This window comes from Sapajus apella, unplaced genomic scaffold (genome assembly GCF_009761245.1).
Source record: "Sapajus apella isolate SASKATOON/1434 unplaced genomic scaffold, GSC_monkey_1.0 scaffold2, whole genome shotgun sequence".
In the NCBI taxonomy this organism is placed as follows: Eukaryota; Metazoa; Chordata; class Mammalia; order Primates; family Cebidae; genus Sapajus; species Sapajus apella.
Window position 1 is genome coordinate 54,387,042 of NW_022436942.1, and position 116,639 is coordinate 54,503,680.

Sequence of the window (116,639 nt, forward strand, 5' to 3'; positions counted from 1 at the left end):
GAGGGCCCAGAGGGTGATTTGAAAGACCAGCATGCAGTTTCAACTTTTCATTTGGGGTTTGATACCTTGGCAGGCTTCCGAGGTCTTGTGTTACTTCTCTCTACTCATCCAGCGCTGAGATCTCATCTGGGAGCTGCTGATCACCAGTTTCAAGTGTTCTCTATCTGTTAAGAGACTGCCCATCCCTGGTGCCAGGTGTGACCAATTGTTACTTTAGAGAAACCGTTAACAACCGCCTGACCATCACTGGATGGTTGCTGGACACATCTGGTGTGTGTGAAGTGGGGGAGCCCTCTCTTGCCCTGCTCATACCCAAGTACCTAGCTACTGTAATAGTCCAAGATATTGTTTAGACTGTTATTATTCTAATGTTAACAATGTTAACCTTAAAAATGAATATATTTCCACCACCTCTTAAAGGAAATATTCACTGGCTAATCTCCTCAGATGAATAGATTCTTTTTTTTTTTTTTTTTTTTGAGATGGAGTCTTACTCTGTCACCCAGGCTGGAGTGTAGTGGCACAATCTCGGCTCACTGCAACCTCTGCCTCCTGGATTGAAGCCATTCTCCTTCCTCAGCCTCCCCAGTAGCTGGGATTATAGGCACGCATCACCATGCCCAGCTAATATTTGTATTTTTAGTAGAGATGGAGTTTCACCATGTCGGCCAGGCTGGTCTTAAACTCCTGACCTCGTGATCTGCCTGCTTTGGCCTCCCAAAGTGCTGGGATTACAGGTGTGAGCCACCATGCCCAGCCAGATGAATACATTTTAGAGTGAATATTTACATTTTTAAATTAGTGTGTATGCAAGTGACTTCAGGGTTATGGTGATCATATTCTGTAAATCCATTCTATGGAACATAATTGTGAACAAATAGTTATGGGCATAAGCATTTATAAATGTTAAAAATCTAAAGCTAACTGAGTTTAAAAATAATCTTCTCCCATTATCAATGCTACAGTTTCTAATGACAAAATTTTTAAAAATGGAAAACCCAAGAAATTATAAAGAAAATTTAACCATCCCAAATCCCATAACCAAAAAATAACAACTAACAATGTTCAGGTGTTTCTTTTTAGTCTGTTTTTCTAGACACATATATACAAGTGTCTATATTTCATTTAATATTAATATTTATTTACATATTTTGATGTCTTATATTTTTCATGTCATTAGAATCATTGTAAATCTTATTTTAAATTATTCTATTACTTTTTTTTTTTGAGGTGGAGTTTCACTCTTGTTGCCCAGGCTGGAGTGCAATGGCATGATCTCAGCTCACTGCAACCTCTGCCTCTCAAGTTCAAGTGATTCTCCTGCCTCAGCCTCCTGAGTAGCTGGGATTACAGGTGCCTGTCACCTCAGCCAGATTTTTTTTTTTTTTTTTTTTAGTAGAGACAGGGTTTCACCATGTTGTCCAGGCTGATATCGAACGCCTGACCTCAAATGATCTGCCTGGCTCAGCCTCCCAAAGTGTTGGGATTACAGGCATGAGTCATGCACCAGGCCAGTTTAACCCATTTTATGATAAGGAAATAGACAACATCCAGTAGACCCTCTGGCGATAGAGATCAATGGTTGCCTACCCCAAACAGCCTACTGGTGTTAGAATCCCTGATTCTCAGCAGGGCATAGGGCCACCAGGACTACAAGAATCCTTTTCCAGCCTCTCTTGCAGCCAGTGTGGCCAAGTGACCAGGTTCTGGTCGACAGGCTATAAGGAAAAGAATTGTGCAGCAGCTTCCAGGAAATTTCCTTTAAAGATAGCTGGTGCTTTTCCTTTTTTCCCTTCTTCCTCCATTTAACCCTTTGACTATGAATGTGGTAGTTAGAGCTCCATCTTGGATGAGGAAGATGAAGGGCATAGCCTAAGAGAGCAGATCAAAAGCTAGGGGCAGTCAGGGTCTCTAAAGATTTCAAGGAGCAGAGCACCACCCCAGTATTGAACTATTTACCTTTATTCACCTTTACAGAAGAGGTCATAAACTTTCTTTTTGTTAGGCAGTTCTTGTGTTGCAAAGAAATACCTGAGGCTGGGTAATTTATAAGAAAAGATGTTTAATTGGCTCATGGTTCTACAGGCTGTACAGAAAGTATAGCACTGGCATCAGCTTCTGGGGACGCCTCAGGAAGCTTCCAACCATGGCAGAAAGCAAAGGGGGAATGCCGTCTCACATGGCAGGAGGAGGAACAAGAGAGAGAGGACTGGGAGGCGCCACATACTTTTAAACAACCAGATCTCACAGGAACTCACTCAGTATCATGAGGACAGTACCAAGCCATAAAGAATCTGCCCTCATGACCCAAACACCTCTCACCAGGCCCCTCCTCCAACACTGGGGATTACATTTCAACAACATAAGATTTAGGGGGACAAATATCCAAACTGTATGATTCAACGGGTTTAAACCATCATTAATTTGGATCTTTGTGAGTCATAGCTGAGGATAATTCCAACCTAATTACCCTCTATAAGTTATAGTTCCTTTCCTCAGTCCTAACTAAATCTCCTTCCATAAATAACAGCTCCCTCTCTCAATCTTAATCTTTTTGCTTTAATTTGCATTAAAATCTACCAGCCTATCCTTTTCACTTTACTTCAGTAAGACTTTAATATGCTGATAAATAACAGGTTCTTTCCTAAAAGTTAATCACCATACTTATGAACGTCTAACTTTTAAGATATTGAATTTTTTTGATAAGAGATTTTTTTACCTTAAGTCACACACTTCTCAATTAATTTTTCTAGTAATGCATATTTTACTAAATAAATTTGTGATATCATTCCTTTGCTCTTATTTCAGCCACCCATGAAATAGAAAAGATAGAAGTGGAAGGCCGGGCTCGGTGGCTCATGCTTATAATCCTAGCAGTTTGGGAAGCTGAGGGGGGCAGATCGCCTGAGGTCAGAAGTTCAAGACCAGCCTAGCCAACATAGTGAAACCCTGACTCTACTAAAAATACAAAAATTAGCTGGGCATGTCGGTGCATGCCTGTAATCCCAGCTACTCAGACGGCTGAGGCAGGAGAATCACTTGAACCCAAAAGGTGGTGGTTGCAGTGAGCTGAGATCACGCCACTGTACTCCAGCCTGGGCAACAGAGCAGACTCCCTCTAAAAAAAAGAAAAAAGAATAGAAGTGGAAAGAGAAAAGGAAACTGGAAAAGAATAAGAACAGCCCTTCCTCACAATTTTCACATTAAAATTGTATCACATAATAAAGCTTGACTAAAATTTTTTTATTTACGTGGAATACTGATGTACTAAAAAAATTGGAAGGTGTCCAGGAAAAATTAAAATTCTTTTCCTGTGTATTTTTTCTTTTGTATTAGTTTTTATTATAAACATCAACTTAAAGGGGATTTATAGTTTGCTTCCATCTCTCCTTCCTTTCTGAATAATTCTGTGTAAAAGTACAAGGTGGGGCTGAGCAAAGTGAGAATGGGGAGGTCAGAGGACTCTGGAGTGGTGGCCCAATTCAGGCTGTTAGAGTCAAGCAAGGCTGTCTTGTGGGGTTCAGTGGGATGGGGGATGGCAGTGGTGATGGAAGTTTGGTTACATGGAGGGGATTGATCAGGTAAGTAAACAAACTGAGGATGAAGGGAGACAGTTTTCTAACTGTTGGGGAAGGGACTATGAATACAGAAGCTGAAAAAACTAAAATAAGCCATGTGGCGTTGAACTGGAATTTTCAATAGAGATATTGAAACAAGTATAGATATGGTTGTGTATGCATGTATGTATGTGTATATACACATGCATATGTTCTCCAGTTTTATCCATTGAGGGGGCCTGGAAGCACCAACACCCCCTTACCAAGAAGCGTGCCTATTATCTAGACGAATCTTTCATTTTCTAAATGCCATTCTCCACTAAAATGAAGCAGGTCTTTTTGGAGAATTGACTGATTCCAGTGTTGGGACAGGGAATATCTTACTGGGACAGAAAATAAGGAAATGCTCAAAGAATGATGATGACATGTCAAAAGAACACAGAACATAGCTTAACGGGGTCTCCCCCATTCAGATAAGTGACAAGGCACAGAAATAGCAATAGTAACAGATTACACATTCATACAACTGTAAGATTGTAAAGAAATTGTTGGCAAAAACAGCAAAGGAGAAAGGACATACAGAGTGCCTACATAAATTGGTTTTAAGTAACATATAAACAAGGAACAACAAACTATGGAAGGCCACAGGAGGCCTCTGAGGAAGAAGGCCTCTCCATGCCTCATGTTCCAGTGCAGGGTGACCTAGGCTCTGTTACCATAAACATTGTGCTCAAGGACTATAACCCCTTCATAGCACTATGACATAGCCAGACTTGTAGGCTACATGTAAGGTCCATGTTACACCAGCTGTAGATAGATAATAAGCTAAAGATAACCACATGTTCTTGTTTTGTGAAATTCCCAAACCACCACTGTTACCAATCCTTAGAATGATATGCCAGTTCTGGCTCACTGATTCACTTCCAGCTCACTGATTCACTCTATCATCACTCCACCCCTACCCTATAGATCAAAGTGATTGTAATCAATAAATAGAGTGGATGATCAGAGCTCAGGGCCTTCACTGCCTCCAGTAATAAGTGATGGCCCCCTGGTCCCACTGTCTCTCTTAATCTGTCTTTTTTGCATTCCTCTGTTGTCACCAAACGCAGGGTACCCATGAGTGATATAGGGCTGGCTCCCTACATTCTGGTGCCCAATGTGGGACTCATTTATTCCCTATGTTCTGGCACCCAATGTGTGTGTCTCATGGATCCCTATGGTAATAAAATAGAAATTCATGAGTCCTTAAAATAAATGGCATAAAAATAAATAATCATGGCATGATTAACCCATTAAATAAAATAGGATCTATGAGTTCATACTGACATAAACAAGTGGGAAAAGGAGAAAGTTTTTCTTACAGTGGAATGCCAACTGATGAATGGAGAAGAAATGACGGAGTCAGAAAATCACCATTTGACAGCCAGCACAAGTAACTGATTTAGCCCAGAAATACAGTGGATGCTAATATGCAGTGGGTGAAAGTTTGAAGACGAATGAGATGACTACCTAGCCTCAAAGTACCTTCACAAAATACTTCTTAATGATACAATTTTAACAGATAACTTTGTAATGAAGAAACCTAGCAGATAGTTCCCTAATCAAGAAGTCAAGGTTAATACCACAAGTAATGGAGCCAGGAGAAATATGGGCTATCTAATAAGATGTAACAGTATGAACACAGCACTACTTCAATGACATCCCTGCCAAAAAATGCATAAACTGAATGTAATCATAAGGAATATCAAATAAACCCAAATTGGGAGCTATCTGACAAATAGCCTGTAATCTTCAAAAGTGTCAAAGTAATGAAAGTCAAGGAAAGTCAAGAACAGATCTAGTTGAATGGAACTAAAGAGATAAGATAACTAAATGTAATCACTGATCCTGAATTGGATACTTTTGCTATAAAGGACATTAATGGAATAACACAGAACTTGAATGAGATCCATGATTAAATGGTAGTTTTGTGTTATTGTTAATATTCCCAATTTTGATTTTGGGTAGTGCTTATAAAGGAAAATGTCCTTGTGTTTTACTCCATTTGTGCTGCTATAACAAAATACCAGAGACTGGGTAATTTATAAACAACAGAAGTTTATTTCTCATGGTTCTGGAGACTGGAAAGTCCAAGATCAAGATGCCAGCAGGACTGGTGCCTGCTAAGGGCTGTTCTCTGTTTCCAAGATGGCACCCTATTGCTGCATTCTCTGGAGGGGAGGAATGTTGTATCCTCACATGGAAAAGGGATGGAAAAGCAAGATAGTGCTCCCTTCAGCCTTAAGCCCCTTTCCAAGGGTGCTAATCCCATTCATGGAGGTGGAACTTAATCACAATCTGAAGGCCACATCTCATAGAACTGTTGCATTGGGGATTAGTTTCAACATGAATTTTTGTGGGACCCTCATCATTCAAACCATAGCACCTTGTTTGTAGGAAATACACATTAAAGTATTTGGATGTGATGAAGCATCATGCTGGCAACTTACTCTCAAATAATTCAGGAAAAATAACATTTTTTGTACTATGTCTGCAGCATTTCTTTAAGTTTGAAATAGTTTTAAAATAAAAACAAAAAAAATTACCTTTCCTTCCATGAAAGTAATTAATTTATTCATTTTCTAATGGCCAGGAAAGCATATGCAATTAATTTATTATAGGTAGAGGCCAAAAAAAGTCAACATATCTGGTTATCATTAGTGAGGTTTTCATTCTCTGAAAGTATCATGGACATCTAAATTGAGAGTAGAAACAGCAGTGATATGCTTAACAAAAGGCAGCATCTTCAGTTGACCTCCCTATTTGGAAGAAGAGAAACAAGCATTAAGACTGCAGTTTCAAGGTGATATGGTTTGGCTGTGTCCTCACCCAAATCTCATCTTGAATTGTAGCTTCCATAATCCCCATGTGTCATGAGAGATACCTGATGGGAGGTAATTGAATCATAGGGTGGTTTATTCCTATGCTGTTCTGGTGATAGTAAATAAGTCTCACAAGGTCTGATGGTTTTATAAAGGTGAGTTTCCTTGCACACACTCTCTTGCCTGCCACCATGTAAGACATGACTTTGTTCCTCATTCACCTTCTGCCATGATTGTGAGGCCTCTCCAGCCATGTGGAACTGTGAGTCCATTAAACCTCTCTCCTTTGTAAATTACCCAGTGTGGGGTATGTCATTATTAGCAGCGTGAGAACAGACTAATACACAAGGTTTTATTGCTTTTCACCTGTAACTCCATTCTATAGCATGCCTATAGGATAATCTAGATCACAGCTGAGTTGTATCATCATTTTGTTCAATTTTGTTTATACATTCACTCAATGTTGGCAGAGTGAAATACTACCATGGATGTCACCCAATTGTGTGAAGGGTTCAGGCCACACAGTGCAGTCAGGAATCTACAAGCAGAAGGGTCAGCAGCAGGATTGGCATCTCATGGGCACACATGTGTGGGCTCAGAATGGCTACACATTCCAACGGTTGTGTTCCAGAACAGAAATCTTGCCTGCTCCCTCTTCCTGAGAAGAGCCTTGCATGAGGAGGGAAAGCTATCCGAGCTCAGAATTGCACACCAGTGCTAGGAATGCCAATTGTCCAGGACTGTTAGCATTTGGAAGCCCTGTAGAGGGAAGAGGGAGCCACCAAGCCTAGCCAGCTCATTGCCAAGCCACCCAGAGATAGCCTCAGGGGTCATCCAACAGACACACCTGTTTGTCTCACCACACTCAATTCACGTGTATCCATAAACAATTAGTGAACTTTTACATACCTTGCACCTAAAGACCTCATATTAAGATATCAAGTACATGTCCCAAGTACTCTAATAAAGGACGGTCTGTAATAAGTACTAGATGAGTTGTCCAAGTATTAATTATAGAAGAGTTTTTTAGGCCTTCTCTCACATTTGAGTCCCAGGTTAAATATCATCTACTCAAAACATTTCTCTGACTTCCAGAAGAAGGCCAAATCACTAAAGACATTTGCTGAATTACTGATTTCTTTTGAAATTTTCATTACACAGCAGTGTGACTGCAGTTATTTTGCTGCTGCTGTTTTCCCCCAGGGGGTTATCAGGTTAGCTCAGTTGAATATCAACTTCAAGTGTATTTCATACCTTAGGATACTTCCTACTGTTTGTGGGTGGACTTTCCATTAAAAATAATTCGCGGTCTTCTCTGTTTTTTACAAACTGGATCTTTGCTTCTATCCTTGCCACTGATGGTGAAACCACTGCTGTGAACAGCCTAAAAGCATGTTTTAGGTATTTGGTAGTTTTTTGAACATTTGTCATTTGGCAAATTGGTCTGTAGGCAAATTTAGGCAAATGAGGCCTTCCTGACTTAAGTCAGTTTGGATTTCCACTTGACTATTTCTCTATTTCCTGGCGAAGTTCATCTCCCTATGGCGCATAGCAATGGAATTATTTCTTTGCTTTCTGGTATGTTTTCTCCACTAGATAGTCCCTTCCTTTCATAATTTTTGTATCAAAGCCCCTAGAATAGTGACTAGCACAGGATGACAATGAATAAATATTTGTGGAATTAATAAATGAACATCTTGGGCAACATGGCGAAACCCAGCCTCTGCAATGTATGTGTGTATATATATTAGCTGGGTGAGGTGGCACATGAGTGTAGTCCCAGCTACTCGGGAGGCTGAGGTGGGAGGATCGCTTGAGCCCAGGAGATTGAGCTGCAGAGAGGCAAATCACACCACTGCACTCCAACCTGGGTGACAGAGCGAGACCGTCTCAATAATAATAAAATGAATGAATGAAAGTCTCCAGAAGAAAACTCTTTTACTGCTTTAAACATATTAACTAATTTAATCCCCCCAAACCATGGGAGGTAGATAGCATAGTCAGCCCCACTTTACAAATAAGGAACCCAGAACCAGAAAGCCCACAGTCATTTAGCTAGGAAATGAGTCAGAATTTGAACTCAGGCAACAATAGTAACAAATGAAGAAACGGCTTAATGCCCCAATAAGAAGGGTATAATATCTAAGCAGATCATAGACACTATACAGCCATAAAAAATGTTGCTACTGGGGTCACACGTGGTGGCTCACACGTGTAATTCCAGAACTTTGAAAGGCCAAGGCAGGCGGATCACTTGAGCTCAGGAGTTCCAGACCATCCTGGACAACATGGCAAAACCTGTTTCTACCAAAAATACAAAAAAATTAGCTGGGGGTGGTGGCACATACCTGTGGTCCCAGGTACTGGGGAGGCTGAGGTGAGAGGGTTGTTTGAGCCCAGGAGGCAGAAGTTGCAGTAAGCCGAGATCTTGCCACTGCACTCCAGCCTGGGCAACAGAGGGAGACCCTACCTAAAAAATAAAAATAAAAAACAAAAAGTTGCTCCCGAAACATTCCTAAGAAGGAGAAAATGTTTATGCTATAATGTTATGTAAAAATAAGATACAAAGTGTATATTACTACAATTATATTAAAATACATACAAATTTATGTGCAGAGAAAATATTTTTAAAATGTTAACAGTGGCTATTTTAGCATTGGAATTAAGTTGATAAATACCCCAGGCGAGAGAAAGGTGATAAACTATTAAAGCTTGATAACAGTATCAGTATGTAGTGGAAACAGATGAGTGTTAATAAAATGAAATTATGAGTGAAAATAGATGGCATATTTGGCAAGTAAAATTATAAAAAGTAACCTAATTATTAGTATTTTTTTCCAAGTGTGGCAGAGACCACTCTGTTCACGTTGCCTTTTCTTCCTTGACAGACTACATCTGCCAGCTTCTCCTGGAGCAAGGTGAAGTCGTATGACTGTGTTCTAGCCGATAGTATGTGAAGACTAATTTGTGTTGCATTAGGCCTGGCCCACAAAAATCTCCTGTGAATGATCCTCTCTCTGTGTACTTGCCCCTTCTGTCTTGATGCAGATGAGTAAGGTGACCTTAGAAGCCATGTGGTGAAAGGGGACTTGGTCCCACATCACCACTTGGAGAAGAGCCATGTGCTGAGCAGGAATACCTTTTTTGGACTTTGCATGAGTGAAAAATAAGTGTCTATTTGTAACACTATAGAAACTTCAACTAAGATATCGGGCAATGTCCTCCACTAGTGTAAAGGAGAGAAAAGTAAGTAAACAATACATGCATAAGGCAATAAGCTGGATTATCACCGAAATACAAAAACTTCTAAATATGCTCACCACTCTCAAACATCTTACAGTGAATTAGGGGTGTGGGGGGTATATACACAAATGAAGATGAGCGTTCTCAAAGTTGTAGCCAATAAGTGCCAAATTAATGATGCAGACAACACACGTTTTGAAAGCAATCAGGATTCCCTTGCCACAGGAAGAAATCAGACATAAAAGGGCCAGTTCCATAAGACAGTTAGCTAGATTACAGAGTAAAAGGAAGCTGCCAGTTTCATTTCAAATTACAAATTACAAAGTAGGAATTGTTAGACCTAATAAAAGTTTCAAAAGACACATTCATAGATCACAAAGCACTTGGTAAATTTGGCAATAGATAAAATTACAGACTCCAGCACTCTGCTTGCCTCCATAAAAGCAAATAATTCCTTTTTTTTTTTTTCTTTTAACATGAAATCTTGCTCTTGTCACCCAAGCCAGAGTGCAGTGACGCGATCTCAGCTCACTGCAGCCTCCACCTCCTGGGTTCAAGCAATTCTCCTGACTCAGCCTCTCAAGTATCTGGGATTACAGTATGATTTTTTGGTAGAGATGGGGTTTCACCATGTTGGCCAGGCTGGTCTTGAACTCCTGACCTCAGGTGATCCACCTGCCTCAGCCTCCAAAAGTGCTGGGGTTACAGGTGTGAGCCATGACATCCAGCCACTAATTCCATTTGCAATACTCTACTGTTAGTTTATTCCATTCTTTTGAGTAAGAAGGGTGGACACCCTGATGCCCCTTGTTTTTTTGGCACATATATATTATATATATCATTTAAATTGGTGCAAATTTTTAAAGCCTAAGTCTCTTAATTCAGTTATTCATTGATTTATTCATTCCAGAAATTTGCCATTATGTACCAGGGAACCTATTATGTGCTAGTGAATGACTAGTAGTGACAACAAAGGAGTTAATGAATAAAATACCTTTTCTCTAAAAGAGAGTATAGTTGGTGCTAAAACAGGTGGTGTCGAGCCCATGTGACAGGACAATTAGTGACCTGGGGCAGTCAGAGAAAGCTTCAGATATGAAGTGCCCATTTGAGCCGGGCCATGGAGATTAGATGAGGAGGCATTTTTCAGGCTAAGCAAACAGGATGGGATTTCTAGATGGTGAGAATACTCTGTATAGGTACATGCAGTTGGGAGAAAAAGCATGGGCGGCGGCCCAAGGGCCAGCTTTGGGGTTCATGGGACAGAATGGAAAGAGATGAAGGAGTTTGTTTTAGGCTGCTAGTCATGAGTAACCAGCGAAGGTTGGTGAGCATCCAACTAATATGTCTAGGCCTTCGGCTTGTTTTGAAGAAGAGGAAGTCAGATACCTCTGGCAACAGGGTAATAGATGAGGAAGTAGAATAAGCTTTATTTTTAAAAATTGGATTCAATGGAGACACTTAAGCGGTGAAGGAGGTTGGGGGAGACTGTACAGGATACTATGGGGAAAATTCCATGAGGTTTTGTTTTGTTTCCTTTAGTGTTTTGGAAACAGCAAAGTCCTATTTGTACTGATTATCTTTGAAGTGCGTCTGCGGCAAACAAAAATCTTACTCCAAACTCACTACTGCCACCCTGTGGAACCATGGCAAAAAAACAGAACAATGTTGAAAGTCAATCTACTTAAATGCGGATCACCTACTTAAGTGGTTTTCGGCTATTTCATCCACGGACTTCTTTTATTACCTACTCTCCCCTACAGATTGAATCTGATTTACAAAACTCAAAAACATCATTTATTTAACTTTGTTTCCCATTTTAATAATCAGATACATAAATAAATGCCAGTCAGAGCTTCTGACCCAGGGTGATCCACCAGTATTTGTATTTTAAGTTGACTCCATTCTAAGCAAAAGCAAAGATGCATGAGGTCTTAGTCTATAGAGGCTTTATCAAAATAAATGTACAATATGTTAATTATTTTTCTTTGTTTGTTTTTGAAAATCGTTTGCAAAGTCACAACACTACCTGTAAACTGATCCAGGTTCAGGAGCCTGTGGGGCCATTGATCTCCAGTGGTTTTCAGGGTAACTGTGCTCCCCAGGAGACATTTGGCAACGTCTGGAGACACCTTTGCTTGTCAAACCTGGGTAGGGTTGGGGCTACTGGCGTTTAATAGGTAGGGGCCAGGGATGCTACTATGCAACCTACTACGCACAGGACAAGTCACATAATAATTATTTGTGGCTGGGCACGGTCGTTCATGCCTGTAATCCCAGCACTTTGAGAAGCTAAGCCAGGGAGGTAGATTGCTTGAGCTCAGGGGTTGACCAGCCTGAGCAACATGGCGAAAACCTGTCTCTACCCAAAATAGAAACAATTAGCTGGGCATGGTGGTATACACCTGTGGTTCCAGCCACTTGCGGGGCAGAGATGGGAGGATCACTTGAGCCCAGGAGGTGAAGGTTGCAGTCAGCTGAGATCGAGCCACTGCATTCTAGCCTAGGTGAGAGAGTGAGACCCCCCATCTCAAAAAAAAAAAAAAAAAAACCAGAAAAGACAAAAAGAAAAAGAAAGAAAAAAGGATTATTTGGCCCAACATGTCAATAATTTCAAGGTTGACAGCTGCGATCTAGCCCAATCCCTACAGTGTCTAAAGGAAGAAAGTAAGATCCAAAACAGTTAAATGGCTTTTTCTTTTATTTTAAAAACTGTTTAATTAGGCAATACATTCAAAGTTTCCAAAACTAGATCATTAAAAGCGTATATAGGATTTGAACAGACATTTCTCCAAAGAAGACATACAAATGGCCAATGAGCAAATAAAAAGATTCTCAATATCATTAGTTATTAGAAAAATGCAAATCAAAACCATGAGATACTGCTTTATAACCACTACCACGGCTATAATTAAAACAACAACAAAAATAGAAAATAACAATTGTTGGTGAGAACATGGAAAAACTGGAACCTCCATACATTGCTGATGGGAATATAAAATGGCGCAGCTGCTATGGAAAGGTTTTGCAGTTCCTCAAAAAAAAGTGTAATGTGAAATTATGATATGACCCAGCAATGCCACACTCCGAGGTATATACCAAAGAAATTGAAAACAGGAACTTAAATACTTGTACACAAATGTATCTAGCAGCAAAATTCACAGTAGCCAAAAGGTGGAAACAACCCAAATCCCAAATGTCCATCAACAGGTGCAGGGATAAACAAAATGTGGTATATACATACAATGGAATAATACTTGTACATTTAAATGAATGAAGTACTATTGCAAGCTACAACGTGGGTGAACCTCAGAGATATTACGCTTAGTGAAAGAAGCAAGATATTAAAGGTCACGTGTTGTATCTATTTATATGAAATATCCAAAACAGGTAAATTTATGGAGATAGAAAGCAGATTGGGAGTTGCCAGGGGTTAGGAGAGAGGAAAGATAGGGAGGAACTGCTTAATGATTACAGAGTTTTCTTTTAAACTTGTGAAAATAGGCTGAGCACAGTGGCTCATGCCTGAAATCCCAGCACTCTGGGAGGCTGAGGCAGGGAGATCACTTGAGGTCGGGAGTTCAAGACCAGCCTGGCCAACATGACACAACTCCTCTGTACTAAAAATACAAAAATTAGCTGGATGTGGTGGCACACGCCTGTAATCCCAGCTACTCCGGCGGCTGAGGCAGGAGAATCGCTTGAACCCAGGAGGCAGAGGTTGCCGTGAGCCAAGATCGTGTCATTGCACTCCACCCTGGGTGACAGAGCAAGACCCTATCTCGAAACAAACAAATGAAGAAATAAATAAGTTGTGAAAATGTTTTAGAATTATATAGAGGTGGCGGTTGCAATAACATTGTGAATGTACTAAATGTGAATGTACCCAATTGTATACTTTGAAATGGTTAATCTAATATGTGAATTTCATAATTAAAAGTTTTTTAAAAATGCATACAGTGAAAAGTCTCATCATTGTCTGCCTTCAGTGTAGTTCTCACTACACCCATAGGTAACCCATGTTCTTAGTATTTTAGGAACCCTCCAGTATACTTATGCACATACATAGAAATGGACAGCTTGTTATCCCCTTCCCTCTCTTTTTACGCAGAGGCAGCATATTTTGTAAATTATTCTGTGCCTTGTCTTTTTCAGCAATATATCTTGGAGATCATTCTGTGGCCTTGACACTCTTGAACATCGCAGCCCACTTTGTTCCTCAGTGTGGTTTGCCTGATTCTTCCTGACTTCCAGATTCAAATTACATGGCTTTGGTAAGAATACCACAGAACGCATCTTCTCTTTGCATCTTATCACGTGGCACCTGATTTTGATTCGTCCAATAGCTAATGACAGTTATTTGATCACTGGATTGTAATAAGGTGGTGTCTTCCAGTCACTATAGTGAAGGAGACTGGAATTAGCCAATGTTCGAAGGGACCCTGGTTCCTTTAGTGGGGAGTGGTTTCTAGAAACTAAAACCTGAGCATGAAATATGCTCATTGTTACAGGTTGATTCCTTTGATTAGTGGTGTTGCAACAAATTTCCCTTTGGGCCACTGTCCCCTCCCCTGCATTTCTTCTTCATTCCATTCAGGTCCTGACACGGTGCACCAGGTCATCCTGCATGGACATCCTCCTCACTTCCTTTAGGTTCTGACACTCCACAGCAGGCCACCCTTTTCCCTCTAGTGTGGACACCCTCTGTAGCCCACTCAGGCTCCAATACTCCATGTCAGGCCAGCCTCTGGGGATGCTTCGTCCTACTTGAGCTCCAATGGCTGGTGCTGGGCTGCCCCTCATCACGCGTGATCACCATCCTCACCTCCTTAGGCACCAACTTCCCATGTTTGCTCACCCTCCTATGTAGATATCTTTCTCCTCCTGCTCAGGCTCTGACACCCTATGCTGGCTGGGGTCTTAATGTGGTTGCTCTTCTCACTCCATTCGGACCACTGTGACTACCCACATGCCCCAGCACAAGTGCCTACTTTGCTCACTCCATCTCATGGTTTTAAAACCATATCTTCAGGAAGGGTAGAGGAACAGCCCTGTATTAACTCCTAACATCCACTACCACTCTGAGTGAAAGGAACGATTATCCCTATGTTACGGGAAAATAAGCCTAGTGAGGGAGAGTAGCTTACTCACATCTCTACTAGTGTTGGGGTGGGGAGAGAATTTAAACTCAGATTTGAATCTGGCCTCCAGAACCAGCATTATCAACTATCAGGTTGCCAATCATATAAAACAATCACATAATGTTATATTAAATATACTATGTTTTCATTATCTTCTGCTGCTGAATATACTGCTCTCTTTCTTTGAGACAGAGTGCCATTCTGTTGCCCAGGCTGGAGTGCAGTGGTGCCTTCTTGGCTCACTGCAGCCTCCGTCTCCTGGGTTCAAGTGATTCTTGTGCCTCAGCCTCCTGAGTAGCTGGGCTTACAGGTGTCTGCTACCATACTTGGTTAATTTTTGCATTTTTAGTAGAGACAAGGTTTAGTAGAGATTGAGTTTCACCATGTTGGCCAGGCTGGTCTTGAGCTCCTGGCCTCAAGTGATCCACCCACCTTGGCCTCCCAAAGTGCTGGCATTACAAGCATGAACCACTGTGCTTATACTGCCTTTTTAATATGACTTAATATATATAAACAAATTGTATGTGTCCATTCAGATTTTCTGTCTCACCTGTCTCCCAGGCCCTTGATTGCTAGCTCCCTCCAGGTCCCTCCACACTAATTAATGTGGTCTCAGGTCTAGACTAATCTCTTATATCTTGATTTATTAGGTGAAGTAATTTTCTGGTCCATAAAGGGATTGATCTCCCCATAAATAAATAAGGTGCAACTTTTACACTGGTTTTACATTCCTTAAACCAAAGCTTTTGGGGATAGTTAGATTTTGATTGATTATAAATGTAGGAGAAGAAACATTTATTGAGCATCGACTATTGAGCAGATAGTGTACTGCTTTGCATATATCGTCTCATCTAATGTTCTTCATTTAATGTGAACCCTGTGAGAGTCAGGAGAGAACCCCAATTTTAGGCAGCAAGGAGTAAACCTGCTATCTCTCCACAGGTGCCAAAAGGAGACAATGAGACTCAATGGATCAGAACAAGACAGTTTATTACACACAGCAAACAGCAGAAGCATCCTCATAGCTGCGTCAGCCTCCCTGCCCCCCAGGTCCCATGAGGTGAAGTGACAGGCTCAGTTAGATAGAAGTCAGGAGCACAGTAGATTTCAGCACAGCTGAAGAATCAGAGCCAATGGCCCAGAACTTTTTAAGCAAGCAGCAGTTTAAGCAAGCAGCAAACAAGTAATCCCATATTTGTTATTATTAGTAGGTCACATTGACCTACTCACTTGCCTGTGTGCCTACCTACAGAAACTATTCAGTATCAGCAGACAGATAAACACCACAAATGCTGTATCCTAATAGCAGCCTTATAAGATGGGTATTGAGCCGGTATCGTGGTGTACACCTGTAATCCCAGCCACTTGGGAGACTGAGACAGAAGGATTGCTTGACCCCAGGAGTTTGAGACCAGCGTGGGCAACATAGCTAGACACCACCTCATTAATTTTTTTTTTTTAAAAAATGATCATCCTCTTTACTGATGAGGAGACTAAAGCAGAGATAATCTGCACACGACAGAGACAGTCTTGGCGCCTAATCACAATACCAGGTTTCCTTTGTTGGGGCTCAGAAAATGGTACCCTAAAGCATGGTGCTTTGACATACTGATACTTTGTGCTACAGCAGCAGCCTCAGAAGCAAGGCCTCTCTCCCACCTTCTCCCACCCCCCATCTCTTTCCCCTCTTCCTCTCTGGAAGCACAGGAAGAGACTCTTCTCTGAAGTTCCCTTATCTAGCTAAAGATCCAGTCCACTGAAGAGGAACACAATTGTCCTCAATTTTGCTACTGAAATTTCATTAACCAAGGAAAATTAAACTCATATCACAGAGGAAGAGATTGAAAATCAAACACCACACCTACAGCCCAAATGAGCTTTGTTCCAGACTATTGTCTGTTGTATGGACCCATTCATCTCTCGTAAAGATCACTTACTACTCTTCTAAAATGGCCTACATCCCACTTTCTTCTCTCCCCTCTGAATAAGGGTACATAAACTTCTAGACCCTACTGGGTCTAGAGCTACTAGAATTGGGCATTCGCCTTCCTGTGATGCTCCCATGCACATAAATCAATTATGCTGTGCCTTTTCTCCTTGTAATTGGTCTATTGTCTATTAATTTCTCAGACTCAAATATCAAACTTCAAGAGGTGAGAGAGGGAGTTCTTATGTCCCTACGCCTTTGAGTTATGACTGTCTCTCTGCTATGGTACAATGGGCTTTGAACCACCAAATAGACTTGAATGCTAATCTAGGTTCAGTGTTGGTATGATCCAAGGAAGCTCATATATTTTTGAATCTTAACTTCTTCACTAGACAGAATGCCACATCTCTCCGGTTTGACAAAAAATACATAAAAAGCTTCTACCAGATAGAAAGCGCTCCAATCTTGGATTTTTCCTCCTTTAAACCTATTCCCGGCCGAGCGTGGTGGCTCACGCCTGTAATCCCAGCACTTTGGGAGGCGGAGGCAGAGGCAGCTGGATCACCTGAGGTCGAGAGTTCAAGACTAGCCTGACCAACCTGGAGAAACCTCGTCTCTACTAAAAATACAAAAGTAGCCAGGCGTGGTGACTCCCAGCTACTCTGGAGTCTGAGGCAGAAGAATCGCTTGAACATGGGAGGTGGAGGTTGTGGTGAGCCAAGATCATGCCATTGGACTCCAGCCTGGGCAACAAGAGCGAAACTCCGTCTTGAAAAAAAAAAACAAAAAACAAAACAAACAAACAAAAAAAACAACCTATTCTGACCATACCTATATATGATTCTGGCCACAATCAGAAAAAAATAAGATGTTGGAATTATGAGAATAAACAAAATAAAAAGAAGAGCTGATCAACTTCAAAAGTAACTTCTCAAATGCTGTCCTCTTCATCCTGCATTAATATTTGTATTTCTGTATATTTGTTTATTTGTACTCTACTTAAACACATTTTTGGGATTGGCAGCATTGTATAAAGGAAAAGCCTTAGGCTTTGGAGCCATGTTACCTTCCACATGGCTTTCAACAAAAATATACAATCTCTCTGAAGCTGTCTCCTCATCTCTAAAATGGGGATGATAATAATACCTACCTTGAAGTACTTTGAAGATTTAGACAAATTGCATAATAAAATATCCTAGCATAACATGAAAGGCATTCAAGACATATTGGTCCCCTTATTCTCCAAGAGGTTTTAAAGTTCCACAAGGGCAGACATCACACATTCATTTTACTCACCTCTGTAAATATTTTTAAATCATTTGACAAATTCCTTTTTAGATGGTTGTATACCACTGGAATTTTTGAGCTATAGGAGAAGTAATGGTAGAACTAATTTTGTTATGTCCTCAAAATGTATTCTATCTCATCTTCGAAAAATATAAATCCTGTTATTTCTCCCATATTTGAACCAATTATTCTGATAGATATTCCGTGGAGCCATATGCCAACGTGGCAATATATATATATATTTGCTTTCTAAATAGTAATAGTAAATTCTAATAGTAATGCTTTTTAACCTAAGAATTGTATTTCTAAGAATTTATGGTAAAGAATAAAAAACACACTCGAAGATTCATGTACAAGTATGTTCAGTGCACACTGTTTATAACAGGAGGGAAAATGGAAATAATAAAAGAATACATTATCACAGATGCAAAATACAAAGTATAATGACGACATGAAGCCACATTTTAGTAATATATTTAATTATGTGAGAATTCGCTCAATATAAAGTGAAGAAAGCAAGTTACAAAGCTGTATGTAGGTTGGGTGCAGTGGCTCATGCCTGTAATCGTAGCACTTTGGTAGGCTGAGGTGGGCAGATTACCTGAGCTCAGGAGTTCAAGGTCAGCCTGGGCAAAGTGGCAAGACCCATGCCTACTTAAAAATATATAGCAAAAAATTAGCTGGACGTGATGATGCATGCCTACAGTCCTAGCTACTAGGGAGGGTGAGACACGAGAATTGCTTGAATCTGGGAGGCGGAGGTTGCAGTGAGCTGAGATCGCACCACTTAACTTCAGCCTGGGTGACAGAGAGAGACTCTGTCTTCAAAAAAAGCAAACAAACAAACAAAAACTATATATAGGTCTCTTGTAAAAAAACAAAAGTGCATACGTAACAATAAAAGTAAACAGTTGTTTTCTTTGATTGGTGTGATTACTAGTGATTTTAGGTTTATTGTTTAGAACTTTCTATATTTTCTAAAATTTCGTATATTTATAATTAGAAAAATATCAATGACTATGCCCACTTAATTTTAATAAGGTATTTAAGATTAAAATTTAATATAGGCCAAGTATGGTGGTTCACACCTGTAATCCCAGCACTTTGGGAGACCAAGGTGGGTGCACAGCTGGAGCCCAGGAGTTTGAGACCAGCCTGGACAACATAGCGAGACCCACCTCTACAAAAAAAAATTTTTTTAATTAGCTGCTCGTGGTGGCACATGCTTGTGGTCCCAGCTATTTGGGAGGCTGAGGTGGGAGGATCTCTTGAGCCCAAGAGGTCAAGGCTGCAATGAGCTAAGATCACACCTCTGCACTCCAGCCTGGGTGACAAGTGGGACCCTGTCTCAAAAAAAAAAAAATTAACATGAAGAGAAAAACCAACCTTAAATACACTATCTTTACATAGTGTGTTTATTGTAGTATTTTGCTTCACTTCACCAAGAAAACAGCTCAAGATAAAAGTTAGGCTTCTAAATACATATTGAGTCTTTGAAAGGTAGCTTTATAAAGTAGAAAAAGCAGTTTCAAAACCCAGGTATGTGGGCCTGAGCAAGTTAGGAGGCAGAAGAATAGGGGCTGGCGGCAGGGAACCTAAGGCCCATTCATGCTGACTGGGTAACAGACACTACTCCCATTTCATCCCCCATTCTTTCTGCGTGGCAGTTGAAAAAACGAAAGTACCTCTTATTGGTCTCCTCCCACAACCAGCCAGACTGGTCGTGGGCCTACTCTTCATTCTGATTGGTCCCCTCCTGCAACCAATCAGACTGGTTGTGGGCCAATGGGAAATCTCTAGAGGGTATTTAAACCCCAGAAAATCCTGTAACCAATGCTCCTGAGCAGCTTGCACTAGGCAGTGCTCACCTCCCGGAGTGTACTTTTGTTTAAAATAAATCTCTGCTTTCGCTGCCTTGCTTTGTTTGTGCGTTTTGTCCAATTCTTTGTTCAAAACGCCAGGAACCCAGACAGCTACCCTCAACCAGTAACAGTTACCTGCTGGGCCTGATTCCTCATCTCTAAAACAGGGCTGTCACCCCGAATCAGACGATGTGGTAAGATTTCCACAATTGTTGAAAGAGCCTGACACATAATAGGAACCCAAAGTCTATACAAAGACTTAACATTCATGAAAGAATAGGCAAACTAAAGGAGAAATCCACTGAAGTTTAGGGTGAATACATTCTAATAACTTGTTTGGTAAAAACTACACTGAAAATCACTGTCTTGTCAGTGTTCAACATTCATGTGAACAATAATATTTAACGTCTACTGAGCCTTTACAAGGCCAAGCCCTGTTTTACAACCAAGCTGAGATGGTTCCGTTTTTGAAGCTGCATTCCTGCCCAGGAAACAATGGCCCTCAGGGGTTCAGACACTGCTCAACACCAGCCTGATAGAGGCAAGTTCGAATGCAGTCCCTCTCCAAAGTCTTACCCACTGCTCCACAATGCCTCAATACCAAACATTTCATCCTCAATTCCAAATCCATCTCTTCAGGGCTGCAAAAAAGCCGTACTTCCCAAAGGGCGAGTTCTCCAAAAACTGCATTTAGCATTTCAGATCCGAGTGAGTTGAACTCACTAGGATTACGGGAAAAACTAGTGAAATTCAGATAGCACCATTAACATCAAAAGTTTTAATCTGCGGTAGCGGAAATACTGCTTAAGCCCTTAGGTAATTTCAAATGCACCTAAGAAGGCCGTGCGGGTCTCGGCTGGAGATGCAAAAGAAAGGTGAGCAAACTTAATCAATTATGGTTTTCAAATTTTAGCTAATGAAGGAAATAGCAAGTTTCCACTTGTCATAATTACAGGCATCAGTATCAATGTATCATTATTCTAGCACTAATGAAAGACCTCAAGAACATAGAAAGCAGCAGTAAACGTGCTAAGAAATGACAATGTGGTCACGTCAAGTTGCCCAAGGTTACATCCGGGGAGTCAGGGTTCAAACTAGGTCTGTCTGGCTCTAGAACAATTGTTCTCTGCTACCTCCAAATCCTGTGTATGTGGTTTCGCTAAACTATTTCGTTGTTTATAGATCTGAATTGGAAGCTGTTCGGTACCCTAAACTTAGCAACTAACTGATATAAAGGTATCCCTTACAGAAATCTCAAACTAATTCTTTATTCCTTTCAGGAAGAAGAGTCTTAAGAATATGCATTATAAAACATGTTTCAAAAAAGTTATAAAAAAAAAAAAAAAAAAAAGAAAAGGAAGGAAGGAAGGTGGGAGATGGGGGAGGACAAGACACCGTATCCTAGACGCAACTTGGCATCGTTCGAAAGAAATTCTGTCCCCTACTCCCTTCGGTGCGATTCGCGGTCCCTAATCTAGTCTGGCTACCCCCACCCCCGATTCCTTTAAAAGGGGTTGAAATGGATATTGCATTAAAGAAAACCCTCTGGTAGAAAGGGCCTGCGGCAGAGGCGCCCCCAAATCATGGAACCTGTTGGAAGAGTGAGAAAGGAACTCTGGGACTCCGAACTTATTCTCACTGGTGTAAAAGGACAAAGTAAATCCCCATTAGCCAAGCTGGGGAGAAGTCACATCCGTCCGCTCTAAAGGGCACACAGCCTCTCCCCGACCATCCCTAGGGGAGGGGCAGCACATTTAGAAACACCGGCGGGCCTCTAGTCCTTGGCTGCCTTGCGGCGACCCTCAGAGCGGGTTTCCCAAGGCCGAAGCGCCTCCGGCAAGGCACAAACTTACACCACTGCTGGTTGCCAGGAGATACTGTCCAGCCACCTCCTCCAATCAGCACGCATCTCTTTGCGTCCAATCACAGAGGCCAGAAGGGCCGTGGTGGGAGGTGAAAGGTCATACTCTTGTTTGGCGGCCATTTCTCTTGCAGCTCAGCGGTTCGGGACTGGCGGTATCTGCTGTGGTCACGAGGGACGAGCGGCGGCCTGGTTGGCAGCGAGTAGCTTGCAGCATTCGCCCGTGGTTACGATGGTAAGGAGAAAGAGAACGGCGGGAGAAGCGGGGAGAAAGAGGCGGGAGACCAGTTTCGCGGGGCCTGATGGTTGCTTCGCGCGTTTCCCATTCAACCGCGTGAGGCGCCGCGCACCCGGTCGCCAGCTCCTTTCATTCTGCTCTTGGGGTTTCTGAGGCGCGTGCTCCTCCCGTTGCCTTTCTTTTCCTAGGAGTGCCCCTGCTGCCTCCTCTTTGTTTGAATCCCAGTCTGGGTTATTTTTGGTTGGGGCTTCAGGGTCGGCGTAAAACTGAGTTTGCACTTCTCACTAACCACTCTCCAAAATTCGCTTTAATTCCGTGAAAGTAGCTATACAGCCATGCTCTAGATTAACTCAGTCGGGTGGGGAAGACAGACGTTAGTCAAAAAACAACAAATATGCAGTTGCAAATAACAAGTGCTAAGAAGCTTGTAGACCGGAGGCTGTGAGGGTGCACGTTAGACATTAGAGGCTTAGTCAGAGATGGCCTCCCTAGGAGGTGGAATTTAACCAGAGACCTAAATGTCCTGAAATACCACCCTTTAAAGAGCAGGAGGAGTGTACCGAGCACAGGGAATAGGAGCGTAAGACCTGCAGCCGGAAAGAAAGCTTGGTCAATTGGAGAAATTGACGGAAAGGTACAGCCACTTGCAATAATAGTGGCTTCTAATTCAATTAGAAGCTATTGAATCATTTTAAACAGACATATGACATAATTTGATGTGCACTTTGAAAACTAATAGTTGCCGTGGTGGATAATAAATTGGAGAATGTAAACTGGAGACCCATTAGGTTATTGGAGTAACACTATGCCAAGATCACTCTCAATATGCTTATCTTAGTTTAGTAGCCAAGTTTCTGAGTTCTGTTCTTTCTTTGGTGAGTGAGCAGATGAGGGCCTAAAAATGTCTGAATTCACTGGAGATGCTAATGGTTTGTTGAATAAACAAACATTAGGCGATTGCTGTAAAGTCAGATAGGACCTAGCCCTACCTTCCACAGTTAAAGACTGTCAAGCGTGATCTGCCCTCTGCTTCCTTCTGCAGTCTTGTATTAGGGGCTTTGACTGACAATGCTGAATTCTTTGTATGTCCCCAAATCATCTTGTTCTCTTTGTAAGTTGCTACCCTTGCCTGGAACAGCATTCCCCCCCTCCCCCCAGCTCTGGGAATAAACTCTTATCCTTTAAAACTGAGATATTACTTAAGGCAACCTTTCCTTTTTTGCATGGATTGCTTTGGTACCCTTGTGCCTAGCATATCTCCTCTTACTGCATTGCAGTATGCAATGTAATTATTTGTACATGAGGCGCTCCCCTCCCCATCTCCAGCTTCTTGACAGGGACTGTTATTTGTTTATTTATTTTTAAGAGACAGTGTTGCTCTTGCCCAAGCTGGAGTGCAGTGGCTTGATCATAGCTCACTGCAGCCTTGAACTCCTGGGTTCAAGCAGTCCCCCACCTTATCCTCCCTAGTAGCTGGGACTACGAGTGTGTATATCGCACCTGACTATTTTCGGTAGGGATGGTGAGGGGGGGCTCTCCCTATGTTGCCTGGGCAGGTCTTGAACTCCTGGCTCAGGTGATTTCCCTGCCTTGGCCTTCCAGAGTGCTGGAATGATAGACACGTGCCTGGCCTGAATTTTTTTTTTTTTTTTTTTTTTTTTAGTGCCTTTATCTTTGTTTCTTTCAAGCTTAGAACAGTGAGTGATGTAGGTAGTCAGTGTATCTTAAGTGAATAGTATTTTGTTTTGATGGGTTAAAGGTGAAACTGGCTAACGGGATATTTAAATTTCCCTGGTACTCATCTTCAACAAATAAAAGTGAAAATTATGTTTTCTTCATTTGCACACCAGAAAATATTGGTGATTTGGCAGAAGGGATTTGGTGGTGGGAGGAAAAAGAATTAATTGGATCCTTTTTTGTTCTTTGTGCAGAGTTTACCCCTCAATCCCAAACCTTTCCTCAATGGACTAACAGGAAAGCCAGTTATGGTGAAACTTAAGTGGGGAATGGAGTACAAGGGCTACCTGGTATCTGTAGATGGCTACATGAACATGCAGGTAAGCTGTAAAGGTCATAACATTGCATTGATTTTGCTTCACCTTATTCCTCAAAGGTTTAGTCTGACTAATGAGAATACATACAATTAAATTGACAAATATATGGCAGAATTCAAAAATAAAGTCAAGGCCAGAGAGGATACCGTGATATACTAGGTACAAGACATGGGCTTAAACCGGAATTCAGCCACAGATTTTATTCCTAGGAGTTAAAGTAAGAAGAGCTCAGACATTTGATTCATAATAATACCATAAAGGAAACACACTACTTTGCTGGAGAAAACAAAACTTTTCCCATCATTTAGCCCTGAAAGAAAGTTTTCAAGTGAAATTTTTTAGTCTTTTAATGAATGCTAAAGGTACAACACCAAAGCTATTGAGGAAATTCATTCCTTCAGGGGAAAGACAGATGTGCCAAAGGAATTGAACTGACTGTATGTCTGTTAAACGAGTTTCTGTAAATGATTCAGCCATGTGTTTTGGTGGGGTTTTTTGTAATTAATTTTCTCTTTATTGTGGTAAAACATAACATTAAAATTTTGCCATTCTAACCATTTTTAAATGTGTAATTCAGTGGCACTAAGTACCTTCACATTGTTCTGTAACCATCGCCACTATCCATTTCCAGAACTTTTTCTATCATCCCAAAGTGAAATTTTTTGCCCACTGAACAGTAATTTTCCATTCCTTTCTCTACCTAACTAACCCCTGGTAACCACTATTCTACATGTCTATGAATTGAACTGTGCATAATACCTCATCTAAGTGGAATCGTATATTTATCCTTTTGTGTCTGGCTTGTTTCACTTAGCGTAGTGTTTTATTCAGGGTTCATCCATGTTGCAGCATGTGTCAGAATTTCATTCCTTTTTTAATTGAATAATATTTCATTGTATGGATATACCACCTTCTGTTCCGTGTGCCTCTTGGTGGACGCTGGGTTGCTTCCCTCTTTGGACTGTAGTAAATAATGCTGCTGTGAAGATGATTGTACAAATATCTGTTCGAGTCCCTACTTTCAGCTCTTTGGGGTATATACCCAGAAGTGGAATTACTGGATTACTGGTAATTCTATGTTTAATTTTTTAAGGAGGCCAAGCATGGTGGCTCATGCCTATAATTCCAGCACTTTGGGAGGCTAAGGCGGTGGATTGCTTGAGCCCAGGAGTTTGAAATCAACCTGGGCAACATAGCGAAACTGCATCTCTCCAAAAAAATACAAAAATTAGCTAGGCATGGTGGTGTGGTCACCTGTATTCCTAGCTACTCAGGAGGCTGAGGTGGGAGGATCACCTGAGCCTAGGGAGGCTGAAGCTGTAGTGAGCCGTGATCACACCACTGCACTCTAGCCTGGATGACAGAATAAGACCCTGTCTCAAAAAAATTTTTTTTTCTGTCACGCTATTTTCCACAGCAGCTACGTGGTTTTACATACCCACTAGCGATACACAAGGGTTCCAGTTTCTCCACATCCTCACCAACCCTTGTAATTTTCTATGGGTGTTTATAAAATAGTTAACCTAATGTGTGTGAAGTGGTATCTTACCGTGGTTTGGATTTGCATTTTCCTAATGACTAATGATGAGCACCTTTTCATGTGTTTTTTGGCCGTTTGTTTATCTTTGGAGAAACGCCTGTTTATGTCTTTTGCACATTTAAAAAATTAGTTGTTAGGGTTTTTTGTTGTTTTTTAATAGTAGTAGTTTCCAGCCATTTTGTTTGTTTGTTTGTTTTTTGCTTTTTTTTTTTTTTTTATTGCATTTTAGGTTTTGGGTACATGTGAAGAACATGCAAGATTGTTGCATAGGTACACACATGGCAGCATGTTTTGCTGCCTTCCTCCCCTTCACCTATATCTGGCATTTCTCCCCATGCTATCTCTCCCCGACTCCCCACCCCCCTGCTGTCCCTCCCCTAGTTCCCCCCAACAGACCCCAGTGTGTAGTGCTCCCCTCCCTGTGTCCATGTGTTCTCATTGTTCAACACCCGCCTATGAGTGAGAACATGCGGTGTTTGATTTTCTGCTCTTGTGTCAGTTTGCTGAGAATGATGGTTTCCAGGTTCATCCATGTCCCTACAAAGGACATGAACTCATCGTTTTTTATGGCTGCATAGTATTCCATGGTGTATATGTGCCACATTTTCCCTGTCCAGTCTATCATTGATGGGCATTTGGGTTGGTTCCAGGTCTTTGCTATTGTAAACAGTTCCAGCCAGGTTTTTAAAGGCTATCAAGACAGTTGGTCAATCCAATCAGGAATCCTAGGATTCCATACTTGAGAGAAGAGTGCTGAAAGGAGTACATTAAGTAGGCAGAGAGCGATGATTTTCCTTAACTTAAGCATTTACCACCTAAGCACAGGACACTAAGGTCCCCAAAGCATAGTTTGGGTTTGGAAAATTTCCTAAAACAGGAATCATTTACCAAGACCATAGAAAAATCTGGGACGTAAATGAATTGTGATGAAAGTATTCTGGAATTAGTGGTGATAGTTGCACAGCTTTTTGAATATACTAAAAGCCACTGAATTGTACACTTTAAAAGAGTGGATTTTATGCTATGGAAATTAACATCTCAATAATAGAAGAATTACCACTTAATATTTGTTTTAGAATCAGTATAGCTTGCTAGTGAGCCTGCTAGAGTTAGAAAATACCGGGTAACCAACCACTTTGAGTAGTCAACCATATTGATACCAGCATTTGAATTTGTTCACTTGGCAAATATTTATTGACTCCCATTATGTGACTGGCACTATGAATATAGCATTGAACAAAGCAACGTCCCTGCCCTCCAGAGTTTATGTTTTAGTAGTGGGAGATGGTAATATAATGTGGTAACAGGTGTGATAGATGCTATCCATGAAGAAAAAGGGGATAGACAGTATGTGCAATATTATATAGGACAACCTCTCTGAGGAAACAAATTCTGGAAGATACCAGAATTAGTGTACAACTCAGGTGAGTGTTTGGGGAAAAGCATCCCAGTTTGAGGGAACAGCAAGTACAAAGGCCCTGTGGCAGAAGTGTGCTGGGTATGTTCAAGACATAGCAAGAAGGCCAGAGCAGATTGAGTTAAGGGAAGAACGATAGAAAGGCTGGAATGGTGGACATAGAGAGCCTGTTGAGTGATGGTGAAGACTGAATTTAATACATGATAGAAAGTATTTGGAGCATTATTGTTTAGAAACCAGTTAAATGTTGTAGTTACCTTTTACAGAAAATTAATTGCTCTTAATATTATTTCTTATAGCCGTTACATACAAACTAATTGTCTCAACAACCTCATATATTTCAGACAAAGCTGTATCATCTGGATAATGTAGATTACTTTTTGTTTTCTGTAAGAGAGGGAGTAACATCAGTAGTGTTCATTAACATGTTTTTCATGCTTTATGTTACATCCTAATTTAATCCTTACTGTTAAGCCCTATTTTTCGTTTCCTTTTCCACATGCTTGTTTGTGAAGGAAACCTCCCTCTCCCTTCACTGCTCTTAGTTCGGTCTCTGAGTCCCAGGTGGCATTGATTGTGATTTTTTTTTAATTACAAGTAAAGCTTATTACCTATATGTGTAGAAGGAAAGCTAAACATTTTGATATAAAATTAGAAGTAATAGAGTTCAACAAAATAACTGTAAAGGTCAAACTTAACTATTTAACTTTCTCTTAAGAACCTCTTTTCCCCTATTTATTAGTATAAAATTAAAAAAAGGGTTCTTATTCATTGGCCAGATGTGGTGGCTCATACTTATAATCCCAGTACTTTGGGAGGCCAAGGCAGGAGGATCACTTGAGGGCAGAAGTTCCAGACCAGCTTCGGCAATATAGCAAAATTGTTTTTGAAGTAGCCAGGCTCGGTGGCACATGCTGTTGGTCCTAGCTACTCAGGAGGTTGACGTGGGAGGAGCCTAGGAGTTGGAGGTTTTGGTCAGCTATGATTGTGCTACTGCACTCCAGCCTGGGCAACACAGTGAGACCCTGTTTCTTAAAAGGCAAGAAAAGAAGAAAATTCTTACTCAATTACCTGCTTTAGATGTTGACTAATATAAAGGTATTTGGCATGTTAGCAATAGCTTTTGTACACCCATTTGGACACCTCAGTATGCTTTATAATGTTTGACTCTGAGAAAACTTAACATTTGGTGCTTTAGAATGAATTTTCAGAAAACTTTTTAATCACAATTTATTCATAAAGTAGAGACTGCCTGCTTCCACACAGTTTTGATATCTGAAACTTACATAACCTGGGAGATTCAGAAACTTATGTTGAAACAAGCTTTATTATCTATTTGTTCTACATCCATGAATGTTAATTTTACTGAAGGTTTATATGAAACCAAAAGTCCTACAGTAGTAATAGAAAGCTCATCTTCTGTTTATTAATTATAGATACACTTGAGTTGTTCGTATAGAAAGGTCTCAGTTAATAAGTTCTCTCACCAGTATTAGCTGTATTGTAATATTTTCCTCCTGTGTGATTATACTAACATTTTTTTTTTATTGAAAGCTTGCAAATACAGAAGAATACATAGATGGAGCATTGTCTGGACATCTGGGTGAAGTTTTAATAAGGTAAAAAAACAGCAGTGGTATATGTAAGGAGTTACTGGTGAGCATTAGGAATACCTGTTTTAAATATATTAATGCCTCAATTTTGGAGTTACTTATTTTTAAAAAAAATCACTATTAACTTATAATACTTTACAGTTAGACTTCAGAAGTCTTTGAAATTGTTAAACTTGTCAAAGGTAAGTTTTCAAATGTTTTAGAACTGGCCAAAAGATTTTTCTAGTGTTGATGTTAAATTTTCTGGCTCTATAACCTTTTTCAGTGGCCTTTGTTGGAGGCACTTAGTTTTGAATTTTAGTTGAGTCTGGCTGTTTGTAAGAATTTTTGTTATATTCATTTTCTGTACTAGCTTCAAAGCTCCAAATTCTGATAATGATTTCCCTTGGAAAATTATAAAGATGTCATTTTATAACAACCATATGGTGGAAAATCAGTGCCATGTGCTTTTCAACATATCTATGTAAAACGTTTTTTCAAAACAAATATATATATATTTTTAAAGACAAGAATATTATAAATATAGCATTCAGTGTTTTCATAATAAAAAATATAGTAATTCAGATCATACATGATTTCTGGTTGGAACAACAAAATGGACTTTTTCTGTTTACAGGTGTAATAATGTCCTTTATATCAGAGGTGTGGAAGAAGAGGAAGAAGATGGGGAAATGAGAGAATAGCATATTTTGTGGGAGTTTTTTTTTTTTTTTCCTGACCCCAGCCCCCGGGATTTTTTTTTTTTTTTATATATATATATTTCTAGACAATAAAGATTTGTTTGTTCTTCAACTTGACTTGTGAACTATTTGTATTCAGATATTTACAAGCAAAGCTCAAATGCTGAACCAATTGAGAAAGATTACTCACAAAACTAATGCTTTAAAAGTCACCGAATTTTATTTAAGTTGCTTTTCTTTTGTAAGCTTGATAGTCTGTTTTTTTCCTGTAAAGGATAGTTATTTATATGCTTTAGATGTTTTTATGAAGGTGAATTTCAGACCTTTTCTTGTAAAATTATATATTAGCTGAGACCTTTTAAATGCAACTTTTTCTTTTAAAGTTATTTTTGAGCCACTTTTAACATGTATAAAATTAAACATGTTTTTGGTATTAATAATATACTATCTTATTTTACTTAGTAAAATTACATGTTACTTCTCTGTCAGTATAAGCTAAATGCACATATTGTAGCTAAAATGGAAACATCTAAAAATGATTGTGCAGACAAGGCACAACAGAAATTGGGAACTGACATTTAGGCTGAAGGCATATGGTTTGTTTACTAAGGAGAAGAAAGTTCTCTGAACAAAATGTAATGTGAAGTAACAACCAGGCTCACAGATGTTCTGATACCATAACCTCGAGGTTAAGTTTTAAGCCCCCCCAAAACCCTTCAGATATTTTAGGGTTGTACATTGTTAAAATATTTGTATATTCCATAGTAATAACAGCATGCTGTGAACTTCCCTACAGATGGGTTGAGAAAATATATCATTTAAATAATCATGTTGTAAGAGAATGGCCATTATTATACTTCAGTGGTCATTTACCATACAGTTTTATCATTAAACTATCTTTTATGTGTATCCCCAAGTGGGACAATTGAAAGTATAGATAAAAATGTTTAGCTATATGGAATAATACTTATGATATGAATACTTAAAGGCTTCAACAAAAGAAAATAACTCATTTCTAATCCTATAGCCCTTAGAATAAGGGCCTATCTTTCTCAAATTGATTAGGCCTGGTACATGGGGCAGAATATTGCCATTAGTGAAAGCCAAAATTTACAAAATATACCTAAGACATTCTGGTAATAAAATATGTTACTGCTTTTATTCAAGTAAAAAAATATTCCTCCTCTTGTGATTTTGTTTTCGTCTCATTGACTAAAGGTAGCTGCTGTTTGTTACCAGATGGAGGTTTTGAACGATACACAAGTCGTCTTCCCAACTGAAACAAAAGAAAAACAAAATAATATTTTTGAGCATAGCCATTTTCTTTTGAAGTTTGTGAAATACCAATATTAACTTGATTTTTACAAGGAATAATATCATTTGAAATATTAACTAATCACAGTTAAAAGGGACTCATAACCTAACAGATGTCTAACATGCTAGGCAAAGTTGAATAGCAAATTGGACACCAATAAGTATGCCAAAGGAACAGCAGTTAGATTTTATTGGGAAGTGGGAAAACTTAGGTAAAGTCATCAAATAGTATATGGTTCAAATGTGGTCAACTTAGAAAAGCACCATGTTGAAGGCCACCATTTTATTTCTCAGTAAGTGCCATAGTCAGTTTTTCCTCCGTGGTTGGAAGAGATAGCTTTCTCCTGTTGAGCACCTGACTAGCATTTAGAAATCTTGTTAAAAAGTTCAGAAAACCATGTACCATCTTGAACACTGGTTGGCTTCTGGAGGTGTTAACCAACAGAAGAGGCTTTGGGAAATCCCTAGTTCATACCTATTCATTCTCTCTGGGGCATATACTCAAGTATATTACTACTTACTTTTCTTTTACTTTTGGGATTCTCTCCCCTGCTTTTTGTTTCTGTTTTGCTTTTATAGCTGAATTTGTATAAATTAAATGTGTAAATGGGGAAACTACCATAATTCTATGAGATTTGATGGGACGTTGCCACTATGTTCAAAAGGCACTATTGACATTTTAGGACAATTCTCATGTGAGATTGTCCCCTGCATTGCAGGCCCAAGGGAAGCTAAATAACAATGGCACTCTTCTCCATCACTGTAACAACAAAAATGTCCTTGGGGGACTAGAATCTCTGAATTGCTTTTGCATATCAGAATTTTTAACTCAGAGATCTTTGGTAACATTTGTTATTAATATTGTTTGAGAAAATTACCAGTGATGAAGTATCCTAACTGGGTCAGCTATCAGAGGCCTTTTGTGTGTTGTTGATTTGTCAGATAACCATGTTTTCCCCAGTTTTTTCCATTTTTTAGTTTTTACGCATATTTTTAGTATGTTAATTCACTATACATCAAGTATCCATGATGTGCCAGGTATTAGGGATACAAATGTCATAAAACTCATGGTCTAAAATAATTTCAATTTGGTGGGTTTACTAAATAGTGCATGTGGAAGCGTGATGAATGGTTAATTCTTGGGAGGAGAGGACAGGTGAGGAAAGTCTTCATGGAAAGAACTGAACTAGATAAATGCACTTTTTAAGATGAAGTATTTATTTCAATAAAATATTTTGAAGTAATCACTTTTTTGGCATGGCACCTATTAACCATTTCCATACTTCAGAAGTTTTTTTAAGTTCTTACCTCAAGAAGTTGGTTGTAAGGCACACAGTAAGCATTCATTATGTGTTAGCTATTACTATGGTAAGAGTCAGTGTCCACAATAGCTTTGCAGATAACTTTGTCTTTCTGGAATATATTTCAGACCCTATCCCAGAGGAGGGAAAGAGTGGCATATAGAAACAAAAGGCGCTTCTTACCCCTGTGTAGAAGTGATGGACCACATTTATGTGACTACCTAATTCTAAACTTCTGATTGGGCAGGTAGTCTTGCAAAATAAAGAACCTTGGCTTCTGGTCCTGATTCTGCTGTTAAATCGGAAGTTACTCTGGGTAAATCATTTTAACTCCCAACTGTCAATCTCATCATCTTTACAATGTGGGGATTATTTACAGTCCCACAGTTACATGTGATTCTCTGGGTTCACTGTCTCCAAAACATTGCTGAGTGAAAGAAGCCAAGTTCCTAGCTATCATTCGTAAGAAAAAGAATACGTACATAAATACATACTTGTGTATGTATATTTCCGGAGGGATGTAAATGAACCTGTTAACAGTGGTTGCCTCCAGAAAGGGGAACTGAGGAAGAGTGGCTTTTCACCGAATACTCTTGTATCTTTTGAGCTTTGAACCATATGCTGTTATAATCTATTCCCAAAAAAACACTAAAAAAAAAATCTGATTTTAATGAACCTAAGGCTATGAAAAAAAGGAAAGAGGCTTTTACTAAAAAGTGGGTCTAACTGAGAACTGTAGGGCCACTAATTTGAATTATTCTAAAAAGTAACAAGGAACCAGAGAGAGACTAATTGAAGCTGTGAGCAAGAAAGATTATCTTTCTGAAGTTCAACCTGAATAAGTTAGATGAATAAGGTATTTTTGTACCAAAGAGGCGCTCACATATTGATGTGGATGGATCTATTAATAGCAAAACAAACCTTTTTCTTTGGTTGTGCTACTGCTTTTTCCAGAGCAGCTTTTAGCCTTTCTTCTTGGTGTCTTTGTTTTTCTCTCATTTTCTCATCACGAAACCTGTCACAAGAAGGGTGAAACATTCTCGTAACTCTAAATTACATTAAGTAAGAAAAGGACATTACTATTTGATAATCTATGTAAATAGAAGACCTCCTTTAAAGTTAAATGGAAAGGACACTTCATCTTTACTCATAACAATGGCTTTTGAATATTCAGATAAATCTCGATAACAAATACTATTTGGAAATGGGAAGAAATTTCATCATTTTGGAAGACATAAAATATACCCAGATCTTGGTCTAACTTTTTTTTCTTTCCGAGACAGTCTCATTCTGTGCTGGAGTGCAGTGGCACAATCTCAGCTCGCTGTAACCTCTACCTCCCGAGTTCAAGCAGTTATCCTGCCTCAGCCTCCTAAGTAGCTGGGATTACAGGTGCACGCCATCACACCTAATTTTTGTATTTTTAGTAGAGACGGGGTGTCACCATGTTGGCCAGGCTGGTCTCGAACTCTTGACCTTGTAATCTGCCTTCCTTGGCCTCCCAAACATTTCAGCACTTTATAGCTTGTATAGTAGCTACTTTTATTAACTTTCTGCTACTTTTCCCTCTTTTTAAACCTTTTAATTGAAGTGTCACACACAGAAAAGTACATAAATACATAGCTCAGTGAGCTACCACAAAAGTATGCCTTCCAGTTAATCTTTTTGAATAATATCCTCAAATTATGAACAAGAAATGCTATTTGTCATACTCTTTAGGGTTGTTTTGAGGGAAAAATTAAATGAGATAATCTGTGCAACTTATCAAGTATAGGTGGTAAGCAATAGGCACTAAATATGTGATAGCTATTTTATGGACCTTTTTAATGATATTCTAAGTGTAAGGCTATATACTAGGGGATGGAAATACATGTACTGAGCATTTTTATTGCAAAATTAGGTGCCATGTTAGGTGCCCCAAACCATGGGGAAAATCAGCTAACACTATTTTTAAGAAGAATAAGTAATTGGAATTACATTTATGTATCACTGCTAAAAATGAGTTATAATTGCACTTCAATGCAGATATATTTGCTGCTGTAAAACATGCAAATGCTATTAGTGTAGTCATATGAGGTCATCTTAGGGAAGGAGTAACCTTTCATTTGTAATTTTTTTTAAAGCTTGCTTGATGTTCAGTAAGATCCCATCAGCATCACCATCATATTATAGTCTGGACATCGTTATTACTGTGGGTAACCATATCCCCCATGTATCCACAAAGTAGTAGGCAATAACAACATATCTAATACTAGTGGCTAATATTTGAGTGCTTACTACGTGCTAAGTAAGCATGCTCTCGTAATTTACTTGGATCATCTAATTTAATCCTCAGTACCTTGTAAGTACCATGATTACTCCCATTTTACAGATAAAGAAACAGACTAGAGTGCTTATGTTGCCTAAGATCACAAAGTCATAAATAGTTAAATTGAACTCACTCAGCATGGTCTAATGCCCAAGCTAGTAGCCAGAGTGCTAGTCTGCCTCTCAACATGTTTTTTGCTATTATATGAACATTTTCCCACTTGTAAACATTGCCTACATGCCACATTAAACTAGGGGTCACATTATATTTACAATAGTCATTGTCTCAAACCAGGACAGTAGGTCCTCCACCATTCCACATCTGGCCCTTCAACCAACTGCAGATTGAAAATATTTAGAGAAAAGCCCCAACAATAAAAATAATACCAATTTTGAGAAATACAGTATGACAACTCTAGTGTTCACATTGTATTAGGGATAAGTAATCTAGAAATGATTTGAAGTATATAGGAGGATGTACTTGGGTTATATGCAAATATGCCACCTTATATGAGACACAAGCATCTGCAGATTTTGGTATCCTTGGGAAGTCCTGGAGCCAATTCCCTACAGATACCAAGGGACACCTGTTATGTACCTAAACGTTCTTATTTAACTTGTATGGAAATTTGTAAATGAGTGCATTCTGAAAGACTCCAGTCAGGCCATAACACGCTCAATGCATGGACCTCCTTTGAAGGGCACGAAGCTATGCAGTGAGGTGGGGGATGGTGTGGGGCTCCAGGGATGATAATCCTCATGAGGTTGTCTTGAGGAATAAATGTGTGAATGTGTGAATGCTGTGTACGTGTTGGCAGTTATACACTGCAGAAAACCCTCACTGTGTAGCTCTGACTTTCAAACAATTCCTTCATTAGGAATTAAGAGCCCTTCATGGGAGAACTACAGGTAGGTTTAGTCAGCTTGTGGTTTTCCCATGAAGCGCTCCTAATTCTATGCCTTGGGTCCTTTACCACCAGTGCAATACTCCTTCCCCATTGTAGCTATTCAAAAATTTTCATATAACTAGTTATTCATGAATTTCATATAATTACAAAAGATTTGCTTTTCCAGGCTGGTTTGTCCATCCCAAACTAGGTCAGTTGCCCCTGGTGAACTCTCTTCACCCAGTTCCTTCCTTCACAATGCTCATTGCCATTGGTAATGACACATTTGTTTCCTAAAAATATTTGATGCATGTGTCTCCCACACTAAATAATAGCTCTATGAGGAGGACAGGGCTGGATATCATTCGTCCTCACTGTGTCCCTAAATGGCATTCCACTGTGTCCTATAATAGCATTACTCAAGAGACTTGCTAATGTGTTTGTGTAATCTGAGCAAAACCAGCTACTCATTACGCCATTCGCTATCCTTATTGACTGTACTTTTGCCGCCGTTCTTTCTGTTTCATCCTCTCAATTGCCTCCACATTTTCTTTGGGAATAGATTCGATGAGGTCACACAGTTCCACCAGGCGAGACTCTACTTTTACTAGCTTTTGAACTGGGTTGAGGGCGTCATCCTCCGCATCACCAATGCAGACTTTGTATACTTGACTAATCTTTTTGCTAAGTGAGTCTATCAGTATTTCCTGAGATTGAGAAGAGCAGAAAACAACATCACATTGCTCATTCAATATAAAATACCGTTTTACTATATTACAGTAGAAACCCATGTAAATGCTACTAAGTATTTAGATTTAAAAAAATTATTATTATTTTGAGACAGTTTTGCTCTGTCACCCAGGCTGAAATGCAGTGGTGCAACCTCATCTCACTGCAGCCTCCGCCTCCCAGGTTCAATCAATTCTTGTGCCTCAGCCTCCCAAGGAGCTGGGATTACAGGCATGTACCACCATACCTGCCTAAGTTTTGTATTTTTAGTAGAAACGGCCTTCACCATGTTGGCCAGGCTGGTCTCGAACTACTGACCCCAGGTGATTCGCCTGCCTCAGCCTCCCAAAGTGCTGGAATTACAGGCATGAGCCACTGTGCCCGGCCTAAATGTTTACTTTTTTAAAGGAGAAGTTTTAATAAAACAGACCGTTGAGAAAATGTAGCTGTGATATTTAACCTATATCAAAATTTATAGTCAGAGCATTACTATAGTAATACCTGGGATTATTTTCTTAAAATATATTGAAGTCTAGATATAAAAAGTATTTATAATGGGCACAATGTTTTTTGCTTGAATGTTTTTGTGTATCTGACTCCCTAAGAATTGAAGTAGAGGCAACGAACATTTTAAATCATTTTTTTTTTTTTGCCACTTGGATGCATTTCCTTTTGGCACAATATGTAACCCAGCCTTCCCTTTTTTGCATGTATTACTCTCTTATAATTGTGAAACTGTTATCATCCTTTATGATAGTTATTTGCTTATCCTTATAGACTACACACCAGGAGGGCAGGAGCTACATCTTATGCTTCAACTTACAACTAAAACAGGGCTTTGCACATAACTGTGCACTGAATAAATGTTTGCTGAATAAATGACTGAATGCATTCTCTCAGGAAAAAAAGTTACAAGCAAACAGTTTTCCAGGCTGGCCTACCCAAAGCCTTTTTAGGAGTATCATTTTCTTTTTTTTTTTTTTTTTTTTCAAATTTAACAAGATTCGTCCACTTTAATGCATAAAACCCTTTTAAATCAGTGTCAACCAGGAAAATTCATGTCAGAAAAAATCAGAATGAGAGCTAATATTCTATATTCAGAACATCTGAGAAAACATTTTTGACTATTACAAAAGTTTATTTAGCAAAAAGCCTAATATGAAAATGTACATGACCTAATTTTTACATCATAGTAAAACAGTCCCTATGGAGAGAGGACATGGGTTTCTCCGCTTAACAGCCATTATTTATACTCGTTCCAAGGCTTCTAACATGATGATACTATTTCCTCGTATTACCACCATTCCAATATTGTTCTGTTGTCCGCTAGTCGCCATCTCCACACATTCATCTATCACAAGATTCATAAAGGGATCAAATCCCCACAATATTCCTTGGACATGTCTGCCACCATTTAATTTCAATGATAACTTCTTGTCCATGAACTTTTTCAACTCGGGAGGGTGAGCTTTGCTCATGATGGCTACTCCGCAAGCACACAGAGTCCTTGGAATGGAAGCAGGAGTATCATTTTCACTCTTTGTGTTGGGAAGCCATTGGAGTATTCTAGTCTAAACAAAAGCTTAGGCCAAACCTTGCTAATTCCTGAACCTCTGCACTGCACCGTTTTAACTATTGGTGGAGATTCCTGAGGTGCCAGGTAACTTGTCTCGGGACCATAAAAAAATTGTCATCCGTCATCCTCTTTCTCCACTGTGAATCTGGTGTTTGCAATTAAGAGGAGCTCAACAAACTGCTGAGCAATGTGAATCACTCTTCAGGTAGCATCTGCCCCATTTCCCACTTCCGCTCAAGATGAGAATCACCATAAAGCCAGCAACAAATAACACTCAAGACAGATGTGGCTCCTAAAGCCATGGGAAGCCCCTCCTGGAATCACAAAAGCCTTACAGAGCCACCAACACAATTACCATACAAGCCAAGATCTGATACCAAGAGTGTACTTCCAGCAGCTTTTCTCTTCCACCTCCCAGCTTAAAAAGCTTTTTGATGGTCCTTTTTAGCATAAAGCTCCCTTTTTTCCCCTGTAAGATAACAACTTACTATATTTCCTATTAACATTAATGACATGATCCTTTTAGAAAACTTGGAGAAATACATAATAATATAAAAGAAAACGGCAAAAGTCCTATTGGCTATAAAGCTCCCTTTTCCCCTCTCTCTAAAATAACACTGTGTTTTCTATTTATGTAACAACATGTTTTTTTCTAAACCCTTGGAGATAAAAGTAACCCATCAGGGGTTGAAATATAGTAAATTGCATATGAAAACAACATTGCTGCAATGAGAGTCATTAAATGAAGCAGAGAAAAATACTTTAAAAATATATTCACCACTGGTTTTGAGGAAAAATAACTTTAAGATGAGAATGGTTGCTAGTTGATGAGAATTTTTGAAGGGGACCTCTTGAACACTTAGATGGCTTTAGAGATGGATGAGCAGGGCAGTGGCTGCTTAGGATGTCTTCTACACCTCTGCCCCCTCCCCTTTTTTTCTTAAGTTCCCTCTTCAGAGGAGAGAAAATGGTGAGAAGAGATACTTTTTTAAGATAACAAGGTAAGAACAAGAGATAGGAGAGGGGAATGAGATTAATGAAGGTAATTCACATTTAAAAAAGAGATTGAGAGCCTGGCCTGACAAAGCAAAAAGGCAAAGAAAAGGTAGCACAAGGCATAGGCCAACTGACTCAGGGAAGGGATGTTTCAGCCCCATCCCTGGAACTGCCCCTGATGACAGGCCCAACCCACAGTACTTCAGAGGAGGAGCTGCCACGGGAGTCTGCCCAGGTGAATGGACAGGAATTCTGGAAGACTGGTATTGGAGAACTTCAGGTGCCTTTCAACAGTAAATGGGAAGTGATATGACCAGAGCAGTGTTTTAGGAGGAATCATATCAAAACTGGAGAGGGGAAGGGGGACAGATATCTAGATGTCATTGAGTCCTTTCAAACTCAAGGTTGCTGTCCTAATCCATGTCACATTCTGCTGTGTGCTGACTGTACACAGTTCTCTCCATTGCAAGTGTCAGCTCCTTGTGCAAAAAATAAAAATAAAACCAGAGGTAAACATATTCCTCAAATTGAACAATGGAGCAGTTTCTGTTCCATTTCATGTTCAATGAACAACTAAATGAACAACTGCTACACTAAACAACTTGGATGAATCTCACAAACATAATGTTGAGAGAAAGAAGCCAGACATGTTATATGATTCCATTCCAATAAAGTTCAAAAACAGGAAAGCTGGTTGATGGCATGAGACATCAGGACAGTGGGAAAGAGGGCTGGTAAAGACTGGAAGCAAGTACGAGGGAGGTTTGTAGGGGCTGATAATGGTCTATTCCCTGATCTGGGGGGTGGCACACAGATGTGGTTGAGGAAATTCTTTGAGAGATACACTTGTGATTTGTGCACTTTTCAACATTACCTTATACTTGAACTTAAAATTTTATTTTAAAAGTAAAATATTGGATCAAGGACAAAATTTTTAGGGGATTAAGTATCATTAAGAGTGTGGAAGTTTTGAAAGAATGAAATTCATTTCATACTCATAGCTCCAGAGTAACATAATTTATGAATATCGCGATCACATAAATCAATTATACCTCAATAAACCTGGAAAAGAAACTTTTAAAAAATGAGGTACAGCTAAATTTACTCATAAAGGATTCTGTTTTGTATATTCTGAGTTCTGATAAGAGGGAGGTAGAGAAGCAAAAAATCCTAATACGCTTCCCTCCCCATTTTACTGCTTCGCCTCCCCTTCCCAACCCTACATTTCATATCTCTAGAAGACACTGTGGATTGTTAGTCCCATTTCCCCAGAGTGTGCAATAATACATGAATGCCAAATTTACACTTGTGATGGAAATTTCATGGATAGCCCTTAACAAAGTAATTACATCAATTCTACTTTCTTTCTTTAGGTATCTGGTTGCCTCAGTTAAAAAGAGTATCCAAAATGCCACTTTTAATTTTAATCATTGCCCCAAACTTGGATGGAAGGGGCTTAGTTGGGGTGGGGCAGGGAGGAGGGGAGATATCACAGATATTTATCAGACAATTTGCATGTCAGTTGGCCTCAGCATTATTTAAAACGGTTGAAGTGTAGAAACCACTCCAGATGAACAGATAAACAGCATATGGTATAAACATACAATGGCTGTAAAAATAATGCAATCCTGATACAGGCTGCAACATGGATGAATTTTGAAAACATTATGCTAAATGAAATAAGCCAGACACAAAAGGATCAATATTGTGTGATTCTTCTTTTGTGAATTACCTAGAATAGTCTAATTTAGAAAGACAGAAAGTCAAAACGGTGGTTGCCAAGGGCTGGGGGAGGGAGGGAGGAGGGAAGAGATTTTTTAGTGGGTACAGAATTTCAGCTTTGCAAGATGAGTTCTGGAGACTGCAAAACAACGTGAATGTACTTAACATTACTGACCCAAACGTTTAAAAATGGTTAAGATGTTAGATTTTTATGTTGAAAAGATGACAAAAAAGTTCTGGAAAGAGTGGTGATGGTTCACAACATTGAGAATGTACTTAATGCCATTGAATCACATGCTTAAAATAGCTAAGTGGTAAATTTGGTTATGTATATTGCACTACAGTTTTGAAAATATGGTTAGAATACAACAGCACTGAATTGAAAGGTGGCTGTCATCACACTTCTTGCTCCAGCAATGCACAACCCCATCCCCTACTAACTCAGGAAATGTTTGTGTGTGGAGGAGCCATAGACAGCTTGTGCTTTTTGTAACCCTGCTCACCTGTGGGTAGGGTAGGACAGCCTTCTTGGATGCAGTTTCCCCACTTCTACCTCTGTTAGAAAATCAAGTTCATATCCATAAATATGGTGTGGCAGGCCAGGTCTCACTAACGCAGGCCTCCATCACAACTGTTTCAGTACTGATGAGTGGTTAAGTTAAATATTAAAAGCCAGTGCCCTTATACAAAGGCTAGAATGTAACAAAAGCCCACCAAGAGTTTTGCCTAGTTCTTTCCTGGGCCTTAAAACATGACAAAATAATAGAGGAATTCTTAACAGGACCCATTTAGGATTAAACAAGTTTTATTGGGGGCGAGGAAACTTCCCAGGCTTCCACAAACAGGTTTACTGGGGGGTCTGAAGAAACTACCTAAACCTCCCTGATTTATCAGGAGACAAGATAAGGGTAATCACCCCAGCAGCTGGACCCATTTAGATTAAGCAAATTTACCAAGGCTCCAGAGGAATGTCTTCAGGACTCAGACCATAGTTATAGATGAGAAGTTAATCGCTTATGTCTTTGGATGAATGCACACTTATACATAGACATATAGCTCAGAAGGTATATAAGCTCTGGAAAACTTTGTAATTTTGAATTGGTCTGGCAATAATTTCCAGGCCTTCTCCCTATAACCAGTTACAGAAATAAAAACTGTCTTCCTTCCCAGTTCATCTGCATCTTGTTATTGGGGCATGAGAAATAGCAGCCCGACCCTCAGTTTGGTCCTGGAACAATGTTAGCCTTATATAATAACTTTGAATTTGTATTTCATTTGAGGTTTTTACAAGATAAACAATATTAGATGGAGCTGGTTGTGGGTCTAAAAGCTAACCTAATCATTTATTCAACAAACATTTATTGCACACCAGCTTTAAGGGGACCCTTAACTGAACTAAGGAGAATAAGACAATCCTTGCCTTCGAGGGGTTATTATCTAGCTGAGAGATGAACTTCTCAATAAGTAAATGTACTAGCAGATGTCACAGCTATTTGAGTCTATGCAGGCCTGAAGAGGCAGAAATCTATCACAGGCTCAGTGTTGGGCAAGTTTTCTAGTCAGTGTTGAGTCACTTTTAATTGTGTTGATTCACTGCTTCCTGTGTTAATTACTCGCTCCATGAATTACCACCAAAATGATAACATGCACTGAACTACGTATGTCTAGGCTCTGACTAAAATAAATGTATTTAGAGGGGAAACTATGGTCAATATCATGAATTGCAATAGAGCAACATTTTAAGAGAACCCTAATGCCAATTTGAATGTTTTCTGCCTATATAAATTGGCTATTACATACTGGCAAGATAAACTCCAAGCTGGCTTTCCACTTCTGTCATCAACCTAGGACTTGTGATTTGCTTTAACTCCCCTACATATACTTAGGACACAGGGAATAAAAATTGTTATCATGAGCCAAAATGAAATCACCATAAGCAAAGAGTGATTTACCTGAGCGTCTGAATTAAATTCTCCAAAGCTGAAGAGCCTGGACCTTAATTGCAATTCTGCTGCTTTCTCCTCTTCTCTCACACAGTTAGCTTTAAGCATTTTCCCTTGCTCCAAAAGAAACTCTATGTTGCTATTTCTATTGCAAAAGAAGAAAGAGACCTTCATTTGAAATTTGGGGTTAGTGAAATAGCCATCAGTCAGGGGCTTCAACACTTTCTAGTTCATGTGTCAACATCCATCTAGTGAGCCACATACAAGTCTGTATTTGAAGACATTGCCAAAGTACATGCAATTTTTCAAGTTAAAATGAGAAAAATCCAGCACAAATGCTGCTTTTTCACTTCCATCAGAAGGCATTTTCTCTTTTATTTTTGTGGTTCCCTTTGAGTTCCCCCAAATAGCAGCAGAGCTGAGGCATCAGGAACCCAGCATTCTCAAACATGTCTGATAATCAGAATATCTGGGGAGCCAGGAGGGAAAATATAGACTCCTGACTCCCTCACCTAGGGATTCGGATAAGATCTTCTGGAGGTAGATTCTATAGATCCCCCTTTCCTGCCCACCTGCACCCACCTTGTTCCAGAAAATCTTATTGTGGGGATGGTTGGAGGGCTACCATACACTGCGAGGACTGGAAAAGATACAAGGATTAAAAAGTCTCAGGAATGGTAATGGGTAGCTGTGTGATAAGGATTTTTAGGTCCCTACCTTCTGTGTGTTTTGAAGTTAAATGTAGTTTGACTTGTTTAAAAACATTGCCATCTTCTGGCCCAGAAAACTGTTCTGAAAAAGGTTCTACACGTTTTTGTAAGTAGTAGATATAAAGATCTATTCTCTGTAATTCAACTCTTTTTCAAGTTTATAATATTGTATGTTTTTTGATGAAGAAGGAAATTTGTGAGGCATCAAATCCAGCTGCTTTCCCCTGACAGAAATCCTTTCTATAATCACCCCAAGATATTGATAGGAACTTTGTAAAATGATATAATATTTAATCTCAAAAATTATTTTTCTGAGAGTCACAGCCAACAAAATACATTTATTGGGCTGGGCGCGGTAGCTCATGCCTGTAATCCCAGCACTTTGGGAGGCCGAGGTAGATGGATCACAAGGTCAGGAGTTCGAGACTGGCCTGGCCAACATGGGGAAACCCCATCTCTGCTAAAGATACAAAAAATTAACCAGGTATGGTGGTGCATGCCTGTAATCCCAGCTACTCAGGAGGCTGAGGCAAGAGAATAGCTTGAACCCAGGAGGCAGAGGTTGCAGTAAGCTGAGATCACTCCATTGCACTCCAGCCTGGGCAACAGGGTGAGACTCCATCAAAAAAAAAAAAAAAAAAAAAAAGAAAGGAAAATACATTTATTAGCATTATCATCCACAGCATGATTTAGTAAAGGAAACGACAGCTAGCCAAGTGGTAGGGTAAAAACTATACTGGACAAAAGTTAAGGCAAGAGGTACCATTTTAATTCTTTTTAGTCTCTTTTCAAAGTGTCTTTTATTATTACTAGCTAGGAAAATATGTCGACAATTGAAAGGAAGTAGGGACAAAATTCAAGCCAGTTTGTTCTGTGTAAATATGACATCTACCTTAAAACCCCAGCCTATGCTCACAGAGACCACAAGGAAGAATTACACGTGAATGAGTTGGACCCAGGCTCTGGTTAGAAATTACTTAATGAAATAAATCTACTTGTTTAGAATGACTTACGTTTTGTCCTGTATAATTTTTTCTCTTTTGTTTACCTCTTCAAGATTTTCATCTACATCTTGGGAATATTGAAACAAAGTAAGATTCTGCTCTTCCAGCTCTCTGAGGACTTGAAGTAACTCCTCTGGTTCTTTGAAATAAAGCACTGGCTCCTAATTAACCAATAATAAAGAATATAATCCACTTAAAGCTATGCTGCCTATGCACAAGTGACTTATCCAGAAAATACAGCTGCGTAAAGGAAGATGGCTGATGGAAACAGATGCTTGGTGCTGTAAAGAAAAATTAGCACTGAGACAAAGGATCCTTAGCAAGGCAGCCTTTACTTCTTGCAGAAAGTTTACTCTCTTGTGGCAAGACTGCTGGCGAGAGTACCCGTTCTGCAGGAAGTAAAGATTGCCTTGCTAAGAGATCCTTTGTCTCAGTACTGACTTTTTGCAGCATCAAGCATCTGTTTCCAACAATGGTTCTGAGGAAGAGGGGGACACAGGGAATTATATGGGAAACTCGCCTATTTCCAAGTGAGAGCTGGCTCTCAGGATGAGCACATTTGAAGTGTTGTGGGGAGTTGTAGGTATTAGAGAAGGAAAGGGAAGAAAAAAGGAAGAGAGTGAGGAAAAGAAAAAAGGAACAGAGCAGAAGAGGAGGAAAGTGCCAGGGAAAGGGAAAGGGAGAAGGAATAGGAGAAAGAGAACAGGAGGTTGAGTGAACGTCATTTGAATTTATATTTCCTAAACTTTTAAGATAAAGAGTGTACTACCTTAAACATTTTTTTAAAAATGACTTGGGCATTTACACACCCATGTTCCTCATTATTCACAATAGCCAAGACATGGAAGCAACCTGAATGTCCACCAGTGGGTGAATGGATAAAGTCAGTGGAGTATACACGTACAGTGGAATATTATTTAGGCTTAAAAAGGAAAGAGATCCTGTGATATGCTATAAAACGGATGACCTTTGGGTACCGTATGCTAAGTGAAATAAGCCAGTCACAAAAAGACAAATACTGAGTGATTCCACTTCTATGAGGTATCTAAAATAGTAAAACTGTTAGAATGTAGAATGGCATTTAGCAGGGGCTATGGGAGGGGGAAAAGAGGAGTTGTTTAATGAGTATAGTTTCTGCTTTGCAAAATCAGAACATTCTGGAGATCTGTTGCTTATAGTTGACACTACTGTACTGCATGCTTAAAATGGCTAAGATGGTAAATTTTTATATGTTTCTTTGCCACAATTTTTTTTAAAAGATGGGTAAGGTGTGTGATATACAACAATGGATGGTATTTGTTGTCCCTTTTGAGTTTCTGTGGTTGCATTTAGGGTGGAGTTAGCTCAGAGTCAATCTTGCAGCAATAAAGTCTGTTTTGTTGCAGGCATATTCATTTTATGATCCAGCTACCCAACACAGCTCAAGTCCCAATAAAATGCAATCAGAAAGTGGCCATTTTTACAGGAAGATTGTGTGTGTTTATATATATATACACACACACATATATATGTATATGTTAAATTATTACCATCTAATATTTATTTGTAATAAAATATCTGATGACAAAGATAGATTATATATCCAATTGGAGAATAGTATCAAAATTATATTTCTTTCTGGAAGCTTTGTGCAATATTTTGAATAAAATATTTTCATTTCAAAAGAATAAATGATCATCAATACTTTTTACCAAACACAATGTTTAAATCAAGAAATATAATCTGGTTACCAAATCAAAGTCCATTTCATCATCTAAAAGGAATTCTAAACTGTCTTCTGAACTGAAACTTTCAGCAAGTCTGTAAAAGAAAAAGAAAATGTCTGATTTGTGAGCCATTTTCTGTCAACAGATTTGCATTCCTTTCTAAATTGTCTTTGGAACCTGACTGTAACATAATTATTTTCAATAGCAGGTTTAGCCTTTTAGGGAACTGCTGATTGCAGAAATCAGTGGATCCCATGATTATACAAAAGAAAATTGGATTCAATCCCACACAAAGCTGACATACACATACAATGAGACTACATGGGAGAGCCATACCATATGGTACCAGTTATCTGAGGTGCATCTATAAAGTAAGGTAACTTTATTTTTAAAGAAACACATGACAGCCTACATTGCCTCATCCATTTGTTCCTGTTAATGGATTCTTCTTGATAATCTAAACGTGCTCTACTGCTCAGAGTGAAAGCTGTATCACAGTCTTCTGGCTATCCCCAAGTAAGGTAATCCTTCTCTCTCAAAGCAGATTTACTTATCAAAATATCTTCCAGTCAGGCCGACAAAATGTTGGTTGGGGTGATGGACAATGAGGTACCTCCTTAAAGCATAATCATGTGGCTTGGAAAGTGGCTCTGGAAACATTCTTTGAGAAAGATAAATGGAAACTGATTGGAATATCAAAGAAGCAGGGAAAGGGAGAGTAAGATGGCTGTTGGTGTGATCTAGGTCATTACACTTTTAGATAGAGGGCAGTGATGATGGCAATGATGAGTAAGTCTGTGGGGAGGGAGGAGAATTTAGAGATATACGGAAGAATGAAATCATGGGAACCAAAAATAGAAAAGGCTCCTGGGGCCATAAGAGAAGAGACAAAGATGACTCCAACATTTGTGGTCTGGAGCCTGGAAAAATGGAGGTAGCACTCACAGGAAGGAAAATGGCTTATAGATGGGGATAAGAAAAAGATTAATATATGCTTTATTCATGTTGAGCTTGAGGGGACAAACTACACACCTGGAGCTGCCTTTTGCGCAATTGGAAAGAAGATGCTGGAAAACAGAAAGGGCCGTGGACATAGATGAATCTTAGGGAAACATACCCTGAGAAAGCATTTGACATTACAGTCCACCCTTCTCAGCTCTTGGGTTGAGCAACATCACTTTCTAGTCCCTCTCTTCCCACCTCTCTGATACTTTTGTGGTCTTTTTGGGCTCCTCCTCTACATAAATATCTGCTACTCCTCAGCCTTCTTCCCTTCTCCTTCTACCCATTCTTCTAGGGAGACCTCATCCCTCTCATGGATTCAACCACTGCTAATACACTAATGACTCTCTTTTTCTTGAGCTCTAGATTTTAATGTCCAACCTCCAACTGGACATCAATAACCCACATGGCTGTCCCATAGGGAGCTAAAACAAACATACAAGATCACACTTCCTCGTGCAGGCCTGCTCCTCTTACTGGGTTCCCAATATTATTGGATGGCAAGACCAGGCACCCAGTTGCTACACTAGAAATCTGGGAATTATCCGTAACCACTCTGTTCTCCCAACACGACCCTCAGTCTTTACATAAGCCTTTCAAAGTCCTGTCGATGCCACTTTCCTGCTGTCTCTTACAGCCTTTCCTTCTTCATTCCCGATGCCTTTATCTGGTTTAGGCAGTCCAATCTCTCTCTCACCCGAATTGTGACAATAGGCTCTTAACTGGCCCCTGTGCCTCTAGTTTTGTCCTCCACCATTTCATTCTCTAAAATACTGCCACATCCATCTTTCTAAAGTGCAAATAGGATTGCGTCTCTGTCACACTCTTGCTTAAAACATTCAGTGTCTCCCCAGGTCCTTGGGACAAAGCACAGGCTGCTCTGATAGCATCACCACCTCCCTGCTCATGGTGCAGTGCCCATGTACTCCTTGAGCCTCTCCCACTTTTACACAGAATGATAAACCAACCATTTTGAACAGAGTCATGCTCTGTCATCTCTGTACCAGAAAGCACTTCCTCTTCCAGATCTTGTCTTCACTAACTCCTCCTCCTCTTATAGACTCAGCTTAGAGGCCACCTGCTCTGGAGCACATTCACTGATTCTGCCCCTGCCCTCCCGTCCCCTCACCTTTCCTCTGGGTTAAGAGTCCTGCCTTTGCATGTCTGTGGCACTCTGGGCTTATCCTTCTAATGACATTATCACATTGTATTGCAATCAACTTGTCTGTCTTCCTAAATGGTAAGCCCCTTGAGGGCAGAGATTGTCTTTTATTTACTTTTAGGGCACTCAATAAATATTTGTCGAATGAATGGATGAGACTAGGAGAAGGGTGAGCTTTCTGAGGGAACAAATGTGGTCTCTGTATGTTACTGTGTGCATCTAGATGCAGAAAAGGCATTTGGCAAGATTCAACACTCATTTGATAAAAACTCTCAGGCAAACTGGAACAGAGAATAACTTTCTTAACTTGATAGAGTGTCTACATCTACAGAAATCCTACAGCTAACATTGTACTTAATGGTGAAAACCTGAATCCTTTCAAGACCGGGAACAAGGCAAAGACATCTGCTCCCTCCTCCACTCTTATTCAACATTGAAAATTCCACCCATTGCAATAAGGCAGGAAAAAGAGATAAAAGGCATATAGATCAGAAAGGAAGAAATAAAGCCATCCATATGTGCAAATGACATAATGGTCTACATAGAAAATTCAAAGGAATCTTTAAAAACAAAACAAAACTCTTGAACTAATAAGTGAGTTCAGTATGGTCAAGGTATATAAGATATAAAAATACAATCAATTGTATTTCTATATATTAGCAATAACTGCAAGGACACCAAAATAAAAAGTACAATACCATTTATAACTGCTCAAAAAGAAAAGACAAAAATATTTTGGTAAAAATCTAACAAAATGTGTATAGGATTTGTAAGCTGAAAACTATAGACTGCTGAAGAAATCGAAGAAGATCTAAACAAATGGAGAAGCAGACTATGTTTATGGAATGGAAAATGTAACATAGTAAAGATATCAATTCTCCCCAAACTGATATACAGGTTTGTGTTAGTTTCCTAGGGCTGATGTAACAAACAGCAGCTTAAAGCAACAGCAGTTTATTCTCTTACAGTTCTGGAGGCTAGAAGTCAAAAATCAGGGTGTCAGCAGGCCATGTTCTCTCTGAGGGGTGCAGGGAAGAATCTATGAATGCCTTTCTGTTAGCTGCTCGTGTTGCCAGCAGTCCTTGGCTTGCAGCCGCATCACTTCAATCTCTGTCTCTGTCATCACATGGCATTCTCCCTGTGTTTCTGTGTCTCCTCTCTCCTTGTAAGGACACCAGTCATACTGAATTAAAGGTCTACCCTAATGAACTCATCTTAACTTGATTACACCTGCAAAGCTCTTTTTTTCCAAATAAGGTCATGTTCATAGTACCATGGGTTAGGAATTCAACATATCTTTGTGGGGGACAAAATTCAACCCATAACAAAGCTTAACACAATTCTTATCATAATTCCAGAAAGATTTTTTTTGTAGATATAAAGAAGATTATTTTTAAATTTTTAAATTTATATGAAAAGAAAAAAGAGCTGGAATAGCCAACACAGTTTTGAAAAAGAGAAATTACATAAGAAGAACCAGCCTCCCTGACTTTAAGACTAATAGCTACAGGCCATTTCCTGTTCCCTGTGTTGTGTCTTGGAGTCTGGAGCAATGAAGACCTCTGTGCTCTTAGGCAGGCCCTTCCTATTTTCTCTATTGTTTTGGAATTCTTCTGGACTCGACACAAATCTTCAGGGGATAAAGAAGACAATGTTTGGACTGTAGCAATGATTGAGTTGACTACTGTGGCCAAGGTCACTGTCTGACTTGCATTAGCTTCAACGTGTTCTGATGATTGGCTGCTAGCTAGAATGAAAATAAGCCCCTTTGATAACAACACCGAAATTAGAATTGGCGACATACACCTGGGAGCTAACTGTCCTGTAACAAGACTTTTGCCATTTAACTATGAGTTTTCTTACCCTGTCACTTCTTGTGGGATCAAGAAAATTAGTTCCAAAGAAATGATGTTGCGTATTATCAGAGATCAGTTACAGACCAATGCTGCTTACTACTATAAATTTCCAGTGGTTTGCTTTGTAAAGAGGCTTAAATTCCCATCTGTGATGCATTTTGGAATGAATAGATTTGATACCTTGAAAGATATCACTCAAAACACAGAAGAACAAGAGTCATCGGCTCCCACACAAAATAAAACATGTGAACCTAATTTTAGCAGTGTTAATAAGGAGCAGTTATCCATAAATGATTGCATCAATAATGCCTGTGTCATAACATCCTCTCTTCCCTAAGGCATGGGAGCAAGTGGTACATACTTGTCTGGGAACCAGTTCCATTAATACTATTGTTATGTCTGTCCAAAGATAAGTAGCAGTATGTTACCAGTTTCACTACTTTTGGAGTTTTGGATAACATATCTAAACTGTGATATTTACACTTTTTAATGCATTAATTTTAAGTGTAATTGCCAGTCTAACTTTGTATGTGAAATCAAGGTCATATATAATAAAGCTTGCCTATACTAAAAAAAAAAAAAAAAAAAAAAAGACTAATAGCCACAGTAGTCAAGATCATGTGGCAGGACAGCCACACAGATCAATGGAACAGAATATAGAATCCAGAAATAGGCCCCAACAAATATGCCTAAGTCATCTTTGACAAAGGTGAAAAAGCGATTCAAAGAAAGAAGTCACTTCAACAAAATGGTGCAGGACCAATTGATAAACACAGGCAAAAAACCACCACCACCACAATCTAAACCTCACACCTTACGCAACATTAACTCAAAATGGAAAATGGATCTCAAACTTACATGTAAAACTATAAAAAACAATCTCAAAATGAACATTTAATTACAAAAAAAACAGTGATTGCCAAATGCCACAGACGTGATGTCTAGAATTCAGAGGGTGCCTAGAATTCATAGCAAAATGTTTCTGTTTCCCTCAGTGATTGTCATGATACGGTGCTGCTGGCCCAGATCCCTTCCTCTGGGCTAGTGCGCTCCTCTCAGCCATCAACATATTTTCTTACAGAAGCTCTCTTGGGGTAGAAAGAGTTGAGAATGAGTGACTTCTGAAATAATGAGTACAAATAAGTGAACAATTAAATGAGGGGGGAAAAAACAAAAAATACTTTATGAGCCAATTGCAGCAATTTTGAATCACATGGTGAAATTGCAAACACAGGCTAGCAGAATAGCTTAATGAAATATAGGGCAGTGGATTCTGAGGAGCAAAGCCCCGAAACGCAGGGGGCAGACAGTTCTGCAAATAATAGCTGTGAGTACTTAATAAGGAATAGAGAGAGGCCTGTGAGATCTCAGGAGTGCACAGAAACGGCACCACTACCTCCGATATCTCTTACAACAGTTATGGGTACATGACACATATGTTGAGGAAAGGCTAAAAGTTATTTGCTGAAAACCATTCCCAGTTTCCAAGGGAGTTAGTCAAGGATATACTATACTTTGATTTCTTTTTCTCTGGGGTGCGAGTAAGGCTTCTGCTTGGCTCTGCTGTTCAGAGTGTCCAGGTCAAGTCCATGCCGTTGGTGATGGTGGAGTGAAAAGAAATAACATGGAATTAAAAAGAAGCCCTTGCACTTGGTGCAAGTTATTCATTTTTCTGCACAGACATGCCTGTTATTTCTTTTTTTTAAAAAAATTTATTATTGGAATGATAATTGCATAGAAAATGGAGGCCACTTATTCTGCTGAAACGGAGTTGCAAGCATAAGAATAAACTGAAAGGCACACACTGTTTTACATGCCTCAGGCAGAGATCACAGTTTTGGCTTTTCCCTCCAGAATCCTCACTGTCTATTACTGTATGTCACTCACCCCATTGTAGTGTCTAGTTCTGGGGTACAGAACTATGCGCTATTTGTCTTTGTGTACACAGGGTCTTGAAGAGTGCCTGAAACATTTATGTCTCCAATAAATTCATGGTGAATAAAGGAAAGAAGGGGAAAAGATGGATGAAGAACCTATCAGATGGGCCCCATCACCATCTTAAATTATTGTCTCGGCTTTTAAGCTGGTGCCCTAACACGCACCACTAAAAAGTATGGTTAAGAGGGATTATTTAAACTGAGAAACTTCTATATTCAAGATTTCAAAGACAAGGGAACACTGACAGCACCTCCCACTCCCTGTACCCCACCCCTGCCTCCACACCCGACTCCAGATCCTCCAACAGGCAAAGTAATATGTCTTAAATAACTGGGGTCCAAAGTGGCCTCACAACCCAAAAGAATTTACTTTTCTAATCAGCGGGCCAGAGGGATGCATAAGGCATCAGGCTCATACCAGGGTCATTTCTGGACAGGCAACTTGTATTCCTAACCTTTATCCCACCACTACATACATCCCAAGGTTGTTAGCAGGATAAAGGAGCAAAGGAGTCCCCAGGAGCCAGCCTGTATTGGGGGCTGAAAACCCAAATGGATACAGGGCAGGGCAGGTAAAGGAGTGGAGTGGACCCAGTAAGGACTCAGCAACTGGAGAGATCAGACCCCTCCCACGGGAAAATTCCCAGCTTGACCCCAGACGTCAGATCTTGTGGTTTTCAAGAGAATACAGAAATACAGATTTTTTTTAAATGACATCTGCTTTTTTTAAATTTATTATTATTTTTTTGAGGCAGGGTCTCACTCTGTCTCCCAGGCTGGAGTGCAGTGGCATGATCACTGCTCATTGCAGCCTCGATTTGCTGGGCTCAAGTGATTCTCCTACCTCAGCCTCCTGAGCAGCTGGGACTACAGGTGTGCACCACCACATCCAGCTAATTTTTGTATTTTTGGCAGAGATGGGGTTTCACCATGCTGCCCAGGCTGGTCTTGAACTCCTGCGCCAAAGTGTTCCACCTGCCTCAGCCTCCCAGAGTGCTGGGATTGCATGTGTGAGCCACCATGCCTGGCCTACATGTGCTGATTTTTAAACATTGGCCACCAAGCCAAACTACACTAAAACACTGGGGCCAGATAGCACAGCTCAGTGGGCCAAATCTCTGGTCTGAATTTGTGATGCAGAGTGGGAGGAAGAGGGTCATTTCACTTGGAAGGGATGGTGATAGTGAAGGACTTCTCGGAGTTGATGATGGGTAGGTTAGAGCTACCTCGGCTCTAAATTAGTCCTTTTCCCAAGGGTTAATCTCTGAGTCACTGGCCAAAGCCAGTCACCTGGTTGCAAATGGCCAGGTTTTCTAAGCCCTGGGAGTGGGCCTGCCAACAGCAGCAGAAGGCAGGACTGTACCAGACAAACGAGGGGCCCAGCTCGGAGGGACTTCAGGACATGTGCTGGTCAGCCAGTGGCTCAGGTGACTTCTTCCTCTGATCTGTCTATTCTATCCGTTCGCACACCTCTTGGCGTTTTGTGATGACATGAGAGAGAGAACCAGAACCCCTGGCTGCTAAGATTGAGGGTGGGGTGGACACAGCCCTCTGTTTTCCAGGTTGGCTGTAGGCCTCTATCTCCACTTTGAGATGGACACGTTCTCAGGTTTTACCTTCGTGAGTCCCAAATCTCCTTTTACCTTGGCCGTCTCCAACCTGAGAAGCGCCTTCTGAAAGGACGGCTGTCCCCCCAGATTCCTCAAGGATGCCTTCCTTTTTACTTGAATGTAATGATAATTCTAAAAATGGAAAATGAAAAGGAGAGAAAAAGAGAAAGATGGGGGGAAAACACTTCTGAAAAAGAGAGCTTTGTCTCGGGGTGAAGATAGAGTTACTGTCAAAACTTCCAGGGACAGAAATATAAGGTGGAGACATTGTCAACCAGCAAACGCAATATGCAGATGGTAAGGACTGGTCCCTGGGACAGGAGAATGGGTGGGAACTGACCGGTGGGGTGCTGGGAGGTGTCCATTTTCAACATCCATCTGTCCTAACTCCTAAAATCCCAAATGTTAGCTATTCAAGCCTCTGGACTGACAGACTTAACTAGTTTCTGAACATTCTCTATTTAGAAGATGCATTCAGAAGAACTGAATCCTTTTTTTTTTTTTTTGAGATAGAGTCTTGTTCTGTTACTCAGGCTGGAGTTCAGTGGTACCATCACAGCTCGCTGCAGCCTTGACTTCCTGGGCTAAATCCATCCTCCCACCTCAGCCTCCTGAGTAGCTGAGATTACAGGTGTACACCAGTATGCCTGGCTAAGTTTTGTACTTTTTTTGTAGAGATGGGGTTTCACCATGTTGCCCAGGCTGGTCTTCAACTTCTAGGCTCAAGCATTCCACCTGCCTTGGCTTCCCAAATTGTTAGGATTACAGGTGTTAGCCACCACACCTGGCCCCAGAAGGACTGAATCTTAAGTTGTTGAATGCAAGTACTTCTCGGGTTTTTTCCACCACTTAGCTTTAACCAAATGTTATCCTGTGCTCAACACTTTACACATATGACCTAATTTAATCACACTTGGCACAGTGAGAGAGGTAGGGAACCGAGCAGGGAAACCATTAGCAGTGTATTGGTAAAGGTTTAACAACCAAGTCTCTTGAAAGCAAACTCCCCCTGATTTATAGTTTGCCAATTTCTGTGGTGTAAATGCTCCTATCCTGGAGTAGTGGCATCAGTTCTCAGCTGGGCTCCCCCTGGCTCCCCATCCCTGCACTGAATCCTGGAAACTCTCCAGGAAGTAAGCAGAGGCAATCCTAGGGCTCACCTCCCTGGTTTTCCCTCTTCAAGGGATCGCTCTGCTTTGCTGTCCAATGTCTGAAAATTCCTGTTTCATATGCCAGTTTTTCAGGCAAGAGGATATGTCTGGTCTGGTTACCCCAGTGTTAGTTGAAAGTGCAAATCATTCCCTTTGATTTGTGACCCTGCTTTCACTTATTACATCTCTCTTTTTTTTTTTTTTTTTTTGAGACAGGGTCTTGGTCTGTTGCCCAGGCTGGAGTGCAGTGGTAAGATCATGGCTCACTGCAGCTTCCTCCTCCTGGGCCCAAGCAATCCTCCCACCTCAGCCTCCCTAGTGGTAGAACTACAGTTGCGTGCCACCACACTCAGCTAATTTTAAAATTTTTTGTAGAGACGAGGTCTCACTATGTTGCCCAAGCTGGCCTCAAACTCCTGGCTCAAGCAATCCTCCCTCCTTAGCCTCCCAAACTGCTGGGATTATAAGTGTGAGCCGCTGCACCTGGCTTAAATTCTTATATATATGTAACAGGACCCATATCTGGTCCATTGAGCTGACCTAATGCCAGTACACGACTGTTTCGATTACTGAGACTCCATGATATTAAATAAAAGTTTTAAGGATTTGTAATCCTTCTCCCCTTACCTTCCTAATTCGAAAGTATTTGTTTATCTTTCTAGATGAACCTTTGGATTATTGTGCAAAGTTCTCTCCACCCAAGACCCAATTCCCTGACACATTTTTGGTAACATTTTAATTATAATTCCATAAAGCTTATACATTTGTTTTAGGAAATTTGGCAACTTTATAATATCAGTCTATCTGAAAACATGACATAGTTTCTATTTCTCAAAGCTACAGGTCACACACATTAAGGTTATTGTTGTTTTCTTAGATTTAATTTCCTTGTATGTTTCCTTCCTTCCTTCCTTCTTTTCCTTTCTTCCCTCCCTCCCTTTTTCCCTCCCTCCCTCCTTCCTTCCTTCCTTCTTCCTTCTTTCCTTCCTTCCTTCCCTCCCTCCTTTCCCCCTCCCTGCCTCCCTCCCTCCTTCCTGCCTTCTTTCCTTCCTTCCTTCCTGTTCCTCTTTTTTTTGCTTTCTTCTTTCCTTCTTTTTTTGAGATAAGTTGTTTTCTTAGATTTAATATCCTTGTTTCCTTTTCTCTTCCCTTCCCTCCTCTCCTCTCCCCTCCCTTCCTTTCTGTTTCCATTTTCTTAGATTTAATTTCCTTGTTTTCTTGCCTTACCTTGCCCTGCCTTGTCTTCCTTTCTTTTTTCTTCTCCTTCCTTCTTTCTTTCCTTCCTTCCTTCCTTCCTTCCTCCTTCCCTCCTTCCCTCCTTCCTTCCTTTCTTTCCTTCCTTCCATCTTTCTTTTATTTTCTTTTCTTCTCCTCTCTCTCTCTCTCTCTCTTTCTAGACAGGGTCTCACTCCTGTCACCCAGGCTGGAGTGTAGTGGTGTACACACATGACTCACTGCAACCTCGACTTCCTGGGTTCAGGTGATCCTGTCACCTCAGCCTCCTGAGTAGCTGGGAGGTGCAATCACCACGCCCAGCTAATTTTTTTTTTTTTTTTTGTAGAGAAAGGGTTTTGCCATGTTGCCCAGGCTGGTCCCAAACTCCTAGGCTCAAGTGATCTGACTGCCTTGGCCTCCCAGAATGCTGGAATTACAGAAATGAGCCACCATGTCCCACCTTCTTGTGTATTTTCTAATTAATAAAGGTGGTTTACTTAGATTAATATGTTAGGTTAAAAAAAAACATAAATGACAGCCAAGGCGGGGGGGGATCAGCAAAGCCAGGCAGATCATGAGATCAAGAGACTGAGACCAGCCTGGTCAACATAATGAAACACCATCTCTACTAAAAATACAAAAATTAGCTGGGTGTGGTGGTATGCACCTGTAATCCCAGCTACTTGGGAGGCTGAGGCATAAGAATCGCTTGAACCTGGGAGGTAGAGGTTGCAGTGAGCTGAGATTAACGTTATTACACTCCAGCCTGGGTGACAGAGCGAGACTCCGTCTCAGAAAAAAACAAAACAAAACAAAACAAAAAACCACATAAATGACTTTGTGTCTGTTTAAAGAATCCTTTAATAAAATCAAATAGTCTCTCAGGTTTTTAGAGGGGATTTCTAGATATGCTACCATATCAGTTGCAATTAATGTATTTTCTCTTTCCCCATGCATATATTTTTATTGCTTTATGCTACACTTTGGATATTTGACCCTCCAAATCTCATGGTGGAATTTGATCCACAGTGTCAGAGGTGGGGCTTAGTGACAGAGGCTTAGGTCAGGGGGTAGACCCCTTGTGAATGGCTTGGTGCAATCCTGACAGCAACGAGTGAGTTCTTGCTCTCTTGGTTCCCACAAGAGCTCCTTGTTGAAAGAGCCTGGCACCTGCTCCCCTCCTGTTTGCTTCTCCTCACACCACGTGATCTCTGCACACGTTTCCCTCCTGCCATGAGTGGAAGCAGCCTGAAGCCCCTGCTGGAAATAATGTTGGCGCCACACTTCTTGTACAGCCAGCAGAACTGTGAACCAAATAAACCTCTTTTCTTTACAAATTGCCTAGCCTTGAGTGTTCCTCTATAGCAACACAGATGGACAAAGAGACTTTATATCTGAATAGCCCAAGTTTCTAAATTAAGGATATACAATAACAGAGATTGTGAAAATCTTTGTTTAGGTTCTGCTTTTTAAAAAATCTGTTTAAATAAATACAAATAAACATTGAAGCAGATTATTTTAGAGTTAAGGATATTTACTTCATGAAAGTTGAGAATAAGTAACTTACTTGTTAATATTTTGGGAAGGTTGATATTTGCTTGACTTTTTGATGCCTGTGCTCTTTTTAGTGCTTGCTGGATTTGCCAGTGCTTTGGAGACAATTGCAGCAGAAAAATACCATATTTCATGTACTCCTTGAGGAGGAATTCTGTTTTTGCTATTTCACTACTCAAAAGAAACAGAGATATGATTAGGTATATCTATGAGAAAGCATGTTCATGAAAAAGAATTTTTACAAAATTATTTCTCTTGATTATGTACTTGAATTAATAATTTAATTATCAAAAAGGATAAATATGGCCATAAAAATATGGGATTCAGTGAAATATGGAATGGGATGAAAGAAAACTCTAGGAATGCCATTTAAATAAAACATGTCCAAGGATATGCACACATAGAATTGACATGATAGTTTTACCCAGCTTATTTATTATTTCTGTGGGAAATACTGTATTGAGTTTTAGGCATAGGGAGAAATTAGAAGGTAGCAAAAGGGCTGGGTGCGGTGGCTCATGCCTGTAATCCCAGCACTTTGGGAGGCCAACATGGGCGGATCACCTGAGATCAGGAGTTCAAGGCCAGCCTGGCCAACATGGTGAAAACCCCGTCTCTACTAAAAATACAAAAAATTGGCCAGGCACCATGACTCACGCTTGTAATCCCAGCACTTCGGGAGGCCAAAGCAGGTGGATCACTTGAGGTCAGAAGTTCAAGACCAGCCTGGCCACCATAGTGAAATCCCATCTCTACTAAGAATACAAAAATTAGCCAGACATGGTGGCGGGCGCCTGTAATCCAAGCTGCTCAGGAGGCTGAGGCAGAAGAATTGCTTAAACCCAAAAGGCGGAAGTTGCAGTGAGCTGAGATCACACCACGGTACTCCAGGCTGGGCGATAGAGCAAGATTCCGTATCAGAAAAAAGAAAAAGGAGAAGGTAGCAAGAGATGGTACATTTGTAACGAGAAGAAAGAAACTAACATTTAATGAGCATCTACTACTATAGGCAGGACACACTACAGACACAGGCTTATCCTCGGGCCAGCACTTTAAAATAGGTACTATTATTCTTATCTTGGAAAGGAGATGTAAATGGTAGAACCAGTTCTCAAGCCTAGGTCTGTCTGACTCAGATGCCCATGCTCTTGCCAATACTGAGTGACTTGGACCAAAAGCTTTTGCCCGGCTTCACACTGCCTGACAGTATTATGTTACAAAGTTGACAAAGAGGGATGTTAAAATAACAAAAGAAGGCCCACTTGAAAGGGAGCCCCCAATCCTTTATCTTTCAGAGCCTTCATTACTCACACCGTCACCAATACCCTTATCAAGAGTACTTCATATCCATGTTCTCAGCTTTAATACTTCTGTGAGAGCCTTCCTTCAGTCCTGGTGTGAGAGTGATTTTCAAGGGTCAGTAAATGGCTGCCTCACGCATCACCAGCTGGAAGAATTGATGGGAGCCTTTCATTCTACCACTGCCTTGGTTTTAGATTGAAATCCTCCCAGATATGCTACAAAGAACACTGGGTGACAATTGGCTGGAATGATACAGCTTCCAAGCAAAAGCTTCAGAAGATGCTCCCCTTCCCGTTCCAACACTGCCTATAGGGGAGGACTCCTGGGGCCATCTCAAGCCCATAAAGAGAGAAGAGCACCTGCTACCCTCACGTCACTGCAAGCTTGTGTTTCATGATCTCCTGCACCTTTCTAGGAAGATGTGACACATAAACGATCAAAAGTTCTTTTCGGCAGGGCTGTTTGGAGGATTCAACTCGGTGGCTATTGTGCATAAATGCAGTGCTTTGCACAAAAGTAGTAGAGGCTGCTACTCTAGCTCTAGAAATAGTCTACAAATGGATAGAATCTGCTAATTGCATTAGGGGGTGAAAGAGAGAAGGAAATTCTCCATCTTGATGCACTGTCAGCTTTAGGCTCCTAAAACAGAAGAGCCTGCTGTAGCCAGAATGTGAAACACACATTCTGTTAGTGCAGTTGGTTTCAGAGAAACCACCATCCAGTTCATTTGCTTCATTTCAGACTAGCTTGTCTGAAGGATCTAAGAAGCCTAGGGCTTAGGTCTAGAGGAGAGAGAGGTAAGCATCAAGTTCTCAAAAAGGAAAAGTAAATTTTAGCATTGACCTGATACCAGCACTACAATGTCTTCTGAATCATGAAATTACTGTCCAAAAATGATGACAGAAGGAAGCTTCTTTAGCTACTTAATATTAGTTAGGCTGGGCGTGGTGGCTCACACCTGTAATCCCAGCACTTTGGGAGGCCAGGAGTTCGAGACTAGCCTGGCTAACATGGTGGAACCCTGTTTCTTCTAAAAATACAAACAATTAGCCGGGTGTGGTGGTTCACGCCTGTAATTCCAGCTACTTGGGAGTCTGAGACGGGAGAATTGCTTGAAACCAGGAGGCAGAAGTTGCAGTCAATCAAGATTGCACCATTGCACTCCAGCTTGGACAAGAGAGAAACTCCATCTCAAAAAAAAAATTAGTTCAAGTCAGTTTCTTTGACCATAGAAGGAAACATCCAAGTTTGAAAAAGAGTGACAGATGGTACAATTTTATCCCAACTCCTGCTCCAATACGTTTTTCTCTTTATAGATCTTAGTTTTTAATTGTTATCTATTTTTATTAGAGATGGGGTCCTACTGTGTTGCTCGGACTTCACTTGAACTCCTGGGCTCAAGCGATCCTCCCGCCTCAGCTTCCAAAGGAGCTGAGAGGTGAGCAGTGTGCCCAGCAGCTCTTAGTTTATAATAGCAATGCTAGTTTCTACAAAGTGTTAAGAATAAATATAAAAAATATTTATATGATAATTATAGAATGAATCCCAATTTCAGAGATGTTAAAATGCTGGGAGAGAACATGTCTCAGAATGAATGAAAAAGTACAATCAGACTAAACCAAAAGTGTAAAAAGAAAATGAATGAATGAATGAAGGGCACTTAGACAACAATTTATTGTTTATTCCTAACATTGTTTTGCTTCAACTAATTTTTTTTGCTTCTGTATCTACAAGTTAGAGAGGCTTTCCAGCCAGAAGCCACATTCTGTCCCGATACCCAGGCAGGAAGAAATCTTGATAGATCAAGATTATTAGGTCTTACATGGCATGAATAGGATGGTTTTTTAGTTGGTTTGTTTTAGACGGAGTCTTGCTCTGTCACCCAGGCTGGAGTGCAGTGGCGCAATCTCGGCTCACTGCAATCTCTGCCTCCTGTGTTCAAGAGATTATCCTGCCTCAGCCTCCTGAGTAGCTGGGACTACAGTTGCACGGCACCACACCAGCTAATTTTTGCATTTTTTTAGTAGACATGGAGTTTCACCAAGTTGGCCAGGATGGTCTCAATCTCTTGACCTTGTGATCCACCCACCTTGCCCTCCCAAAGCACTGGGATTACAGGCGTGAGCCACGGTGTCCAGCCCAGGTCTTATCTGGCACAAATAGGTTTTAATGTGCCGGGAAATCTGGCCACAAGAAGGTGGAGCCCGCCCTCACCTTTTCACTGCTTGTACCTCCATGCTTGCTTTCTTCAGCTCTGCTGTCATTTGGAGTTTGTTTATTGTTTCTTGTGCCGCCCTGAAAAGCAATGAAGATTTGGTAATTGGCTTCTTAGAAACAAACAAACAAAAGAGGTAGGAGGGATTTGGCCAGAGTGATGAAACTAACAATTTCAGAGCGTCTACAGATTCCTGGTCATTTTCTCGAAGGAACTCTTCAAAGGCCAGTGCGTCATGTTGGAGCTTTTTCTCTGCTTTTTCGAGTTGCCTTTCCCTCATTGCTATGCACTTTTCAAACTTTTTGATTGTGTTTCTTTTGGTTGACAAAGCATACTAGGGGCATTGAAGACAGAAGTATAAAAACATTATTCCACATTTCTAGTACATTTCAACAGGTTTATAATACAGGAGAAAGTAGCTTGCACAGCAAGCAAACATTTGTAATAGAAATAATAGCATGCCTAAATCTTGAAGCAATGGACTTCATTTCCTGAAGGAGTTTTTATTTGGGGGACAATTACAAGGGAGACTAATTTCCTTCTCTTACTTTTATGAAGAGCGTCAGTGTTGTTCCAAAAGGGCTCTGCCCCACAAATAAAAAATAGCTGCCTGTTCCTCCAAAGAGCAGGTGCAGCCTGTATTACCTACAGTGTATTACCCCCCAGCACTTTCTGGGAATTGGGAAACTGGACTGTCTGCAGCCACAAAAGCTACCAGCTTCTCCGCCAATAAGAAGACCATGGGAGAAAGCAGTAACTCTGCCATGCCAGTGGAGCATCCCTAGGTGCCAGCCCAAGGGTGCCATGTCTAACTATAATCAAAGAGGCCTGTCTAGATCCCCAAACACAACTTTGACATCTGCCTTCTATTTACTTCTATTTTTTTTTAGTCTATTTACTTCTATTTTTTTTTAGTACAGAATATAAGAATCCACTTGGTGTTTTTGTTTTGATTTGTTTTTGAGACAGGGTCTCTGTCACCCAGGCTAGAGTGCAGTGGGGTGATCTTGGCTCATGGCAGCTTCGACGACCCAAGCTCAAGCAATCCTCCCACCTCAGCCGCTCAGGTAGCTGGTACTTGTAGGTACACACCACCATTCCTAGCTAATTTTTGTATTTTTAGTAGAGTATTTTTAGGGTTTTTGCCATGTCGGCCAGGCTGATCTCAAACTCCTGAGCTCAAGCAATCCACCCGCCGTGGCTTCCCACAGTGCTGGGATTACAGGCGTGAGCCACCACACTCAGATCCATTTTGGTTTTTAATGCCATGCAGGAAAAAAACAAATCATAAATAAGGCCACATACATTTATAATATAAATGAATTTAAAATATGGAAATGAGATAATTTTAAATAAATAACAACCAATAATTAGACCCTCCAAGTTTATAACAAAATAATGCTTCAATCATTACTTTATTCACCAATACTTATTGAGTGCCTACTGTGTGTGAGGACTGTTTTAAGGGGTGTAAATTGAGTGACAATCCAAAGAAACATAACTGCTGGCATGGAGTGTCCATTCAGGAAGGAAGCTGATGAAAGCAGGATGGGGTGCTTGTGGACAAGGGCAGGGGGTTGCTATCATGTAGAGAGCAGCCAAGGAAAGTCTCCCTGATGTGGTGAGAATTAAACAGAGACTGGAAGGAAGTAGGAAACCAACCATGAGGATTTCTGTGGGAGGAATATTCCTCCTATTAGGTTGGAGCAAAAGTAATTAATTGCGGCTTTTGTCATTGAAATAGCAAAACCCACAATTACTTTTGCACCAACCTGATATAAAGAAAGGCCTCCATGGCATTAGCCTGGAGGCAAGAGAGTGATTGGTGTGTCCCAGGAACGGCAAGGAGGCCACGGAGGCTGGAGCAGAATGAGCAAGAGAAACAGAAAGGGTTTGAATCATCTCTAGTACACAATACTGAATTCCATAATCCCAAATGATGAAATCCTGAAAGATCAAAATTCTAAAATCCCTAATGTCTAGAATCCTGAAAATCACAATCACAGGATAGTGGCATCATGTGAGACAGAACTATTACCTTGTTATTGCCTTTATTCAGAAGAAAATGGACTTCAGTTGCGTCTCCAAAAAATATATTGACATAATGACAGATTTGGAATTAGGGAACAATCAAAGGCTTCTAAAAGTGAATTTCGATGTGTTATTTATAAAGTTTATTTGATGACTGCAGTTATAAAGCTGGGTGCATAAATTACCAACCAGAGCAATATCCATTTATACATTTTGCTTTTGGACCTATTTCTTTCTGCATATAGTTAGTCTGCTCATAATGGTTACACCTGTGCAATTGTTGTTAGAATGCCTGTGTATTTGTACTGGCAAAAATACGTATGTTGTTATTGCCTATTTCATTGTATAAAGTGGCTTAAGAGAAGGTCTGTCATGTTGTCGTATGTTCTCAAAAAAAAAATCCCCCTTTAAAACTGTAAATAAATGTCTTTTAAAGAATTTTTAAGTTTATGTTTTTCAGAACTCTATTTTTGAGACTTTGATCTTTCAGGATTTCAACATTTGGGATTATGGCATTTTGGGTAGTTGTCTTTTGGGACAAGAGAAAGAGTGGTAGGAGTGAGGTCAGAGAGGGAGCTGGGGACCTTTGGCGGAGGAAGGGCATGATCCTTTCACTGTGTGGAGAACAGAGCAACTGCAGGGCAGCCACAGTAGGGGCAGGAGACCCAGGCTTCGAAGTTATAACAATAATACATGCGATAGACGTTGGTGGCTTGGACTGAAGTGGTAGCTGTGGAGGTCATGAAAAGTAGTCTGATTATGGATACATTTTGAAAAAGAATATTTGAATATTTGAAGATCTATTTGGATGTGGATTGTAAAAACGGGTCAAGGATAACTTCCTGGAACCTTCCGTGCTGGTGATGCATGCTTGGGAGCCAGCCCAAGGCATGTAAATCCTTTCGGGGCAGGTCTTTGCTTTGTTTACTGCTTGGCACATAGTAAACTCTCAGTAAGGATTTTTCAAATTAATGAACACACGAAAAATCCAACCTGTTCAACCAAAAGATTTGGGACGTGTAATAGAAAAGCAGAATGTCAAGGTAAATATTTGACACTATGCAGGAAGTCTTCCATTTGGCTAGGGGAGAAAAGTTATTTTTACTACCTCGAGCAAAAACCTGTCTCTGTGGTCCTTAATAAATTCATGGACAGTCCTTTTTGTGTCTGAACCTGTGAAGAAAGTTGAAATAGACTTAAGTTTAGTTCATCATCCTCAAAAATGCTATATAAAATATAAAATAAAAGCCATATGATTAAATTATTTTGAGATTTTGATCTTTCAGGATTTCAACATTTGGGATTATGGCATTTTGGGCAGTTGTCTTTTGGGACAAGAGAGGGAGTGGTAGGAGTGAGGTCAGAGAGTGAGTATGTATCTGATCTTTAAAAAATGCTACACCTTCAAATAAACCTTTTCCTAACCACTCAAACGGATTTAATAATAGTAATTACAATTTATTTTATGTCCATCATATTCTGGACATAAAATAAAACTTAAAGTTTAAGTGGCTAAACTTCATTACTTACTACTATCCCCATCCAGTCTGTGAAGTCCTGAAGTGTAGAGTTGTCAAAACTCTTATGCAAGGTCACACAGCTAACCTAAGCCTGTGCTGTACCAAGTAAGACTGAACTATTTTAAATCTTAATGTTTGGCCAATCCATTCCTAAAACCAAAGCTCTTAGGCAAAATGTTTTTGGGACCATAAACCAAATTTATGTCAGGAAAGGAAAAGATGACAACTAGTTTTACCATCTAGCAATAGAAAATACCAAACGTTTCTTTTCAAGCTTTTTTCATTCTAGAAATTTATGCATACGCTACATTTCAATAATGTTTGCTTCATAAAAAGCAAAAGAATGTGGCATAAAATAAAATCTCTTAATAAGAATGTAACTATAGCTAGCAGAAGAAAAGAAATAACTAAAATCAGAGCAGAACTAAATGAAACTGAGACTAAAAAATAAAACCATACAAAGGATCAATGAGACAAAAGTTGATTCTTTGAAAGGATAAACAAGATTGACAAAACACTAGCTGGATTAACAAAGAAAAAAGAGAGAAGGTCCAAATAAGCACACTCAGAAATGACAAAGGTAACATTACAGTCAATTCCACAGAAATACAAGAGATCTTCAGAAGCTGTTATGAACACCTGTGCCAACAAACTGGAAAATCTAGAGGAAATGGATAAATTCCTGGAAACACACAACCTCCCAAGATTGAATTAGGAAGAAATTGTAACCCCGAACTAATAATGTGTTCTGAAATTAAATCAGTAATAAAAAAAAAAACCTACCAAACCAAATAAAGCCCTAGGCAAGGCACTGTCTCTAAATAAATTAATAATTCATAAAAATTACATGGAGCCATAAAAGAGCCCAAATAGCCAAAACAATCCTAAGCAAAAAGAACAAAGCTGAACTCATCATATTACTGATTTCAAACTATACTACAAGGCTACAGTAACAAAAACAGCATGGTACTGGTACAAAAATAGACCAGACCGATGGAACAAAATAGAGAACTGAGAAATAAAGCTGCACAACTACAACCAACTGATCTTCAACAAAGTTGACAGTAATAAATAATGGGAAGAGGATCCCCTTTTCAATAAATGGCACTGGGAAAACTGGCTAGCCACATGCAGAAGAATGAAACTAGACCCCTCCTTCTTACCATATAAAAAACTTAAGAGGGGTTCAAGACTTCAATATAAGACCTCCAACTATACAAATCCCAAAAGAAAACCTGTGTCATACTCTTCTGGACATTGGCCCAGGCAAAGTTCTCAAAACCAAATGCAACAAAAATAAAAATTGGCAATTCAGACCTAATTTAAGTAAAGAGCTTCTGCACAGCAAAAAAAAAAAAAAAAAAACAAACAAACCAAAAAAAAACCACCTATCAACAGACTAAACAAACAACCTATAGCATAGGAGAAAATATTTGCAAGCTATGCATTCAACAAAGGCCTAATATCCAGAATCTATAAGGAACTTAAACAAATGAACAAAAACAACAACAAAAAACCAGGCACACTAAAAAGCAGGCAAAAAAAAAAAGACATACAAATGACCAACAAACTGGAAAGAACGCCTAACATTGCCAATAATCAGAGAAATGCAAACCAAAATCACAATGAGATGCCATCTCACACTCGTCAGAATGGCTATGATTAAAAAGTAAAATAACAGATGACTAGGTTTCAGAGAAAATGGAACGCTTATACACTGTTGATGGAAATATGCCGCTAGTTCAGCCCCTGTGGAAAGCAGTTTGGAGGTTTTTCAAAGAACTAAAAATAGGACTATCATCCAACTCAGCAATCCTGTTACTGGGTATCTACCCAAAAGAAAATAAATTGTTCTACCAAAAAGACACCTGCACGTGTATGTTCATCCCAACACTGTTAACCTTAGCACACACAGGGACTCAACCTAGATGCCCATCAACAGTGGACTGGATAAAGAAAATGTGGTACATGTACACCATGGAATACTATGCAGCGGTGAACAAAGAATGAAAGCATGTCCATTGCAGCAACATGGATAGAGCTGGAAGTCATTCTCCAAAGTGAATTAACAGAGAAACAGAAAAGCAAATACTGCATGTTCTCACTTACAAGTGGGAGCTAAACATTGCATACACATGGACATAAAGACAGGAATAATAGACACTGAGGCCTCGTGAAGCAGGGAGGAAGGGAGGGGAGCAAGGCTTGAAAAACTTTCTATTGGGTACCATGTTCACTATTTGGGTGATGCAATCAATAGAAGCCCAACGCTCAGCACCATGCAACATACCCTTGTAACAAACCTACACATGTACCCCCTGAATCTAAAGTTTAAGAATTTAAATATTCTCTCCTACATGGAAGCTAAAAAATTGACCTCATAGAAGTAGAGGGTAGAATAGTAGTCACTAGAAGCAGGGAAGGATGGGGGTGGGGATAAGAGGTTGGTTAACAGATACACAAGTACAGCTAGACAGCAGGAGTAAGTTCTAGTGTGAGATAGCGCTGTAAAATGACTCTAGTTAATAATTTTGTTACATATTTTCAAATAACTAGAAGAATGGATTTTGAATGTTCCCAACACAAATAAATGATAAATGTTTAAGGTGATGAATATGATAATTACTCCAATTTGATTACGACGCAGTCTATACATGTACTGAAACATCACACCGTTCCCCATCAATATGTATGATTATTATGGGTCAATTAAAAATAGTAATAAAAGCAGGGCCAGGCCCAGTGGCTCATGCCTATAATCCCAGCACTTTGGGAGGCTGAGGTGAGTGGATCACTTCAGGCCAGGAGTTTGAGACCAGCCTCGACAGCATGGCAATACCCTGTCTCTACAAAAATATACAAAACTTAGCCAGGTGCGGTTGCAGGTGCCTGTAGTCCCAGCTACTTAGGAGGGGGTGCTAAGGTGGGAGGATCATTTGAGCCAGAAAATCAAGGCTGTAGTGAGTCATGATCATGCTACTACACTCCAGCCTGGGTGACAAAGTGGGACATTCTCTCAAAAATTAATAATAAAAGCAAAAAAAAAAGCAAATAGAAATAGAAAACAGTATTTCCAAGTGACCACTGAACCTGTGCTGCCTAGGAGGCCCACGTCTTCCTGGGTCATATTTGACCTTCACCTCTTACTAGCTGTGAGAACATGAGTAAATTACCCTCGTTCTATGCCTCAGTTTCCTCATTTGTGAAATGAGGATACTGCCTATGGCCGACTATGTTATTGTTCCCAAATACATGTGGCCCCTCTCTGTGAGAGGGTTCTCTTTCCCCACTAAGTTGGTGTCAGGCTTGCCTATTGAAAGATTCACCCCAGGGAATGGGATTGGATGGGATTTATACTGCCTCCAGGAAGAAGCTTCAAGAACCACCACCTGTTTTTCTCCTTTCTCCCTTTGCTGTAACTCCAGCAACACCCTAGGCAGGAACTGTTCTTTCAGCAGAAGACCCGGTGAAAGGCACCCACACTGATAAGTGAAGGATAATTAAACCTCTGTTATTGGAAGCCGCTGAAATTTAGGAGTGGTTTATTACCAAAGCAAAGTAAGCCTGGGCAGATTCACTCCTCTACTTCATAGTGGTGTTGTGAGAGGGAAATGATACAATATATTACAAAAACACATAGTAATTTCTTAATCAGTGTTAGCGGCTATGATTTAAACAATACAATTGGGATGAGTAAGCATTTAATTTCTCAAAGTTAGTAATGGCAACAATGATTATTATAATCATTAATAAATGTTAATTGGGAGGTAACAAACAAGTTTTGGAGTCAGACAGGTTTTGGCTTGAATTCTACACCCACTGAGAGACTCCAAATTAGTGACAGACTCCATGAGCTACTTTCATCAGACACAAAAAGGAGGCAAAAATATTTAACAATTTTTTGTAGAGGATTAAATAAAATGCATATGAAATCAATCAGCGCGTATCACACAGCTGTCTTTTGAATAGATTTTAAAACTTTAGGCTGGGCGTGGTGAGCCATGCCTGTAATCCTAGCATTTTGGGAGACCGAGGTGGGTAGATCACTTGAGCCCAGGAGTTCGAGACTACCCTGGCTAACATGGCAAAACCCCGTCTCTACTAAAAATACAAAAATATTAGCCAGGTGTGGTGGCATGCACCTGTAGTCCCAGCTACTCAAAGGCTGAGACATGAGAATTGCTTAAACCTGGGAGACAGAGGTTGCAGTGAGCCAAGATTGCACCAACGCACTCCAGCCTGGGTGACAGAGCAAAACAAAACTACTTTAAATTACAGTAATCACTGACATTCATAAAAATAGAGAGCCATATAATGTTCCCCTGTGTACCTGTCACCTACTTCAACATTATCGGCATTTTACCAATCTTGTCTCATTTATTGCCACCTTCCTTAATGTCTCCCTCCCTGGAATATTTCAAAGCAAATCCAAGCCTTTGTATCATTTCATCCATAAATATTTTAATATGTAACTCTAGCAGATAAAAAGTTTTAAATCATAAGGGTAATACCACCATCACCCCTAACAAAATGAACTATTCCTTAGTGTCGTTTTATATACAGTCTGCGTTCAAATCTTCCCGGTTGTCTTAAAAATACCTTGTTGGAATTTTAAAAATTAAAATCTAAACATTTTCTGGTAAGGATCCTAAAGTCTCTCTCTCTTTTTTTTTTTTTTTTTTTTTTGAGACAGAGTCTCACTAACTTGGCTCACCGCAACCTCCGCCTCCCGGGTTAAAGCGATTCTCCTGCCTCAGCCTTCCAAGTAGCTGGGACTACAGGCACGTGCCACCATGCCTAGCTAATTTTTTTTGCATTTTTAGTAGAGATGGGGTTTCACCGTGTTAGCCACGATAGTCTCGATCTCCTGACCTCGTGATCTGCCCACCTCTGCCTCCCAAAGTGCTGGGATTACAGGCATGAGCCACCACTAAAATCTGTTTTAAATTTGTGACAGCCTCCCCCTCTTCCCACACCCTACACACACTAACTTTTTTTCCCCATGCCATTCATTTGTTCAAGAAACAAGGTCAATTTCTCTGTAGAATTTCCCATATCATGGATCTGATATATTGTACTGTCATGGTTTTATCTAACGTGGTCTTCGATCCTCACATTTACTTGATTAGATTCAGGTTCAATTTACTCAAACATTTTTAATAGAAGAAAAGAATTAAAGTAATATATAGCTTTCATTTGATCATGTCCAATGGGTTGGCTGAATTGAAAATAAACTTCAATCTCCAAAAAAATCCTGTGCTGTCAACTTACTAAATACTAGAGCCACAGTCACCATTCCAGCCTACTTTGACATGGTACTATCTGGCTGAGTTGATGGAATTTTATTCTTAAGTAGACTCGTTATAGTGAGTTTCCCATTTTGGCTACTCTAGCTATCAGGCAGATCTTTGAACCAAGAAGCCATGAATAGTAAAGCCCTGCCCAAAGCACTAGCCTTCCTAGACCTGAGAGCGCCTCCACCACTCACTGGGGATGTCAAGGCCAGTTTGAGAGATCTGAGGCCGTGGAATACTGCAATGGAGAGTCCTGCAGCCATCCCAGGTGTTGTGCTTTGAGAGCAAAGCCAGAATCAGGCTGCCAGCTGTGCAAAGATGGAAATGACACTTCTATTACGTAGGCTAACTGATCTGTCTCTGACACTTAGCTGTGCATGTGATTTCTTTGATGGGGACCTAGCAATTTGCTGCTACTGCATACACAAAAATAAAGTAACTTAACCTCCCAGAGTGTGGTTTCTCCCCTCCCCTCTACCCCCACTTTTCCTCCCTCCCTTTCTCTCCCTCCCTCCCTCCCTCCCTTCCTTCCTTCCTTTAAACTTTTTAATTTAAAAATGTGGAAAAGATTCATTTTGGGGAAGATTTCATGACCCCACCATCCTAGCATTAATCACTTTATTTTCATTAACTTCAAACTACTTTCTGTCTCATTTACAGGCGCTACTTGGTTTGACAAGTAGGATACGCACATGAATTTTTGATAATCAGATTGTCTTCTTTCACTGAGTAGTAATTATCATCTTATAGTATTGTAATGTGTTGCCTCCAAAGGTCACTAAAACCAGATTAGGTTTTTGCAACATCAGGTAAGGGTATTTAATTTTATTAGCTTCCTGATTCTGGAGTTCAAAATGATGTTCTTAAAGAGTAACTTAGACTCACCTTCTATTAATCTAGGAATCAGAATGGTATCTGACCCAAACTTTTCAAATGTCCCACCACTCCTTTCAGAGTAGAAAGCTACTTGGTTCAGGTATGAACGGCTCTTCATTCTGGATGAAAAAGTCGTTTTCTGGTAGAGTTTCCTGCTCTGGTTCATAAGTTTTTCCTGCCCGAGTGGAAAAGTTGAAAAGAATTTTTAATATACAAAAATATGTTATCTTAAAATTAGTGATCATATATAAAAATAACATTTGCAACAAAATCTTAGCATTAAACAAGCAACCCAAGCTTCTTCTCTTTGAAGAAATGTGTGTTTTAATTTCCTTCTTATATGAAGTGAGACCATTTAACTTTTATTAAATATGCACATCACAAACACAAGACTAGAAAATGTCCCCCCAGCTTCATTTTCACAATTCTGTCTTGCTCAAAATGCAGTTAAAATTTGGAAATTCTGGGCTGGGGGCGGTGGCTCACGCCTGTAATCCCAGCACTTTGGAAGTCCAAGGTGGGCAGATCACCTGAGGTCAAAATTTTGAGACCAGCCTGGCCAACACAGTAAAACCCCATCTCTACTAAAAATACAAGAATTAGCCAGGTGTGGTGGTGCACGCCTGTAGTCCCAGCTACTCAAGAGGCTGAGACACAAGAATTGCTTGAACCCGGAAGTCAGAGGTTGCAGTGAGCCAAGATTGCGCTGCTGCACTCTAGCCTGGGTGACAGAGCGAGACTCCATCTAAACAAACAAACAAACAACAACAACAAAAATTGGAAATTCCAAGGGTTGGTTCTGTGGAATTACAAACTTAAGAGGAAGGGGATAAATCACCCCAGTAGATATTTAAAAATTAGCCTTGTGATTTCATTCATCTTCTCTCAATTTAATTTTAAGTACATCCCACAAAACCATACAACACAGGCTGAAGAACCATCACACAGAGATGAACCTGTTGTTGAGCATTTTTAGATAATTGCCTTACCTTAATTAGGGTAGACAAAGTTCTGTAATCAACTTTTACCTCTGGGAAGAAAGAAAGTAAGTCTACTGAAATGTGAACCAGGTGATGTAGGTATGATGGCCACACGAGTAGTGAGATTAACTCTGGAAGGCGTGGTGGGAACCTGAGCCTCACCATTGATCTAGCTTCATACCACATAGTTTGAAAACAGCGCCCCCTCCTCCACTTTCATCCCTTCTCCCTTCCCCAGCACACACATATACATCGTCTTATCCATATCTGATTCTTGAAGACTCATCTCTTTTATCTCCTCACCACTAACACCCTTTTTTCCATCTTCTCACCAACAAAGATGAAGACCCCTTCCTCTAGATTTCCTTGGCATGCCTCTGTTACTGTATTTCCTCCACTCTGAGATGTCACTTATTGTAAGACGCACTATTATTTTATGTACAGCCAATGATGTATGACGTCTCATCTATGTAAGCTAGATACCAATTTCAGAAATGTGAAAATGTGTGTGTTGGAATCAATGAAGGACCGTGTAACATCCTTGTCCTACAGGACTTCAGTGGTGTATCTCTCTTCCTCCGTTAGGTGGCGATCTTCACAGTGTCTACCGTCAGCTGGATGGTTTTCTGTCATATGTGTTTACACTGTCTCCCCATCATGGTGTGGGGCACACACCACCTGGGTCAGTAGCTGACTCCATATCTTAACCCAGCAAAGTTCATAAGAGCTATGGATAAGTGGATATGATTCTAACATTAATCAGCATTGTGATTTTAATTAAACCTTACCCTTTTCTTTTCTGCCATTTCATTTTCTTTGAAAAGAAAGAGATCTCTGAAAAAGATCTTATAAGGCCTGTCCTCTTTGGTTGAGCCATCATTTACTTTATCTGTTAACAAAGAAAGAAACAATGAATGAATTCTGTCATCCTGCCTCTGTTGACCAGAACAGTAAGTAGGTCTCCTACCAGCCAGGGTGGAGTGAATGGGATGCAGGGGTCTCTGAGAAGGTAGTGTTAAAAGAAAAATTTTAGCCAAATTAAATTTAAAGGAGTTTAACTGAGTAATGAACGATTTGTGAATCGAGCAGCCCCCAGAATCACATCAGAGTCAGAGACACCAGGGATGCCTCATGGTTAGAACAAATTTATAGAAAAAAAGGGGGGTGGGGAATGAGGTACAGAAATTGTAGGTGATGTACAGAAACAGCTGGATTGGTTACAACTTGGCTTTTGCCTTATTTGAACACAGTTTGAGCACAGTTTGAACACTCAGCGGTGTATGAGTGGTTGAAGTATGGCTGCTGGGATGAGGCCAAGACTCAGCTATTGTTACAGTGCGTACTTCTAAGTTAGGGTTTCTATTTTGTCTAACTATTAAGTTAGGTTGCAGTTCATTCACAGGGACTCAAATATAGAAGTATGGAGTCCTTCCATACTTTAGTTTGCTTTAACAGTAGGATGCAGACAGCCTTGCCTCCACATCTCCTGGGTAGGAGCCACAGGTCCTCTGCCTGTTTCCCACAGCACTGACATAGCTCTTACTGCTTCATGAGGAATGAGCTGATAAAATAAGGAGGTCTTTAACAAAATAATAGGATAAAATTTTGAGACATTAACATGCACCTTCTCACTACTACACATATACCACCATTACCCTTACACCACAATTTCAACAGCAACAGATACAGCCCCTACCCTTAGGGAGAGTCTCTGTCCAGATTAGGGAGTCTTAAAAAAGAAAGTCAAAGATAATAAAAAGTGCTGGAGAGCATATGGAGAAATATGACCCAAATACACTCCTAGAAGGAATGTAAGTGGGGCAGTCACTTTGGAAAACAATGTGGCAGTTTCTTAAAAAGTTGAATATAGAATTGCCACATGGCCTAGAAATTCTACTGCTAGGATATATGCAAGAGAAATGAAAGCTTAGGTGCACACAAAAATTTGTACATGAATATTTAGAGCAGTATTATTTATCATAGCCAAAAAAATAAAGACAACCTAGATATCTGATATGATGTGGCTGTGTCCCCACCCAAATCTCATCTTGAATTGTAACTCCCATAATTCCCATGTGTCATGGGAGAGACCCAGTGGGAGGTAATTGAATCATGGTAGGGGGTTCCTTCTCGTGCTGTTCTTGTGATAGTGAGTAAGTCTCATGAGATCTGATGGTTTTATAAAGGGGAGTTCTCCTGCACATACTCTGTTGACTGCCATCATGTAAGACATGACTTTCCTCCTCCGTCACCTACCACCATGATTGTGAGGCCTCCCCAGCCATGTGGAACTGTGAATCCATTAAATCTCTTTCCTTTATAAATTACTCAGCCTGGGTATGTCTTTATTAGCAGCATGAGAATGGACTAATACAAAGACCATCAACTGATGTATGAAAAACAAACGAGTATACCCATACAAGAAACTCTTATTTTCCCAGAGAAAGGAATGAGGTATAACATATGATAAAACATGGATGAACCTTGGAAACATGTTAAGTAAAAGAAGCCAATAACAAAGGACCACACATTATATGATTCCATTTATATAAAATGTCCAGAATAGGCATATTCATGGAGATAAAAAGCAGATGAGTGGTTGTTTGGGGCTGGAGGGTGGACTGGGCCTAGGGATTGATGGCTGAGGGATGCTCATTTCTTTTTGAGTTAGTGAAAATGTTCTAAAATTGGCTGTAGTGATAGCTCCACATATATGTGCATACACTAAAAACTATGGACTTGTACACTTAATAAATGAAGGCTGGTCATTAAAAAAGGAAAAGGAAATTCAGTTTAATTTCTACACAGACTTCCTGTTTTTAATTATAATATTTGAAATGACAAAAAATCCTTCTTTCTCTCTCTTTATTTCTTACTTTCTAATTCTTGGGAGGTGGCAGGATGGAAATCTTGGCTTTCAAAACCAACAGTCAAGGTCGAGTATAGTTATCCATTTTCACACTGCTATAAAGAACTTCCCTGAGATTGGGCAGCTTATAAAGGAAAGAGGTTTAATCAACTCACAGTTCTGCATGGCTGGCGAGGCCTCAGGAAACTGACAATCACGGCAGAAGGCTAAGAGGAAGCAAGCACCTTCTTCACAAGGTGGCATGAGAGAGAAGCATGAAGGAGGAAGTTCCAAACACTTATAACACCATCAGTCTTGTGAGAACTCACTCACTATCACAAGAGCATGAGGGAAACTACCCCATGATCCAATCACCTGCCTCTCTCAACGCATGGGGATTACAGGTCCCTCCTTTGACATGTGGAGATTACAACTTGAGATGAGATTTGGGTGGGGACACAGAGCCAAACCATATGAACAAGAGTACTGGGAGCCTGGAGTTGACACCTTAAATCAGAGAAAAGCAGCAGATTCCCCAACCCATACCCTACATCCCTTGTCCACTTCAACCTCACAAAAATACTTCACATCCTCCCAGCAAGCAAAGGGCCTGTGAAGAAACTCAATGCTTCTCACCCCGAAATTACTAGAATCACTTTGGCTCCATCCACCTCCAGAGATTCTGACTTCATTGGTCAAGTCAACATCAGCATTGGAATATTTTAAGAGTCCCCAGGTGGCTGCAATGTACACCCAGGGCTAAGAGTTAGTGGACCAAAGTTTAAGGAATTAGTGGACTGGAGGAGCTTAACGTCTACCTGAAAAGCAGTCATTTGCCCAAGGATTCAGTGTAGAAAGTAGGAATGGTTGGGGTTATAGAAACTCCAGATAGATTTTTTTGTAAGTCATGGGTTAGAGAGAAAGAAAATTGCAGAGTGGAAGTCTTAGATTCAACACAGAGTACTCTGATCATCTCCCATTCACCCTGATGTTGATGGAGGGTTCCCCCATCCTAAATAGTATGAGATGGCTGAACATGTGATACCCGATACTGGACAGATGGGACTGTCACATATACTCATAGCCTGGGGGAGGAGGATGCTGCCTGCAGTGCAGTGCCACATGGGAACTGCATTCAGGAGCAGAGTAAATCACCAGTCATGGGAGGCAAGCTTTGTAGTAACAAAAGGATGAGGTGTTCCCTGGTCCCCACAGGAGGATGTGATTGACTTGTTTGAATAATTTTAAGGCTGGCAGTGCAGTGAAACCCATTAGGATGAAGATCAGGTGGAACGCAGCTGGTCCAGTTGATAGAGGAACTAGCCAGGCAGGGAGACTTTCCTACTAGGTGGAGGTCATATTTGGCAAGAGCAGGAGGATTTATCGTTAGACCTTTGGGGCTCTGTGAGGCTGAACTATGTCAAGGCAGCACATAAAATTTTAGGCCTTGAAAACATGAAGTAAACACAGCTAAAGGTGGGTCCAGGTATCTGGACTTTGAGACAGCACAAGTGTGGACGAGCAAAGCCAACAGGCTGGAGAGCAGAAGGGAGCAGCAGAGATCGAGGACCCAAAAGGACCTGGGGCCAGGTACCTGTGATGGTTAATTGTATGTGCCAACTTGACTGAGCCATGGGTGCCCAGATTAAACATTATTTCTGGGTGTGTCTGTGAGAGTATTTCCAGGTGAGAGTAGCATTTGAATTGGTAGGTGCAGTGAAGTAGACTGCCGTCATCCATACGGGTGCATCTCATTCAATCTCTTGAGGGTCTGAGTAGAAAAGTCTGAGGGATTAGAAAGTCACCCCTTCTTTTCTGCCTCACTGCTTGAACTGGGACACCTCATCTCATCTTCTCCTATGCTCAGACTGGAACTCACACCATCAGTTCCCCTGCTTCTCAGGCTTTCTGACTCAGACTGAATTACAACACCAGGTCTCCTGGGTCTCCAGCTTGTAGATGGCAAATCACGGGACTTCTCAGCCTCCATAATTATATGAGCCAGTTACTCATAGTAAATCTCCTTCCTATTGGTTATGTTTTTCTTCAGAGCTCTGCTTAATACAGTGGTGTTTCCAGAGTCCATGGATCCATTCCTTACATACCATCACTCGCAGGTCAGGGCTGGACCCCAGACATCCCAATATGGAGCCACTGTTGTCCTCCAGAGGGTGAGTTATTGGTGGGCTGGACACTTCTTCCCCAACCAGCCTTCTCTTCTCCCCAAAGAAACCCTACAAACTTAGACTCTGCCCTATCCCAGGTGTCTTAAAATCTTGAATGCCTGGGTTAAAATCTCTGCTGACCAAGTTTAAGTGTCCTGGAATTGACAAGATGGTATTTTTGTCCCTCCAAGTTCAAAGCTGAGTTTATGTCAGTTATAGAGAAACAGAAGAAAACTAAATTTCTGAACACCAAGTATAGTAGTTTCCTCTCGCTGCCATAATAAGATAACACAAAATTCGTAGCTTAAAACAACAGAAATGTATTCTCTCCATTCTGGAGGTCAGATATCTGAAATCAAGGTGTTGGCAGAGCCAGGTTCTCTTGGTGAAGCATCTAGGGGAGAATCCTTCAACACTTGTAGCTTCTGATGGCTCTAAACATTCACTGGCTGAATAACTCCTACCTCTGCCTCCAACACTACAAGGCCTTCTCCTTTTCTTTCTTTTATAAGGACATTTATCATTGAATTTAGGGCCCACCCTAAATTCAGGATGATGTCATCTTGAGATCCATATCTTAATTACATTTGCAAAGATCCTTTCCCAAATATGACCACATTCCCAGAGTCCAGAGGTTAGAATAGGAAGGCCAACCATTTGTGGAGGGCCACCATTCAAACTGCGACACCAAATTTCCTATGTTATAAACTCACCGCATGAACTAGCCCCTAGGCAGCCCTTCTCTGTGTATTTCTTTCCTAGTCACATAGGACTGGGGCTGCTGTAGAAGATGACAACAAACAGGGTGGCTTAGAACAACAGAAATGCAGTCTCTCACAGTTCTGGAGGCCAGAAGTTCAAAATCAAGGTGTTAACAGCGTTGGTTCCTTCTGGAGGCTCTGAGGGGCAATGTATTCTGTGACTTTCACCTAGCTTTTGGTAGTGAAATTCCTGGCATTCCTTGGGTTGTAGAACCATCACTCCAATCTCTTCCTCCATTCCTCACACCACCTTCCCCTCTGTGTGTCTGTATCTCAAATTTCCCTTTCTGTTCTCTTACAAGGACACGAGTAATTGGATTAACACCTGTCCTAAATCCAAGAAGATCTCATCTTGAGATCCTTAGCTTAATTACTTAGACCCCCCTTTCCAAACAAGGTCACATTTTCAGGCTCTTGGTGGAAATATCTTTTGGGGTCTGCATTCAACCCCTTACAGCACCCCATACCCACAATGTACCTCAAATTCCACCAAACAGTCTCATTCCACTAACTCTTGAGCAAACTGGAACTAGGCTCAACCTCTCTCCAATACTCCATTTTAGCAATAAGGGGTCTGCTTAGTTCTACAAATCAAATTCTAGTAGCTCCATCCCGGCTGTTTTAAACTCTCTCCCTTTTGTTACTATTATATTCTTCTCTAAGTGGCCTTGCAAATCCGTGCCATTACTAATTAACAACCCCGGGAGAAGCCTTTCTCTTCACTGCCTCACTGTGTTAGTTTCCTACTGCTTCTGTAACAAATTACCACAAACCTAGTGGTTTAAAAAAATGCAAACGTATTTGCTTACACTTCTGGAGGCTAGAAGTCTTCAATGAGTCCTTTGAGCATAAAATCAAGAAGTTGAAAGGGCTGCGTTCCTTCTGGAGGCTCCTGGTGAGAACCAGTTTCCTTTCTTTTTCCAGCTGTTAGAGGCTGCCTGCGGGCCTTGGTCTGTGGTCTCTTCCTCCATCTTCAAAGTGCATCACTTTAGCCTCTGCTTCCATTGTCACATCACCTCTGTCTTTGATACTCCTCTTACAAGGACTCTTGGATTATATTAGGCCCATCGGCTAATCCAGGATAACCTTCCCATATCAAGGTAATTAACTTAATCACATCTGCAAAGCCCCTTTTGCCATGTAAGGTAATGCATTCCCAGGTTCCAGGGATTAGAATGTGGACATATTTGGGGGGCATTATTCTGTCTACCACATTCACACAGTCTTACTCCTTTCTTAGCCTTGCCTCTTACTGATACTCTATTTGTCTGGTCCTAATTCTTCTATTTATTCATTAATTCACTCATCCACTCATTCATTCATTCAACAAATACCTAAGAAGCCCCAACTATGTGCCAGGTACTGTTTTAGGCACTGATGGTACACTGGTGAACAAAACAAAGGTGGCTGCTCTTGAGGATCGTATACTGAGGTGAACATCCAACACATTCTTCCACAGGAATAGAACCCTGAATGAACACAGAGTAGAGACTACGTTTCTCAGCCACCCTCGGAGGCAGGTATAACCATGTGGCTATGTTTTGGCCAAGGGGATGTCAGCGGAAGTGGTGACTGCAACTTCAGAGCATGTTCCCCCTTCCCCTTTTCTCCTGGCTGCCAGGAATATGGATGTGATCACTGGTGCAGAAGCCCCCCTCTTGGACCAAGAACATAGCCCAGCAGCAAGCCAGAAAGAGTTGGCCCCTAATGTGAACCTCCATATGGAAAGCTTGTATCCAGACTTTGTTTACCTGAGAGAGAACAAACTTCTATCATGTTTAAGCCACAGTTGTTTTATATTTTCTGTCACTTGCAGCCAAACTTTTACATTGTAAATACAAATAGTGCCAAATATTCCTTTAAAGAGAATGCCTATGGATTGCCGGAATGCCTGTTACCTATAACAAACTCTTAAGTATTACCCAGTTGTGAAATCTTTGTCAAATTTATAAGTGAAATTGTTATTCCTTGTATACTAATAAATCCTAATTCCTTGTATGCTTCTAAATAAGCAGAAGGTCAGGCGTAGTGGCTCATGCCTGTAATCCCAGCACTTTGGGAGGCCAAAGCAGGTGGATCACCTGAGGTCAGGAGTTTGAGACCACCCTGGACAACATGGTGAAACCCTGTCTCTAGTAAAAATACAAAATTAGCCAGGTGTGGCCGTTAATGGCTGTGATCCCAGCTACTCGGGAGGCTGAGGCAGGAGAATTGCTTGTTGCAGTGAGCCGAGATCATGCCATTGCACTCCAGCTGGGGCAACAAGAGCAAAACTCTGCCTCAAAAAAATAAATAAGTAAAAATAAAAACTAAGCAGAAGGATAAGATGAGAAAGGGTAGTAAAGGAAAGAAGAGGGTAGATTTTCATAAAGTTTAGTTATGTATGTCTTTGACTATGACAAATAATTGAGTTAATTGTTTTATGTCATGAGAGACTGGAGCAATCTAGCTAAATATGATAATTTAATGCACCCTCTGATTTGAAGGTTTTTTCTGAATTAAAAAGTAGAACAGTATCTTCTCTGCAGGTAGTTTATAAGCTCTTTATGTCTTATGTTTATTGTGGAACATTCTCCTTGTCTTACCATCGTAATCTGCTATGGAGCCTAGCACTATTAGGTACAAAGCAAGGGTATATTGATTAATCTATTTTTACCTCCAGAATTCAGCGTTGGCAATATATTTGAGGACATTTTGTCGCCTGGCCCTGTTGAAAAAGAATAAAATACATTTTTTAAAAATTCTATGAACATTACATAGAAGGGCTAAATTAAGTAACTCCTTAACAGTGCTTACGGCTTTTAAAAGCAGTGCACACACATACTCTTTGACCCAGCAATTTCAATTCTAGTATCTTATGTCAAGAAAAGAATCACACAAGCAGCCAAAAGAGCATGTGCACTCACGTTTGTCCATTGTCATTTCATAAATACGGAGTTGACCAAACAACTATGGTATATGCATAAAATGAATTACCAGTTGGTCCCTTAACATGATGCTGTAGTCACTATTTACCTCTGTCCATGATATAGGTTTAAAAAAAATTCAAAAGAGTACGGATAGTGTGGATTAAAAAAATGCATGGAAAAATCTGAGAGGTGTTTGAAATGCCGTTCATCAAACATGATTATCTGTGATTTGGTGTAATCTCTCATTTTTACCAGGTTTGGGATTAGGGTTAGGTGATTGAGGCACTCAACCTTAGCTGCAAAACTTAAGGATTGCTAAAATAAACAAACAATAACAAACAAACAAACAAAAGACCCTTCAGTTATCTCAATAAATTAAATGTTAATGCAATATATATATTTAAAATTATAAATAAATGCAGGAAAGTCTATAATGAACAAAATATCGAAATTGCAAATATAGACAGTATCCAACCCTGTACTTATGTGACCGTGAGAGCCAGTGCCTTACTCTGCTCACCCAAATCCTGGCCCAGAGAACTTGTCTATTTAAAATTCTGGTTTTTTGTTTATCATGATTTTTTTGCTTTAATTTACATTTTTTACCTAATGAATTAAAATATTGCTTATTTTGATTACTGAGTTTTTGCTTTCCCCTTTAAATTTTGTGCCTGAAGCTAAAGCTTCACTGGCTTTACCCTAATCCTTGTTCTGATTTCTATATTTTGGGTATCATTCAAATTTCTCAATGAGTTGGTATAACTGTTACAATAAAAAAAACAAAAGATATATTCATTTTGGGGATCAGAGATACCCAGTTGTTTATATTAAGACATGTGCCCACAACAGAAACAATGGACAACACACCCTATTTTGGGCTTCCCATTTAAATCTGTGCCTTGGGAATCTCAAAGAGCCATATTTAAGAGCGAAATATCCTGGTAGCAGAGCAACAGGTGATTAAGAACGTAGACTTTGGACAAGCCTGATTTTTGAATCTTGGTTTGGTATTTACTTAGGTGTAAGCAAGTTCATGTATCATTCAAAGAACATCTATTGAGTACCTACTATGTGTCAGGCACTGTTCTACGGGTGGAGGACAGGGCAATTTTTAAAAAGGCAAAAAAAGAAGAACAAAAACCATTGTCTTCATGGAGCCTACATCTTAATTACTCAGCATCTCTGAGCCTCTGCTTCCTGTTTCATAAAGTGACACACCTCTTAAGCTTCCTGGAGGATTCAGTGGGCAATGGGTTTAACCAAGTAGGGTGCCTGGCTTACAGACCAGCTCAGTAAGTGGGAACTATAATGTGCTAATATTTGCTAATAAGCATCCAATTTTACTTCCAGTGGTTATAAAGACAAAGATTTTTAAAAATTGTGTTAAAGCTTATAAAAGAGAAACAAATGAATAAAAACCTATGGCATTGATATTATACCTTTTCAAATGACTGTACATTTTTTTACAGGCATTACATTCATTCTCATGGGTAGAAAAGAAGTGTCGGTGAAAGATTTGGTGACAACCTGTGGTTGATAAGTATTTGGAATTTGAATGGCTAATATGAAAGGTTTATAGATTTTCTTAATTTTACACTCTGTACTCATCTCTACTCTTAAGATTCTGCTCACCTCTTTCTTGTCACATTTTCACTCCTTCGGTCAGTCTATCTAAATTCACTCTCCTCCCCACTCTCATTCCCTTTATCTTTAAAGTCTTTCTGCAATGAGCATCTTTATCCATGGGTTCAAGCACTTTTTCACTCACAGAAAAGCTGAAAGTTCTGTTCCTCTAAGCCAATTGCTAAGAGCAGATATCTGCTCTCATTCCATCTGTTACGTAGTTCATGTAACACGTAAATACAATCAGCAGTCTCTAGACGTTGTTATACTTCTATACTTCCATATGCATGAATTCTCCTATTGATGAATGAAAGGTTGGTGAAAAACAACAGGGAGGGAGAGGAACAGAACCAGTTATTCTTAGAAAGGGATTATAAAATCCCCTTTCCAATCAGAAAAAATGTTAAAGTCAGTGGACGTCTTTGTGGTGCAAAATAAAAACAGCATGATGGCTAAACAAAGGCTCTGTACCAAAAGAGAGGGAAAATGTCATTGGATTGCATAGCAAATGTCTGAAAATTCACATCTTAAATCCATGTTCAAATTCAACTTCCAATTGATGAAAAAGATCAACAGCTCAGAAATATCAGGAATGTAAAACGGTGGTGTGTAACTGCCAGTCATCCTTTTCAGAGGTGACATGAACTAAACGATTAAGAGCATAGACTCTATGTCCCTTAATCCTCACACTTCAATTTCCCCGTCTTTCAAGAGGAATGATGCAAAGAGTGCCTACCTTGTGGGATTATTAGGTGAGTTACCATGTCCAGCCTTTGGATGGCATCAGTTGCATAGTTAAGTGCTATAGGAGTGTAAGCACATGGAGAGGTGCATTCTAAGGGAGGAATGTGCCTGATGTGTTTCAGGAACAGTAAGGAGACCGGTGGGCCTTAAGCACAGTGAACAAAGGGGAGAGTGCCAGATGAGGCCAGAGTGACAAGTCCAAGATCGCTAGGGCCCTGTAGGTCATTTTCTCAGTGAAATGGAACCATTCAATGAATCACTCTGATGCTGAGCTGGGAAGAGACTGCAGAAAGGGAAAAGGGTCACAGAGGGAGATCTATTAGGAGACTACAGCCACTGGGAGGCAAGAGATAACGGGGTCCCTGGGATAGCAGCGGAAGTGGTGAGAGGTGTTCCAATTCCAGATATATTTTGACAGTAGAGCCTACAGGATTGGCTGATCATTTGGATGTGGAGTATGAGATAAAGAACTGAGGCAAGAAAGGATGGAGTTGCCATAAATGGAGACAGACAAGGCAGTGGAGGAAGGGGCAGCTGGGAAGATCAGAGGCTCATTTTGGGACGTGCAAAATGTGAGGTATGTTTTAGATATCCAAAGAGGCATGGGTGTAATGTATACTGTTCTTTCAAGCAAACACCATGCTGGTTGATTTAATTAATCATTGTATTCCTCTAACACCTGTACAATTACATGTGCTTTCTGAGTCAGGTCCCTTGACAAGTGTCATTGCAAGGGTAGTAGGAATGGCACTGTGGAAAGACCTCTGGCCTTTGGGGGCAGGCAGCTTTAACTCCTTCCTCTGACTCTCATCCACTCTTTCTCTTGGGTCTAGAGAATTAGGCTTACTGTACCACAGAATCTTCTATCAAGTATGAATAATAACACCTTCCTTACAGGTTTGCTGGAATTTTCAAACACAGATAATATATGCAAAGTGCCTGCTCATAGTAGGTTGTGAAGAAGTGATCACTTATACTTTCTTCAAAGTAGATATTGTCCAGATCCCCCTCTTTCTGGCCCACTCTGTCTTGTGAATAACTGCCGCCATTTGAAATGGAAGCGTAACTGACAATTACTTTTTGTAAGAAACTCCCAGTCAAAGTTCTTGAAACCCGGTCATTGGAGAGCAGTCTACCAACAATATCAGTGCAAATGTTAGGGACCTGAATCAGCTTCGTGTAGATTCTTAACATTCCAAGCTCCAGGGGAAGTGAGGAAAGGAGAGTGGAGTTTTATAAGGCCCAGTGCTAAGGTTCTAAACCAACTCTAAGTAAAATGAATAACACTGTCTGCCAGATATTATTTGAAGTTGTTTGTTTTTTGCAACAACACCCTCTAAAATCCAATGAAAACGGATTTCCAGATGATCTCAATTATTCGAAGTCGTTTGTTTGTTTTTTGCAACAACACCCTCTAAAACCCAATGAAAGCAGATTTCCAGATGATCTCAATATGAGATTAAAAGCAGTGTTTATCTTTGCATCCGTATGAGGATTCAGACGGTTCTCCCAGACCCAATACACTCCCACTTTTTTTTCCCACCTCCTCTCCACCTACCTTGGACAAATACTAGGAAAAGGGGCTGTGAACTGTGTCCTTGCATGGTGTGGAGAGATCAGAGCTAGCAACTTTTTGTTTACCTAAAAGCCAGGAGCCACTGGGTCCTTGGCCTGCTCACACGCACACTGCCTCTTTTGACTGGGTCAGAGCATAGCACAATGATGAGGAAATTACTTTCAGCTTGACCTTTAAGGCACTGCTGGCGTCAGGCTATTTAGTAGGGACTTTTCTGTTGACGTTTCCGACTGCCCCTTTTGCGAAGTGAAAAAAAAAACAGCAAAAAACTGGAGGCTTCTCAATGTGTCTGTCTGGACTGTGAATCAGGTGCACAGTTCACCCACAAACATAAATATCTATGAAAAAGAAACATAATTTCTTTTAGACTCACCCAGAACCTGCAAGCTTTAAGTACATGGTCTGTTAAGTCAGGAGAGGAACTATGCTATTGGCTGAAATCTAATCCTTAACTGGTCAGAAAGACAAATAGCAGCATTAAAATAAACTAATAATAATAATACCTATTACCTGTTTCAAGCTTGACACTAAGTGATTTATGTTTTATTTTATTTAAAATACAAACAAGCCCACAAAGTAGAAACAACTATCCCTACGAAAAGGATGAGAAAACTGAGGCTTTGAGAAATTACCGTAAATAAATTTCCCAAACAGCTCATAGGAAACAGAAGTGAGACTAAGACAAGTTTATTGAACCTTTTCTATTTTTCTATAATTTTAATACATCCTTTATACCTATAATTGCATAGTTCTGCAAATATGCCTAAAATTGCAAAATGTAACTGATTAATCTTTAGCAGAAATTTTATAATATAAAATTTTAATATTTCTCTGTGTGTTAGTGACTTTGTGTTTCTATTCCCCACTATTGCTACTTCTCTTTTCAAAGACATAGAAATATATATGTGTATAAACTTTTTAAAAGCTATGCACACACACACAAACACACATACACACACACACATACAACCTGTTTGTGGTTGTGTATGTGAGCTGTGAATAATCTTCTGATGTCCCCCCACACTTAGGGTCTCTTTCACTCACGTTGTCTATTTCTTTTCTTTTTTTTTTTCTTTCCTCTCTCTTTCCTAATGGTCTCTCTTTTATAGACCGTAATATGAAGCTAAATTATATTCTTATTTATCGTGGTCATCTAAAGGAGTTTTTGCTTTCTGTTCTATGTTTTTTTAAAGACACTAAATTAACTTTTATATTTTGTGGTTTTGCAGGCTCAGTCTGCTTTTATAGTATATTATTTGTGTCCATATCTATCATTTTTATTGTAAAGTCTTTGCTGGGCAGGGAAAGTGCCTTTCCTGTCTTTGTATGTTCCACAAGGCTTAAAACAGAGCTTGTAAAAAACATGTATAAGCGAAATCACGTAATTAAGGAATCAAAACAAAAGCGTGTGCCGGGCAGTGTTTCCATAGCAACTGATGGGCAGGAAGCGACGTGGCTAAGAATCGCAGACCATCTTTCCATAAGCTTGAGTCTGTCTCCAATTTTGGTCGCAAGTTGCTGTGGACCCCACCAGACACAGCTGAGTCGGGGAGGGAGCACTCGGAGGGGCAGGGGCGGACAGTGAGCTGAAACCTGTTTTACCTCAATGAGTTTGGATCCGTTTCGGGAACGCGATGTGGGGAAAGTGCGCGGAGGTGCCAATCGATCCTCCGGTCTCTGCTCTACCGTTCCCCAGCCCGGTTCCCCATCATCTCAGGGGCCGTCTGGTAGCGGATCCCGGAACGGAGCTGGCCAACGGATAAGTGCTCGGCACCCGCTACCCGCGCGGACCCGAGAGCAACTCCCCCACCGCATCCCCTCCTGCCTACCCCCAGGTTCCCTCGGCCCGAGGCCCTCCGCGTCCCGGGCTCCCGCCTCAGCCCTCTGGGCAGAGGTTTCCCCTACTCTGTCCTCTCCCGGGGCTCTACCTCCAAGCTCCAGTCCCTGCCCCTACTCTGCCCTCTCCAGGACCGCTACCTCCAGGCTCCCGCCCAACCCCCTGGGCAGAGGCTTTCCCCCATTGCGCCTCCTTCGGGGCTCTACCCCAGGTTCTCGCCTTTCACTCACGAACACTCCGGGCGCCCTCACCCACCCCGCTTGACCCGCTTTCACATAACCAAGTGATCAACACAGCCCACTTTGAACTCTCGGGGCGACCAAGCTGCAGTTTCCTTATCTGAAAAATAAGAACACTAGTCTCCATCTCATTTACTCAGGACGGGACAAGACGACCAACAAAGATTCCTCATCAGGTTTATTACTCATGGCCATTCTTGCAATGATTACCGCCCTCAGTGCTGTGGTTGGGGGAGGCGAGCAAAGGGCAGCGGATGCGAGCGCCCGCCCCCGCCCCACCCTCCCAGCCCCGGGCGGCGCAGGCTGAGGCTCTTCGTCCTCCACTGCGTCCTGCCCCCGGCCCGAGCCTGGTGGCCTCCCGGCGACCCTCGGCGAGCAGCGACATGGCCGGCGGCCACAGGCTTCTGCTGGAGAACGCGCGGCAAGTGGTACTGGTGTGCGCCGGTGGAGAGCGCTTCCTGACGCGGGACGCGCTGCGCAGCCTGGCGGTGCTGGAGGGCGCCAGCCTAGTGGTGGGCAGGTAAGTGGCGGGGCGCGCAGGGTAGGGGCCGCCACCGGCAGAGCTGGCCGCTTTGTGCACTGTGGAGGGAAGCAACGCGGTGAACGCTTCCCTGCACAGAGACACATGGGCAAGCCAGCCTTTGGGGCACCTGTTGCTAATACGCCCAACGGCTTGGGCTGTCATTCCGTTTAAAGAGCTCAGAGAGGAACATCCCATTGGAACGCATGCAGGGTCCTGCCTCTGCTGGTAAAATATTACTGTCCAACCATCAGAAGAGGTTGGGGTTCTCCTCAGTGCTTCTTAAAGGGAGGCCAGGAAACCACCTTTGTCAGGGTGGCCTGTGGTTATTTTATTCTCAAGGCAGATTTCTGATTCCACCTGCATTCTCCAACTCACTATCCCTAGAATTTTAGGATCGGCATCACTGGGGCTGGAGTTAGGAGACCTGAATTTTTCAAAAGTACCTTTCACAACCGTGTGGTCTCGTACACTAAAGCTTTAGAACTACGGAGAACATTTAGTCGATAATGGCCCCAGGTGATAAGAAATCAAGATTTGGCCAACAGAAAAAAAGATATTTCTCTTACTCATCTGAGTTTCCTGCCAGATGTGAATAAAAGAACAAAGTTTGAGGGCAACCTGGGGTAGCAAGGGAAATTGGATGAGAATTTGAAACTGAAGGGCGCCATGGAGCCACAACTGCACATGATGAATGAGTCTCACAAACTGACCACCGCTTGTCTGAGGGTTGTGCAAGAGCCCAGGTTTTAAGAGACTGTTGGTTTATTTTTATTTAATTTATTTTATTTATTTATTTATGAGACTGAATCTCATTTTGTTGCCCAGGCTGGAGTGCAATGGCGTGATCTCACTCACTGCAACCTTCGCCTCCTGGGTTCAAGCGATTCTCCTGCCTCAGCCTCCAGAGTAGCTGGCATTACAGTAGCTGCTCCACGATGACCAACTAATTTTTGTTCTTTTAGTAGAGAAGGGGTTTCACCATGTTGGTCAGACTGGTCTGTAACTCCTGACCTCAAGTGATTTACCAGCCTCGACCTCCCAAAGTGTTGGGATTGCAGGCGTGAGCCACTACACCCAACCTTTTTTTTTTTTTTTTTTTGAGACAGGGTCTATCTCTGTCACCCCGGTTGGAGTGCAGTGGCATGATTTCGGCTCCACCTCCCAGGTTCAACTGCAACCTCTACCTCCCAGACCCAAGCCAACCTCCCACCTAAGCCTCCCGAGTTAACTGGGACTACAGGTGCAGGCCATCATGCCAGGCTAATTTTTGTATTTCTTGTAAAGACATGGTCTCACGATGTTGCGTAGGCTGGTCTCAAACTCCTGGGCTCAATTGATCCACTTGCTTCGGCCTCCCAGTGCTGGGATTACAGGTGTGAGCCACCATGCCCAGCCTGTTAGTTTATTTTTAATTAACAAAGGGATGAAAACATTCCCAATTTACTATAAAACATTGTTTGAAAATTTGCTTAGAAAGTTGAAAAATATCTACCTTGGTTGGGACCAGAGTATCTATAAAAATTATACCAATGAAGCTGGTGCAGTGACTCACACTTGTAATCCCAGCACTTTGGGAGGCCAAGGTGGGTGGATCACCTGAGGTTGGGAGCTTGAGACCAGCCTAGACAACATGGTGAAACCCTGTCTCTACTAAAAATACAAAAATTAGCAGGGCGTGGCAGTGCATATCTGTAATCCCAGCTATTCAGGAGGTTGAGGCAGGAGAATCACTTGAACCTGGGAGGCGGAGGTTGCAGGGAGCTAAGATTGCACTACTGCACTCCAGCCTGGGTGACAGAGGGAGACTGTCTCAAAAAAAAAAAAAAAATTATACCAATGCACCAACATAAAGTCTTGGGTTCCAACACGTGTTCTATGTTCACATCAAAACCACGAAAAGTAGGGGGAAAAAAAGGAGAGAGTTGACTTGTGGTCCGGAAGGTGGGTCCTACAAAAACATAATTATAATACAATATGGTAAGCACAAAGGTAGAGAGATGTCTGCAAATAGGCTTATTATAAGAGATGGCACGGAGCAGTGCCTGAACCAATGGGAGAATCAGAGAGGCGTCAGATTTATCCATCTAAAAAAACAGACCAATTTTTAGGTTTTAGTAACTGTAACTGTTTGTGACAATTCTGAATTTTCACAAAGCACCCTGAGAGCCACTCAAAGAAGCATTATCCTCCTTAAATCATCTTCATTACTGTTTCCATTATGATAATTATATTTTAGCTCCTGAAGTGGGGTCTTGCTTGCTAATTTGCTTTACTTTCAGAAGATTCTTCCTAAACTTCTCAGAATAGAAAGTAAATAAAACCACACATGTCTATTATTTTTATCCCATAAAAAAGTACATGTGATACATACTCATTTTAGGAAAAGAAAATACAGATGAACAAAAAGGAAAAAGTTCACTCAAACTCCATCATTAGAGGAACTAATGCCAACATTTGGTGCTTCTCCTTTCAGATGTTTTCCTTTGCAAATAGAATCACATAAAAATGCATGCTTTAGAAAAGGAAGCTACGTATATTGTTTTGTACTCGGGTTTTTTTTCACTTAGTAATAAATAGTGAAAATCTTACCGTAGCAGTAATATATATCTTTATAATTTTAATGGCTACCTTAAAAAAACACTTTTGGGGGAATGCTTTTTGTTAGTTTCCTTCAGTACTGTCCTTGGACATGAACCTTTGTTCCAACATAGGTAGGAGTCCACCGATGGATGGCAGAACCACACTATCAAAAGGTAGATAAGCACAGGATTAGTGGGGTCAGGAAGAGGACCCAGTGCCCCTCAAAATTCTCTCCGGCACAGACTGAGAATGTTAGAGATTTATTCCTGAGGTTTGACTTTGTTAAAACGACCTCTCTTAAAGCAGTGGCAGTCATTCACTCTTTGCATAAGAGCGTTCTCTGCTCTTTCCCTTTCAAGTGTCAATTTCTAATCCCTTTGGTCCTTTCCATCACCAGATTCACTGCACATGGGGTAGATCATCTAACTGGGCCAGAGAAAAGCTGTTAGTGATAAAGAATTGTTACTGTTATTTCTTTTCCTTTCATAACATCTACTCTTTACATCCAGTTTCTTCTGCTCCTCCACTCTTACATTTTGTTAGGTTACCCCAACCACTTCTGTCCCAGTTCTGAATCCCTTATCCTAACCTGCTTTTAACAACACATTCCAGCTGTCAGGATTATAGCCCTGAATCTCCATGTTGGAAGCATGAATTTGCTGTGAGTGGCCAAGACCCAAATTAACCAATGGCTGAAACAAGATGGAAGTCTATTTCTCTTCTATGTGAAAATCTAAATGTAGGAATGCAGGGCTAGTTGATTGCAGTACTCCATGGAGTCCTCAGGAGCCGGCCCCCTGCTGCCTTGCTCCACCATGCATTGCTCACTTTCTTACACTCTCTCCATGACCCAAGATGGCCACCTTTATGGTGTCTGCATTCCAGCCAGTAAGAAGAGAAAGAGCAGGCAATCCTATTGGCTAGACCTGAGTCTTGTGGCCATATCTGACTGGTGGGAGGTGGGGAAATGTAGTCTGTATTCTGGGTGGTCACGTGTCCAACTAAAATTTAGGTCTTAGGTTGGGCATGGAGGCTCACACCTGTAATCCCAGCACTTTGGGAGGCTGAGGTGGGAGGATCACAATGTCAGGAGTTCGAGACCAGCCTGAACATGGTGAAACATTGTCTCTACTAAAAATACAAAAATTAGCCAGGTGTGGTGGTGCACACCTGTAATCCCAGCTACTTAGGAGGCTGAGGCAGGAGAATTGCTTGAACCTGGGAGGTGGAGGTTGCAGTGAGCCGAGATTGCACCGCTGCACTCTGGCCTGGGTGACAAAGCAAGACTCTGTCTCAAAAAAAAAAAAAAAAAAAAAAAATAGGGCTCTACTAGTGTAAGAAAAGGGAACATTGATCTTGGGGAACAGATGGCAATTATCTGCAACATATGTTTAATGTTTAAAATTAATTTTAAATTTCATGGGTAAATAGTGTATATATATATATATATATATATGGTACATGTGTTATTTTAAAAGAGTCATACAATATGTAATAATCACATCAGGGTAAATGGGGTTTCATCATCTCAAGCATTCATCATTTCTTTGTGTCACAAACATTCCAATTGTACTCCCTCAGTTATTCTAAAATGTACAACATACTATTGCAGACTGCAGTCGCCCTGTTGTTTTATCAAATACTAGGTCTTATTCATTGTATTTAACCATATTTTTTCTAGCCATTAACAATCCCCATTTTTCTTCTCTCCCCTTCTATTCTTCCCAGCCTCTAGTAACCATCATTCTACTCTCTATCTCTATGAGTTCAATTGTTTTCATTTTTAGCTCCCACAGATGAATGAGAATGTGCTAAGTTTGTCTCTCTGTGCCTGGCTTATTTCACTTAACATAATATCCTCCAGTTCTATCCATGTTGTTGCAAATGACAGAATCTCACTCTTTTTCATGGCTGAATAGTACTCCATTGAGTATATGTACTACATTTTCTTGATCCATTCGTCTGTGGATGGGCACTTAGTGTGCTTCCAGCACTTAGTGTGGAAGTGCTGCAATTGAATTTGGAAGCGCTGCAATTGAATAGTGCTGCAATTAACATGGGAAGCAGATACCTCTTTAATATACTGACTTCCCTTCTTTTGCATATAGACCTACCAGTGGGATTGCTGGATCATATGGTAGCTCTATTTTTAGTTTTTTGAGGATCTCCCATACTGTTCTCCATAGTGGCTGTACTAATTCACATTCCCAATAGCGTGCAAGGGTTCCTCTTTCTCGACATCCTTGCCAGCATTTCTTATTGCCTGCCTTTTGGATAAAAGCCATTTTAACTGGGATAAGAGTATATCTCATGGTGGTTTTGGTTTGCATATCTTTGATGATGATTGAGGTTGAGCACCTTTTCATGTACCTGTTTGTATCTCTTCTTTTGAAAAATGTCTATTCAGATCTTTTGCCCATTTCTTAATCAGATTATTAGCTTTTTCCTATTGAGTTGTTTTTTCCTTATATATTTTGGTTATTAATCCCTTGTCAATTGGGTCATTTGCAAATTATTTTCTCCCATTCTGTGGGTTGTCTCTTCACATTATTATTATTATTATTATTTTGCTGGGCAGAAGCCTTTTAACTTGATGTTATCCCATTTGTCCATTTTTGCTTTGGTTGCCTGTTCTTGTGGGGTATCCCTTAAGAAATTGTGGCCTGAACCAATATCCTGGAGAGTTTTCCCAATGCCTTTTTTGAGTAGTTTCATAATTTAAGGTCTTAAATTTCAGTCTTTAATCCATTTAGATTTGATTTCATTCTTTTACATATAGATAACCAGTTTCCTCAGCACCATTTATTGAAGAGACTGTCTTTTCCCTGATGTATGTTCTTGGCATCTTTGCTAAAATTCACTGTAGATGTATGGACTTACTTCTGGGTTCCATTGGTCTATGTGTCTGTTTTTAATGCTAGTACCACGCTGTTTTAGTTACTATAACTCTGTAGTATAATTTGAAGTCAGGTAATGTGATTCCTCCAGTTTTGTTCATTTTGCTGAGGATGGCTTTGGCTAATCTAAGTCTTTCATGGTTGTCTTGAATGTGGCTAGAGATGCTTTTCCAAAAACTCAGGTTTAAGACAGAAACTCAGTAAATATTGACTAATTAACACCAAAGCATCTGAAAACATATTTAAATCACCCATCAGATTTCTCACAAGATTTCTCCAAACTTTAGTAACTATTCCTTGATTTTTCTTCAGAGATGGGCTTATAAAAGCTATTGGTCCTGCCGATGTTATTCGAAGACAGTTTTCTGGAGAAACTTTTGAAGAAATAATTGATTGCTCTGGGAAATGTATTCTACCAGGTATTTATCTCTTTTTCAGTAAAGCTCTACAAGTAGCTTGAACAGTTGCTCCAGAAATGTAAAAAGGAAGAGTAATAGCTTGTTTTAAAGTCTCAAAATAATATTAAAAAAATAATAATAGTTCCATGTATTGAATTTCTATTATTGAATGCCTAGCTGCTTTCAAACTTGGTTTCCCCTTGGATCCTGATAACTGCCCCGTATGGGAGTGTCATTATACTTTACAGATTAGAAAACTGAAGGTGAAGGGTGAAATGTGTTACCCCACACTGCTAAACAGGAAAAAGACAACCTGGCAATCAAGCCCATTCATTCGACCCCACTTCTTCCCACTTACATGCTGAAGAGAAACCAGCTGTGTTGTGTTTAGGTTCAAAAACAGTAAAAGAACTTCATTAATCCATGGCATAGGAGAGGCAAGCAAGGCAGCTGCTGCCTCTAATACCAAAAATATTCTAAATTTGTATAGGGTGTGAAACAAAGGATCCAGCTCTGGGCAGAAAAAGAAAAAAAACATCCTAGAGCTTTCACTGCAGTTCACTTGTATCTTTAAAGATTGACAACAGAATCAGTTTATTAATCATCATCTCCTATATTAACTATGTTGTATGGCTTCATGTAATCATCCAAAACAAGGTTCACAAACTTTGAGCTCTAGATAAACATAAGGGCTGCCTATTTATATTTTTATATAAAATTTTTATATTTTTAAATGTTTATTGTATACATCTGACAGAGCTTCTACCTGATGGGTTTTCATTTGTTTATTTGTTTGTTTTGAGACAGTCTCACTCTGTCACCAAAGCTGGAGTGCAGTGGTGTGATCTTGGCTCACTGCAACCTCCACTTCCCAAGTTCAAGCAATTCTTGTGCCTCAGTCTCCCAAGTAGCTGGGATTACAGGTGTGGACCGTCGTGCCTGGCTAATTTTTGTATTTTTAGTAGCAACAGGTTTCACGATGTTGGTCATGCTGGTCTCAAATTCCTGACCTCAAGTGATCTTCTGGTCTTGGCCTCCCAAAGTGCTGGGATTATAGGCGTGAGCCACTGCGCTGGCTTTCCTTATGATTCTTGAGGGTCAGGAGACAAAGTCAGGGTGAAATGTTATGAGAAAGAGGAATATAGAAGAAAGCAATCTGAGTAGGGGCTTTTGATCTTAGTCCAATCAAAGCCAATAATGAGTCATTTAATCCATAAGATATTTAAAACATTCTGAAAAGACACACGTTACTGAATTGCACCTGGATAAAAAAAGTTTCAAGTGATTGTCTTATAGTATCTCTTTAATTAAAATACATGTCTTTCTTGAAGATAGATTCATCTTCCTGATTTCATATCTTCCCTTCTCAGAGTTGCAGGAGGAGGGGATTGTAGTCTTATGTTTTAATACCCAGATTATTCCTTGTTGATAAGTTTCATGGTTTTGCTCAACTGGTAGGTTTGACAACTGATTTCTAAGTTTATTTGAGCCAGGTGAGGTGGCCGATGCCTATAATCCCTGCACTTTGGGAGGCTTAGTTGGGCAGATCATTGGAAGCTGAGGCGGGCAGATCATTTGAACCCAGGAATTCAAGACCAGCCTACGAAACGTGGCAAAGATTAGCCTGTGTGGTGGTGCATGCCTGTAGTCCCAGCTACTAGGGAGGCTGAGATGGGAGGATTGCTTGAGCTGGGAGGTTGAGGCTGCAGGGAGCCGTGAGTGTTCCACTACACTCCAGCCTGGGCAACATAGTGAGACCATTTCTCAAAAATAAATTAATTAAATAAAATAAAAGCTTATTTGGTGAGCATAGACTTATTGAGCAAAAGGGGCTGTATTTCTATAAGGGATATTTTCATTGTGTTGCATCACCTCCTTCATTAGAGCTTTCTAGACCAGCCATACAACAAGTCAGTCTTTTTTCCTCTCTGTCAAGGGAACCAGACAAATTCTTCCTTTCATGCTCCTTCAAAATGGATGGCCACCATCACACTTTCCCCAGAGCAGCAGAGTAGAGTGCTGCTGTCTGCCTGCTGTCTAAGTGCTATTTGTTAAATATAAGATGACTTGATTTATTTTTTTTTATTTTTTCTTTTTCATTTTTTTTTCTTTTGACTTGATTTATTGATTACAGGTTTGGTGGATGCACACACACATCCAGTATGGGCTGGTGAAAGAGTTCACGAGTTTGCAATGAAGGTAACTGCAATGAATCATGGCAAATCAAAATAAAGCACAAACATAAAGTCTTTTGCTAAGGAGTTAGTAGGCTATCAAGCTTTGCAACATATGTCAACATATCTCTTTTTTTTTTGGGAAACTTTTTTTTTTTTTTGGCTCTATTGCCAGGCTGGAGTGCAGTGGCATGGTCTCAGCTCACTGCCACTTCTGTCTTCCGGGTTCAAGTGATTCCCCTGCCTCAGCCTCCTGAATAGCTGGGACTACAGGCACACGCCACCAAGTCCAGCTAATTTTTGGTATTTTTTAGAGACAGGGTTTCGCCATGGCCAGGATGGTCTCAATCTCCTGACCTCATGATCCACCAGCCTCGGCCTCCCAAAGTGCTGGGATTATAGGCATGAGCCACCACGCCCAGCCTTTTTAAAAATTTTTATTTCTTTTGAGATGGAGTCTTGCTCTGTTGCCCAGGCTGGATTGCAGTGGCACAGTCTCAGCTCACTGTAAATTCCACCTCCCGGGTTCAAGCGATTCTCTTGCCTCAGCCTCCCGAGTAGCTGGGACTATAGTTGTCTACCACCACGCCTGGCTGATTTTTTTATCTCTAGTAGAGATGGAGTTTCACCGTGTTAGCCAGGATGGTCTCGATCTCCTGATCTCATGATTTGCCTGTTTTGGCCTCCCAAAGTGCTGGGATTACAGGCGTGAGCCACTGCGCCTGGCCAACATATCTTTTTAATGGATATTTTTACTTGCCTGGGTATGGCAAGCAAATGACAATAAAACTTATTTATAGCTGCCCCAAATCATTGTATTATACACAGGGCTGCTCCTGCCCACTAGTGGCCCCCTCTCTTTCCTTCCCCACATTCTATTCCAAATCACTATCTCTAGTTGTTTTCGAAAGGGCTTCAAGGAATAGTTTGAAAATCGCCATTCATTGGAGTAAAGCTTGGAAACATGTTACTAGTCACGAAAATAAAATGTCTTATATTTTTCTCTTTTTCAGAAAACTGAAACTTATTAAGAATCACAAAATGTAATCTGTGTTAGTCATATACTAGCTGTAGCCAACTCCTAAGTCCCTGGTTGGAGCCATTTTCACAAGTTTTTTAAAAAAAGAAAAAAAAAAAAAAAGTGCCTCCTAGCAGCTAAACTGGCTTATTTCGGGAAAAGAAAAAAACAATTTTTTTCTTCAGATTATCATGTACCTTCTTCAACAATCTACAAACTGGAGCTGTCTTTAAGACTGTTTTATTAAGTCACAGAATTTCAGCGCCTAAAGCAGTCCAATCCTCTCATTGTATCGATGGAGAAAGAGATTTACCGTCCAATCCTCATGTAGATGGAGAAAGAGATTTACCGTCCAATCCTCATGTAGATGGAGAAAGAGATTTACCGTCCAATCCTCTCATTGTATCGATGGAGAAAGAGATTTACCATCCAATCCTCATTATGTAGATGGAGAAAGCCAGGTCTAGAGAAGGGAAGGGTGCTGACTAGGGTCACTAGCTGGAGGATGGCAGACGCCGGATAAAAACTCTGGCCAGGAGAGCCCAGGCTTACATCCTTTCTCTCCACCATACTTGCTGCCCAGAGTAACTGGAGCCCAGTGGGACCCCAGGAAGAGCCTCTTTGAGTGACAAAGGTCAAGCTCCAAGCTCTGATGGCCAAATAGAGTTTGAAGCTTGAGACCAGGAAACTTCCCGGGCCGCTTTAGTGGAGATCTGAATAATTGCAATTGGGTTCCCTGCAACTCCTGAGTTGCCTAAGCTTTGTTTTCTCAAACAAGCTGAGAGATGCAGGGAGGACTGAGACTTAGCAAGTCTGATTGCCGGCTGATTGACTCGTTAAAAGATTGCAATACTTCTGTGCCAATTTTTAATTGCCATTGCCCTGAGATCCCAACAGGCCACCCACCTCATCTCCCATCTCTACCACTGCATTCTCTTCCGAAAACCCCTTCAGAGCTCCCCACAATCCAGTGTCTGGCAAACTAGGGGCTTCCAGGACTGTGTATCCCAGTACCGTTCTAATCTGATGGGTTGGTGCCTGTGCCATATGGCTTCTTAATCATCATGTAATATCGCCCCTGGAGGTAGCAGACCTGCCTGCAACTTCCTCGCATTTGCTGGCCTAATGAGGCGTGTGTTCAGTTGGCAGGAGCCACTTACATGGAGATTCACCAGGCTGGAGGAGGGATCCACTTCACCGTGGAGCGCACGCGCCAAGCCTCGGAGGAGGAACTGTTCCGCTCCTTCCAGCAGCGGCTCCAGTCCATGATGAGGGCTGGCACCACGCTGGTGGAGTGCAAGAGCGGATACGGCCTCGACCTGGAGACCGAGCTCAAGATGCTGCGTGTGATTGAGCGCGCCCGGCGGGAGCTGGACATGGGCATCTCGACCACCTACTGCGGGGCTCATTCAGTGCCTAAGTAATCTCAGCCAGTGGGACTGGGGTTTAACTCAAGAGCAGTGAAAACAAAGTGGAGGCTGCGTTCCCCAGGGTGGAGGTCCATTAGCACGTTAGCTCGTACAGGGAGATGGGGGAAAGTCTTTGGAAAGACGTTAATAATGGCCGCACATCCTGCAGACTCGGTTTTAGGAAGGAGATTCCTTAGCCCCATCAGTCTGCTAGTCCTTTAATTATGATAGAAGAGATGTCTCGAGCTCTTTGGGTTAAGAAAAAGAAATGGACCTTTGTATGTCGTTTAAAATTACACATATTAATTTGAATAATTTCCCATGATAATTAGCATTTCTAAAAGCACTTTAGAAATTAATAGTAACACTCTTCAGGAGGTAACTCAAACTTTGTGGTCTAGGTGATTCAAAGAGGTTCTCTTTTGTTCATCTGTTTGCTTACTTAACAGCAAACATTTTTGTTTTGTTGTTGTAAATGATTTTTAGCCTTCCCTGTTATCTAAAAGTTTCTTCTGCGTGGCTTTACATAGAGAACCCTGTTCCTTTCTGCAGTTGCATTTCATTTGTCCAGAGTTCCTTTTGGTCCTGGAATTTCTAAATAGGAAGGCTCATGGTTCCAAGAGCTAATTGAACTATCTAAAAGAAATAGGATTTGAACATGCATAAGATGCCTCCAAAATCTTAGTGCAATCTGAAGCATTGATAACAGATATATAAATATAAAACTACAGATTTACAGTCATCATTTACAAATTTAATTGGTTTAATTTCTTTTACATTTATCTGATTTTGTAAACTCCAGAATATAAATTTCTTTTTTAAGCCAGGCGTGGTGGCTCACACTGTGATCCCAGCACTTTGAGAGGCCAAGGCAGGTGGATCACTAGAGCTCAGAAGTTTGAGACCAGCCTGGCCAATATGACGAAACCCTGTCTCCACTAAAAATACAAAAATTAGCCGGGTGGGATGGCACCGCGTGCCTGTAATCCCAGCTACTCGGGAGGCTGAGTCACGAGAATCACTTGAGCTCGGGAGGCGGAGGTTGGAGTGATCCGAAATTGTGCCACTGTACTCCAGCCTGGGCAACAGAGTGAAACTCTATCTCAAAAAATATGTGCATATATATTATTATTATTTTGAGATGGAGTCCTGCTCCATCTCAGCTCACTGCAACCTCCACATCCCAGATTAAAGCAGTTCTCTGCCTCAGCCTCCTGAGTAGTTGGGATTACAGGCACACACCACCACACCTGGCTAATTTTTGTATTTTTAACAGAGACGAGTTTTCACCATCTTGGCCAGGCTGGTCTTGAACTCCTGACCTCGTGATCCACCCGTCTCAGCCTCCCAAAGTGCTGGGATTACAGGCATGAGCCACAGCGCCCAGCCTATATATTATTTTTTAAATTGACAAATAATATATTTATCAAGTAGAACATGTTGTTTTAAAATATGTATACATTGAGAAATGGCTAAATCGAGCTAATTAATATATGCATTACCTCACATACTTATCACTTTTTGTGGGGGGTGAGAACACTTAAAATCTATTTTTAACAATTTTTAAGAAAACAATACATTGCTATTAGCTATAGTCACTGTTATGGAAAAATATAAATATTTAATGTTAATAAAAATTAACCTCCATGTTAATTATCATCTTCAATCAGAGGAACTAAAAAAGTAACATTAAAATGTATTCAAAATTCACAAAACTAGTTATGTAGAAAAGAAACATTATTTCCAGTGATCCTTCTTGTAAGGTTTTAGCATTTATATTTCTGGAATTAGGCCAGGCGTGGTGGCTTACACCTGTAATCCCAGCACTTTGGGAGGCTGAGGTGGGCGGATCACAAGGTCAGAAGATGAAGACCATGCTGGCCAACATGGGAAACCCCGTCTCTACTAAAAAAAAAAAAAAAATACAAGGCCGGGCGCGGGGGTTCACGCCTACAATCGCAGCACTTTGGGAGGCCGAGGCAGGTGATCACAAGGTTAAGAGATTGAGACCATCCTGATCAACATGGTGAAACCCTGCCTCTACTAAAAATACAAAAATTAGCTGGGCATGGTGGTACACGCTGTAGTCCCAGCTACTCAGGAGGCTGAGGCAGGAGAATTGCTTGAACTCGGGAGGCAGAGGTTGCGGTAAGCCAAGATCATGCCATTGTACTCCAGCCTGGGTAACAAGAGTGAAACTCCATCTCGAAAAAAATATATATATACAAAAATTAGCTGGGCATGGTGGCGTGTGCCTGTAATTCCAGCTACTCAGGAGGCTGAGGCAGGAGAATCACTTGAACTAGGGAGTCAGTGAGCCAAGATTGCAACATTGCACTCCAGCCTGGTGACAGAGAAACACTCCATTTCAAAAAAAAAAAAAAAAAAAGTTAATATATTTCTAGAATTATTAAAGCTTAAAATTTCACTGAGACTCGAGACATTCTCTATAGAAAACAGATTTTTTCTTTTCAAACAGAATATAAAGTGTATAATGGTCTGCTTTCTTTTTCAGTAGAAAAGATAGTGTGACGTGGTGGAAAGTCTGTTTGAAGTGATGCCAGATCTGGGTTTGAATCCAGTTTGGCTACTTCCACCTGGGTGATTTTGAGCTCACAACGTAACTTTTCTGAACATGAATTACTTATCTGTGAAACAGAGCTAAATACCACCCTATTCTATGTGACTGTCTTGAGAATTAGAAATAACTTGTGTAAGTGCCTGTCTCTCATAGTTCACCTCTACCCACCTACCCAACTGGTTTGCTCAGAGCCTTCTGTGTGCCAAATACGGAGCTGCAGTTTCATGGAAATTTTCTCCATCTGCCAATGAGCCCCTGAGGTCTACATCTTGATTCCCACTGGTAAAGCCCGAGCTCAAATAACAGCTAAAGAGCATCTCCTAAGTTACATGGCCGTCATGTGGTAGAGCTCCATGTCTGTCTGACTCTAAAAGCCCAGGCTTTTCTAACATATAACTACTGCAGAACTTTATTTTATCTATTCTTCTTCTTTTAATTTTTTTTTTTTCCAGAGACAGGGCCCTGCTCTGTTGCCCATGCTGGAGTGCAGTGGTGCAATGATAGCTCACTGCAGCCTCAAACTCTTGGGCTTAGGCGATCCTGTTGCCTCAGCCTCCCCAGTTGCTGGGATTATAGGTATGAGGTACTATGCCCGACTCTTCCAGAATTTTAGAGAGAATTTCAGAGCCTCCTACCATCCTCCTCACCCATGTTCCCAGATGGTGAAGCAGAAAGCCTAAGGCAGGTGCTTTGGGAAACATTGTGGAGGAAGAAAAGGGTAGGGTGGTAGCTGGGCTCAGGTAAGGGGACCACAGGTGGGTTATCATGGGGAGTATCTAGAATGCCCTCTGAGTGTCCTTGACAGAAAGATTAAGCTTTTCTTTTTTCTTTTTTTTTTTTTTTTTTTTTTTTGAGACAGAATCTTGCTTTGTTGCCCAGGCTGGAATGCAGTGGTGAGATCTCGGCTCATTGCAACCTCCACCTCTCTGGCTCAAGCAATTCACCTGCCTCAGCCTCCCAACTAACTGGGATTACAGGCACACGCCACCATGCCTGGATAATTGTGGTATTTTTAGTAGAGATGGGGTTTCACCATGTTGGCCAGGCTGGTCTCAAACTCCTGACCTCAAGTGATCTGCCCGCCTCAGGCTCCCAAAGTTCTGGATTATAGGCCTGAGTCACCACAACCAGCCAAATGAAGCTTTTCAACCAGGTGGTCTTGCTGGCATCCCCAATGGTAACACAGGGCTGCCAGAATGGATGAACCATTTGAGTCTCTGTGTATAGGATCAGTGCATACAGAAGACTTGTCAGTACCTCCACTATATAGATGTGGCCCAGAGAGTGAAGAGCCCTGAGTTATAGCTTTGAGTCTTTCTCTACCTTTCTGAGGCTTGAGTTCATTTACCTATACCGCTCCTCAGGTTCTTCAAGTGCCAGGTAACCTTATCTCTTTTGTTTTTTTTGTTTTGTTTTGTTTTTAATATTTGCCCATGGAAATCTCATTTTCTTCCCCCAGAGGAAAAACTGCTACTGAAGCTGTTGATGACATCATCAATAACCACCTCCCGAAGCTGAAGGAACTGAGCAGAAATGGGGAAATACGTGTGGACAATATCGACGTATTTTGTGAGAAGGGTGTCTTTGATCTCGATTCCACCAGAAGGATTCTTCAAAGTGGAAAAGATATAGGGTTACAGATTAACTTCCATGGGGATGAACTCCACCCGATGAAGGCTGCTGAGGTGCGGTTGACCTTTAGTTTTTCCCTCGTCAACATCCATTCTTGCACATTCATGTTATGGGAAACTTAGTTTGTTCAAAGCCCTCTGAAAAGATATGGAATGGGGAAATTTCTTTGAACAATGTACTGACTGGTCTGGCTGAGCCTTGAAAACCCTGACTTCCATTAAAAACTTACTTTTTTGCTGATCATTTACTTTCATTATCATCTGCTGGTAACGTTAGTATTAATAGAAAAAGAATTACCTCAGTGATCTCTTTTATTGAATTTCTTTCTTAAGACGGAGTTTTGCTTTTGTTGCCAAGGCTGGAGTGCAATGGCATGTTCTCGGCTCACTGCAACCTCCACCTCCCGGGTTCAAATGATTCTCCTGCCTCAGCCTCCGAGTAACTGGTATTACAGGCATGCGCTAGCATGCCCAGCTACTTTTATATTTTTAGTAGAGATGCAGTTTCTTCATGTTGGTCAGGCTGGTCTCAAACTCCCAACCTCAGGTGAACTGCCCGCCTTGGTCTCCCAAAGTGCTGGGATCACAGGCATGAGCCACCACGCCCGGCCTCTTTTACTAAATTTCTAACGTATTTTTCTTGGCACACAAAGCCACACTAGCACAGTATATTAATTTCACTTGCACCTTCTTAGATCTTTCTGTGGCAGCATCCACATCATTTTAGTGGAGCACACCACAAATAGCCACAGGATGATTTTCAAAGCCATATATCTTTGCTCAAAGTCATTCACTTATTCATCCTTTCAACAAATATTTGAATGAATACTGTGTGCCAGACACTGTCCTAGGCATTCAGCAGTAAGACAAATCCCTGCAGTCATGAATCTAGGCTTCTCTCTCTAAAGCCTCAGACCTAAATAAACAACTGCCTTTGGGGCATAAATACAGATACAGATACCCCACGTGCACTCCTCTCAACTACATTATATCCAGCTTGATCTCTTAGTGTCGCTTCCAAGTCTTGTCCCGTTTTCTGCTTCATTGAATAACACCATCACCTGTCGGTTGCTTAAGTCAAAACCTTGGATATCATTTTGACTGCCGCCTCCCCCGCACCTACCACATTTCATCCAACCACCAAGTCCTCCCAATTCTCCCAAATAGCTCTAGATCCCTTCTCTCACCTCTGACCCATAAGATGCATGATATTTTCTGTTTCACAAAATGTCTGAAAGTATTTGTGTTTAAGAATAGTTTCTGAAGCAGCACAGCAGCTGATTTTCAGATGAATGCCCATTACAAACCTTTCACCCATTTGGGGGGATTGAGTTTATAACAGTTGGTTGGCGAGAAATCTTTTTTTTTTGTTTTTTTGAGTCGGAGTTTCACTCTTGTTACCCAGCCTGGAGTGCAATGGTGCGATCTCGGCTCACCGCAACCTCCGCCTCCCGGGTTCAGGCAATTCTCCTGCCTCAGCCTCCCGAGTATCTGGGATTACAGGCATGCGCCACCATGCCCAGCTAATTTTTTGTATTTTTAGTAGAGACGGGGTTTCACCATGTTGACCGGGATGGTCTCCATCTCTTGACCTCGTGATCCATCCGCCTCGGCCTCCCAAAGTGCTGGGATTACAGGCATGAGTCACCACGCCCGGCTGGCAAGAAATCTTGACAATAAAACAGTGTTTCTCTTTGTAGGAAAAACAATTTAATGGAACTTCATTGATTCGTTGTTGCTGTTTGTTAAATCTTTCCTTCTGTGCCTATTCTCCTTAGCTTGGGGCTGAACTGGGAGCCCAGGCAATCAGCCACCTGGAAGAAGCGAGTGATGAAGGCATTGTTGCCATGGCAACGGCCAGATGCTCTGCGGTCCTTCTGCCCACCACAGCCTACATGCTGAGGTAAGGTCGTTTTTCACCCCAGACCCAAGAGCTGCAAGTACAAGCTGTGAAGACACAGACGTCCAAAGTGCCCAGACGTTATTGCATTGCCCTTACAAATCCCTTAAAAATGCAGATGAAGAAAACTCAGCTCATGAAGATACCACCCTGGACTCATGTTCATAAATGAATTTCCCTGAGAAAGGAACTTAGAGCCAGATTGCCTTTGAGTAGGAGGATTATTGAGGATTATTATTCCTGGATTTTGGAATTTTCCAATTAAAAAGAATTACTATGCATTACTTTTATAATTAGTAAATAATGAAATAGATGCCATACTTTTAAATATATGCATAAGATGTTAAGGATATTTAACAGTATTCAGAATCTGCATGAGCTCTTTTCTAAAAGGATGTTAATGGGTACCACAATTGTCATAAATCTTCATAAATCCTGGGGGTGGTAGGAAAGAGGAGACATATATTTTGTAAAATCTCCCCAGATATTTTGCTGTATGCCAGCTATGAATTGAATACCCTTAGTCCATCTGTTGCTCTAATTCTAACCAATATGAGATCTGAGGTCTTCTGACCCTTCCCACTATACCGCTTACTTACATGACAGCCCCAAGTTTGTGACCTGGGAGGCCAACAGTCAAGAGGAAGTTTATCTTCTCTTAGGACTAGGTGCCTTTTGTGTAGCTAGGATATGTGGTCTTTCGTATGGGGAGTCATTCTGCAGTTAAGACAGTGGTTCTCAACCCCAGGGTGATTTTGTCCCTCAGAGGACATTTGGCAGTGTCTGGAGACATTTTCAGTTGTCACAAGCAGGGGATGCTACTGGCATCTAGTGGGTAGAGGCCAAGGTTGCTGCTAAACATTCCTCATTGCACAGAACAGGTACCCATAGCAAAGAATCATCCAGCCCAAGACGTGAATTGTGCTGAGGTTAGATAAGACCAGGCTCCGACTAAATTTTAGAAGAGCAGAGAAGGGAATACGTCAGTGCTTTTCGCAAATCCACTATGATTTTATACACACATGTATGAAATTATACCTTTTTATTATTATTACTGTTCTCTTAATTTAAAGAGTAAACGCAATATAGACTACAATCAGGAAATAGCAATAACTGTTTTTGGTATGACCAATGTCTTATACATTTCCAGTGTCATCAATCTAAGTCATCAATCAATATTTAATTTGGTTAATTCTCTACCACCCAAGAAATAAGTTTTTTGGCTGGGTGCGGTAGCTGATGCCTATAATCCCAGCACTTTGGGAGGCTGAGGAGGGCGGATCACAAGGTCAGGAGATAGAGACCATCCTGGCTAACACAGTGAAACCCCATCTCTACTAAAAATACAAAAAATTTAGCCGGGCATGGTAGCACGCACCTGTAGTCTCAGCTACTTGGAGGCTGAGGCAGGAGGATCTCTTGAACCTGGGAGATGGAGGTTGGAGTGAGCCGAGATCACACCACTGCACTCTAGCCTGGGCGACAGAGCAAGACTCCATCTCAAAAAAAAAAAAAAAAAAAAAGGAAAAAAAGAAGTTTTTTGTTTTTTTTTAAAAAAAGGCTTTCTTCAGCCAGGCGCGGTGGCTCACACCTGTAATCCCAACACTTTGGGAAGCCAAGGTGGGCAGATTACTTGAGGTCAGGAGTTCAAGACCAGCCTGGCCAACATGGCGAAATACCACCTCTACTAAAAATACAACAATTAGCCATGCATGGTGGCACATACCTGTAGTCCCAGCTACCTGTGAGGCTGAGATAGGGGAATCATTTGAACCCGGAAGGCGAAGGTTGCAGTGAGCCAAGATCATGCCACTGCACATCAGACTGGGCACCAGAGTGAGTGAGACTCCATCTCAAAAAAAAAAAATGCTTTCTTTAACTTGTCTTGAATCTCGTGACATGGAGCAAAGTCCCAAGACTTTGTGGTACTGGAAGGCAATTCACCATTAAAAGTCTGAACTTCATTCCTATTGCCAGCAGAGGCTGTCATCTGCCATTGCCACAGACATATTTAGCCTGCTGTTAGGACCACAAGGGAGTCAAAGTGAGGCCACACTCTTCTTTCTGCCTTCTCGTTTCTGTATTTTTCTGATATCTGCATCAGGAGAGACCAGCAAGTCCCCGTGCTCTCCCACGAATTCTCTCTTGACTCTCATTTCCAGAATAACCATTGCCTTATGCTACTTAAGGGCTTGCTTTAATCATGCATTTTATGTTTATTTGCATGTAATATTTAAATGTATTCAGGGAATGTATCTCCTTGGTTTTTATGCAGCACCTTTAATACTTTCAAAGCCTCACTTTTTTCTCTTTTTCCCCTAAGTCTTTCTGGAAGGGGAGGAGGGCCATTCGAATGATTTGCAGGGACCTTTGAAGCTGTACCTTTTCCTCACTTGCTGTCTCTGCTTCACTCATTTCCTCTCATACATTGTTGAAAAACATTCTAAGTGGTCCTGCCAATGATCGCTCTAGACTGGGAGTGACTCTAGGGCGAGAATCATCTCTGCTGGACTCTTTCCCTATTACAGCAGTTATTCCCAAATTAAATCAGTCCTCATTGTGTTAATGAGCTTTTAAGCTTTTTAATGTAACTTTTGAGATATGTCCCAAAGAATAAAGAATATTTCACCAGGGAGGTCAGGGAGATGCCTAATCCAGGAAGAAGTCTAAATATTTTACACACTAAATTCTTGGGCCTTCAAAATGTTAAAGGACCTACAAAGAGTGTGAAGCCAAAAAAAAAAAAAAGGGGGGGGAGGAAGGGACAGATATGAATAGAAAATTACAAAATGGAAAGTAATAAAAATAGCATATTATGGTAGGGCGCAGTGGCTCGTGCCTGTAATCGCAGCACTTTGGGAGGCCAAGGTGGGTGGATCACCTGAGGTCTGGAGTTTGAGACCAGCCTGGTCACCATGGTGAAACCCTGTCTCTATTAACAGTACAAAAATTAGCTGGGCATGGTGTCATGCCCCTGCAATCCCAGCTACTTGGGAGGCTAAGGCAGGAGAATCTCTTGAACCCAGGAGGTGGAAGTTGGCGTAAGCCAAGATCACGCCACTGCATGCACTCCAGCCTGGGCAAGAGACGGAGATTCCATCTCAAAAAAAAAGCATAATGTAACCTCATTTATTGTTTAATTTTGAAGTCACCAAAAAGCTTATTAAATTTCAAAACCATTTGTAAGCTGTATTTTCCTCCCTTTGCAAAAATGCCTTAATATGTAAAAAGATGGATGAGATAATCATAAATTAAATGTTAGTCATATCTAAGTAATTTCCAAAGCAAAATGATAAAAATCAGGAGTTCTGGGATTATAAAATGTAACTCTACCACTTATCATTTAACCTTGAGTTTCTGCTTCTTCCAGAATATGAAGGTGTTAACTGTCTCAAGGTCGCTTCTGTTCTGAACAGCTGTTCTACAAAAGTTCAAATTCTAGAGACTGATATATTTTCTTCCTCCCCTTAGACTGAAACAGCCTCGAGCCAGAAAGATGTTAGATGAAGGAGTAATAGTTGCTCTGGGCAGTGACTTCAACCCCAATGCATATTGCTTTTCAATGGTAATTATGTTTTTGCATGTACCTTTCTGAGCAGAATATTTACCAAGCATATAAATAATTTAAAAATATTTCACTAGCTATTAAAACAATCTAAAAATATTTTTCTGTCAAACAAGAAAAAATGGGGTAGACAGTGTTGTAGTTGGATTTTTCTGCCCCACATAAACGCCTGCAGGCATAGAGAGAGGAGAGAAGCTTCTATGTGCATCATTTTCTGATTCAGCTTTGAGCACTGTGGTTTTATGTAACCCATTTCCTTTCCTCAGAGAATAGCATAAACTCCAAGAGGTCTTAGTTAGTAAGGGTGGAAGTGAACTTCATTGTGTGTAGTAAGTGGTCTTGAAAAGTTGTCAATAAATATTAAATACACAATTCCTATAATAAAGGAATCTTTTCCAAAGTATAAGAACCTTTATGTATAAACTTAGATTTTCCCATTGCAACTGAGCCAATTCCTCTTGTACCTTTAACTGCCTTTATTTGTTGTGCTGTGTTGAGAAATGTTTTAAATTGCAGTTGCCATATGTCTCTTTTCTCCAATGCTTTTCTCTTCCTGTTTTAGCCAATGGTCATGCATCTGGCCTGCGTAAACATGAGAATGTCCATGACTGAGGCCTTGGCTGCTGCCACCATCAATGCAGCTTATGCACTGGGAAAGTCTCATACACACGGATCGTTGGAAGTTGGCAAACAGGGAGATCTCATTATCATCAATTCAACCCAGTGAGTGTGCTCCCAACTTAGCTCTTTTATATTATGCCCACAGTAGTATATAGATGAGGCCTAAATCCCTTTTCCACTAATTATTAGTGTCAGGCTCTGTCTGAACTCAGATGCTACTCAGACCCCTCTATCTTGATCCCTTTCCAATGAGCGAGGTTACTGACAGGTCCTAAACTACAGGGTTTTCAAGATCTCTTCATCTGTCTTGTATCTTTCATAGATTTCCAGGTTTCTGCTCTGTTTACCTGGACTTTGGCCATATTGTACCCTCTGGCATGTGTTTGTGTTTTTCTGCTTGGCTTCTGTTTTCGGCTTGCTCCCAACTCTGGCTTGTCACCCTGGTTCTGATTCATTCCCTTTCTGATTGCTCGTGCCGACTGGATCCCAAAAGCTTTAACTTAGTTTTCCTGTTCCTGGTGGCCTATCACTCATTCACCCACAGTCTGTTGCCACCTGGGCCTCCAGTGCGATAATTTGGGTCTGTATTAGTCTGTTCTTATGCTACTAATAAAGACATACCTGAGACTGGGCAATTTATAAAAGAAAGAGGTTTAACTGGCTCACAGTTCTACTTGGCTGGGGAGGCCTCACAATCATGGCAGAAAGCAAAGGAGGAGCAATGTCATGTCTTACATGGTGGCAGGCAAGACAGCGTGCTCAGGGGAACTCCCGTTTATAAACACATCAAATCTTGTGAGACTTATTCACATCACCAGAACAGCATGGGAAAGAACCACCCCCATGATTCAGTTAACTCCCACCAGGTCCCTCCCACAATGTGGGAATTATGGGAGCCGAATTATGGGAATTATAGCAGCCAAAACATGATGTGGTTTCAAAATGAGATTTGGGTGGGGACATAGCAGGCAAAACCATATCAGGGTCTTACTGTTCTAAATCTGCAAGTTGTAAATCCTATGGCTACTTGACTCTTATCAACCCATTTTAGCCCTTGGACCTCATGTCCTCCAGAGAGAGCTGCTTTAGAATTCTCTCCATGATCAGAAACCATTCCCTGTATTGAATGTAATGCTGATGGTGACATTTATGTATCATTTAATGAAGCAAATGTTTTAAGATCAAGTACTTAAATGATATTACTAAACAATATTTGATTTACCATAAACCAGTTCGTTATATACTCTTTTTTAGAAAGCCCAAATACCATTGGCTGGGTGTAAATAAATGTGTAGGGAATGCATTTTAAAATTAGCATTTATTGATAAAGTGATAATTTTTACTCACACACATTGAAGTAATATTTGTTTTTGTTTTTGTTTTTTTAGATGGGAGCATTTGATTTACCAGTTTGGAGGCCATTACGAATTAATTGAATACGTTATAGCTAAAGGAAAAGTCATCTATAAAATGTGATAGATTTGAAAAGACGTTTTGACTATATGAAATAAGTCAATATAGTTACATTAAAAGTTAACACCTTAGTATTTACCAGAATTATATCACCTAAACCTAAATGTACTTCAATGTCTTTTTAAGTCACTCAAAAAACCCAAGGGATAGATTTATTTTCATTTAACACATGCATTTGACACAGAAACAGGTAAACCTATTATGATTAAAATCACAAAACATCCAATTATTTCACAAATATTGGTTACAAATATTCTGTAGATTAATATGATGGGATATCACAAAAATGCCTTTGTGGTGAAAAATAGGCTTGGCTTAAAATTTCCATCTTGTGTCTGTATTTCATATTTCATTTTTAAACTATATTTGGTGAACATTGAGGGATAGAAAGAAATCTAAGTGATATGCCCCAATGAAGCTAAAATATAGCCTTCTGTTAAGCAAATAGTATTTCCTTTCCCCAAGTAGTTTATTTTCTAGATGCTTTTCAAATGAATTAATGTCCTCTGATGAAGAATGTCATTTCGTTTCTAAGGTCTTCTCAATCTCAGCAATAGAGAGTCCCAGCAACACTCAAGATACATCATTTTATACACAGGCCTAGGGGCCTTCCTGAAATGGATGCATTTTTACCAAATACAATCATGTAAAATTTTTTGGAAATTTAAAAGAAATTTTGATTCTTCACATTACAATTGGGTAAAACACATTTTACAGCTCTCAATAAATATTTGCTGTCACTCTTATTGTTGTTTCCTTTCAACCTGGAAGTAGATCAGCAACTTTTTTATTAGAGTTTTTCAGGAAATTTACAAAATTATTTGTAAAGAATGGCTAATTATTTACATATAAAGGGGTGTTTTAAAAGCCATGTAAGTTTATTTGAAATCTTCTTTCTGGACACAGAGTCTTGCTCTGTCACCCAGGCTGGAGTGCAGTGGCACAATCTCGGCTCACTGCAACCTCTGCCTCCCAGGTTCAAGCAATTCTCCTGCCTCAGCCTCCCGAATAGCTGGGACTACAGGTGCATGCCACCATGCCTGGCTAATTTTTGTATTTTTAGTAGAGACGGGGTTTCACCATGTTGGCCAGGCTGGTCTTTAACTCTTGACCTCGTGATCCACCCACCTTGGCCTCCCAAAGTATATTTGAAATCTTTTTAAATGTTTCAATCATCTTCAAAATCATTTCTTCCTATTTAGGAAGAAATGATTTGAGAAGTAAAGATTAACTCTCCAAATGATCACTGACTTCAGGTTCATAGAGCCTGAATGCATGAGGCTTTGCTGTAGTCAATATAAAGCAACTCAAAATGCCCCTCATTGGAAGGTTAAGGGTAACATTGCACATTGTTGTCATTACAATGGGGTCTCTGGAGCTCTGAACCTCGTGCGATTGACTAAGAAGTCTTGAGAGAGTGTGGGGGCACACAGTTGCTGTGTGTGATGCCTCCCCTGTGACCAGTCACCTAGGCACTGTAAGCCTTTGGGATGCAGGAGATAGACATAAAAGCCGAAATAAGTGTTAGTTCCATTCATCCCAGGAATTCAAGCAAGACAAGGTTATATCCTTCCATTGAAGAACCAAGAAGGTGAAGCACATCTGATTTCTCAACTAGGAGGCACTCACCTTAAACAAATAGCATTCATGCCTTTTTTGATTCAAGATAGAAGAAGACATCCACCCCAAACTGCCTTAGTTCTCCCAGGCCCGTGTGCTGTAAGCCCATGCAACTCAGGGGAGTTTGCTAGAAATGCAGAACCTCTGGTTGGACCCAGACCTACTGAGTCAAATCTGCATCCTAATAAGCCCCAGGTGATTCACATGCACATTAAGGTCTGAGCAGCTCCGAGTTCTAAGCCCTGGTCACACCAATATTCACACTGTTCCTTATGGGACAGTGAGCTGCTTAGGGCCTTGAGCGCAGCTCCATCTGCCTGGAATGCTTTCCTTCTCTTCCTGACGTGGGAAATTGGAGCTGGTCGCCCCTCCCCACATTTGCACACTTCTATGATAGCCTTTATACCATTGTAATTTAACTGTCTTTTCCACTTGGTTGCAAGTTAATAGAAGCAAGGACTTCATTGTGTCCCCAGAATCTAGTAAGGTGACCGATTCCTAGCAGATGATCAATGAATGAATTAATGAATGACTGTACAAACATACAAATAGTCACAGTGAAAATTACTTATCAAAACACACTGCTGAGCAGACCAACCCAGGGGTGCAGTACTAAGCAAAATACTTCTTCTGGGGATCGGCAAGAGCATATGAATTCCTTAACAGAATGCCAAAGAATGATGCTCACAGGTGAGTAAAACCAAAGAAGTAATTCCAAGCTGAGGGGTGGGGAAGGGGGCTGCCATTTCAGCTTTGTAGGTTGGGTAGGATTTTAATGGAATGTCAAGAAGATCCCCCCTCCCCAAACAGGCTTTGTGTGAGCAACATGGCTGTTTATTCACCTGGGTGCAGGCAGGCTGAGTCTGAAAAGAGTCAGCCAAGGGTGGTGAGATAGGAGTTGGTTTTATAGATTTGGGGCAGGCAGTGGAAAGTTACAGAAATTACAGTTTAGGGTGGTTTTTGCAAGCTGGGAAGGGGTTGTAGGGTCTGGAGTCATGAGGTTGACCAAGGTTGGTTACAAAGTCCAATTGCCTTATCAGTTGAGGCAGGAATAAGGAACAATAGAAGAATGTCTCAAGTTAATTAGGCTCAGTAGGGGTTGATCATTCTTCTTCTTTTCATGGTCTTCCTGTTACTTCTGACTTTCTAGTTCTAGAAACTCATCTGGAGTGTCTGTGCAGGTCACAGAAGTTACCATGGCATCCATGGTGCCATCAGTCAGCCTAAAAGACCTTATAATGGGCAATGAGTCCTCTTGAGTAAAGAAATCGGTGAGAAGCTAGGGTTCTAAAGTTAGGTCAGGTCAGATTTCCACAGTTTTGAACATCAGGCTTATAGCTGGAGCTTCGTTCTTAAGGCAAGGGGAAGCCATTGAAAGTTTTTAAACAGGTTATGACCAGGACAAGAGTGCCGTAGAAAGATGAATTTGGCTTTAGTGTAGATAGTAGGCACTGAGATGTTTGTGGTGTGAATAGATTCTGACAAGATACCTACAAAGCTGACCAAGTCCTTTGGTGGAGAGACCAGGAGGTGTCAGACGCTCAGAGTCAGGTGGAAGGCTCTTGCATCAACCTTTCTTTTCTCCTTTCTTTTAAGCCTTTCAAAATTATTGTTCCCCCACGGGAGAAAAATTACATTTCTCCTTAGGAAGTAAGATTTTGTCAGGTAGGGTTGAGCTTTGAAGAACCACAAATCACTATAATGTGTAAGTTTTGTTTTTGTTTTTGTTTTGCCTCCCAAGAACCAATTTTTGCCCCCTTACGGACGCTATCACCCCTGTTGAATTGAAGACTCATGCAATTAGATGCTGTGAGAAACAAACAATGCAGGGAATACTGTATGCTGAAGCAGACACAAACCTGGGCTTTAATTTCATCTCCAGCTCTTTTAGCCATCTGTAAAATGTAGAGGATAGACTCCCTCCATCTCTGAAATTGTTTCTAAACTGAACCCTGCCTTCAGAGAGTTTACAATCCATTGAGGGCAGTAAGATGGACATTAAAGAGTAGAATCAGTGCCAGATAGTATTAACAGCCTGCTCTCTTAAAAGAATAACACTCTAGTGAAACACGTGAATTTTCTTATTTAAAATAGTTTTGCCAGGTTTTCCCCAAAGCATGAGTATCTTGGTCTTTATAATAGTAAGCAGTAGAAGAGTAAAGCCAATGTCAGCTTCTTGGAGAGTCTTTTTTTTTTTTTTTCCTGATGGGAAGTTATTCCAAAATATGAGGCCATGTTATTTTCCAAGTGGTTCTACCAAAGCTACTGTAGACATTGGGCGCCTGGCACCCAGGTGGTAGAAGCTGCTCATGCACCCTCCAGATCTCAGAGCCACCCTGTATGGCTGGAACTTTGCGTCTTCTGCTGTACCTTTAGCAGGAGTTGTCATGCTCTCCATGGCCTGACCCCTAACTACTTCCCAGCCTCTCCGCAATCCTTCTACAAAGGGTTATGATTTGTTTACGTCTGTAGCTCACTGCCTGGGCAATAAACTATGAGTGCAAGTACCAGGGACATCTTGGTTACCATTTATTTAATGATAGAAATTGACCAGGCTGGGCATAGTGGCTCACACCTGTAATCCCAGCGCTTTGGGAGGCTGAGGCAGGTAGATCACGAGGTCAAGAGATCAAGACCATCCTAGCCAACTTTGTGAAACCCCATTTCTACTAAAACTTTTTTAAAAATTAGCTGGGCGTGGTAGAGGGCGCCTATAGTCCCAGCTACTCGAGAGGCCAAGGCGGGAGAATCGCTTGAACCCTGGAGGCATTCGAACCCAGGCAAGAGAGCAAGTGTTGAAAAAAAAAATTGGCCAAACATAGAAGTGATTCCCAGGCACGAGTATCTTCTGGCACTGACATTTAGCTTACATTTCTGCCTTTTTCTCCCTTCTGTCTCTGACTCCCATCCTGCAAATCCCAGCTCAGTCACCTCTTCCAGCAGGCCTCCCTGATGATCCAGTAGCACTGCAATTGTTCTGCCTTCCTTGAGGCTGTATCCTTGGCCCATTAATTGTCATACTATGTCCCCAATTCAATGGAAAGTCCTTGAATACAGGACTGCATGTGATAGTTGATACGCCGCAGCCTGGATATAACACCTCACAAATACAGTGACTAGAATGCTAATGGATGTATCAAAAATCTGACTGAAATTGGCTTTAAAAAATAAAGAAGTTGACCAGGCACGGTGGCTCGTGCCTCTAATCCCAGCACTCTGGGAGGCCGAGGTGGGCAGATCTCTTGAGCTCAAGCGTTTGAGACCAGCCTGGGCAACCTAAAAATTACAAAAAATTAGCCAGGCATGGTGGTATATGCCTGTAGTCCCAGTTACTCAGAAGGCTGAGATGGGAGGATCACTTGAGCCTGGGAGGCAGGGGTTGCAGTGAGCCAAGCCAAGATCCCGCCACTGTACTCCAGCCTGGGCAACAGCCAGATCCCATCTCAAAATAATAATAATAATAAGGAAGCATATTAGCTCACCATTGGAAATTCAGAGGTAGTGCAGGCTCCAGGACTGGTTTATCCAGCAGCTAAGTGATATCGAAGGCCTGGATGCCTTCCCTCCCACTGTTCTGCCATCAGTTAACATCATCCCAAGGCTGGATTCTCCCCTGGGTCTGGCTGGCTGTCAACAGCCATAGGTGCTTTTTCTGTCCTCATTCAGGTCAAGCAGGTGGTGGAGAAAAATGAATTCCCATTCCTCCCAGGAGAGAAAACACTTTCTCAGAAGCTTCCAGTAAATCTCTTCACTGTCTCATTGACCCAAATTGCAATCCCAGCCCTTTCTTAAACTATTTATTAAGTTCAAGGGAATGGGGCTATCTTTAGACTAATGAAGTCTACCCTCTGGGCTGAAACTAATGTTCTCCAACTTATTTTTTGGTATATTCGCTGTTTACATTTAATAATACTGTTAACAAAAGTAAGCAAAAAGGCAAAATGGGCTGGGAACGGTGGCTCACACCTGTAATCTCAGCAGTTTGGGAGGCCAAGGCAGGTGGATCACCTGAGGTCAGTTCGAGACCAGTCTGACCAACATGGCAAAACCCTGTCTCTACTAAAAATACAAAAATTAGTTGGGCATGAGGGTGCACACCTGTAATTCCAGTTACTCAGGAGGCTGAGCAGGAGAATCGCTTGAACCCAGGGCACAGAGATTGAAGTGAGCTGAAATAGCACCACTGCATCCCAGCCTGTGTGACAGAGTGAGACTCTGTCTCAAAAAAAAAAAAATGCAAAATGATCATGCTATTTATGAGATAACCATAAAGTGTAATAAAAAACAATCCAGTGACCAGATCTAAAAATCAGATGCAGGTTTAAAGCAGAATGAAATGTATCTGCTTTTGAATTTTGCAGGTTGTGATGGGATTTTTTTTTTCTTTTGAGATGGAGTCTCACTCTGTTGCCCAGGCTGGAGTGCAGTGGCTCGATCTCGGCTCACTGCAACCTCTGTCGCCTGGATTCAAGCAATTCTCCTGCTTTAGCCTCCCGAGTAACTGGGATTACAAGCTTGCCACCATGCCCAGCTAATTTTTGTATGTTTAGTAGAGATTGGGTTTTACCATCTTGGCCAGGCTGGTCTTGAACTCCTGACCTCATGATCCACCTGCCTTGGCCTCCTAAAGTGCTGGGATTGCAGGCGGGAGCTACTGCCCCGGCCTGTGATGGGATTTTATGCATGTGGTAGAATGGCAGATATGGACTCATGGGTCACACCAAATCACATGCCCATGCCCTTAAGTGGTACTCTTCCAAATTGACTCTGGGCCTGGCACGTGACTTGCTTTAGCCAACAGGACATTAGCGAATGTGACACAACAGGAGCTTGAAAAGCCCTTGGGCTTTAGGGTTTGCTTCCTCTGGCTGCCCTGAGACAACTTGTGATGAAGCCCAGGTGAGCCTGCAGGGCTGGGGAGGAAATCCTGATGCCTTCAATTCTTTCATTGCTACTCAGTGGGAAAGAGTGTATTGAGTCAAGCATATTTCTAAAGACAGTTAACAACCGTCAGCTGAATCCTTCAGGAGCTTGATTAACTGCTGTTAGAGGAGCTAAGCTTTGCTATAAAAACCTAAGAATAAGGGACACCATAAGACAATTGAGACTTAGTTTATTCCATGTTTACCTTGAAGTTCCTTTGAAGGCATGTGCTGTTGGTTACTAATAGGGCTCTGTAGAAAACTCAGTGACAAAGAGTCATTTTTTTTTTTTTTTAGAGACTGAGTCTCGCTCTGTCACCAGGCTGGAGTGCAGTAGTACAATCTCGGCTCACTGCAACCTCCACCTCCAGGATTCAAGTGATTCCTCTGCCTTGGCCTCCTGAGTAGCTGGGACTACAGGCATGCACCACCACACCTAGCTAATTTTTGTATTTTTAGTAGAAATGGGACCAACGTTCACCATGTTGGCCAAGATGGTCTCGGTCTCTTGACCTCCTGATCCACCCCCTTGGCCTCTCAAAGTGCTGGGATTACAGACATGAGCCACCATGCCTGGCCAAAGTGTCATTTTGACACAGAGGATCACAGGGGCCATGAGAATCCAGCATTCCCTGGGGTTTACTGGCTCAATGGCAGCTCACGGATGACAAGACACAAACCTCATCTGTGTGTGTCCACATTTTGACAAAGAATAGTACCAAGAACAACTGTTAGGTAAACAGGCTCCTAAGCACTTTTTGCTCCCTGAATTGCTGTGGGCAGCAGTTTTCACTTCAGTTTCCGCCTTTCCTGTGGACAAGCTGCAAATCTAAAGAGTGAAAACTCTATTGTGAAATCCACTGTTGGGCCCATTTTAGACAGCAATCAGGCAAGCTGGCAAGTGTGTCTGTCCTCCTCTCTACCAGCTGCACTTTTTAGAGCTATGGTTTCAGACCACTTGGAGGGCCTTGCACACATGTGCACAGATGGGTGCAAAGTCACAGAGCTTAGCCTTGGGAAGCCAAGAGGTCATGTGACCCATCTTTCATCTGGACAGATACACTTAAGCCGTCCCTGAAGGTCCTTTATCTTCTTGTTGGGGGAAAAAGCAGATTGGGTAATACATTCCGGGGCTCCAACTGACCTTTGTCAATAGGGCTTATTTTAATGATTACCATTACAGAAAGGACGTTGGTCAATCCCCAGAGATGCCTAATCTGTGAAATGAGGAGGGTTGCAATAAGAATGTGAATAGAGTACTAACACCCAGGAAGTGAAAATATTAACCTCAAACTCCAGTGTAAGCATATTAGGGATATGTGTAGTGATAAATACAAAATACACAGTTTGATAAGAGCCGCCCAAATAGCAGTCTTTATATTCATTCCTTATCTCCTTTGCACATGAAATCCCTTGTTGGTTTTAATCTCTATTTAATAGC

The 116,639-nt window shown here is 40.9% G+C and overlaps 3 protein-coding genes and 1 pseudogene across 4 annotated transcripts; 2 read left to right on the plus strand and 2 right to left on the minus strand.

The window, feature by feature from the left end:
- The first annotated feature begins 9,637 nt into the window (after nucleotides 1–9,637).
- Nucleotides 9,638–29,396, plus strand: SNRPF (small nuclear ribonucleoprotein polypeptide F). Its single transcript, XM_032283150.1, has 5 exons — nucleotides 9,638–9,667; nucleotides 21,660–21,977; nucleotides 23,912–24,037; nucleotides 28,546–28,610; nucleotides 29,221–29,396. The coding sequence occupies exons 1-5, from the start codon at nucleotides 9,638–9,640 to the stop codon at nucleotides 29,285–29,287; spliced, it is 606 nt and encodes a 201-aa protein (XP_032139041.1). The 3' UTR covers nucleotides 29,288–29,396.
- A 1,022-nt stretch (nucleotides 29,397–30,418) lies between these two features.
- Nucleotides 30,419–85,613, minus strand: CCDC38 (coiled-coil domain containing 38). The gene is made up of 16 exons (XM_032298505.1): nucleotides 85,413–85,613; nucleotides 79,615–79,665; nucleotides 71,973–72,073; nucleotides 70,214–70,379; nucleotides 63,623–63,687; nucleotides 60,654–60,817; nucleotides 60,483–60,563; nucleotides 56,980–57,137; nucleotides 53,080–53,178; nucleotides 51,014–51,062; nucleotides 45,504–45,573; nucleotides 43,783–43,934; nucleotides 42,069–42,204; nucleotides 35,595–35,800; nucleotides 32,821–32,914; nucleotides 30,419–30,560 (listed from the first exon to the last, which is right to left on the minus strand). Exons 2-16 carry the CDS (start codon nucleotides 79,649–79,651, stop codon nucleotides 30,447–30,449), a joined length of 1,692 nt encoding a protein of 563 aa, XP_032154396.1. The 5' UTR covers nucleotides 79,652–79,665; nucleotides 85,413–85,613; the 3' UTR covers nucleotides 30,419–30,446.
- Nucleotides 36,816–37,330, minus strand: LOC116564992 (annotated as a pseudogene). Its single transcript, XR_004275196.1, has one exon. The product of XR_004275196.1 is annotated as a small nuclear ribonucleoprotein G pseudogene (transcript).
- A 555-nt stretch (nucleotides 85,614–86,168) lies between the features above and the next one.
- On the plus strand, nucleotides 86,169–109,402 carry AMDHD1 (amidohydrolase domain containing 1). Its single transcript, XM_032298519.1, has 9 exons — nucleotides 86,169–86,406; nucleotides 92,199–92,305; nucleotides 94,419–94,483; nucleotides 96,619–96,896; nucleotides 100,926–101,151; nucleotides 102,876–103,000; nucleotides 106,469–106,562; nucleotides 107,125–107,285; nucleotides 108,572–109,402. Exons 1-9 carry the CDS (start codon nucleotides 86,270–86,272, stop codon nucleotides 108,657–108,659), a joined length of 1,281 nt encoding a protein of 426 aa, XP_032154410.1. The 5' UTR covers nucleotides 86,169–86,269; the 3' UTR covers nucleotides 108,660–109,402.
- The last annotated feature ends 7,237 nt before the right edge of the window (nucleotides 109,403–116,639 follow it).

Coding starts and splice junctions, on each gene's coding strand:
- SNRPF (XM_032283150.1), top strand. CDS start 9,638: ATGTCCTCCACTAGTGTAAAGGAGAGAAAA. Junction 9,668..21,659: donor CTAGTGTAAAGGAGAGAAAA/GTAAGTAAACAA, acceptor GCGGGCCTCTAG/TCCTTGGCTGCCTTGCGGCG. Junction 21,978..23,911: donor ATTCGCCCGTGGTTACGATG/GTAAGGAGAAAG, acceptor TTCTTTGTGCAG/AGTTTACCCCTCAATCCCAA.
- CCDC38 (XM_032298505.1), bottom strand. CDS start 79,651: ATGTCCTCAAATATATTGCCAACGCTGAATTCTGGAG. Junction 60,564..60,653: donor TCTGTAGACGCTCTGAAATT/GTTAGTTTCATC, acceptor ATTGCTTTTCAG/GGCGGCACAAGAAACAATAA. Junction 35,801..42,068: donor AATTTAATTCAGACGCTCAG/GTAAATCACTCT, acceptor TCTCAATCTCAG/GAAATACTGATAGACTCACT.
- AMDHD1 (XM_032298519.1), top strand. CDS start 86,270: ATGGCCGGCGGCCACAGGCTTCTGCTGGAGAACGCGCGGCAAGTGGTA. Junction 86,407..92,198: donor GCCAGCCTAGTGGTGGGCAG/GTAAGTGGCGGG, acceptor ATTTTTCTTCAG/AGATGGGCTTATAAAAGCTA. Junction 101,152..102,875: donor ACCCGATGAAGGCTGCTGAG/GTGCGGTTGACC, acceptor TATTCTCCTTAG/CTTGGGGCTGAACTGGGAGC.